The 141,897-nt window shown below is 48.2% G+C and overlaps 2 protein-coding genes across 12 annotated transcripts; both read left to right on the top strand.

Annotated features, from left to right (window-relative positions):
- Positions 1-31,031: 31,031 nt before the first annotated feature.
- Positions 31,032-103,333, top strand: MECP2 (methyl-CpG binding protein 2). 8 transcript variants are annotated; one of them, XM_054545250.2, is made up of 5 exons: positions 69,549-69,685; positions 70,241-70,340; positions 70,904-71,142; positions 95,487-95,837; positions 96,599-103,333. In XM_054545250.2, the coding sequence occupies exons 4-5, from the start codon at positions 95,740-95,742 to the stop codon at positions 97,680-97,682; spliced, it is 1,182 nt and encodes a 393-aa protein (XP_054401225.1). In that variant the 5' UTR covers positions 69,549-69,685; positions 70,241-70,340; positions 70,904-71,142; positions 95,487-95,739; the 3' UTR covers positions 97,683-103,333. The 8 variants fall into 8 exon arrangements, with proteins under 8 accessions (XP_054401222.1, XP_063577236.1, XP_054401225.1 ...); XM_063721166.1 differs by lacking the exons at positions 69,549-69,685; positions 70,241-70,340; positions 70,904-71,142 and adding exons at positions 31,061-31,188; positions 36,455-36,578; XM_063721168.1 differs by having other exon boundaries at positions 70,241-71,142.
- Positions 103,334-107,211: 3,878 nt separating this feature from the next.
- On the top strand, positions 107,212-117,535 carry IRAK1 (interleukin 1 receptor associated kinase 1). 4 transcript variants are annotated; one of them, XM_063721165.1, is made up of 14 exons: positions 107,212-107,437; positions 108,412-108,579; positions 108,682-108,813; positions 108,932-109,035; positions 109,223-109,411; positions 109,656-109,720; positions 109,891-110,005; positions 110,968-111,086; positions 111,389-111,596; positions 111,928-111,993; positions 113,799-114,035; positions 114,641-115,031; positions 115,395-115,544; positions 116,158-117,535. In XM_063721165.1, exons 1-14 carry the CDS (start codon positions 107,227-107,229, stop codon positions 116,214-116,216), a joined length of 2,214 nt encoding a protein of 737 aa, XP_063577235.1. In that variant the 5' UTR covers positions 107,212-107,226; the 3' UTR covers positions 116,217-117,535. The 4 variants fall into 4 exon arrangements, with proteins under 4 accessions (XP_063577235.1, XP_054401221.1, XP_009233688.2 ...); XM_054545246.2 differs by lacking the exon at positions 107,212-107,437 and adding an exon at positions 108,101-108,333 and having other exon boundaries at positions 114,731-115,031; XM_009235413.3 differs by lacking the exon at positions 107,212-107,437 and adding an exon at positions 108,101-108,333.
- Positions 117,536-141,897: the final 24,362 nt, after the last annotated feature.

Here is a 141,897-nt window from a genome sequence, read left to right as displayed (position 1 = left end):
TCCGTTGTGTATAGATACCATATTTTCTTTATCCATTCATCCATCAATGGACACTTGGGTTAATTCCATACCTGGCTACTGTGAATAATGCTGCAATAAACATGAGGGTGCAGATCTCCTTGACACACCATTTCATTTCCTATGGATAATGGTGTGGGATTGCTAGATCAGATGGTAGTTAGCTCTATTTTTAATTTCTTTTTTCTTTTTCTTTTTCTTTCTTTTTTTTTTTTTTTTTTTTGAGACAGGGTCTCGCTGTGTCACCCAGGCTGGAGTGCAGTGGCACTATCATGGCTCATGCAGCCTCAACCTTCTGGGCTCAAGCAATCCTCCCACCTCAGCCTCCTGAGTAGTTGGGACTACATGTGTGTACCACCACGCCTGGCTAAACTTTTTAAATTTTTTTTTTTTTTTTGAGACGGAGTTTCACTCTTGTTGCCCAGGCTGGAGTGAAATGGCGTGATCTCGGCTCACCGCAACCTCCGCCTCCTGGGTTCAAGCGATTCTCCTGCCTCAGCCTCCCTAGTAATTGGGATTACAGGCATGTGCCACCATGCCCGGCTAATTTTGTATTTTTAGTAGAGACAGGATTTCTCCATGTTGATCAGGCTGGTCTCGAACTACCGACTTAAGGTGATCCACCCACCTCGGCCTCCCAAAGTGCTGGGATTACAGGTGTGAGCCACCGCACCCGGGCTTAATTTTTTTTTTTAATTTTTTGTAGAGATCAGGTCTTGTTATGTTGTCCAGGCTGCTCTCAAACTCCTGGGCTCAAGTGATCCTCCCACCTGGCCTCCCAAAGTGCTGGGATCACAGGTGTGAGCCACCATGCCTGGCTGATTTTAAATTTCTTGTGCCTCATATTGTTTTCCACCAACACCAAGTGTTCCCTTTTCTCCACATCCTCATCAACACTTGTTTTCTTTTGTCTTTTAAAAAATAGCTGTTCTAATTAGAGTAAAATGGTATCTCATGGTGGTTTTAATGTGCATTTTCCTGATAATTAGTGATGTTGAGCATTTTTTCACGTATCTGTTGCCCATTTCTGTGTCTTCTTTTAAGAAATGTCTATTAAGGTCCTTTGCTTTTTTTTTTTTGAGACAGAGTCTCACTCTTGTCACCCAGGCTGGAGTGCAGTGACGCAATCTTGGCTCACTACAACCTCGGCCTCCCGGGTTCAAGCAATTCTCCTGCCTCAGCCTCTGGGAGGCAGGATTACAGGCGCCTGGGATTACAGGCTCCTGCCACCACGCCAGGCTAATATTTGTATTTTTAGTAGAGATGGGGTTTCACCATGTTGGTCAAGCTGGTCTCGAAATCCTGACCTCAGATGATCCTCCTGACTCGGCCTCCCAAAGTCCTGGGATTACAGGCGTGAACCACTGTGCCAGGTCCCATTTTGTTTTGTTTTGAGACAGAATCTCACTCCATCACCCAGGCTGGAGCACAGTGTACACACATGGCTTACTGCAGCCTCAAACTCTTGGGCTCGACTGATCCTCCCACTTCAGCCTCCCAAGTAGCTGGGAATTTACATGCCATAGTTACAGTGTTATAGTGTTTTGTGTTTTTTTATGTACTTACTATTACCACTGAATTTTATACCTTCAAGTGATTTCTTATTGCTCATTAACATCCTTTTCTTTTAGATTGAACTGCTCCCATTAGCATTTCTTGTAGACAGGTCTGGGACTGATGAAATCCATCAGCTTTTGTTTGTCTGGCAAAGTCTTTATTTCTCTTTTGTGTTTGAAGAATATTTTTGCCAGTTATACTATTCTAGGGTAAGCTTTTTTTCCTTCAGCACTTTAAATATGTCATGCCACTCTCTCCTGGCCTGTCAGGTTTCCACTGAGAAGTCAGCGGCCTCCGTTGCATGTTATTTGTTTCTTTTCTCTTGCTGCTTTTGGGATCCTTTCTTTATCCTTAACCTTTGGGATCTAAGTGTTTGGTCACTGCAGCTGTATCTGCTTTAGGGGGCACCCCAAGCCCAGTAACCCTGTGGTTCTTGCAGGTGGCAAAGGCAGCCAGGCCAGTGTCCTCCCCTCCAGGGTGGCGAGTTCCCCCCAGTCCTGGGCGGATCCAGAGATGCCATTTGGGAGCCAGTGCCTGTAGTTGGGAGTCTTAGGAATCTAGTTGGTGCTCTATTCTACTGCGGCTAAGCTGCGAGACACACAGGCCTTCCCACTCTTCCCCCCTTTCCACAGGCAGAGAACCCTCACCCCACAGCCACCACCGCCCCAGGCCCACGGGGAGTACTGCCAGGCTACCATTCGTGTTCACTCGAGGACCAAGGGCCCTCAGTCAGCTTGTGGTGAATATGCTGCCAGGCCTGAGCCTCTCCCTTCAGGGCAGTGGGATCCCCTCTAGCCCTAGGGCAGGTCCAGAAATGCTGCCCAGGAGCCCAGGCCTGGAACTGGGGACTCCAGGAGCCCACTTGGTGCCCTACTCTGCTGTGGTCGAGCTGGTACCCAAGCTGCGAGACAAAGTCCCCTTTACTCTTCCCTCTCTTTTCCTCAAACCGAAGGGGTCTCTGCCTGTGGCCACCGCAGCTGGGAGTGTGCTGGGCCCGCACGGCTCTGAGTGTCAGCCAAGGCCTGCAGCAAATACGGCCTGGGTATGGCTGCTGGTTCCTCAGTGCCCAAGAGCCCAAGAGCCCTTCAGTCAGCAGGTGATGAGTCCCGCTAGGACTGGGTCCTTCTCTTCAAGGGAGAGGGTTCCCTTCCGGCCCAGGGTGTGTCTAGAAATGTCGTCTGGGCCTGGAATGGGCCTGGAATGGGGCTGGCCATTCCAGGCCAAGCTAGGGCCTGGAATGGGGGCCTCACGACTCTGACCAGTGCCCTATCTTACTGTGGCTGAGCTGGTATCCAAGACACAAGACAATGTCCTCCCCACTTTTCCCTCTCCTCTCCTCAAGCAAGAGGAAGGAGGGGCTCCTGGAGCTGTGAGCGGCACTGCCTGGCCTTGGAGGAGGGGAGGTGTAAGCATGGCCTGAGCTACCCCGGCTGCTAGCTCACTAAGTCGCTTGTACCCCAAGTCCACTGGCTCCGAGCCCAGTCCAGCACCAGGACTTGCCCGGGACTTGCCGTCCTTGTTGCCTAGACTGCCTTTCAAGTTTATTTCAGGCCCCTGAATACTTTAGGCCACAGTGGTGAGGCTTTGCTGGAACGCAGGCTCCATCCGCTGAAGATGGGCGATTCCTCTCCGGCTTGGGCTGATGTAAATCCTCCCTTCGTGTGCAACCGCTTTGCTTTCTGCTGGGACAGGGCAGCAGCGTTGAGTTCCGACGCAAAGCCCCACAGTCACCGTGCCCTCCCTCCCCTAAGTGTACAGCTTCTCTCTCTGCACCAGGAGGCTGCTGCGGGGCGGGGGCTGGGGGTGGGGGGTGCCGGGGCTGAGGCCGGGGCGCGGGGCGGGGGGTGATTCAAGACTGTCCTTCCTACCCTTGTCAGGGCCTCTTTCAGTGATGTGAAGTTCAACCAGGTCCTGTGATCGCTCATCTGATTTTTGGATCTTAGGAAAGTGCTTTTTTGTGTGGCTAGTTGTTCAATTTGGTGTTCCTGCAGTGGGGATGATCACTGGAGGCTTCTATTTGGCCATGTTGTTCCTGCCTCTCTCTCTGTCTTCTATGTTGTTAAAGCCCTTTCAATATTAGTAAGTGTATTTAACACAGTAGAGATTCCTGAAGCTTCTTCATGACTGTTCAATTTGGGCCTGATAGCAATATGCGTTTCCTTGTTTCTTATCCTGTGACTGAGCAAGCAGGACATTGTAACAGTGGAGGAAAAATCCCCAGTTTTCCATGTTCTCTCATCCAAAAACTTTTTGAGAGAAAGAGTATATTTAGGAAGCAGGACGACCATTTAGATTTTTACTAATAGCCTGGTTTTTTATGGCTACTTATAAATGTTTTGATTTAACTTCTTAAAGTGTAATATCCCAAAATTCTATGATTTATTTTTCTCTTTTCCCATTTCAATATTTATTTATTTATTTATTTATTTATTTTGAGACAGAGTCTTGCTCTGTTGCCCAGGCTGGAGTGCAGTGGAGCCATGGCAGCTCACTGCAACCTCTGCCTCCCGGGTTCAAGCGATTCTCTTGCCTCAGCCTCCTGAGTAGCTGGGACTATAGGTGCACCCCACCATGTCTGGCTGATTTTTGTATCTTTGGTAGAGACCCAGTTTTGCCATGTTGGCCAGGCTAGTCTCGAACTCCCAACCTCAGATGATCCACCTGCCTCAAGCTTCCCAAAGTGCTGGAGTTACAGGCATGAGGCACCACACCCCGCCCCATTTCAGTATTTAAAAACTACTTTTGTGCACAGAAAAGAAATAACATGATGATTTGTTCCCCACAACTTCAACTTATTTAATTTAATTAAAATTTCTAAACAGGTTACCATGTATATAGGAAGGAAAACCCACATTGTTTAGAGACCAAAATTTATATAATTTAGGGTTCCTCTTTAAGAATACTAAATCACTTGCAAATGTGTCCATTTATTTAGAAAAAGATAAGAAATCACAACAAATTACAAATTTTAAAAAGCTGACAAATACAACAAAAGGCAGCAAAGTACAATGTTTTTGTTCCTATTATTATATTTTGTACTGAAGTTACCTGTGTTATCTTTTTTCCCCACATTTTGGCTGCATAGTGTTAGATCGCATCTTCATCTGACAATGATATTGTGACATAATTCTCACTAGAGGGAACAGAAAGATAAAGCAGTCTTCCTTCCACTCTGCTTGACTGAAATGTTTTCTGATTGCTATCACACAGTCTTTTGCTTGTTTCCTTATCAGTAAAGCTGCACCAGAAACTTCCTCTGTCATTTCCTGCTCAGAGGCACTCCCTGCCCCAGGACTAGCTCTCTGGGTGTGGCCTGTGGTGTGGCCCATCAGTCCGCCCAGGGGTCACTCGCCCTCTGGCCAGTTGCTGGGTTGCTTTTCCTGCAGCAGCTGCCCTACCCTGGCCAGGCCCTTACTGTCTCTGGTTCTCTCCATCCCAGGACCATTCTAATAACCGTTTTTCCTTTTTTCTTTTCTTTTTTTTTTTTTTGGAGACGGAGTGTCTCTCTGTTGCCCAGGTTGGAGTGCAGTGGCATGATCTCGGCTCACTGCAAGCTCCGCCTCCCAGGTTCAAGCGGTTGTCTTGCCTCAGCCTCCTCAGCCTCTGGAATAGCTGGGATTACAGGTGCTCACCACCACACCCGGCTAATGTTTGTATTTTTAGTAGAGAAGCAGTTTCACCATGTTGGCTGGGCTGGTCTCGAACTCCTGACCTCAAGTGATCCGCGCACCTTGGCATCGCAAAGTGCTGGGATAACAGGCGTGAGCCACCGCACCCGGCCCATCCTAATAACCTTGAAGCCTGATTGTAGCCTCCCCTTTCCCACCTATCCTCAACCATGCAGGGAGTGGAGCAGTGCCTCACGGGGTTCCTCCTCCTGGAAGTCAAAGAAAAGTCAAGCTTTTGATGAGGTCTGGCAGCTCCCGTGCTACCATTGACCAGGGTGTGAGGGTGGCCCAGGCCTCTAGTGCCCAGCTGGGGTAGCTGCCCGGTCCCCAACTGTGTGGAGAGATTCTCACCATGGGGAAACTCTAACTTTGAGAGTTTCTCTTAAAAGGCCAGCACTTTTATAGTATCAGAGGTTTGGCCCTACATTTTAAAATATTTTTCTCTGGTGAGTCTTTGAAGCCAATCAATCAGAATAGTGGTTCCATCAGCTGGGAGAGCCTCAGCATCTTCATTCGTTCATTTCCTTTGCAAATGGGCAAAAGTATCCTTCGGGGGAAACTCCTCCCCTTTACTCTTGTTCTAGCTGTACAGAAAAAAAGCCACCATCACCCAGCAGGATCGTCTTTTTTTTTTTTAATTAAAAAAAAATTTAGGGACAAGGTCTTGCTCTGTCACCCAGGCTGGAGTGTAGTGGCATGACTGTAGCTGACTCCAGCCTCGGACTCCTGGGTTTAAGTAATCCTCCCACTTCATCCTCCCAAAGGGTTGGGGTTTACAGGCATGAGCCACCACGCCCAGCCACCCAGCAGAAGAATCTCATCGAACCCTCCAGCATGCTGGAGAGTGTCAAGGAGGCCTCCCCTGAGGACATGAGTCCCTCCCCTGTGACTGTGCCCGGACTGAGGGTCTTTGATGGCTACAGAGTTTCACGGTGTCCCTACAGAGTTGGTCAGCTCAGGAACCCCCAGGTAAGGACTGGCAGGGAGAGGGGCTGCTCCCTACTGTGCACAGCACTACAGAAAGTGTGGATGGAGGATGAGCTGCTATTCAGTGCTGAAGCTTGAAGCTCACACTGGCTCCCACAGCTTCTTCTGCCATCCCGTCACCTTATTCCATGCAATCCAATGTATGTATTTTCCTGGGATTTCTCTAGTTATTCAGAGCAGAAGGACCAGCCTCAAGGAGTTCAAGTAGAGGTCAGTCTCATGGGGGCCAGACAGGCCTAGATGGCCATCACTCACCCGCTTCCCTCTCAGTACAAGACTCAGACCCCCATGACCATGATTGAGATGTCGCGGGTGCCCTCGAGCCACCCCCCCAGGAGCCAAATTCTTCCCGAGAGTCCATTATCCCGGGGACAGCTGTCTTGTGATCCTGTTCCCTGGAGAACTCAGGCACGGAACAAGCCCTGATCCCCTTCGGTGACGACTCAGTAGTGTGCACAGCCAGGAAACCACAGAAGACAGGCAGAACCAGTTCTCCAGCCGTAGCTACAAGTTAACTATAAAAAGACCCCTGGGTCCACAGGGCAGGGCTACTCGGCTGGCTCTGGCCCAGGCTCTTGGGCACAATTCTGGCCACAGATGGGAAGCACAGAGAAGATAACCAATGGTGTCACAAACAGGTTTTCCAAGATTTCAATCTGGGAGACAAGACACTTCATCCAGGCTTCCGGTTTCAAAATTGGAAGACAAATGTCCTAAGGGGTCTTGTCAGTTTTGTATACTGGCACACAGCCATGATTTACAGAAACAGGACTTTTGGTCTCTCACCCTGGAAGACAAGAGGAACTAATCAAAATGGGCCAAAGGACCAGAAACTTCCAGTGGACATCACACTTGGACAGATGAGAGCTTGGAAAGCAGCTCAATTGCTGTGACCAAAGTTCGGCTCCCCGCTCAGTGACAGTCCTCCTGGAAGGAAGGTAAGAGACTCAGGGAGCCTCTGGGGTCCTGCTGGGACTTCCCAGGCCAGGGCTGTGCTCCAGTGGCAGCTATCTTGAGGCCAGGGACATTGAGGGGAACCTCTAAACAATGGAAACAGCCAAAGAGATGATGAGCATAGGTCCAAGTGCAGCCAGGCAGCCTGAAAAGAGAAAGGGAAGGTGGAGTTCTCAGGGACAGGCTTCAGAGGAAGAGGAGGGTTTAGATGAGTCTCTTCAGTAGGGCCAAAGCAAGTTCATTTCCCAAGGGCTAAAAGTCTGCCATGTTTTTATGAGTTGTTTGGGTTAAACCTGGGTCATGTTGACCTAGATACATCTCCAAGAAACACCAGATATGGGAATCTTAATAAGAAAGAATGAGCAACATGGTTGTGATCTTCCAACAGAAATACAGTGCAAGAGGCCGGGTGCGGTGGCTCACGCCTGTAATCCCAGCACTTTGGGAGGCCGAGGCGGGTGGATCATGAGGTCAGGAGTTCAAGACCAGCTTGGCCAACATGGTGAAACCCTGTCTCTACTAAAAATACAAAAATTAGCCAGGCGTGATGGTGGGCGCCTGTAATCCCAGCTACTCGGGAGGCTGAGGCAGAGAACTGCTTGAACCCAGGAGGCGGAGGTTGCAGTGAGCCGAGATTGCACCACTGCTCTCCAGCCTGGGCGATAGAGCGAAACTCCATCCCCCCTTCCCCCCTCCCCCAAAAAAAGAAATACAGTGCAAGAAAGTCCAGTTTTTTTCTCATAACAATGTTCTGCTTAAGTTTGGAGAAAATATGCTTTTTCTTAAGCTTGAAATGAAGTTTAGCTACTTGTGGATGGGGTCTTTGTGTCATTCCCACGTCAGACACCAATCTATACTGTTGTCAGGAGGCTGGCGACATGACTGATGGGAAAAGGAAAAACTTCACACAGGTGACTCCTTAGAGCAGGGAGCAAAGCAGTGACGCCTGTCAGAGGCAGAAGCTTCCCTGGCAGGACTAATGACATTTACAATCCTCATTGAGAGAAACAAGAGAAAAGGCACATGGAAACTATACTATGAATGGAAATGGCTATAACCACAGATGCAGACAGGATTTTAAAGTAATGGCTATTGTGAATAACTTTATGCCAATACATTTGAAAATACAGTTGAAATGAACAAAGTCCTAGAAAAAGAAATTACCAGTATTGACTCAAGAAAAAGCAAAGACCCTAAATAGTCATATAATTATAAATTTTTTGCTAGTAATAAAATATCTTCCCTTCAAACCAAACTCTAAGCCTAGATGACTTCATCAGCAAGATCTATCAAATATTCAAGAAGCAATAATTCTAATTTTACACAAACTCTTTCAGAGAATTAAGAAAAAGAGGCTCCACTCTTGTTAGAAGGCAAACATAACCTTGAAACCAAAACCTGTCGAGGACATTATGAGAAAGAAAATTATAAGCCAACTTCACTTGTAGGCAGAGATTCAGAAATCCCAAACAAAATACTAGCAATATATAAAAAAGATAATACATGGTGACTGGACTGGGCACAGTGGCTCACGCCTGTAATCCCAGCACTTTGGGAGGCTGAGGCGGGTGGATCACCTGAGGTCATAAGTTCAAGACCAGCCTGGCCAACATGGCGAAATCCAGTCTCTGCCAAAAATACAAAAAATTAGCTGGGCCTGGCGGCGTGCACCTATAATCCCAGCTGCTCGGGAGGCTCAGGCAGGAGAATCGTTTGAACCCAGGAGGTGGAGGTTGCAGTGAGCTGAGATTGTGCCACTGCACTCCAGCCTGGGTGACAGAGCGAGACGCTGTCTCAAAAAAAAACAAAACCAAAAGAAAAAAAAAAAAGATAATACATGGTGACCAAGATGTGTTTATCTCAGGAGTGAAAAGTTAGTTTAATAATATAAAATCATTTATTGTAATTAACCAAATTAATGTTAGAAAAATTACATGATCAGCAGGGCATGGTGGCTCATGCCCGTAAGCCTAGCACTTTGGGAGGCTAAGGCAGGCAGATTGCTTGAACTCAGGAGTTTGAGACCAGCCTGGTTAACATGGTGAAACCTAATCTCTACAAATAATAGACACACACACACACACAAATTGCCAGTGGTGGCACATGCCTGTCATCCCAGCTACTTGGGGGGCTGAGGCAAGAGGATCGCTTGAGCCCAGGAGGTTGAGGCTGCAGTGAGCTGAGATCATGCCACTGCACTCCAGCTTGGGTGATAAAGCGAGACCCTGTCTCAAAAAAAATTAAAAAAAATACCAATTACATGATCACCACAATAAGCACAGAAAAAGCATTGGATAAAATTCAATATCCATTCATGATTAAAAAGAAAAGTCAGGAATCTAGGAATTAAAATGAACTTCCTTAGCAAAGGATTTATTAAAATGTTATAGCATCATCATATTTAATGACAAAAAGTTGAAAGCATCCCCTGGAGATCATAAACAAGAAAAGGCCAGTGCAGTGGCTCACACCTGTAATCCCAGCACTTTGGGAGGCTGAGGTGGGTGGATCACTTGAGGCCAGGTGTTAGAGACCAGCCTGGCCAACATGGTGAAACCCTGCCTCTACTAAAAATACAAAAATCAGCCGGACATGGTGGTGGGCGCCTGTAATCCCAGCTACTTGGGAGGCTGAGGCAGGAGAATCACTTGAACCTGGGGAGTGGAGGTTGCAGTGAGCTGAGATCTCGCTACTGCACTCCAGCTTAGGTGACAGATTGAGACTCTGTCTGAAAAAAAAAAAGAGAGAAAGAAAGAAAAAGAAACTGTAAAAAAAGGAAAAGGAAGGAAGCTGTACCTCTACTTCACACCATTACAAAAATCAATTTTGCATAGATTGAAAACCTAAATATGAAGGGCAAAACCATAAATCTTTAAGAATAAAATGAGAATAGCTCCATTACTAGGGGTAAGCAAATGGTTGCGTGGGTGTTCAATTTAGAATTGTTCTTTAAACTGTACAATATATTTGATGCACTCTATTTCAAACAGCCTTATCAAGGTATAGCCTACATAAAACAAAGTGTGTATTGCTTAAAGTATACAGAGGCTGGGTGTGGTGGCTCACACCTGCAATCTCAGCACTTTGGGAGGCTGAGGCAGGAAGATTGCTTGAGGCCAGGAGTTTGAGACCAGCCTGGGCAACAAACATAGTGAAGCCTAGTTGCTACAAAAAATTTAAAAACTAGCCAGGCATTGTGGCATGCACTTGTGGTCCCAGCAACTTGGAAGGCCAAGGCAGGAGGATCACTTGAGCCCAGGAGTTCAAGGTTATGGTAAACTATGATTGCCACTGTACTCCAGCCTGGGAGACAGAGTGAGACCTATCTCTAAAATAATGATAATAATAAAGTATATAATTTTGCTGGGCACCATGGCATGTGCCTGTAGTCCCAGCTACTCAGGAGGCTGAGGCAGGAGGATTGCTTGAGCCCAGGAGTTTAAGACCAGCCTGGGCAACAAACACAGTGAAGCCTGGGCAACATAGTGAGACCCCCATCTCTAATTTTAAAAAATAAATAACATAAAGTATACCATTTGGTCCATTTTGACACAGGTATGCACCCTTAAAACCACCACAATCAAGGTAATGAACACAGCTATCAACCCTAAGAGCTTCCTCCTGCATCTCTATAAATCCTCCCTCCCAACACTTCCCATATCCCAATCTCCGGGCAACCCCTGATCAGCTTTCTGTCACTATAGATTAGTTTGTATGTTCTAGAGTTCCATATAATCATACAGTATATCCTCTCAATGTGGACTCTTTCAGTGTAATTATTTTGACATGCATTTAGATAGTTGCCTGCTTGAATATCATATTCCTTTTGGTTGCTGAATAGTATTCTTTTGCATGGATGTACCACAATTTATCATTCACCCTCTGAAGGACATTTGAGTTGTTTCCAGTCAGAACTACTACAAATAAAGCTGCTATGAATATAAAAATTCACAGAGAGGTTAATTCTGGGTCGAGAATGCAGATTGAACATCTGCATCTAATTCCACACCCCAGTAAAGCTATAGTAAAGCAACTTTGGGGAGAAAAAAAGGGGCATAAATCGACATGAATGGGGAGGGCAGGGGATGACACAACAGGGACAAGGTTTGGAGAGCCGGACAAACAGCTCTCAGAATGTCAGAGGGCAAGCTGCAGAGAGGGAGCCCAGGGCCCAGGAACTGGAGCTAGGGGTGGAGGGGGCACTAAAATAAAGAGGACTGGGTGAAGGTTGGCCGCAGTGACTCACACCTGTAATCTCAGCACTTTGGGAAGCTGAGGCAGGTGGATCACTTGACCCTAGGAGTTCCAGACCAGCTTGGACAACAAGGCAAAACCCCTTCTCTATCAAAAATACATAAATTAGCCAGGCATGGTGGCACATGCCTGTAATCCCAGCTACTTTGGAGGCTGAGGCACAATAATTGCTTGAACTGGGGAGGTGGAGGTTGCAATGAGCTGAGATTACGCCACTGCACTTCAGCCTGGGAGACAGAGCAAGACCCTGTCCAAAAAAAAAAAAAAAGGAAAAGAAAAGAAAAAGGACTGGGTGAAAGCTGGTTACTAATGGTTACTAAGCACTCTGAGCTCCGGGTGCTAGGGTAACCTATTGTCCCAGCCACTTTCAGTGCTGCCAGCCCTATGTCCTCTGAACGCCCTCAGTCCCAGGCAAACGTCTCTGCCCGTGTGCCCCTGGGCAACTGTGCCTTCTCCATCCTGACAGAAATGGGGGACTTTATTCTCTGGAGAGGGTAAAGGAGTCAGTGAATTGTGGGACACCAGGTCCAATTGAAGGCAGTGAAATTCTACCTGGTGCAGAGCGACGCTGTGAGCCGGCACTGCCTGCAAGCGCTGAGCAACGTCCCCTCCCCTGCTCTGCTCCCAGAACTCTGCAACCAGGTCCCGGCCCTCCAGGCAGCTTGTTACAAGTGTCTTCTCTGGGGAATCTGATGTCCCCAGAGCTTCTTGTCGTTCTCCCAGACTGAAAGGCAGGAGCTGCCAAATGGAAAAGGCCCACAGTATGCCCTGCATGTGGCTGACAACAGAGCCTCTCCCAGGCACATCACCGTGACATCTCAGAGCACGGAGGACACGAGGAAAGTTCAACGAGCTTCCAAGGAGAGTTCAGTGTACAGGCACGAAGCAGAATGGCCGGCTTATATTTTTGTAATGAAACGGTCAGTCAAGTGAGACACAGCACAGGCTCAGGAAAAAAGAGTCGATTATCCTCACAGGTCCTAGACATGGGAGACACGGCCCGGCACACGAGGCCCCACAGGGAAGCACCAGGGGGTCGGAAGACAGAATACAGGGGCGACAGGAAGACTGAGGCCAGAGCCTTTACTGGGGTTTCCACAGCAAAGGCAAGGCCAGCAGTTTAGAGAGCTTAAGGGCACAGGGCTGGTCCCTGGTTGCCTGGCGCCTGGCTCTGGGATGATGAAGGCGGAGGGAGGAGGAAAGGGCCTGGGCTACTCAGTCTGCACACCAAAGGTCTGTTAGCGGCAGGGCCCTTCCTTCTCTCTAAGAATTGGCTGGCCCTGGGAGGACAGTCTCCCCAGCCAGAAAGAGTTTTTTTGTTTTCGTTTTTGGAGTTTTTAGAAAAGATGTCTAAACATTATAATATACAGGTAATGTATGTGCACACACACACACACAGACGCACACACACACACAACACACACACTGCAATGGCAACACCTGGAGCTAATGGAGCAATTCCCTCCAAACGCTGGAGGAAAATCATTTCCAACCTAGAATTCCACATGTAGCCACATCATCAACGGCATCAGTGGACAGAAGGTTGTCAGACATGCACGTTCTCAAACATTTCTCTTCCACACACTCTTTCTCAGTGCGCCAAACTCAGGGGGTAGACAAGAACAGGATGACAAGGGCTACAGGGACACTAGTGCCAACAGACAGGAGACACAAAGGAGACCCCGGGAGGAGGGTTCAGCCTGACCAGCTCCCAGGCTTGAGGGCAGCCAGCCTGGAACGGCAAAGTGTGACTTAGAGACAGAGGTGTGCAGTCTCTGGTTCCCATCCCAGCCCTGTCAGGTGCACGACTGCAGACCCCTGTTTCCCAGGAGTTGCTAACAACCTTGCCCACTGGCTTTCCCAGAAATGAACTGTCAGGGAAGCCGAGGCCCGGCCGTGACCCAGAAACTCTGTCTGGCTTCCTTCTCCTGGGAGCCTTGGCCTAGAGAAAGGGTAAGCAGTTGCCCTTTCCTTACTCACCACTTGGTTTTCTATGCATCACCTTTCTTGTGCATTTCTACAAAGCGAGACTTCCCTGTCACTCTATATAAACTCACAACCTTCCCACTGCCTGTCATGCTAGACTCTGGGGCTAGAACACTGAAGACATCCGCAAAGATTCCATTTCCTCCTTGACACCGATAACAAAGGCAAGAGAGGTGCAAGTGTGTTTGCAGAAGTTATCCATTCAGTGAACTGACATGTGAGTGCTGAGGATGGGCCAGGCACTTCCAGATGCTGGCTTGAGCCCTGTTCTTGGGGCACGCTTCTTTGAGCGGAGAAGACCAAAGTGAACACACCTCTAGAATCTGAAACGTTCAGTAGCGATAGGTGCTTGTAAGGAGGGCAGAGCCAAGGCGGAGAGCAGGACCAGGTTGCAGTGGCAGTGGCAGCTGCTGTTCCAGATGTGCTGGGTGGAGAGGGTTTCTCAGCGGCCAAGGCCATTTGAGTAATTGATTCTGATTTCCTTTGCAGCATGATATATTATCATCCTTTGTAAATTTGTCCTTGGAACTAGATAGCGCACATTCTCTGTAGCGTACACAGTTTGACACATAGTTTTAGCCAGCTTGTTTCCTTCTCTTGGTTTTGCCCCAAGAAAAAGACTGTGTTATACTTCTGCCCATTTCTTCTTCACCTACTTCCAGCAAATTGTGCTTTCTCTAATAAATGCTGCCTGGTTCATAAAGATTCATTACAGTTACCTCTTTATGGCAAAGTGGTCTCCTTATTGACATAAAATTATACTTTTTTGATACCATTTAATGTTCTTTGAGTTCTGCTTTGCCAGACACCATTACTACTTTTTTCATTAATTTACATTTATTCACCCAAACTGAAAGAGGTTGCTGAGAGCAGATGGGTCTCTGAAGAGTTCAGACAGTTGTTCAATTAACTGGCGCTTCTGAGGGACCAACCAGTGACCCTTTTCTTGGAATGACAGGGCCATAGGGCATAAGTCAGTAGCTGGTTCACAGGGAATCATCCCCATTTTCGAAATAAGTGATTATCTGGAAGGAAACATTCTGGAACCAAGTCTAGCAAACTCAGATGCGAGGAGCAACAGCGGTCTGAACAGTGGCGGTGAGCAGGAAAGCCACGTAGATGGAGAATTGTGAGAAAGCGAAAATGTCTAAAGCTGTGGGGTAACAACAAGTGAAAAGCTGAACAAACTGAAAAATCAACAGCTTTTCTTAGACCTATAAGAAAAGCTCACTTCCACTGCCCCGGAAGTTGGAGAGACAGACAGGTGGATACAGAGAATCATGACTGGGCAGAAACGTCCATGGGAACCACTGCTGGAGGGGAGACCTGAACTGTAATTGACGAATTGCTGGAGGCTAGGTATGGACAAATTTCAGAGCTAAAAACTTCAGGGGTGGCCACTGATGGGGTGAGCACACTTTTGTGAGTTTTACCTCCAGGAGCTTGACCAGGTTCTCACAGTAAATATCAGAGAATAACTTCCTCATGCTTCTGGCAGGGGGAGGGAAAAGGAACCATTCTGAAATCATTACCTTCAACTTCTCAGAAACCCTGGAAGCAAGGAAGGAGCAGAGTGAAATGTTTCCAGTGTTGAGAGAGAAACTCCACCAATCTAGAATTCTGTACTCCCGGAAGTTATCCTTCAAGAGTGATGGAGAATAAAGACTTTCTCAGACAAATAAATATTGAGAAAATGTGTTGCCAGTAGACCTGCATTGCAGGAAATGGTAAAAAAAAAAAAAAAAAAAAAAAAAAAAAGCCCTTTAAAGAGAAGGACAATGACATAGGGTAGAAACCTGGATATATGTAAGGAAAGGAGAGCATCAGAGAAGGAATAAATGAAAGTAAAAGAAAAACGTTTATTTTTCTTATTCCTAATTGATCTAACAGCTAACAGTTTCTTCAAAATAATAATACCAACAATCTATTTGATTATGTAGCCTAATATACAGGTGAAATGAATGACAGCAATGGTGCAGGGATGAGAGGGAAGCATTAAGATTATTGTGTTATTATAAGGTACTCACACTACCTGGGAAGTGGTACAGTGTTATTTGGAAGTGGGCTTGGATTAGTTGTAAATGTATATGGCAAACTCTAGGGCATCTGTTAAAAAAGGTATTAAAAAAGAAGTATAACTGATATGCTAAGAAACGAGAGAAAATAGAATCATATGAAATGCTCAATTAAAACCACAAAAGGAAGAAAAAGAGCAGAAAACAAAAATAGAAACAAAAGCAAAAATTAGAAAACAGCACCAAATATCATTAAATGTCAATAGTTTAAGTACACCAATTAAAAGACAGAGATTGGCTGGGCATGGTGGCTCAGGCCTGTAATCCCAGCACTTTGGGAGGCCAAGGTGGGTGCATCACCTGAGGTCAGGAGTTCAAGAGCAGCCTGGCCAACATGGTGAAACCCCGTCTCTACTAAAAATACAAAAATTAGCCAGGCATGGTGGCAGGCACCTGTAATCCCAGCTACTTGGGACACTGAGGCAGGAGAATCACTTGAACACGGGAGGCAGAGGTTGCAGTGAGTGAAGATTGTGCCATTGCGCTCCAGCCTGGGTGACAGAGTGAGACTCTGTCTCAAAAATAAAATAAAATAAATAAAATAAATAATAAAAGACAGAGATTGTCAGAGGAAGTCACAAAACATGACCCAATTATATGTTGTCTACAGGAAACCCATTTGATGTGTAGACACCTGTAGATTAAAGGTAAGTGGATGGAGAAAGATATATCATGCTAACAAATAATCAAAAGAAAGCAAGCAGTAGCTATATTAATTTCAGACAGAGCAGACTTCAAAGCAAGGAAAGTTATCATGGATAAAAAAGGGCATTACGGGCTGGGAGCGGTGGTTCATGCCTGTAATCCCAACCCTTTGGGAGGCCGAGGCGGGTGGATCACCTGAGGTCGAGAGTTTGAGACCAGCCTGACCAACATGGAGAAACCCCATCTCTACTAAAAATACAAAAAATTAGCCGGGCGTGGTGGTGGGTGCCTGTAGTCCCAGCTACTCAGGAGGCTGAGGCAGAAGAATCGCTCGAACCCGGGAGGTGGAGGTTGCAGTGAGCCGAGATCGTGCCATTGCACTCCACCCTGGGCAACATCTCAAAAAAAAAAAAAAAAAAAAAGGCATTACATAACAATAAAAGGGTCAATTCTCCAAGAATACGCAACAATCCTCAATATGTAAGTGCCTAACAACAAAGTGTTCAAATACATGAGGCAAAAACTGGTAGAACAACAAGGAGAAATTGATGAGTCCATTGACAAAGTTAGAGACTTCAATACCCCTCTGTCAGAAATTAGTAGATCCAGCAGGCAGAAAATCAGGAAGGACATAGTTGAACTCACCAACACCATCGATCAACCTAATATAATTGACATCTATAGAATACTTTATCCAACAACAGCAGAGTACACATTCTTCTCAAGCTCCCATGGAACATTCACCAAGATGGACCACATTCTGGGCCATAAAGCACACCTTAACAAATGTAAAAGAATAAAATTACACAGTGTTTTCTCTCAGACCACATTGGAATTAAACAAGAAATGAATAACAGAAAGATAACTGGAAGTCCCCAAATACTTGAAGATTAAACAACATGTGTCTGAATAACACATGGGTAAAAGAAGAAATCTCAAGAGAAATTTATAAGTATTTTGAACTAAATGAAAATGAAAACACAGCTTACTAAAATGTGTGGGATGCTGTGAATGCAGTGCTTAGAGGGAAATTTATAGCATTGACTGCATATATTAGAAAAGAAGAAAGATCTAAAATGAATAATCTAAGCTTCCACCTTAGGAAACTAGAAAAAGAAGAGCAAATTAAATTCAAAATAAGCAGAAGAAAAGGAATAATAAAAATTATGGCAGGCCAGGCACTGTGGCTCATGCCTGTAATCTCAGTGCTTTGGGAGGCTAAGGCAGAAGGATTGCTTGAGCTCAGGAGTTTGAGACCAGCCTGGGCAACATAGTGAGACCCTATCTCTACAGAAAATAAAAATAAAATAAAATTTAAAGTAAAAATTATAGCAGAAATCAATAAAATTAAAAACAGTAAATTAATAGAGAAAATCAATGAAATCAAAAGCTGGTTCTTTGAAAAGAATAATACCATTTGTATGGCTCTCGCTAACTAGGAAAAAAATAGCGAACACAAATTACTAGTATCAGAAATGAAAGAAAGAACATCACTGTGGATCCCATGGACATTAACAGGATAATAAAGAAATCCTATGAACAACTCTATGCCCACAAATTTGGAATCTACATAAAATGAATCCATTCCTTGAAAGACACAATCTGCCAAAACTCACACAAGAAGAAATAAACAACCTGAATAGGCCTATATCTTTTTTTTTTTTTTTTTTGAGACAGAGTCCCACTCTGTCGCCCAGACTGGAGTGTAGTGGTGCAATCTCCGCTCACTGCAGCCTCCGACTCCCAGGTTCAAGTGATTCTCTTGCCTCAGCCTCCTGAGTAGCTGGGATTGCAGATGCCCACCACCACGGCCGGCTAATTTTTTTTTGTATTTTTAGTAGAGATGGGGTTTCGCCATGTTGGCCAGGCTGGTCTTGAACTCCTGACCTCAGGTGATCTGCCCACTTTGGCCTCCCAAAGTGCTGGGATGACAGGAGTGAGCCACCACGCCCAGCCTGAATAGGCCTATACCTATTAAAGAAATTGAATCAATAATTAATAACCTTCCTAAAAAGAAAGCGCCAGGCCCAGATGGGTTCATTGTTGAATTCTACCAAACATTTAAAGAAGAAATTACAGTCATGTGGCACATCAGAGCCTTTCAGTCAATGACAGACCACATATATGATGGGGATTACAATGCTTAGGATATGTTTAGATACACAAATACTTACCATTGTGTTACAATTGCCAACAAAATTAGTACACTAACATGCTGTACAGGTTTGTAGACTGGGAGCAATAAGCTAATCCATATAGACTACAATTTAAGTTTGTATAAGTACACTTCGTGATGTTCACACAATAATGAAATTGCCTAATGATGCATTTCTTGGAACATAACCCCATCATTAAGTGATGCATAACTGTATACCAGCTCTTTATGATCTCTTTCAGAAGAAGCTGAGAGAATACTTTCTAATGCATTCTATGAGGCTAGCACCACCTTGATGTCAAAACCAGAAGACATACCAAGAAAACTATAGACCAATATCCCTAATGAACATAGATGCAAAAATCTTCAACAAAGGATTAACAAATAGAATTCAACAATGTATACAAAGAATTATGACTATGACCAAGTAGGATTTATCCCAAGTAGGCAAGGCTGGCTCAACATTCAAAAATCAATTAAAGAGGCTGGGCACAGTGGCTCACGCCTGTAATCCCAGCACTTTGGGAGGCCAAGGCAGGTGGATCACCTGAGGTCAGGAGTTTGAGACCAGCCTGACCAACCTGGTGAACCTCTACTAAAAATACAAAAATTAGCCGCGTGTGGTGGTGGGTGCCTGTAATCCAACTACTCGGAAGGCCAAGGCAGGAGAATTGCGGAGGTTGCAGTGAGCCAAGATCGCGCCATTGCACTCCAGCCTGGGCAATAAGAGCGAAACTCTGTCTCAAAAAAAAAAAAAAAAAAGGAAAAAGAAAGAAAGAAAAATTTGTCCAAGTGTAGTGGCGTGCTCCTGTAATCCCAGCTACTCGGGAGGCTGAGGCAGGAGAATCGCTTGAACCTTGGAGGCAGAGGTTGCAGTGAGCCGAGATTGCGCCATTGCACTCCACTCTGGGCGACAGAGTGAGACTCTGTCTCAAATCAATCAAAGAAACAAACAAAAAACAAACAAACAAGAAAATTGGGTCGAAAATCTTTAGAGAAACCTCCCCAAAGAAGATAGACAGATGGCAAAAAAGCATATCAGAAGATGCTCCATATCATACATTATCAGGGAAATGCAAATTAAAGCAACAATGAGACGCCACTACACACCTACTAGAATGGCCAAAATCCAGAACACTGATAACACCAAATGCTGGCGAGGATGTGGAGCAATGGAAACTCATTCCTTGCTGGTGGGAGAGCAAAATGGTATAGCCACCCTAAAAGACAGTTTGGTGGTTTCTTATAAAACTAAACATACACTTGCCAGATGATCCAGCAATCACACTCCTTGGTATTTACCCAAAGGAGTTGATAAGTTATGTCCACACAAAAACCTGCACATGGATGTTTATAGCAGCTTTATTCATAATTGCTCAAACTTGGAAGTAATCAAGATGCCTTTCAGTAGGTGAATGGATAAATAAACGGTGGTATATCCAGTTGATGGAATATCACTCAGTGCTAAAAAGAAATGAGCTCTCAAGCCATGAAAAAACATTGAAAGAAGCTTAAATGCATATTACAGAGTGAAAGAAGGCAATCTGAAGAGGCTACAGACTGTAGGATTTCAACTCTATGACATTCTGGAAAAGATAAAACTATGGAAACAGGGAGAATATGGGAATTCTCTGTACCTTCCTCTCAATTTTGCTGTGAACCTAATAGTGCTCTAAAATATAAAGTCTTTAAAAAAAATCTGGCCTTCCCTCTCCTTTGCCCTGCAGGGGCAGGTCCTGTTGCCTGCCTGTCCCAGGATCCAGGCTCAGCTTGTTTCTGGCTGGGTTTGACCATAGGAGACCCGAGCCGGAGACTAGAGGGAAGAAGAAGTGGGGAGAGCAGCTCGGCGGCAGCTGCAGCTCCTACCAAAAGGCCCCTGTGATTCTAGGCCTTCTCTCTGTGGCCCCCCAACCTCGGGTGGGCTGTGCTGATCCCCTATCAACCTCCAAGTAGTCCTGGGTACCCTTTTCCTGGTATTTAGTGCCCTAAGTCGAAGTGGTTTCTGTTTTCCTGGGACTACTCTAAACTGATGAAATAGTCACTTGGAGACTGATATGATTTGGATATGTGTCCCCACCCAAATCTCATGTTGAATGGTAATCCCCAGTGTTGGAGGTGGGGCCAAGTGGGAGGTAATTGGTTCACGGGGGTGGGTTTCTCATGAATGATTTAGCACCATCCTCTTGGTGCTATCCCCACAATAGTGAGTGAATTCTCACCAGATCTGGTTGTTTAAGAGTGTGTGGCACCCTGGAGTCCCAGCTACTCAGGAGGCTGAGGCAAGAGAATCACTTGAACCCGGGAGGCGTAGGTTGCAGTGAGCCGAGATAGCACCATCCACTGCACTCCAGCCTGGGCAACAGAGTGAAACTCCGTCTCAAAAAGAAAAAAAAAAAGTAACCCCGACAATGTAAAATTAAAGTGTAGCTGATGCAAAATGGTCAAAGATAACTTTACTAGTGAAAGCTAATGGAACAAGAGGCTTAAATGTATTATTTAAACACACAAAGAACTAAAGATAACAGTGGATGGTGTTACATACATGGTCATATATCAGGTGTGGGGGTCCCCAATACCACCTTCAGGAACACCCAGGCCTGCTGGAGTTAACTCTTGCTACACATAAAGAGGAGAGAAATGTGTCCCATCCAGCAACAAAAACCTATCCTTCCATGTTTTGTGTATAGGTTGATGCTAAAAGCTGAAAAGCAAAAACAAAAATTCACATTAGAAAGTCTATATAAATATTTTCAGTGCCAGGTCAAGAAGAGGAATGCTAGGATTATATTTCCTTCTTATGTGTCTAATTCGATAGTCCCTGAACCATTTGAAAAGAGAACTTTCCTAGCACCCAGGTCCCAATGATTCTCTTCTTACCATCAATTAAGAAAATTATGATCTATTTTACTTTACTTCTGGCTTTTTTCTTTATTTTGTTTTTATTTTTTGAAATGGAGCCTTGCTCTATCACCCAGGCTAGAGTGCAGTGGTGCAGTCTCGGCTCACTGCAACCTCCGCCTCCAAGGTTCAAGCAATTCTTGTGCCTCAGCCTCTTGAGTAGCTGGGATCACAGGTGTGCACCACCACACCCAGCTAGTTTTTATATTTTTAGTAGGGACAGGGTTTCGCCATGTTGGCCAGGCTGGTCTTGAACTCCTGGCCTCAAGTGATCTGCCCACCTCGGCCCCCCAAAGTGCTGGGATTACAGACCTGAGCCACCGCGCCCGGCCTGCTTCTTGTTTTGATCATAACTTTCTTTTCTTTTCTTTTTTTTTTTTTTTTGAGATGGAGTCTCGCTCTGTCGCCCAGGCTGGAGTGCAGTGGCGCTATCTCAGCTCACTGCAACCTCCGCCTCCCGGGTTCACGCCATTCTCCTGCCTCAGCCTCCGAGTAGCTGGGACTACAGGCACCCGCCACCACGCCCGGCTAATTGTTTGTATTTTTAGTAGAGACGGGGTTTCACCGCGTTAGCCAGGATGGCCTCGATCTCCTGAACTCCTGATCCGCCTGCCTTGGCCTCCCAAAGTACTGGGATTACAGGCGTGAGCCACCGCTCCTGGCAGATCATAACTTTCTTGTATAGTTCTTTCCTCCTGGTATTTCTAATTGCTTTTCCTTATTTTCTTGTACTATTTGCCATCATCATATCCAACTTCAGACTCCCAATCACACCATTTAATATGTTGAATTCACATATACACAATTTTTTTTTTTTGAGACGGAGTCTCACTCTGTTGCCCAGGCTGGAGTGCAGTCGCGCAAGCTTGGCTCACCGCAACCTCTGCCTCCCAGGTTCAAGTGATTCTCCTGCCTCAGCCTCCTGAGTAGCTGGGATTACAGGCACCCACCACCATGCCCAGCTAATTTTTGTATTCTTAGTAGAGACGGGGTTTCGCCATGTTGGCCAGGCTGGTCTTGAGCTCCTGACCTCAGGTGATCCGCCTGCCTCAGTCTCCCAAAGTGCTGGGATTACAGGCGTGAGCCACCACACCCGGCTATATATATATTTAATTATTGGAGTCCTCTCTCCCAGAGCCTACCATTCTCCTACTCCAACCTGGACTGATTGCCAACCAGGCTTTCTGCCCAGTTGGCATCCCTGGTATTTCCCATCACAGCTCTCCTGGATTAGATCCATTGTCTTATGGATCCCACATTTTCCTTTTTCTTGGCTTGCACCCTTGATTTGCTGCAGAGCATCCCTAAGTAGCTTCCTAAGAAAGTACATTTCAGAGGCAAATTTTCTTAGCTCTTGTGTATCTAAAAACATTTTTATTCCATTATCACACGTAATGGATATTTTGGATGGTGTATTTCTATGTGGAAAATCATTTTCCCTTGGAATTTGGAAAGCATTGCCCAATTATCTTTTTGTTTTCTTGTTGTCCTGTGATCTTTTATCATTCAGTGTTGTTATGAACTCTGGTGCTACTCTGATTCCTGTTCTTTTTCCTTTATTTCATTTTTCCATAATTCTTGTTAGTTGCTTGCTGGACTTCCTAGATCACTCCTCAAAGTCCTTATATTTTCTCTCATATCTTTGTCTCTATTGTTTTGTTCTATTTTCTGGGAGACTTCTTCAGTTTTCTTTTCCAATATTTCTATTGAAATTTGAATTTCAATAATTCCTTCTTGTTCTCTGATTGCTCTTTTTACATAATATTCTGTTCTTGTTTTATGAATACAGCATTTTCTTTTAGTTCTGTAGATATGTTAATTAAATTAATTTTTTTGATACATTCCCTGAATTTTCTTGAATTCCAAGTTTATATTTTTTCTACAGGTTTATCTTGACTCTTTTTCCTGTTGAAGGCTTTCATCAAATTTCTGATAATATTTACTGGCTGGTTTATATTTAATAAGGAAGGACTGGATAAGTATTGTGGATTTAATCTGCTGTTGGGCAAATAGGTCTGTTTTCCTGCTGTGACTCTTCTCTGTGTAGGACAGGGAGGTGAGGAACAGAGTATTCCCCAGATGCTGGAATGAGGAAACAATTGTTCAGGGGTTGTCAGCATCCATGCTGGAAGCCTTAGCTCTCCACCAACATTTCAATCAATTTCTTTACAGAACTGTCAGGTGTTTTCCCTGTAGGCCTGTGCCAGCTCCCAGCTCAGCTGTCTGGTGGGGAGAGGAGGTTCCAACTGGTACAGTCATTCTGTACTGGGGCCTTCAATTAATCCCCATGTGTTCAGTCCTATTTAATTCTGTCGTTTTCTGCCACATGCCTGCTGATTCTGATTGTCTGGTGTTATATCTATAGCAAACTCACTCCCACCTCCTCTGCGGCTCCCTTGTCAAATATTCCCACTTGGATTTTTACTGCCTATTTTATTCATCAATCAATTCCCATATGCTTTCTATAAAGTTGTTGTCCTTTGATGATAACCTCTCATCCTCACCACATTCTCTTCACTCTGGTGGGTTTATTCCTTTCCTTTTTTTTTTTTTTTTTTTCGGACGGAGTCTTGCTCTGTCGCCCAGGCTGGAGTGCAATGGCACGATCTCGGCTCACTGCAACCTCTGCCTCCTGGGTTCAGGCGATTCTCCTGCCTCAGTCTCCCAAGTAGCTGGGATTACAGGTGCGTGCGACCAGGCCTGGCTAATTGTTTGTATTTTTAGCAGAGGCGGGGTTTCACCATGTTGGCCAAGCTGGTCTCGATCCTGACCTGAAGCAATTCACCCTCCTTGGCCTCCCAAAGTGCTGGGATTACAGGCATGAGCCACCACACCCTGCCTCCTTTCTGTTTCTTGACATTCTTCTTCTTTTAGTGCACTTCTATGAGTAAAGAAGGAAAACTGTGTGTGTGTGTGTCTGTGTCTGTGTCTGTGTCTGTGTGTCTGTGTGTATGTGTGTCTGTGTCTGTGTGTCTGTGTGTATGTGTGTCTGTGTATGTGACTGTGTGTGTTTGTGTGTGTCTGGGTGTGTGTGTGTTCATGCACATCTGTGCCTGCTCATGGTGTCTTATATCAGAATTTATTCATTTCTTATCTATTTTCTAACAAATATGGTTAAGGCTGTTAATTTTTCTAGGTGACCTCTGTAGCCTTATCTCCTAGGTTTTAATATGTAGGGCTCTCAATGTTGGTCATTTCTTTTGTTTTTAGAGACAGGGTCTTGCTCTTTCTCCCAGGCTGGAGTGCAGTGGCATGATCCCACCTCAGCCTGCTGAGTAGCTAGGACTACAGGTGCGCACGTGCCCAGCTAATTTATTTCATTTTTGGTAAAAACGAGGTCTCACTTTGTTGCCCAGGCTGATCTCGAACTCCTGGGCTCAAGCGATCCTCCTGTCTTGGCCTCCCAAAGTGCTGGGATTACAGGCATGAGCCAGCGCTCCTGGCCTGGATGAGCTCTTCTGAAATATATATATTTTCTATCAGTTTAAGAGATTTTTAAACAAATGGAGTAAAAGTTTGTGTTGTTTGTCATATTGATAAAATCCTTCTGGTTGTGGGCTTTCTGTCAATTACCATCTATACTAGATTTTCCTGGTTTTTATCTTCTACAGTCCTGTTTTTAAGAGGACCTTAAACTATTACAGTCCCATTTTTTAAATGACCAATTTTTAATTCTAATAGTAAATAATTTTGATTATAGTATATTTTTCTTTTTTTTTTTTTTTGAGATGGAGTCTTGCTCTGTTACCCGGGCTGGAGTGCAGTGGCACGATCTCGGCTCACTGCAAGCTCCGCCTCCTGGGTTCACGCCATTCTCCTGCCTCAGCCTCCCGAGTAGCTGGGACTACAGGCGCCCACCACCACGCCCGGCTAATTTTTTGTATTTTTAGTAGAGACGGGGTTTCACCTTGTTAGCCAGAATGGTCTTGATCTCTTGACCTTGTGATCTGCCCGCCTCGGCCTCCCAAAGTGCTGGGATTACAGGCGTGAGCCACCACGCCCGGCCGATTATAGTATATTTTTCTACTTTTCAATGGCAAGTGTGAAACTGTATAACTTAAGTCCCTTCTATTCAATCTAAGGAATTTAGCAAGATTCTCTTCATTATTTTTTAATATTTCAAAAACTTCTTGATTTCTAGTCTTGTACATTACTCTTTCCAATCTAGATTTAACTTGTTATAGCCCATGAAACTTCTTGACTTTTGATTGAGGCAAAGAATTTCCAGAGTTATTGATGAAGAATTAACATTTCTATAATGTTAATGGTTCCCTTCTAGGAATATGGTAGCGTCTGTTTTTGTTTTTGTTTTCTTCAGGTCTTCTTTCAGATTTTTCAGTAAAGTTTTATAGCTTTTTGATGCAGGTTTTGACATTTCTTATTAAGTTTATTCCCAGCTGTTTTATAATTTTTGTAGTGAGAGTGAGTTGAATCTTTTTTCCCTCATTACATTTTCCAGCTTTTTATTACTGGTTGTGTTTATATGCCTGCATCCTAACACCAGGGAACTGACTTGAAATGGGCCTTTCTCCCTGCAGTGACTCACCAAGAATGAGGTTTAAAAGAGAATGGAAGAAGGATGTATGTGGGGCTTTTTATTTTTGTTTTTTAATTGACACATATTTAGGAAGTACAATTTGATATTTCAATATATATTTATGTTGCACAATGGTCCAAGCAGGGTAGTTAATATATCCATCACCTCATGCATGTACCATTTCTTTGTTGTGGGAACTTACAAAAGTCTCTCTTCTAGGTATTTTGTAACATACAATATATTGCTGTCAACCATAGTCACCCTGCTGTGCAATAGAACAACATAATTTTTTTTTTTTTTGAGACAGAATCTCGCTGTGTCACCCAGGCTGGAGTGCAGTGGTGTGATCTCAGCTCACTGCAACCTCTGCCTCCTGGGTTCGAGCGATTCTCCTGCCTCAGCCTCCCGAGTAGCTGGAACCATAGGCACCCGCCACCATGCCCAGCTAATTTTTGTATTTTTAGTAGAAATGGGGTTTCACCATGTTGGCCAGGCTGCACTCAAGCTCCTGACCTCAAGTGAATCACCTACCTCAGTCTCCCAAAGTGCTGGGATTACAAGCGTGAGCCACTGCACCTGGTCAAAACACCAGAATTTATTCATCTTATCTAATAATAACTTTGTACCTGTTGACCAATCTCTCCACATCCTCCTCTCCCTGATCCTCTCCCCAGTCTCTGGTAACTACTGTTCTACTTTCTGCTTCTATGATATCAACTCTTTTTTGTTTTTGAGATTCCACATATGACTGAGATCATGTGGTATTTGTCTTTCTGTTTCTGGTTTATTTCCCTTAACATTATGTCTTCCAGGTTCATTCATGTTGTCCTAAGTGACAGGATTTCATTCTTTTTTATGGCTGAATAGTATTCCATTGCATATATATACCACATTTTCTTTATCCATTCATCTGTTGGTGGACACCTAAGTTGATTCCGTATCTGGCTATTGTGAATAGTCCTGCAATAAAAATGGGAGCGCAGATAATTCTTCCACATACTGATTTCATTTCCTTTGGATATATACCAGTAGTAGGATTGCTGGTAGTTCTATTTTCAATTTATTGAGAAACCTCCATACTGTTCTCCATAGTGACTATTCTAACTTACTACCCCACCAACAGTAAGAAAGTATTCCCTTTTCTCCACATCTTTGCCAACTTGTCTTCTTTTGTCTTTTTGATTAAAGCCATTCTAACTGAATTGAAGGGGTATCTCATTGGGCTTTTGATTTGAATTTCCCTGATGATGAGTGATGTTGAGCTTTTTTTCCTCTCCCTCCCTCCCTTCCTTCTCTTTCTTTTTTCGAGACAGGGTCTCACTCTGTCACCCAGGCCAAAGTGCAATGGCACGATCCTAGCTCATTGCAGCCTCAAACTCCTGGGCTCAAGTGATCCTCCCACCCCGGCCTCCCAAGAAGCTGAGATGACAAGTGGGAACAACCATGCCTGGCTAATTTTTTATTTTTTTAGAGACAGCGGTCTTGCCATGTTAACCAGGCTGGTCTTGAACTCCTGGACTCAAGTGATCTTCCTACCTCGGCCTACCAAAGTGCTGGGATTACAGGTGTGAGCCAAGGTGCCTGGCGAGATTTTTCCCATATACCTGTTGGTCATTTGAATGTTTTCTTTTGAGAAATGTCTATTCAGGTCTTTTGCCCTCTCCTAGATTTTATCTATCTATCTATCTATCTATCTATCTATCTATCTATCTATCTATCTATGTATCCATCCATCCATCTATTTCGAGATGGAGTCTCGCTCTGTCACCCAGGCTGTAGTGCAGTGGCGCGATCTCAGCTCACTGCAACTTCCACCTCCCAGGTTCAAGCGATTCTCCTGCCTCAGCCTCCTGAGTAGCTGGGACTACAGGTGCGAGCCACCACTCCTGGCTAATTTTTTTTTGTATTTTTAGTGGAGATGGGGTTTCACCATTTTAGCCAGGATCATCTCAATCCCCTGATCTCGTGATCCGCCTGCCTCGGCCTCCCAAAGTGCTGAGATTACAGGCATGAGCCACCGTGCCTGGTCACTTTTTTTTTTTTTTTTTTAAGACAGGGTCTTGCTCTGTTGCCCAGGCTAGAGTGCAATGTGCAATCATAGCTCACTGCAGCCTCAAACTCCTGGGCTCAAGTGATCCTTCCACCTCAGCTTTCCAGGGAGCTGGGACTACAGGTGTGTGTCACCACGTCTGTCTAATTTTTAAATTTTTTTTTGTAAAGACGGGGTCTTGCTTCTTGCTATGTTGCCCAGGCTTGTCTTGAACTCCAGTTCTCTGATTTTTTAATAAAGTCATAAGTAAATGCTGAATTTTATCAAATGCTTTTTCTGCATCTATTGAAATAATTATGTAGTGTTTTTCCCCTTAAGTTTGTTAAGGTTGGGTTTCTAATTTTAAACCATATTTGCATTCTTAGGATAAAACTCAACTTGGTTGTGATAGATCATATACTGCAGGATTCAGTTTATTTGTCTCGAATTTTAAAACTTATTTCCACATCTTGTGTCATACTTTTCTTGGCTCATCATAGTAGATATATTAGTCTAGTAAAATAAGTTTGGAGACATTTATTTCTTTTCTGTGTATGATTGGAATTGTCTACTCATTAAAGATTTGGTAGAAGTCATCCGTAAAGCCCTCTTGGTCTCTTTTTTCTCTCTCTCTCTCGCTCTCTCTTTCTCTGTGTGTGCGTGTGTGTCTGTGTGTGTCTGTGTGTGTCTGCGTGTCTGTGTCTGTGTGTAGGGGGATGGGTAGCTTTTTAAATACATAGTCAATTTCATTGTGGTTACAGGGATTTTCTGTTTCTAAAGTCGGTTTTGGTAAGCTGTACTTTCCTAGGAATGTATTCCTTTTGCTTATGTTTTCAAATTTACTGACACACAGTTCATAATAAAACCTTTTCATGAGTAACATAATTTACTTTTCTCTTTATATCCAGCTTGTTAGAGGGTTGGCTTTTGTTTTTCAGCTTTTCAAAGAAGCAGGTTTAAAATTTTCTCAATCCTCTCCATCATTTGTTTCTATTTCATTAAGTTTTATTCATCCTTATTTTTCTTTCTTCTACTTTTGCAGGCTTACTCTGTCATTTCTTTATGGCTTCTTGAATTGGATGTTCGGCGTGATGACTTTTGGACTGCTTTAGCCGCATCTCTATACTTCAGCATCACACACCAAATGGCTTACTCAACATCTCCACTTTCACACCACTGGGCACCCCAAGCTTAATACAGCCAAAGCAGAACTCTTGATCTGCACCTCTGAAAATGTACTTTTCCTGTAGTTCTCCCCACTATGGTGAAAAGCACCCTTATTTCCCCAGTTGCTCAGGCCCCAATCTCAGGAATCATCCTTGTTTCTTCCCTTGCTCTATGCCCTACATCCAATCCTTTTGTTCAGTTTTGAAAACATATCTTGAATCTCACAACTTCTCAGAGCTGCACTGCTACCACCCTAGTTAAAGCCACCATCAACTCTTTCTCCTAGATTTTTCCAGGGCCTTGCAACTAGCCTTGTGCTGTAGTTTTATCACATCCAGTTCTCCACTCTACACCTGCAACATAGATCAGACAGCTCCTGGCTCAAAATCCTCTGAGGGCTTCTCATCTTAGAATAAACTCTCGGTTCTGGCCAGGTGCGGTGGCTCACGCCTGCAGTCCCAGCACTTTGAGAGTCCGAGGCGGGCGGATCACTTGAACTCAGGAGTTTGAGACCAGCCTGGGCAACATGGTGAACCCCCATCTCTATCAAAAATACAAAAACTTAGCCAGGCGTGGTGGTGCGCATCTGTGGTCCCAGCTACTTAGGACGCTGAGGAGGGAGGATCGCTTGAGCTCAGGGTGGACATTGCAGTGAGCCAAGATTGCGCCACTGCACTGCAGCCTGGGTGACAGAATGAGACCCCATCCCCCCCAAAAAAAGAATGAACTCCCAGTTCTCATAATGGCCCCAGCTGCCTTTCCAATCACATTCCCTACCACTCTCCAGCAACACTGACTGCAACACTGACTTCCTTGTTAGTCCCCAACATGCCAGGTACAGTCTCTCCTCATGGCCTTTGAACTTGCCTGGAATGTTCTTTCCTCAGATATTCATATGAGGGAGTAAAATGAGGGTGAAAACCAGTAGATATCTAAATAGCACCCCCTTCACTCTTAGTTTATCTTTCTCAAAGCCCTTATCACTATGTGAAATGATATATTATACTTATTTGTATGCTAGTATGAATCTTCCCGACAAGAATGTTAGTTTGCTGTCTGTTCAGTACCGTGCATCCAGAGCCTGGAAAAGTGCCTGGCACATAGCAGGTAGTCAATAAATGAATGGGGGCAAGCAGCCAAATCAGAATCAGATTTTCTTGCTAAGCATAGAACTAACAGAAGGATCACTGAATGGACTGGATAATGACTGGCATCAGGGTAAGGTCCCCTTAACAAACACTCCTGTCCTGAACACCTGGTTAGCTAACAGTTTTCTCATACTCTTATTTTCCCAAAACACAATTGCTGGATCTCAGCTCTTCTAGGAAAGTGAAAAACTGCTGGATCTCAGCTCCCAAATCATATCTTCCAGGCAGAGCTAACATTGCCCCTTATTCACACCTCCACCAAACCATCTGATCCAACAATGACAGGTGTCACGAGGCCTTGGCATGCACTCTGTTCCCCCGCCAGAGTTCTGCGAAGGCCAGGGTTGGGATTTGTTGTCAGTTTATTCCCCGCCTCTATGAGAGCGTGAGCACCGGGCAGGCTCGGATGAAATAATGCATTGAGTAGGCCTCTGAAACCAAGGCCCCTCAGCTGGGGCAACGTCAGGCTCCAGGGTGGGCAACTTTGCTGCTTCTGCTGAAGATGGTGATATTGAGAAAATGCGGGTGCAATGAAACGCTTATTGCAGCGCACTCGGTGCATCTGTGGACAGAGGGTCAATCTCCCCTCAGAGCCGCGCAAACAGGCATCCCAAGCCTAGGCCTTCACTTGCTCCAGCATCCGCAAGGGTCCATTAATCCTTAACATTCAAATTCCGCCCACTAAACCAGCCCCTCCGCGCCCAAGCCGCCTCTTTTCCCCAAACGACGGCCGAAAGCAGCCAATCAACAGCTGGAGGGGTCCGCCCCCTTTTCCCTGGCCGAAATGGACAGGAAATCTCGCCAATTGACGGCATCGCCGCTGAGGACCCCCCCCCCGCCCCCGCCCCCCCGTCCCAGCCCGGCCATCACAGCCAATGACGGGCGGGCTCGCAGCAGCGCCGAGGGCGGGGCGCGGGCGCGCAGGTGCAGCAGCGCGCGGGCCGGCCAAGAGGGCGGGGCGCGACGTCGGCCGTGCGGGGTCCCGGCGTCGGCGGCGCGCGCGCTCCCTCCTCTCGGAGAGAGGGCTGTGGTAAAAGCCGTCCGGAAAATGGCCGCCGCCGCCGCCGCCGCGCCGAGCGGAGGAGGAGGAGGAGGCGAGGAGGAGAGACTGTGAGTGGGACCGCCGTGGCCGCGGGCGGGGACCCTTGCCGGGGGGCGGGGGTCAGGGGCGGGACGTGGCGCGGGAGGGGCCCGCGGGGTCGGACGACACGGCTGGCGGATGGCGTCCCTCCTCTCTACCCTCCCCCTCCCGCCGCCGCCGGTGGCGACTCTCCCCTCGGCCCGTCACCCGTGCTCGCGGGTGACCGTCCTCGGCGCGGCCTCCCTGGAGCCGCCTTCGCCTGACGCCCCTCTTCCTCCCGCCCTCGGCGCGCATCCCGGCCCCCGGCCCCGCGGGCGCCCTGTCGCCGGGGCTTCGCCTGTCGGGGCTGCGCGCGCTCCTGCCCTTCTCGGGGCTTTGGGCCGCGGCGCCGTCGCGCGCCCGCGGCCCCGGCCTCTCCCTGGATCGCGCTCTCCCCTCTCCCTCCCTCGCGCGCCCCCTCTCCCGTTACTCGGCCCCCCCACCGGCGCGCGTGCGCACTTCGCCTCCCGTCGGGAGAGTGCGCCACAAGGGCTCCTGAGCTCTCACCCCCATCTCTGGGCTTTGCCTCCCCCTCCTTCTCGCCCATTCCATGAATTTCTGCCCCCCGCTACCCCCCCGCGAGCGAGTAGGTCCACCGGCTCCTTTCCCCATCTAGCAGGAACAAGTAGGTGGGGATTATTATCCACAAAAGGGACTAGACATTGTGTTCTGGGTCCCACAGCTCATCATAAAGAGGTGGTTATAGTTCCCATCAGGAGCCGTGGGTAGGGGACTGTGCGTCCAGCAGCACCCGAGGCTCTTCGGCGCCTGAGGCTCTAAGGTGCGAGCGTGTCCCCAGGGTGCTCAGAGGTTCTTTGGAGTGCTGTGGCTTCGGAATGTGAGCACCCTCCCATCCTACCCTCCCCTTCGCCGGCGATCTTCCAGTTACATAAGTGGAGTGGGACATAGTAGGTAACGGGCTCTCATCGCCCTGGAGCGCTCGGGATCACCGGTACCAGATGGGGCAAGTTCATCGCGACGCTGTGGCTCCTGTTCATTGTGCCTGAAAGGTTATTCTCTGTTCAGTTTGGTCATCACCGAATCACCCAAACTGAAACTCAGATGACTTTTATATGGCAGTGGCAATGTTTCTGTGGTTTTGCACTAAAGACTTAAGGTCATTATGAAGAGTTTAAAAGGATTGCTCTCGCAGGGGAGACCGTTTATGACATTGCTAAGTATGGACCCCGAGGGGGAAAAAGCTCATTCTGGAATTGCTCTGTGGCGGTTGCTTCTGTTGTGAGTGTATTCGGGTGTGGGTTGGTCCCAGCAGAAATGGGCTCCACCACAAAATTGATATTCCTGACTCATGGTCAGGCAGATGTGTGCTTCTGGTTATTTTTCCAGGAACAGGAATGGGCTCTGTCGAGCCTTTCACACGTTGTGTCTCTGCTGTGCGGGATCAGTACCCGAGACTGTGAGATAACAGGATCGAATTCAGGGGTTGGTTGGTGATCCAGGAACCATACCTACTTGGATGTGATACTGAGTGGCTTAGATGTTGTAGGACTCTCATAAGTTTTAGGCATTTTGTTATACTATAAAAATGAAGCATAATACGGCCTCGGTAGTAACATTGCACTAATAGGTAATTATTACTCTAGAGAATTTTGGGTTCCATGGCTGGAATGTTCATCAGTATCTCAGCAATTTCAGTTAATAACCAGATGAAGCTGACCTCTTGAGTCTTTTGAAATCTGCTGGGTCCCTATAATAAGACAGGGTCTGGATTTTTTAATCTTTTGGGAATTTCCACCAAGGATTTAGGGAAATAGGCTTATTTATGGGCTTTTCAGGATTTCTATTTCAAATCCCAATGAGGAAGTCTAGGAAACACTTGCTTTTATTTTCTTACCTGAATATGTCAGAACCTTAAATCACCCAATCAATCTAGAAGTACTACAGTTGATTAAAGTAAGTCACCACAGGTCACTCATTCGTGGCAGGTCAGCTAGGTGGCTGATCACTGGAATACAGTCATATCCCCAGGCAGACACACGAGCCTCACTTGACGATCACAAAGTTTGTACATCTGAGCTTGAGACGTGACAAGTTGAGGTCTCTGCTTTGTTCTTCATAGTTGGCAGTTTGTCTCCTCGGGTGCCCCTCCGGTTAGCTGTTTATCATACGCCTAGCCCTTTCAACAGTGCAGGCAGCTTCCAGAGTATAGTTTTCTCTGCAAAGTGCCTGGTGGAAGGGTACCTCCTTTTCCATTGTCCTAATGGCTCCATTGGGCTTCCATACCAGCCCTTTCCAGTGTCCTAACAGCTCAAAGAAACCCATCTGTGGCTTTCTTGTTAGCACTGGCCTATCAGACCTTCCTATTGCCTGTTACTAAAATTTTGCCTGGAATGCTTTAAGCTTAGAGTACTGGGTCTTTGTTTTACCCGATTGATAGGAGAGTGTCATGCAGTCAGCCGAACTCCGACTTCTGTGCTGTTTAAATCCTTAGGTAGGTCTGGGGCAAGGCACAAACCACTGTGTATTCAAAGGGTTATGGTGCTTGCATTCTGTGTGTATATGTTTGTAATTTCCAACCAGAGTCGTTTCCCGTGCCTGCCCTGCCTCTGTGCAATCTAGTCTAGTGGGGTAGGGAGGCAAGCTGTGGAGTTTGAAAAAAAAAAAAAAAAACTGGCTAAATGAGTTTAATAGGCTGTTACCCCCTCCAGAACATTCCTCCCATGTGGAGATGGAACGAGAAGTTCATTTCTTTAACCTAAAATAAAGAACAACAGAGATAAAATTGTTAGTTCCTTATTGGAGCCTGGTTTCCACTGCTAATGTACCTGCTTGGGACGCTGCATGATAAATGACGTGTCCTGGAACCTGAAATCTTTTATAAAGGTTAATATCAGCAGAAATCTTTTAATTAGCTAAGAGCAGCTTGTTCTCAAGCTGCCCGAGTTATCTTGGAGGAGGAGAGAATCACAGGAAATGTTTGATATTTCTAGTAACCAGTGTTTTCAGTGCGTGGGGTAAAGCACACTCCTAGACTGGCCAGTCCCAAAGAGTGTGGCAAGACACCTGCTTGTTTTCCCTGCCCTCTGCTACGGTGACATCCTTGCAGACCAGTCTTGCGTGGCTGGCAGACGCAATCTTTTTCTCTTGGGTAGAGCGTTATCATCGCTGCGATGGAAGGACCTTGTCCTCGGTGCCTCCATACCAGCCCTTTCCAGTGAAACTACTGCTGTCCCGGCAAGCCCCTGTGCGTGTGCATCATTCCGGGTAGGACAAGATATGAACAGGTCCCTCTTCTTTGGGCTTAAGTAGAAGTTGTGCTCTTCTGCTTTTACCTGTTCTCTTCTGCCTTTCTCTTGCAAGAAACCTTCTCCTGTCGAAAGCTTGGTTTGCATGCCATTGCTTAAATACTTTGATGGTATGTATGGTATGTGGGATAACTGAGTGGGAGCCAGAATTGGGGGGTGGGCAGGGCATCCCCACCCCCACCCCCACATCAAAGGGGGAATGACCATTTCGTTAGAGAATAAAGCCTGAGTCTTATAACTTCTTCAAGCACATGTATGCTGGGTCTCCTGGCGTGTGACTGTGTCCCCGCTGTGCTGTGTGGCTGTTTTGCAGTTACTGTAGACACTGTAGTCTGGGCTGTCATTATTGCCTCTGAAGTTGAGGCAATAAGGACCAAGCCTTAGTAAGGATGCACTTGTTTTCCTTGCCTAAGAGCTAGGGGTGTTTTATATATATATATTAACTTTCTTTTTTAGACTTCACAAACTGCTCTCATTTTCTGGCTCTTTCTTTCTTTCTTTTTTGAATTGAGACAGTCTCGCTCTGTCACCCATGCTGGAGTGCAGTGGCACGATCTCAGCTCACTGCAACCTCTGCCTCAGCCTTCCAAGTAGCTGGGATTACAGGCAACTGCCACCACGCCCGGCTAATTTTTGTTTTTTGTTTTTTTTGTTTTTTTTTTTAGTCGAGACGGGGTTTCACCATCTTGGCCACGCTGGTCTTGAACTCCTGACCTCGTGATCCACCCGCATCAGCCTCCCAAAGTGCAGGGATTACAGGCGTGAGCCACCGTGCCCAGCCTCTGGCTCTTTTCTTTTTGACATGAAATCTTAAGTTAATTATCTTAAACTTTAAGAACTAGAAGGATTCTTAGTCCAGCACCATCAGTTTACAAACAGAAAAAACTTGTGTCCCTGAGAAGTTGTGACTTTTCCAGGGCCTCCTAGCCAGGATACCAGTTTGGTTTTTATTATATAGCTAGCCAAGTAATACTATTAACTTGACTTCTGGAATTTCAAAGTATTCTATGACTTGACTATTTAAGGGAATTATGAGGCCTCACTGAACCTCAAAAGATAATTTTAGGTACCATCCCGGTAGCTATAGAGCAGCAACAGACCAGTAAAAGACTTGGTTGATATTGCCCTTCTTCTGGGTTTGATTACATGAGTAATTGTGTGAATAGTCTCTAAGTTGTACGCTCTGAGCTTTTGTTTTTAGCTTATAAAAGTGCTACTCTTGGGCTAGCATAGTATCAGAAATTAGCTAATTAATATGGGGCAGTTTAGGCTTTAACTAGGAAATGATGGTTATCTTAATGACAGGAAAGGTACTGACGAAAGTCCTTTTTTGAACATGTGTTCAAAAGAAAAAGGGAAACTATCAAAACTAATAACTGAGTTTGTTCAACATCAAGATTGACTGATCTGAGAGGCTTAAAACTGATTGCCCTGAAATAGACTTGCATGTTTTGGATGATAGCTTTGGGTCTCCCAGAGCACTTGGTTTCCCTTGGTGCTCATTTTTTCTCTCAGGATTAAAGCCCCTTTACGTGATGTTGTTACAGCAGCTCATTGCAACTTCATTCAGCTGCTTGAAAAAGAAGGGAGACTGCCTCTATGTTCCATGTGTTCTTTCAGGGATGGTATTTTGATGTTGCATATTCTCTTGAACATGTATTCTTCCCTGAGAATTTCTGTGTGACGTGGTAGAAGAAATACTTGCCAGAAATCACCACTCATGGTATGCTTTTGTAGCGTCAAAGTGTCCCCTAGAGATGACAAGACTTGTGATAGTGTTGATTCTAACAAGCATGAATCTTTCCTTTATTTTAGCACTGTGTGTTACGTGCCAGTAATTTGCAGCTTATCCTTTGTTTCTAGCTAGGTAAGCTGGGAAATAGCCTAGTACTTTGTCTATGTGTTTATCTTCAAAATGTCCCAAATAGCCCTGGGAAAAAGGTCGTGCAGCTCAATGGGGGCTTTCAACTTACAATTTTCTTTGTTTTAGGCTCCATAAAAATACAGACTCACCAGTTCCTGCTTTGATGTGACATGTGACTCCCCAGAATACACCTTGCTTCTGTAGACCAGCTCCAACAGGATTCCATGGTAGCTGGGATGTTAGGGCTCAGGTAAGTAACCTTCCTTTTTTTTTTTTTAGTATATGTCCTGGTTTGGCCATCTGTTTTTTTTTTTTTAAAAAAAAAAAAAAAGGAAAAGAGGAAAAAAATATACTACTCTTGGACAGTATAAAAGTACCCCAAAGACTAAAGACATAACTGTGCCAAACTGTGCCATATAATAAAAAAAAGTCACTTCCCTGAGCCCTGAAAGGTCAGTGTGTGTAGGGTTACTTGGTCGCCACAGCGTGATCTGGGGGCGGGCGTCAGATTAGAGCCGGAACTGGTGATCTGCAACTTCAGTTCACCTTGAAGCAGGTCAGCTGAGCTGAGAGCGCTTGCACTGAGCCCTTTTGCGCTGCTGCTGTTGCCTTAGCGGTCTTCAGCGTGTGTTTGCTTCGGTTTGGGGTAAATGGCTTAGTGGTCAACATTAGTGAGCAGTGGTAATGCATTTTCAGATATGGGAACTGGTATATGGTTGGTTCCCTAGAAGGACACCCTCCTGAAAGCTGTCTCAGAACACCGGGGGCCATGGCTAATGTCATGTGCTTGCTACACCCCTCCCATGGTAACTAAAGAGAGTACCCAGATATACATCTGGTTCTTGGGACTCTAGAGGAGGATGAGTACTTTGTAAAAAGCTGGGGGCCCAAGTCATTCTAGGTCTGACGCTCAGGTGCTGTATCAGCTGCAGTTTGAACTACTTGGCACCATTGTGTGGACTTTAGTTTTGTAAAAATGAATGGTTCCTTAATTTCTCAACCTTCAGGCTTGACATCTCAAGCTGTTTTTTGTTGTTGTTGTTGTTGTTTTGTTTTGTCTTTTTGATTAGTGGTCACTCCGCAATTGATGTTTTGACATGTGGATTTCAGAACTTTTGTGTGGTAAAGCAGAATGTTCCAATTGAATTTTCCCATTTTTTTTCCCTTAAGCAAAAATGTGAGTTTTCACTTATGCGGCCATTGTGATTCCAACTGAGACTGAGACCCTAAGTCGTTCTTTGTTGTGTCTCTCTAGTGGTTTCTGACACCTCATTGTGAAGCTGTTGTAGACATCCATAAGAAATAGCCTGCATAGGGATTATGTGAGGGCAAGGTTTGGCTGAAGGAGAATAGAAGGTGTGGAAGGAAGCGAAGACCAGAAGAGCATCACACTGCCTCAAGTCCCAAATTTGATTCTGCTCCTGATCCTGTGACTCAAATTGTCATTCTCTTTTACTGCTGTGGGGTGTGCTCTGGGCCTAGCTGACAGGACATTCTTTGTACTCCACGTATTTATGCTGGTGGGAGTTGTATGGCTAGTGCTTTGTGCTTTGTCTCAGAAATTGTGTGGACTAAATGTAATATGGGCAGTGAATGGGTTTCTTCTGGAAGATGTTAGGCCTGGAGGGTGGTTTGGGTTTTTATGAGTCTTTTTCTCAGATTACAGATTACGAATGGATGTTATAAAACAGGCAGTGTTGACACCATACAGTGTCTCCTAAGAAATGTACAGAGAGTTCAACCTGAGGAAGCTAATTGAAAATAAACTTTTAAAAAATATAGAAAGAGGAGATTTAAAAAATATCTTATTACTTACGAATGGGAAAGATGTAGCCATTTGAGCTTCAAAGAACTTTTGAGGGAATTCTCAAAGGACAGTACCTGTCTTTAGTAGATAAATGCTTGATATCTATTTTTCTTCTTTTACTTTTTAAAGAATTACTACAATAATACACGGATTTATAGAAAAATCAAACCACTTAAAAATTTATCAGGTGGCTGGGCAAGGTGGCTCATGCCTGTAATCCCAGCGCTTCGGGAGACCTTGGCGGGTGGATCACCTGAAGTCAGGAGTTCGAGACCAGCCTGGCTAACACGGCGAAACCCCGTCTCTATTAAAAATACAAAAATTAGCTGGCTGTGGTGGCTCGAGCATGTAGTCCCAGCTACTCAGAAGGCTGAGGCAGGAGAATCACTTGAACCTGGGAGGCGGAGGTTGCAGTGAGCCAAGATCACACCACTGCACTCCTGCCTGGGTGACAGAGTGAGACTCTGTCTCAAAAAAAAAAAAAGTATCAGGTAAAAAAATGAAGGCTCCCCGCTTAGTCTCTGCTCCCACTACCCAGAATAACCCCTGTTAATAGCGTAATGTAGATCCTTCTAAGTCTTCTAAGACTAAACTGTGTACTTTTTGTGTTGTAATTAACAGGAGAGTTTTTGTTTTGTTTTTTCCTTTTTGAGATGGAGTCTTGCTCTGTCATCCAGGCTGGAGTGCAGTGGCGCAATCTTGGCTCACTGCAACCTCCACCTCCTGGGTTCAAGTGATTCTCCTGCCTCAGCCTCCTGAGTAGCTGGGATTACAGGTGCCCGCCACCACACCCAGCTAATTTTTGTATTTTTAGTAGAGACTGGGTTTCACCATGTTGGCCAGGCTGGTGTCGAGCTCCTGACCTCAGGCGATCCACCTGCCTTGGCCTCCCAAAGTGCTGGGATTACAGGCGTGAGCCACTGCGCCTTGCCTCAGGATGGTGTTATATATACATATTCTGCATTTATCCATCTCATATATTCATCTCTGCCTCATTTCTTTTAAATAGCAGTGTAGTCCAGGGCTGACTTACCATCATGCATTTCGTTGTCTCTCTATTGGACTTCCCAGTGGTTTGTTATTAAAAATGCTACAGGATTGAAATTCCTCATGTGCCAGTCATTTTGAAGAATGGCTGCCTAGACTTGGAATTTCTGGTGGATACCACCACATCACTGTCCAAAATGGCTATCCCAGTTCCCACAATAGTCTGAGAAAGTGCCATTTTCCCATATCGTCCCAGAATTGGATATACATCTTTTAAATTGGTGCTGCTTGGATTATTACTGAGGCTAAACCTCAATAATCATTGTCATAGCTCTTAATATATTAAAGATGTTAACTCTTTGTCATGCAGATATTTTCCTATTTTGTCTTATGTCTTGATTCTTATCTTTCTGATATATAAAATTTGTTATGATTTCTTGTTTTGCTTTCATACTTAGGAAATCCTTTCTTACTTTTTTTTTTTTTTTTTTTGAGACGGAGTCTCACTCTGTCGCCCAGATTGGAGTGCGGTGGCGTGATCTTGGCTCACTGCAAGCTCCGCCTCCCGGGTTCATTCCATTCTCCTGCCTCAGCCTCCCGAGTAGCTGGGACTACAGGTGCCCGCCACCACGCCTGGCTAATTTTTTTGTATTTTTAGTAGAGACAGGGTTTCACCATGTTAGCCAGGCTGGTCTCGATCTCCTTACCTTGTGATCCGCCTGCCTCTGCCTCCCAAAGTGCTGGGATTACAGGCGTGAGCCACCGCGCCCCGCCAGGAAATCCTTTCCTACTCTTAACAACAGATCAGTAGTCATCTATATTTTCTTCCTAAAAAACCTGATGATGTGTTATATTCATACATACGTATTTAATACATACAAAAGGGCCAGATGCGGTAGCTCATGCCTGTAATCCCAGCACTTTGGGAGGCTGAGGCGGGTGGATCACCTGAGGTCAAGAGTTCAAGACCAGCCTGGCCAAGATGGTGACATCCCGTCTCTACTAAAAATACAAAAATTAGCCAGGCGTGGTGGCGGGCGCCTGTAATCTCAGCTACTGGGGTGACTGAGGCAGGAGAATCGCTTGAACCCAGGAGGCAGAAGTTTCGGTGAGCCAAGATCATGCCACTGCACTCCTGCCTGGGCGATAGAGTGAGGCTCTGTCTCAAAAATAAAAAATAAAAATAATAATTTTATAGTTAAGTTGCCCTGTATTTTTCCTGTGATTAAAAAAAAAATACCTGTTTTGTATTTAACTTTGGGGTGGGATAAGGTATAGCCCACTTAGTCAGTTGTGTCTAAGCCACTTGGTGAACCAGTCAATCCAGTCTTCACCTTTAACAAATGCTGATTTCTTCAAGTGAGCAAAATATCTCTTAAACTTTTTCCTATTTTCTCTATAAAGTTGCTTTTTTCTGAATTTTTTCTTTATGAGGCTTGATGGCAGCCCTATCAGCAGACAATCGTTCATTCACCCAACAAATATTTGAGCATCTGCTTCAAGCCAGGGGCAGTGCTAAGCCCTGGAAGTGGTATCTTCTCCTTATCCGGGGGTGGGGCTACAGTGTTCATTCCAGAAGACTCAAGAAAGTAGCAGATCATCACAAAAGTAGGTTTTACATAAATGAGGAGGAATCCACAGCGTTGTGTATATGTGTGTGTGTTTTAAGTTCTGACATAAGTTGGAGCTTTAGGGTAGACTGTGACATAAGAGTAGTTTGTTTTCCAACTCATGTAATTGCGGGCTGCTTTTTGTCTTGAATTATGATAATGGTAACTTTTTTCTGTTGAAACAATTCTGTATTCATCTTAGCTTGGTTGGGATGCAATAAAAGTTTTGTACTGGTAAAAATGATAATTTTCTTCTATGATGATTTTGAAGCTTTTCTGTAACACCTGATAAAAATAAAGAGAGGGGTCAGGCGTGGTGGCTCATGCCTATAGTCCCAGCTACTCGGGAGGATGAGGTGAGAGGATCCCATGAGCCCAGGAGTTTTAGGCTACAGTGAGCCATCATCACACCACTGTACTCCTGTGCTCCAGCCTGGGCAGCCTCGTTCTTTATAGTAAGACACTGTCTCTTTAAAAAAAAAAAAAAAAGAAAAAAGGCTTTTAGTGAATATATTCTTAGGATAGCAAGTGTAATTTTTGTAAATTGCATTATTTGAATCTAATAAATACCCTCAAAGCTGAAATCGAATTCTGATTTTGATTGAAAATATTTTTTACTTAAAGGAAGAGGGATAGAATAAATGACACGATTAAGGAAAAGACTTCTTGTATAAGGCCGGGGTTTTTAAAATGATTTTTTGAATAGTTAGATGGACAATACGGAATTAAAAAGGTGGTATAAAAAGTTATACGGGGCTAGGCACAGTGGCTCATGCCTGTAATCCCAGTACTTTGGGAGGCCGAGGTGGGTGGATCACCTGAGGTCAGGAGTTCGAGACCAGCCTAGCCAACATGACGAAACGTCATTTCTACTAAAAATACAAAAATTAGCTGGGCGTGGTGGTATGCACGTGTAATCCAGCTACTCAGGAGGCTGAGGCAGAAGAATCGTTTGAACCCAGGAGGCAGAGGTTGCAGTGAGCCAAGATCGTGCCATTGCACTCCAGCCTGTGCGACAGAGCGAGACTCTGTCTCAAAAAAATAATAATAGAAAAAAGTTATATGGGGCTGGGCATGGTGGCTCACGCCTGTAATCCCAACAGTTTGGGAGGCGGAGGCAGGTGGATCACTTGAGGTCAAGGAATTCGAGACTAGCCTGGCCAACATGGTGAAACCCCGTCTCCACTAAAACTACAAAAATTAGCCAGGCGTGGTGGTGCGCACCTGTAGTCCCAGCTACTTGGGAAGCTGAGGTGGGAGAATCGCCTGAACCCAGGAGGCAGAGGTTGCAGTGAGCCAAGATCATGCCATTGCACTCCAGCCTGGATGACAAGAGCGGAACTCCGTCTCAAAAAAAAAAAAAGATTTATATTGTAAAGTCTCTTTGCTACCCTGCCCCAAACATTCATTTCTTTCCCTGGAGGCAGCCACTATTACCAGTTTCTTTAAAAAAAAAAAAAAAAAAAAAAAAAAGTGGCTGGGCACAGTGGCTCACGCCTGTAATCCTAGCACTTTGGGAGGTGGAGGTGGGTGGATCATGAGGTCAAGAGATCGAGACCATGGCCAACATGGTAAAACCCCATCTCTACTAAAAATACAAAAAATTAGCCGGGCACGGTGGCAGGCACCTGTAGTCCCAGCTACTCGGGAGGCTGAGGCAGGAGAATCGCTTGAACCTGGGAGGCAGAGGTTGCAGTGAACTGAGATCGCGCCACTGCACTCCAGCCTGGCGACAGAATGAGACTCCATCTCAAAAAAAAAAGCGTGTGTGTACCCGTGTATTAAATTTTTATTAAAAAATATATATAACAGGCCGGGTGCGGTGGCTCATGCTTGTAATCCCAGCACTTTGGGAGGCCGAGGCAGGTGGATCACGAGGTCAGGAGATCGAGGCCATCCTGGCAAACCCGGTGAAACCCCATCTCTACTAAAAATACAAAAAATTAGCCAGGTGTGGTGGCGGGCGCCTGTAGTCCCAGCTACTCGGAGAGGCTGAGGCAGGAGTTGGCGTGAACCCGGGAGGCGGAGCTTGCAGTGAGCCGAGATCGCGTCACTGCACTTCAGCCTAGGTGACAGAGCAAGACTCCGTCTCAAAAAATCTATCTATCTGTCTGTCTATCTATCTATCTATCTATCTATCTAACAATTTACAGTTTTAATCATCTTTACAGTTCAGTGGCACTGAGTACATTCACATTGTTGTACAGCCATTACTACCATCCATCTCTACAACGTTTCGTCTTGCAAAACTGAAATTAAATACCTGTTAAACACTAACTCCCACTTCTCCCCTTCCCACCCTCTGGCAACTACTATTCTACTCTTTGTCTCTACTGGATGTACTTTTGTGTGTTTAGGTTTGTGTATATATTTTACATGTGTGTATAAATACACAAGGGTATGTGGGCATTGTGTTTTTACACATACTATAAAATATTGTGCACATTTGTTTACTTTAATGTATCCTGTAGATTATTTAGAATCAGTTCATACAGAGCCATATCATTCTTTTTAAGGGTTGGGTTTAAATAGTCTATTATGGATGTACCACAATTTATTTAACCAGTTTTTAAATTTTTTACTTTTTTTTTTTAATTTTTTTTTTTTAGAGACGGGATCCCACTCCATTACCCAGGCTGGAGTCCAACAGCATGATCATAGCTTACTGCAGCCTTGAACTCCGGGGCTCATGTGATCCTCCTACCTCAGGCTCTCTTGTAGCTGGAACTACAGGGATGTGCCACCATGCCTGGCTAAATTTTTTATTTTTATTTTTATTTTTGGTAGACACGGGGTTTCACTGTGTTGCCCAGGCTGGTCTTGAACTCCTTGGGCTTGAGTAATCCTCCTGCCTTGGCCTCCCAAAGTGCTGAGATTACAACCATGAGCCATGGAGCTTGACAAGAGTAGCCTTTTAATTGCAAACCATTAAAGACAAAGTTGCATATGAGTAGATAAGCATACAAATTTATCACTGCAATACTATTTGTAGAGATCACAGAGCTGTTAGGCTAGGAAGAAGTTTTTAGCAGTTAGCACTAGAAAGCAAAACTTTGGAAACTTCCATTTCTTCAAAAGTGACCTCATCTGAGTAGGGCATGTGAGGGAAGGACCTTTTTACTTGACAAGGGTAACTTCAGCCAGGTCTTGTTTGTGAACCTTGAAGAAAGTGGAGCATTTTTATTTTGGGACCATTCTAGGTTGTGGTAGTTCCTTGGTACTCGGGGTTGGAGAATCTCCCTCTGCTGCTGGACCTTCTGCCTCCTTCATGCTGTAATATGCATAAGAGGTGTCCTAGAAGTATTCAGGAACAGGCTGTGGTTGCTTCGTTGTTCTGTGACTGTTGAACTCTTTATATAGGAGTACTTTTTTAAGCTGTACTAATTGAGCATTTATTATGTGTCAGTTACTGTGCTAGCTGCTGGAAACTATCCTACCCTCAGCAGTCTTGTGGTCTTATGGGAGGTACAGACAGGCAAATGGGCTATGACTTTACAAGAGGCTAACTTCTGTGATGGAGAGAAGTTCCAGCCACTAAGGGAGCACATAAAAATCAGAGGAGATCCTACCAAGAATTGGGAGGTAGGTCGGGGAGGAGACTTCTTTGAAAAATGGCATCTAAGACTTGAACAATAAGGAAACATTAGCTAGGTCAAGGACAAAGCATCAGTGGGGAGAGATGCATGAGTCTTTTGGAAGGACCAGCATGTGTAGAGGCTCTGACAGGAGAGAATCTCTCAGGCCCATTCAGAGAGTCCAGTGTGTGAAGACGAGGCATGAACAACCAGCCAGGACATGTGGAGAGGAGCATTTTTCTTTTTTTTCTTTTTTTGAGACGGAGTCTCGCTCTGTCACCCAGGCTGGAGTGCAATGGCACGATCTGGGCTCACTGCAACCCCCACCTCCAGGGTTCAAGCGATTCTCCTGCCTTAGCCTCCCAAGTAGTTGGGATTACAGGTGCCCACCACCATGCCCGGTTAATTTTTGTATTTTTAGTAGAGACGGAGTTTCACCATGTTGGCCTCGAACTCCTGACCTCAGGTGATCCACCCGTCTTGGCCTCTCAAAGTGCTGGGATTACAGGTGAGAGCCCCTGCGCCCGGCCAGGCTCAGCTTTCTTTCCAGGTCCCATCACACTCTTAGATGTTCCCTGGGCCCCAGAAGGCAGCGTGAGGTGCTCCGCCCATCTATGCTGTCCTTTTCCACCCCACCCTATCCACTGGGCCCCTGGGGCTCCCACTCCACTCCAGGTCTCTTCATGGAACCTTCTTTCCCTTCACTTCTGTCCTGGGAGACCTGGGAGACTCATGCGAAGAGGCATCATCTTCTCCAGCACAGTTCATTGTCTAATGCACGAAAGTGCTGGGCTGTGAGAAGGTCAGGAGCTTGCATGGAATGGGAGTCAGCTGTGGTACAAAGTGCGCCGCTGCCTAGTTCTACTGATTTTTGATTTTTTATTTTTACATAAGACTTTGATGGTAAAGGAAACAGTGTGTGAGCAAGCTGACTCCTGTCTTGTCAAGTACCAGGTCCGCTCTGATGAGCCCCTGTGGACAACACTGCTGTAACTCCCCAAGCCTGGGCTCAGGAGGTGGGCCCTAAGCCCTGTTCCCAGCTCTTCCTCCATGCTGTCAGCTCTTCCACCATTCCTGGCGTCATTCTAAGGTCCTGTCTTCCCGTAGTCTTCCCCTGCCCTCTTCCTTCCTGGTCTCTATGCTCAGCTCAAGTAGTAGCTATTTGGGTACTTTTCACCCAGACTTAGGAAATGTTAGCAGTTGGTTGTATTCTTGTCAGCCCTCTTGCTATGGAACTCAAATAGGACAGATTCAGCTGAATTCCCAGCCCTGTGTTTGCACTCTCTGTCTGCCCTGCCTCCCCAAGGTAGCCTGTCCCCTAAAGGTCACCGAGATACTCCCCATGCAAGGTTTTTGTTGTATTACACATGACAACATGGAATAAAGTGTTTTGCAAATTTACTGGATGATATCCTACTATATGGAACATCCTACAACTTACTCTTTTCACTCAGCATTTGACTTTTGAACCTGGTCTGTGTTGCTCCGTGCAGACCAATGTTCATTCGTTTGAGATGTCTGCTTGTACCATAGAAATAGTTTTACAATAGAAGCCTGTCCAGAGCCTTGAGGGAGAAGGGGATTGTAGAGAAACAAGGATTGGCATCTGGTTTATGTTTACATCCTTTAGTCCTGTTAACCGAGAAGAAGATATTTTTATTTCCATGTTTGCAAAAGCTTTCCACAAAAAAAGCATCCATTTTCTAGACTTATTAATAGGGCAGTCCAAAGGTTTTATTTTTAGATTTGAAAGAAAGCAAAGTAGGCTTCTGAGATATGCACATTTCCCTGTGTCCCTGTCTCTTTTGCAACATTCCACATTGCTGCTAAAACTTGAACTTGAGCACTTTCAAGCATGTGCTTACTTTCTATGTATGACTCATTTTTTAAAACATTAAAGCACTTTTGGCCGGGTGTGGTGGCTCATGCCTATATTCCTAGCACTTTAGAAGGCCGAGGCAGGTGGATCACTTGAGGTCAGGAGTTCAAGACCAGCCTAGCCAATATAGTGAAACCCCATCTCTACTAAAAATACAAAAATTAGCCGGGCGTGGTGGCACACACCTGTAATCCCAGCTACTCGGGAGGCTGAGGCAGGAGAATTGCTTGAACCCAGGAGGTGGAGGGTTGCAGTGAGCAGAGATTGAGCCACCGCACTCTAGCCTAGGCGACAGAGCGAGACTGTCTCAAAAAAATAAAAATAAAAAAAGCATTAAAGCACTTTGTTTGGTGGTATGTAAGTTTTGGCATTACTTTGATAAGTTGTATTTTAAGTCTTTCTATACACAGTAACTTATTTTTAAAATACAAGTTCCGTGTGCTTCTGGGTTTTGTGTTTTTTGTAAACAGCAGAAGGTATTAGTCCATATTAAGTACTAATTTGTTCTAATATTTTCAGCTGTTTTCGGAATTACACTTGGCAAAAAAATAGACAAATGTCTGCAGTTGTGACAGTTTGTTTTTTTGTTCTTTTTAACTCCAGAATAAATAATTCTAGTGAGTTTTTTTCTTGGCTCATAAGAACATGGGAATGATTAGAGTCATCATAACACTTAAGTAGTTATAGAAGGTTGAACATCTGTAATCAGTTGTATAAAATTTCCTAGTCATCCTTCCAGGTTGTTTAAGACAAAGAAATACATAGTATTTATTAAGCTCTTATAAATTTTAATTGTAAAACATCATTGTAGAAAACTTTGAAAATGCGTATAGGTACAAAGATAAAAAATTAGGCCAGGCATGCCGTGGCTCACGCCTGTAATCCCAGCACTTTGGGAGGCCAAGGTGGGAGGATCTTTTGAGCCCAGGAGTTCAAGAACAGCCTAAGCAACGTATTGAGACCCTATCTCTACAAAAATATCATAAAACAAAGTAGAATCACTCTGGCAATTCCACTATCCAAAAAAAAAAAAAAAAAAAAAAACTGCTGTTAATATTTGGTATGATCTTTCTAGACCAAGGCCTCCAACTTCGGTTGAGAATTCAGCAGGGTCTGTGACCTTGGATGGGAAAAACATTCGGTCTTTATTTTCACTAATGTCTCTGAAAACCCAGATTTTTAGCCGGGCATGGTGGCTCGTGCCTGTAATCCCAGTGCTTTGGAAGGCCGTGGAGGGCAGATCACTTGAGACCAGGAGTTTGAGACCAGCCTGGGCAACATGGCAAGACCCTGTCTTTTAAAAAAAAAAAAATCCAGCCAGGTGTGGTGGCTCATGCCTGTAATCCCAGCACTTTGAGAGGCTGAGGCAGGCAGATCACCTGAGGTCAGGAGTTTGAGACCAGCCTGACCAACATGGTGAAATCCCGCCTCTACTAAAAATACAAAAATCAGCTGGGCATGGTGGTGGGCACCTGTAATCCCAGCTATTCCGGAGGCTGAGGCAGGAGAATCACTTGAACCCGGAAGGTAGAGGTTGCAGTGAGCCAAGATCACGCCATTGCACTCCAGCCTGGGCGACAGAGCGAGACTCCGTCTCAAAAAAAAAAAAAACTCCACATTTTCTTCAGTGACAATTGTAAGCAACAGACCATGGTAGTATTTCAGCAGTGACTGTCACCAGTAGAGATCAAAGATACTTTCATATCATATTATAGTTGTTACAGATATTTTGAAATATATATGTTCATCACTGCTTCAAACTTAGGGTAATTATTAGAGCCCTCTCTAGATCTGGTTATTTAATGATTTACTGAAGAAGCACATATTATTTGAGCACCAACTCTTGAAATATGTTGTTAATCAATTTCTGTGCATTTTACACATTTCAAAACATTCTTCTGAGGAGGGTTCCAGAAGGCCAAAAGGGTCCATGGCAGAAAAAGGTTAAGAACACCTGTTCTGTACTTTGTACCATGTGGCTACAAGTATAAAAACAGACCTTAAGCCAGGTATGGTGATGCACACCTGTAGTTCCACCTACTTGGGAGGCTGAGGTGGGAAAATCACTTGAGCCCAGGAGTTTGAGGCCAGCCTGGGCAACAGAGCAAGACCCCATCTCTTAAAAACCAGTGAGCACTTGATTAGTCAGTTAGTGGGGGAAAACACAGGTACAGTAAAAGGAGTCAAAATTACACTTAAACTTAGGTCATCTTATTATATCAAACATTTATTAACATGTTTAGTGTTTTGTGTATATTATGCAAAGTGTAATGCAACTAAAACTGTTTAACACTTCTCGATATCACATAAATTTGTTGGTGCATAATAGCCTAAAAGTTATTTTGGCTGTTGGCATTTTATTTTATTACTTATTTATTTATTTTTTTTGAGACAGAGTCTCACTCTGTCGCCAGGGTGGAGTGCAGTGATGCGATCTCAGCTCACTGCAACCTCTGCCTCTCTGGTTCAAGCGATTCTCCTGCCTCAGCCTCCCGAGTAGCTGGGACTACAGGCGCGCGCCACCATACCCAGCTAATTTTTGTATTTTTAGTAGAGATAGGGTTTCGCCATGTTGGCCAGGATGGTCTTCATCTCTTGACCTTGTGATCCACCCACCTCGGCCTCCCAAAGTGCTGAGATTTACAGGCATGAGCCACCGTGCCGGGCCTGCTGTTGGCATTTTAAACATCCTTCTAGAGTCTTTCTTATTTGCCTGTAAGCATGTACACATGTTGTTGTTGTTTTGAGACAAGGTCTGTCACCCAAGCTGGAGTGCAGTGGTGCGATCACAGCTCACTACAGCTTCCACCTCTTGGGTGCAAGTGATCCTCCCACGTAGGTGGGACTACAGGTGTCTGCTACCATGCCCAGCTAATTTTTGTATTTTTTTTGTAGAGACGGAGTTTCGCCATGTTGCCCAGACTGGTCTCAAACTCCTTTGCTCAAACGATCCTTCCGCCTCAGCCTCCCAAAGTGCCGGGATTACAAGTATGCACCTCTGTGCCTGGCCCACATATTGTTTTAGATGAATGAGATCATATATGTACTTTTGTAACTTGCCGCCTTTCCTCAACAAAATGTTGTAAATATCCATAAAAATAGACGTATATCTTCACTTTTCCCTAAAATGAAAATAACTTACTTGCATTTTCTTTCTTTGTTTTTGTTTTTGTTTTGAGACAGGCTCCTGCTCTGTTGCTCAGGCTGGAGTGCAGTGATGTCACAGCTCACTACAGCCTCCACCTCCAGTTTCAAGTATTCCTCCTACCTCAGCCTCCAAGATAGCTAAGACTACAGGCACATGTCACCACGCCTGGCTAATTTTTAAAAATTTTTTTGCAGAAATGGGATTTCACTATGTTGCCCAGGCTGGCCTCAAACTGCTGGCCTCAAGTGATCTTCCTGCCTTGGCCTCCCAAAGTGCTGGGATTACAGTCATGAGCCACTGTGCTCGGCCTGCATTTTCTTATTATGAAAGTAATACATGTTCAATGGACAAAAAATTTTCAGAAAATATGCAAAGATGAAAAGTAAAAATTGTCCATAAATCTGTCATCTACAGATAAAGATAACGTCTGGATAATGTTTTTCTACCATCATTTTTAGTAACCACATAACATTTCGTTGTATGTCTATGCCTTAATTTAATTAAGAGGCATTTCCATTATTTCTGCATTTTCATGACTCTGAATGATGATATGTCTGCCTGCTGATGGCTACAACTCTGTTTCTGCATTTCAAACCTCTCTCTTGAGCTCCAAATTTGATGGCCTCGTCAGCATTTACTTGAGTTGCTCATAAGTATCTCAAATTTAACAAGTCCCAGTCTTGATTTTTTCCCCCTTCAAACCTGTTCCTCATGTTGTCTCTATTTCAGTAAACAATATCAACATCCACCAGTTACTCAGTCCAAAATTCTAGGAGTCATCCTTGATTCTGCTCTTTCTTTTTTTTTTTTGATACGGAGTCTCATTCTCATCACCCAGGCTGGAGTGCAGTGGTGCAATCTTGGCTCACTGCAACCTCCGCCTCCCGGGTTCAAGCAATTCTTCTGCCCCAACCTCTTGAGTAGCTGGGCCTGGCTAATTTTTTGTATTTTTAGTAGAGATGGGGTTTCACCATGTTGGCCAGGCTGGTCCCGAACTCCTGACCTTGTGATCCGCCCACCTCAGCCTCCAAAAGTGCTGGGATTACAGGCGTGAGCCACTGCGCCCGCCCTGATTCTGCTCTTTCTCTCATCATCCCTGATCTGTCAGTAAGTCCTGTTAGGCCAACCGCTTCTCAGCATCTGCACTGCCAGTATGCTAGTCCAAGCCACAAAACACCTCTCAGAGGTACGCAACAGGACTTTGTGGTTTTTTTTGGTTTTTTTTGTTTGTTTGTTTGTTTTAGGTAGAATTATTTTATAGCTTGAAGTGTAGGGATGACCTTTCTTTTAAAATTTTATTTATTTTCTTAATTTTTTATTTCCATAGGTTTTAGGGGAACAGGTGGTATTTGGTGACATAAGTTCTTTAGTGGTGATTTCTGAGATTTTGGTGCACCCATCACCCGAGCAGTTTACACTGAACCCAATTTGTAGTCTTTTATCCCTCACCCCCTCCCACCCTTTCCCTCAAGTCCCCAAAGTCCATTGTATCATTCTGATGCCTTTGCATCCTCATAGCTTAGCTCCCACTTATGAGTGAGAACATACAGTGTTTGGTTTTCCATTCCTGAGTTACTTCACTTAGAATAATAGTCTCTAGTTCCATCCAAGTTGCTGTGAATGCCATTAAGTCATTCCTTTTTATGGCTGAGTAGTATTCCTTTGTATATATATGCCACAATTTCTCTATTCACTTTCTGATTGATGGGCATTTGGGCTGGTTCTGTATTTTTGTAATTGTGAATTGTGCTGCTATAAGCATGCGTGTGCAAGTATCATTATGCAACGGGACTTTGGATGACATATTGAACAACTTCCTCACTGATATCCTTGTGAAACGCTACATATTTCATGGGTCTGTTTGTTATACCAACACTCAATTCTAAATGATGGAATTATTTCACATTTAGTCTCTTTTTCATCTAGCCATTATAGTTTAGTTTAAACACCAAGTTCCATTCCTGCTCCATGCTGAAGGATTTGCAGTACATCAGGCTATAGTCCATCGATTCATTCCACAGTTGAGTAAGTAAGGTATCTATAGTACCTCAGGCCCTGTGTTAGGCAGGGATGGGGTAACCTAGACAGATTTGGTACCTGTCCTCATGGAGCTTGACTTTAGCGGCAGAGACAGATCTTAGATAATTGTACAAGTACTTAAGTGTTCAGAAGGACAAGTATGGAGGTGGGAGCCACTACAATCCTCTACAGTCATTTGCTGCACAACGTTTCAACCGACAACAGAGCACACATACAGTGGTGGTCCCATAAGATTAGAATGCCATATTTTTACGGTACCTTTTCTATGTTTAGATACACAAATACTTACCATTGCGTTCAGTGATCTACAGTATTCAGTATAGTACCATGCTGTACAGTTTTATAGCCCAGGAGCAATAGGCTATATACCATATAGCCTAGGTGTGTAGTAGGCTACACCATCTAGATTTGTGTAAGAACACTCTCTGATGTTAGCACAAATAAATCGCCCAATGACACATTTCTCAGAACATATCCCTGTTGTTGAGCGACTCATGACTACAATGGGGGAACAGCTCAGCCTTGGGAGGGTTAAGGAAGTCTTCTCCAAGGAGGCAATGCCGACGCAGGGAACCGAGGGTTGAACAGAAGTGGGCAAGGTGCAGAGTGGAAGAAGGCTTTCCAGATGGAGAAGAGCACGTGTGAAGGCCCTCAGTCTGGCAAGAGCTTAGTCCTGTGTGGCAGGAGCTGAATGAGGGGTTAGGGGAGAGTGGCAAAGGGGCCGGGCCATCAGAGAGGTCAACAAGGGCTGGATCATGCAGGATTTTGAATGTTAACATCAGAGCGATAGAAAACATGAAGGGTAAGGTTGTTTGGGTTTTGAATTTTTATCAGAATATTGCAACTACTTGGCAACAAGTTAGATATAACAAAAGAGGTCACCATAAAAACAGCAGTCTACCCCTTCTCCTTCCCTTCCCTGACTCAGACATCAGACATGTCAGCTTTTAACTGTTTCTGATTTTAGTTCCTTTGATGATTACCTTCAAAATTAAATCATATGCTTATACATCTTTCTTGATTTGCCAACTTTAGGGAACTGTATTAACTCCCTGAAGTGAAAGAGAATGACTTAGCTTATGTTACCTCCCCATGTTGAAATTCATATTCACATTTCTCTGTAATTTTTTTTTTGAGACGGAGTCTCACTCTGTCGCCCAGGCTGGAGTGCAGTGATGTGATCTCGGCTCACTGAAACCTCTGCCTCCCGGGTTCAAGCGATTCTCGTGCCTCAGCCTCCCGAGTAGCTGGGATTACAGGCGCACACCAGTGCACTGGGCTAATTTTTGTATTTTTAGTAGAGGCGGGGTTTCACCGTGTTGGCCAGGCTGGTCTTAAACAACTGACCTCAGGTGATCTGCCTGCCTCGGCCTCCCAAAGTGCTGGGATTACAGGTGTGAGCTACCGTGCCTGGCCCATGTTTCTCTGTAAATTTTAAACAATATTTTAGTCCATATATCAGTTCCCCTCTGTTTAAGATAAGGATATCAATAACCCTACTTTTCCTTCTACTTTCCCTCAACTTTTGCGTCCTAAAAGCTATACGTGATCATACCCCTTCTTGCATTTGTTAACATGTGTGTTCTGCCCTGCAACCACAGCCAAGTTGTAGGTTAATTCTAAAGTTGAAAATAACATTATTTACATTATTACACATGTGAGTATTGTTCTTGGCGAGACCAAATAATGAATGTGCCAGGATTACATTTCCTTCTTTACAGGTCTGGACCACTCAAAGGAGAATGACCAATCAAGGTCAAATGGATTCCCTTTTCTTAGACTCTGTCACCTGCTTAAAATCCTTGCTAGAATTTAATCTGCTTCATATTCAAACCTTGGCTTGCTTATATAGCTCTTTGTTTTGCCCACCATTTCTAGTTGCCTTTTTATTTTGTTTACTATTCCTCCTTGATTATGTTGTAAAATGCTATTAGCAGTGCTGTTTACTTCGTACGATTCGACTTTTTCCCCACTGAAGACCTTTCTCTTGGAAGGCCTCTGCCCTTCTGCAATCTGGGCAAGTATCTGCTCTTTGATTTAAGGTTGCATATACAGCTGTACCTGGACCTTCTCTTCACTGGGCTCTTGGGTTGGAGCCCCTGTGTCTTAGAACCCATATCTTCCTTTTACGTGGTTTACTCCCTCGTTTTCTGGACTGCATCCTTAAATAATGTGCTCAGATAGAGTGCATGGGGAGTAAACTGTAGTGGATACCATTGTCACCTACCCCATATCCATTTCTTCTTTGCCCATTCCTAACAGAATCCTGATACTATTCACCTTTCTACCTTATTCCCAACTTCAGAAAGGATCCTTAAGTCATTCCACACATTGCATTCCTTTGGCAACTGTTACTGGTCAAGGATGGACATACGATCTAAGTTGGTTCACTCAGACTGAAGGGAAGGACTTCGATGGCACGTTCAGGGAAGACTTTCTCTTTTTCTCTCACTGGAGTCAATGAGAAAGGTGTTGCTGGGGGCTCTTCTGTAACCTCAGACTGAGGGACAAAGCCTGAGGATAAAGCCTGCTCACCAAGGAAGGCGGAGCAGAGAAACGTGAAGAGCCTGGGTCTTGATGCCGTTGCTTAGCTGGTGATTGCACTGTGGCTGGGGCCTGTCCTGCCTGAGCTAGGGACTCAGATAGGATGGACTTTCTTACTGAATGAGCCAGCTTCAGTTTTCTTTTCTGTTACTTGTAACCAAAAGCATTGTAACAGATAGGTCTTCTGAGTCACTGCATGCCTGAAATACCTTTCTTCTACTCTTACACTTGATGGGCTGAGTATAGGGTTCCACGTTGAAAATCATTTTTTCTCCTAACTTTGGAAGCATCTCTTCTAGTATGCAGAGTAACAAATGCAACAAATGCCTGATGCCAATCTTATTATGGTTCTTTTGTAGGTGCCCTTCTTTTCTCTTCCTTCCCTGGAAGTTTTTAGGATTTTGTCTCTTTATTTTTAGTGTCCTGAAATCTCATGAGAATGTGTCTAGAGTTGTGTCTTGTTCACTGGTGCTGTGGTCATTCAATCTGAATACTTTTGTCAACTTTTTTTTTTAAAAAAAATTACTAATTTACATCCTTTCATTTTCTCTATGGGGACTACTGTTTAACTTTGGACCTCTTATATTGGTCCTCTGTCTTCTCTCATATTTTTCATTTATTGGGCGATGGGGTGTGCTCTGAATTTTGGAAGATCTCCTGCATTTCTTTTCTTTTTCTTTTTTTTTTTTTTTTTGAGGCAGAGTCTTGCTCTGTTGCCCAGGCTGGAGTGCAGTAGCCTGATCTCGGCTCACTGCAACCTCCGCCTTCCAGGTTCAAGCAATTCTTCTGCCTCTGCCTCCCAGGTAGCTGGGATTACAGACCTGCACCACCACGCCCGGCTAATTTTTGTATTTTTAGTAGAGATGGAGTTTCACCATGTTGCCAGGCTGGTCTCGAACTCCTGACTTCAAGTGATCCGCCCGCCTCAGCCTTCCAAAGTGGTGTGAGCCACCGCACCCAGCCTCCTGACTTTATTTTCTATCCCTTCTGTTAAATTCTTTATTTCAGCCAAACCTTTTTTTGTTTTTTCTTTAAACTTACTGTGAAGCCTGTGTGTGCCTACTGCCTAGATTAGACAATTGTTAACATTTTGGCATATTTTCCTGGTCTGTATAGATAGGGTGCATTTTTATACCTTTTTTGCTTACCATTTAAAAGGAACTCACAGATGTCACGACATTTCACCCCTAAGTACTTCAGTATACATCTCCTAAAAATAAGGACATTTTCCAATATAAGCACAATACCCTGATCACATCTTTAAAAGTTAACAATAATTCTCTAATGTTATCAGGCACCCACTTTAAATTCAGATTTCCTCCAAATGTCTCTTATCGCTGTTGAGGGGCTCCAAAGCAATTAAGATTTATACATTGCATTTGAATATGCTTCCTTTGTCTCTTATTTATTTATTTATTTATTTATTTTATTTTGAGACAGAGTCTCGCTGTCTCCCCGGCTGGAGTGCAGTGGTGTGATCTCCGCTCACTGCAACCTCCGCCTTCCAGGTTCAAGTGATTCTCCTGCCTCAGCCTCCCAAGTAGCTGGGACTACAGGCTTGTGCCACCACGACTAGCTGGCCCACATTTTAGATGTCTGTCTTTTCTTGTGATATAATTTAACTTGTTTGTCCATATATATTACTTGTAAACAAGAAGTTAGGTCTACAGGCATGTTCAGGTTAAACATTTTGGGCAAGAATATTTCATAGGCAGTACTGTGTACTTCATATAGCATCAGCTCACCAGGCACTTAATGGCTAGTTACCCTGTGGTTTGTGATGCTATGTTTTACACTTGATTAAAGAAGGAGGTGACTGCCAAATCTCCCCATTGTAGACATACAGTTTTCCTGTGGTAATTGATATATAATCTGTGATGTGATGCTTTGGCACCATACAAATATCCTGTTGCCCAACAGCCATTTGCATAATGATTTTAGCATTCATTGATCCTTGCCTGAAACCATTATTACATTGGGGGTTGCAAAATGATAGTTTTTTTAATTGTCACCTCTTCTACATTTAGTACTGTCATTTCTCTATAATGAATTTTCCCTCATCAAATAAGGAGGCATTATATTTCCTCCTAAAAAGACAGTATAGATGCTTAATCTTTGCCTTTATTACGTTTCAGAGTAAGGAGTTGGTAGAATAAGCACCTCAGATGGTGGCAAAATATTTGCTGTTGTGTTTCCTTTTCTCTTTCATGTCAATATGGACTCATAGAGATTTATGTATTAATTAATTGTTTTACAATTCAAATTGGGTCAACAAGAGTCCATTCATGTTGGTTCCTATATTCTCCTGGCATACCCTCATTAATTAGTCTTTGAGCAATTTCTTGTTTTCTGGCACAAGATATTCCATCCCAATATGTGCTTTTCCTGTCCTAGAACTGATTCCAAGGACCTCTGGTTCCTTTTAGTGGCAACGGTATTTAGAATCCAACATGTGGATGCTAAATGTGCTGATTCTTACTGGGGTAACATTATATCTAGGCACTTTCAGAGGACATCGCTAGAAAATATATTCAGTTTTTATTTTTTATTTTTAATTTTTTTGTAGAGACAAGGTCTCACTATGTTGCCCAAGCTGGTTTCGAACTGAGCTCAAGCGATCCTCCCACCTCAGCCTCCCAAAGTGCTGGGATTACATCTGTCAGGGCAAACTGCTGGTAAAGATTTTCACATAAGAAAAATAAACCAAAGTGCTGGGATTACAGATGTGAGCCACTGTGCCTTCAATTTTTTTTAAGTCATGAATAAATAATGATGTCTTCTATGGCAATTTAACATTACAGGGTTCTTCTTTAACTTTTTTTTTTTTTTTTTTTTTGAGGCAGGGTCTCGGCTCTGTTGCCCAGGCTGGAGTGGTGCAGTGGTGCAATCCTAATTCACTGCAGCTTCAAATGCCTAGGCTTCAAACAATCCTCCTCCCTCAGCCTCCCGAGTAGCTAGGACTACAGGTGCATATCACCATGCCCAGCTAATTTTTAAAAATTTTTTGTAGAGGTGGGGGTCTCGTTGCATTGCCCAGGCTGGTCTCGAACTCCTGGCCTCAAGTGATCCTCCCATCTCGACTTCCCAAAGTGCTGGGATTACAGGTGTGAGCCACCGTGCCTGGCCAACTTTTATTTGATCTGTATATATCTTTTCTTTACACTGAAAATGTTGGGTCTTACTAATATTAACATAGTTACTTATTTGCTTTATTTTGTAATAGACATAAAATTACAAAATTATAATACCAATATTACGATAAATAGCTGGGCATGGCGGCGCTCGCCTGTAGTCCCAGCTACTCAGGAAGCTGAGGTGGAAGGACTGCTTGAACCTAAGAGTTTGAAGCTGCAGTGAGCTGTGATTGTGCCCCTGTACTCCTACCTGGACAACAGAGTGAGTGGGGGAAAAAAAAGAAATAATGGAAGACCCAGAGAAAGCCCCAAATATTTAAAAATTAAACAATACACTTTGCAGCTTCCTCACCTCTCTCAGCCTTCGTAGAATTGAAGAGAGTTAGGGCCTTGCACTAGATTAGGCTTTGCCTTAAGGAAATGTTGTCTTTGATTTGATCTTTTATCCAGACCATTAAAACTTTCTTGACGTTTATTAGTAATAAGGCTATTTCACTTTCATATCATTTGTGTGTTCACTGGAGTAGCACTTTTAGTTTCCTTCAAGAACTTTGATTCACAACTTGGCTAACTTTGGTACAAGAGGCCTAGCGTTTGGCCTCTCGGCTTTCAACATGCCTTCCTCACTAAGCCTGATCATTTGGTTTTTGGTTTAAAGAGAAAGACATATGACTCTTCCTTTTACTTGAATGCTTAGAGGCCATTGTAGGGTTATTAACTGGCCTAATTTCAGTATTGTCGTGTCCAAGGGAATAGGGAGGCCCGAGGAGAGAGAGAGAGATGGGGGAACAGCTGATTGGTGGAGTAGTCAGAATATACACATTTATCGCTTAAGTTTGCCATCTTTTTTTTTTCTTTTTTTTTTTTTTTTGAGACAGTCTTGCTCTGTCACCCAGGCTGGCATGCAGTGGCGTGATCTCAGTTCACTGCAACCTCTGCCTCCCGGGCTCAAGCAATTCTCCTGCCTCAACCTCCCGAGTAGCTGATATTACAAGCGTGCGCCACCATACCCAGCTAATTTTTATATTTTTTAGTAGAGACAGGGTTTGCCATGTTGGCCAGGCTGGTCTCGAATTCCTGACCTCAAGTGATCCACCCGCCTCGGCCTCCCAAAGTGCAGGGATTACAGGCGTAAGCCACTGCGCCTGACCAAGTTTGCCACCTTTTTTATTTTTTTTATTTTTTGAGACAAAGTCTCACTCCATCACCCAGGCTGGAGTGCAGTGACGCAATCTCGGCTCACTGCAGTCTCTGCCTCCTGGATTCAAGCGATTCTCCTGCCTCAGCCTCCCGAGTAGCTGGGACTACAGGCATGTGCCACCACGCCCAGCTTGTTTTTTTGTATTTTTAGTAGAGACGGGGTTTCACCATGCTGGCCAGGCTGGTCTTCAACTCCTGACCTCAGGTGATCTGCCCGGCTCAGCCTCCCAAAGTGCTGGGATTATAGACGTGAGCCACTGCGCCCGGCCAAGTTTGCCATCTTTTATGGGTGCAGTTTGTGGTGTCTCAAAATGATGATAGTAGTAACATCAGAGAGCATTGATCACAGATCACCGTAACAAATATAATAATGAGAAATTTGAAACATTGTGAGAATTACCAAAATGTGACAGAGACATGAAGTAAGCACATGCTATTGGAAAAATGGCACTGGTAAACTTGCTTGATGCAGGGTTGCCACACACCTTCAATTTGTTAAAAACTCAGTATCTGCGAAGTACAGTAAAGCAAAGCACAATCAAATGAGGTGTGCCTGCATATTACAACCAAGAGGCTTTTTGCAGAAACACGAGTGTGCTTCAACATTCAAAAATCAGTTGGTGTAATTCACCACATTAAGATAATAAAGGAGGCCGGGTGCGGTGGCTCACACCTGTAATCCCAGCACTTTCAGAAGCCGAGGTGGACAGATCACTTGAGGCCAGGAGTTCGAGACCAGCCTGGCCAACATAGTGAAATCCTGTCTTTACTAAAAATAGAAAAATTAGCCGGGCATGGTGGCACTCACCTTTAGTCCCAGCTATTCGGGAGGCTGAGGCAGGAGAATCCTTGAAACCAAGAGACGGAGGTTGCAGTAAGCTGAGATCACGCCAATGCATTCCAGCCTGGGCAACAGTGAGACCCAGTCTCAAAAAAAAAAAAAAGAAAAAAAAAAGATAATAAAGGAGAAAAACCATATAGTCTATTCAATAAATACAGAAAAAGCATCTGACAAAATTCAGTGCCCTTTCATGATAAAAACTCAGCAGATTAGAAATAGAGGAAGTGCATGTATGAAAGAGCTACAGATAGATTGTACTTAATTGTGAAATATTGAACATGTTATCCCGAAAATCAGGAAAAAGGCAAAGATGTCCACTCTAACCACTTCTATTCAACGTTATACTAGAGGTCATAGCCAGTATAATGAGGCAAGAAAAAAGGTAAGAGGCGTTAATATTTAAAGGAAGTAAAACTGTTTCTATTTGTAGGTAATGTAGAAAATGTGAAAGAAACTATCAGAACCTGCTAGAACTAACAAGTGAATTCAGCAGGGCCTCAGGGTACAAGATCATTATTCAAAAACTAATCAGAAATGAAATTTCAAATGCAATATCATTAGGAATAATTTAATAAGAAATGTACAAGATTTACACGCTGAAACTGAAAATGTTGCTGAAAGAAATTAAAGACCTAAATAAATGGAATGTTGTACCATGTTCATCAGCTGAAAGACTAAGTGTCTTTACAATGTCAGTTCTCCCTTCATTGAACTGTAGATTCATAACCCCAGTCATAACTGCAGGGGTTTTTTTGTAGAAATTGATGAGCTGATTCTAAAATGTATATGGAAACTGGGCACGGTGGCTTCCATATACAAAATGCCTGTAAACCAGCACTTTGGGAGGCTAAGGCAGACAGATTACTTGAGGTCAGGAATTTGAGACCAGCCTGGCCAACATGGCGAAACCCTGTCTCTACAAAAAATACAAAAATTAGCCAGACGTGGTGGCACACACCTGTTATCCCAGCTACTTGGGAGGCTGAGGCATGAGAATCACTTGAACCTGGAGGTGGAGGTTGCAGTGAGCCAAGATCATGCCACTGCACGCCAGCCTGGGCGACAGAATGAGACTTTGCCTCAAATAAATAAATAAATAAAATGTATATGGAAATGCAAAGGACCTAGAACATCCAAAGTAAACTTGAAAGAGAACAAAATTAAGGGGCTTATGTGATGTGACTTTATAGTCACTTGATTTTTAACAGAGGCACCAGAACAGTCCGGTGCGGGAAAGGAAAGTCTTTTAGCACATGGTGCTGGATGATAGCAAATGACATCCATACCAGACAAAAATGAACCTTGACCTTACGGTAAATATTAGTTTCTTAGAGTTGCCACAAACTAGGTGGCTTAAAACCACAGAAATTTGGCTGGGTGCAGTGGCTGACGCCTGTAATCCCGGCCTTTGGGAGGCCGAGTCGGGCAGATCACCTGAGGTCAGGAGTTCAAGACTAGCCTGGCCAACATGGTGAAACTTTGTCTCTACTAAAAATACAAAAAACTTAGTCAGGTGTGGTGGTGCACACATATAATCCCAGCTAGCCAGGAGGCTGAGGCAGGAGAATTGCTTGAACCTGGGAGGTTGCACTGAGCCAAGATTGAACCACTGCACTCCAGCCTGGGTGACAGAGTGAGACTCCGTCTCAAAACAAAACCACAGAAATTTGCTGTCTCATAATTCCAGAGTCTAGAAGTCCAAAACCAACTGTCAGCAGGGCCATGGTCTCTGTGAAACCTGTAGGGGAGTCCTTCCTTGCCTCCTCCTAGCTTCCAGTGGTTGGCAACCTTTGGCATTCTTTGATTTGCAGCTGCATTACATCAATATCTCTTCCTCATCACACAGCATTCTCCATGTATGTCTTTACATGGCCTACTTCTTGTAAGAACAACAGTAATATTGGATTGGGGCCCGCCCTACTCCAGTGTGACCTCATCTTAACTAATTACACCTGCAACAATGCTGTTTCCAACTAAGGCCTCAGTGTGAGGTACTGAGGGTTAGGACTTCAACATATCTTTTTTGGGGGACATAGTCCAACCCATGACACTACCTCACACCATACATAAAAATTAATTCATGAGAGATTATAGACCTAAATGTTTTAAAAGCTAAAAATATAAAGCTTCTGCAAGAAAACAGGAGAATATCTGTGCAGTCCAAAGAGATTTTTTTTTAAAACACAGTTTCACTCTGTTGCCCAGGCTGGAGTGCAGTGGTGCGATCTCAGCTCACTGCAACCTCTGCCTCCCGGGTTCAAGCGATTCCCATGCCTCAGCCTTCCAAGTAGCTGGGATTACAGGTATGCGCCACCATGCCTGGCTAATTTTTGTATTTTTAGTAGAGGCAGGGTTTTGCCGTGTTGGCCAGGCTGGTCTCAAACTCCTGACCTCAAGTGATCTGCCTGCCTCGGCCTCCCAAAGTGCTGGGATTACAGGTGTGAGCCACCGTGCCAGGCCAAAAAAAGATTTATTAGGATACATGAAGCAATAACTATTAAAAGAAAAAATAAATTGGACTTCATTAAAATTTAAAACTTTCGTTCCTCAAAAGATACCATTAAGAAAATGAAAAGACAGAGCTGGGTGTGGTGAGGCTTGCCTGTAGTCACTACTGGGTACTTGGGAGGCTGAGGCAGGAGGACCACTTGAGCCCAGGAGTTCTAGGCCAACATAGGCAATATAGTGAGACAGTGTCTCTTAAAAAAAAAAAGAAAGAAAAAAGAAAGTAGGCTGAGAGCTGTGGCTTATGCTTGTAATCCCAGCACTTTGGGAGTACAAGGCAGGTGGATTGCTTGAGCTCAGGAGTTCAAGACCAGCCTGGGCAACATAGCAAAATCCCGTCTCTACAAAAGATACAAAAAATTAGCCAACCATGGTGGCATGCACCTGTAGTCCATAGTCCCAGCTACTCAGGAAGCAGAGGCAGGAGGATTGCTTGATCCCAAGGAGGTCAAGGCTGCAGTGAGCTGAGGTTGCACCACCGCACCCCAGCCTGGGTGACTGAGTGAGACCCTGTCTCAAAGAAAATGAAAAGACAAGTCCACCAAGAAAGTAGTTGAGACCAGTCATAGAAAAAATAGAAAGTCATATATCTGACAAAGGATTTGTATTCAGAAGAATTCCTACAACTCAGTAATAAAAAGACAACCTGATTTTTAAAGGGTGAAAATATTTTAATGGATACTTTTTTTTTTTTTTTTTTTGAGACAGAGTCTCACTGTGTCACCTAGGCTGGAGTGCAGTGGTGCCGTCATACATAGCTCACTGCAGCCTCGAACTCCTGGGCTCAAGTGGTCTTCCTGCCTCAGCCTCCTGAGTAGCTAGGACTACAAGCACGTGCCACTATGCCTGGCTAATTTTTAAATTTTTTGTAGACATGGGCTGGTGTCTCTGTGTTGTCTAGGCTGGTCTCGAACTCCTGGGCTCAAGTGATCCTCCCACCTCTGCCCCCCAAAGTGCTGGGCCACCACGCCTGGTGTGGTGTCACCAGACATGAGCCACCATGCCCTGCCTGATACTTTTCTTTTATCATCTGTTTATTTCTTGTTTATGGGTGTTTCTGTTCTGATTTTATGACTTCTATATTCTAAGATTTATCTGAGAATATTATTTGTTTCCTCTAAGGACAGACTTGGTCTCTCTTCCATGGGGCTGGTTCTTGAGCCACCGGGGATGGGGAGAGGACCTGGGTAGCTGCCGCGCTGCCCCTTCTCTGCTGTGGTGGAATGGCCCGTTGCCTGCGGGGTCTCTCTCTGAAGGGTGGTTTGGAGAAGTTCTGTGGAGGCGAGGCAGGGGTCAGCTCTTGCCCCATGGACCCTCAGAGGCTGGGAAAAGGTAGGCATCACCTGGGCTGCTGCCAGCCCCATCAGGAGCCTTTGGGTGGGGGTGGGGGGGGCCGGGGAAGGGAAGGTTCTAGCTATTGATTTAGAAAAGACCCTTTGATTTCTTGCCTGAGGGAAGAAGTGGCACCTTGCCACTCCAGGTTTGCTCTGTTCACCAGCCCCAACAGCATCAGCCTCACCTGGGAGCTTATCGAAGGTGCCCTGCCCCAAAGCTTGTGGGTCGGGATCTGGCAGTCAGCAGCCCCCAGGTGTTGCGCACATGACAGCACTGCTTGCCCCTCCTGCCGTCTGGTCTGGTCTGGTCTGGTCTGAGAGCTGCTTTGGGGCTCTGACAGGTATACAGGCTCTCATCTGCTCTATAGCTCTCTTGTAGTACATTCCTGTCTGTTCCATTAGTCAACATGTTCCTGCCTACTTCCAGCATCTAGAAATTTGCTGAGTGTATCTTATCCGTTCAGAGGTCCTCTCCTGCTATTGCCTCTGTTAGAAATTTCTTCCCTTTCATATGTCTGTACTTCTGTTTCTTTGAGGTTTGAAGGGTCAAGTGGCAATTACATGTAGGCAGTTGGTCATCCTCTGGTGAAGGCTTTAAAGCCCAGGAATAGCAAGATCCATTATGTCTAAAACTAGCAAAAACCCTACCTGTCACATAGTAAACTGAATTAGAGGTGATGGGGACAGAAGCCAGATTGGAGTGAGTGGAAGGTGAGGGAGTGGAGATTGGGTATAGACAACTCTTTTTAAGAAGTTTTGTTGTGATGGTGACCAGAAAAATAGGAGTAGGGTAGAGGGGGATGAGGGTGTTTTTCACGTGGGTGAATATGAGAGCATGTTTGCATCCTTCTGGGAATGGCCCAGGAGAGAGGGGAGCATGAGAAGGAGGAAATGGGGACCTGGAGGAGCAGACTCCTTGTGTGCAGGGGGGAAGCGGCATCTAGAGCTGTTGCAGGAGGTGGGCTTTGAGTAAATGCTTCCTTTTTGGTAAAGACGGGGAATGGTAGAAGTTGCACGGACTGTTTGTTAAAGCTCAGAAGCTGAGCGAGAATTAGAGCTTAAGTTTATGGAGTAGTCAGAATAAAGTACCCCTAACTGTATTCTTGCACAGTGCTTAAGTTTATGGAGTAGTCAGAATAAAGTACCCCTAACTGTATTCTTGCACAGTGCAGGAAGCCAGGTATCTGAAATCAAGATGTTGTGGGGCTCCATTCCCCCCAGAGCCTCTAGCATGGGATCCTTCCTTGCCTCTTTCAGCTTTCGGTGGCTGCGTGGCAGTCCTGGACTTTCCTTGGCTTGCAGTTGCATTGCTTCATTCTCTGCTTGTGTCTTCACGTGGCCTTCTCTGTGTCCCCATATTCTCTGGATGCTTGTCACTGTATTCGGCCCACTCTAAATCCAGGATGATCTCATATCAAGATCCTTCACTTAATTACAGAAGCAAAGACCTTCCAAATAAGGTCAGAGCCACAGGGTCTGGGGGTTAAGACGTACACCTAACTATTCGGGGCTACCATTGAACCCCTGTAGAAGCCTGTCCATTTCCAGGATAGCAGAGCCCAAGGAAGGGCCAGAAGTCCCCCCAAAACAGTTGTTTGCATTCACCAGATTCTAAGCTATAAGCAGATGGGCAGTGGCAGTCAGTCCTAATCCATATACCATTGGCAACAATAGTTTAGTTCACTGTAGACATAATGAGATGCTTATCTTCTGCTAAGTAGTCCTCATGGTAACAGCCATATTACTCCTGGCTTTGAGTGACAGCGCTGTGCTCTTGTCTGGTGTCCATATACTTCAGCAGCTGGAAACAAGACAGTGCTCATGATTCACCAGAAAGTTTCTGTAGTTAAAATCAAGTGATCCCTTGAGTGTATTCTAATATTTGTCTGTACCATGTTCTATGACAAGACATGGAAACAAAACATTAAGAAGTTTTGTTAAAAAGTATCTTTGATTATGCTCTTGAAGACAACTTTTTGTTTGTTTGTTTTGTTTGAGACGGAGTTTCACTCTTGTTGCCCAGGCTGAGTGCAATGGTGTGATCTCTGCTCACTGCAATCTCCGCATTCCCGGGTTCAAGCGATTCTCCTGCCTCAGCCTCCCAAGTAGCCAGGATTACAGGTATGCACCACCACGCCTGGCTAATTTTCTTATTTTAGTAGAGACGGGGTTTCACCATGCTAGTCAGACTGGTCTCGAACTCCTGACCTCAGGTGATCCGCCCGCCTCTGCCTCCGTAAGTCCCAGGATTACAGGCGTGAGCCACCGTGCCTGGCTGAAGACAACTTTTTAAAGATGCATACGCTCTGGGCTGAGTGCGGTGGCTCACACCTGTAATCCCAGCACTTTGGGAGGCCGAGGCGGGCAGATCACCTGAGGTCAGGAGTTCAAGACCAGCCTGGCCAACATGCTGAAACACCATCTCTACTAAAAGTATAAAAATTAGCCGCTTGTGGTGGTGGGTGCCTGTAATCCCAGCTACTCAGGAGGCTGAGGCAGGAGAATTGCTTGAACCCCAGAGGCGGAGGTTGCAGTGAATTGAGACTGTGCCACTGCACTCCAGCCTGGGCGACAGAGTGAGACTCTGTCTCAATAAATAAAATAAAGATGCATATGCTCTGAAGGCTGGCTACATTTTATTCTTTCTCAAACAACTTTTACAGTGGATAGTGCTGTAAAAGTTGTTTAGCTCTGGTCATTTTATCTTTCTTGTGATCTGCAAAAGGAGAGATCCTTTTCCTTTTCACTGCCTCTAATACCCGACTCCAGTACTCCTTTGACCTCACAGGCACTTAGAATCCATCAGTGGCTCCATCTTTTCTCAGACTTCACCTCCTTTGTATCCTTATTCCTCTCCTTTGTAGCTTCAGTGCCAGTCAGACGTCGTTACTCCCTGGCACACTACGTCAGCACTTCAACACTTTCTTGCTTTGCTATATTCAGTTGACAAAGCCCCAGCCTCATAAAATTCAGTCATGTCTGCCCCATGCCTGCTCCATCCTGAAGCTGAATGTGACTCCTTCATTGATCCCCCGTAAGTTCACGTCTACCCCAGGTAAACTTCTTGCCGCCAAGCCCACCTGCATACTGCAGTTCCCGTCTCTCCTAGCCCCTCCCACCCTCCTCATCAGCTGTCACACCTCCTTGCAGCTGATATCTTAGTTCCCAGAGAGCACAGAAGCAAGCTCAAGAGAGGGTCTACAGGCCAGCGTCTACTCCTTCACTCTGCCTCCCTCATGCTGTCACGGAGCGCCTGTCCCAGGCCCTCGCTCCTGTTCTAAGGCATCTCTCCAGTCCTCTACTGCACTCTCCCCCATCAGAGATTCCTCCGTCGCCTGCCCTAGAAACTTGTTGCCACTTCTCCCCCCACCTGTCTAGCATCTCTGTTTTCCTTTACCAGCAAGACTCTAGTCCCTGTCTCCACACCCTCTTCAACCTTCTCCAGTTGCTCCTTTGCTGCCACAGCTCTGCCAAGCTGCTCCATGAGGTCTCCAGTGATGACCTTCATGTTGTTAAATCTGGGAGTGCTTGTCACTTCTTGTCCCAGAGCTGTCGTCATCAGTTAACCCCAATACCCATATGAGGCAATCCTTTCCCTCCCTTGAGTCTCTGCACTGATGTGCACCTTCTCAGTGCAAACCACAGCTTTTGTCTCTTTCTAGCTGAATACGTGACTGACTGTGCTTATCTTAGCTGTCACCCCTGCTGGAGCAGAAGCTCCACAGGACAGGATTGTCTCCTTGATTCACAGATGTAGCTCAAGCTCCTAGAACAGTGCCTGGTGTCTGTGGGTCCTCAGGAAGTCCTGGGTGAGTGTGTGAATGTCTGTCCTCCTCGGTCTTTTCTGTTTCGCATGTGATGTTGGAAGGCCTCAGGTTCAGGCTTTTCTTCTCCACCCTCACTCCCGAAGTGATTCCGTCCAGCCTCATGGCTCCCAAATTTATGTCTCCAGGCTGACTGGGTCACGGGAACTCCTTATCCTCCCTAGACCTTCTCTTTCCCTGGTCTTCTCCTTTCCAGTAAACAGCAACTCCAACTCCCTGCTCCTCAGGCCAGAAACCTGGCGCTAGTTACCTCGTTTGTTCACAAATACTGTTACTCCACCTGCAAGATGGGTACAAAGTCTCATGAGTTCCCCTGCTTCCACTGCTCAAACCCTGGTCCAGGTGTCCAGCTTCCCTGCCTCTGCCCTTGCCCCCTGGTTCTTTGTTTAGTCCTGCAATATTATAGGCCACACCAGGGTGCTCTTCTGTTCAGAACCCTCCAATGGATCCCTGCTCGCTCAGAATCACAGCCCAACAGGATCACCTCTCTTGCCACTCTTCCACCACTCATGCACTGCGGCCTCACTGGCCTCCTGGCTCCTCCCTGGACCCTCCAAGTATGCCCCTGCCTCAAGGCCGTGACCTCTCCTCTGCCCTCTGTCCCAGGTATCACACATGTCTGCTCAAGTGTCACCTTCCCAGTGTGGCCCTCCCTGAGCACACCCGTGTCTGTAAATCAGGCAGCCTGCCTCTGCCCCACCAGTTCCCCCTGCCTAGCATAGGACTTGTCACCATCTGCCACAAGCTGTGTTACTGCTTGGTTTTGTTTCTGCTCTCCCACTCCCCTCCCCTCCCTCCCTCTCCCTACCCCTATAGAATCTGAGTCCCATGAGGACAGAGATTTTTTTTTTTTGCCTCTTCCTCAATATATCCCCAGTGCCTAAAATCATGCATATTTTAATTTATTGAGTGAATTAACAAATAAATTCTGCAGTGGGACATTGCCCTAAGGTTTTGTCTTATAAGAGGGACAGAAGAACATGCAGCATGCTCTGCTGTTGGCTCCTTAGCTTCTCCATGGCTAACAGGAACAATATTGTTTATGAGAGAATCAAAGCCATAGTCATGAGTTAGAAGGTACATATAAAGACAAATATGTGGAGATTGAGTTACTTTGGTGGGGGCGGCGGGGTGTGCAGTTAGCTGAAAACATGGAACAAATCAATGAGAGTCTAAATAGCACCCACATATTTGCCCTTCTTTTAAAACATACTCCTTTATGAGTGTATAATTTAACAGCACAGTTTCCCAGTGCAGCTTTGCGAAACAAGAGAAATGAATTTTAAAGGCTGTCAGGTGCCTTTGCAGTCTGTGGCTTAGTATTTGTGTAACAACATTTGTGTTTTGCCAACAGATGTACTGCTTAAAGTACCCATGAGAATGGCCTCTGTGGTTTTCTACTTTCCCAGATGGAACCTTAGGAACTGATTATTGAGAAGAGGCTGACACTACCCACCTCAGCTCCCAGGCTTCAGGGCCTTGGTTACTACTCCTTTGGGCCCTCACTGACCCTTGCAGACGTCTTTTGCAACCTCTGTAGCCAGAAGGGACAACTGCTTTCTGGCATGTTGCTCTTTCCCTAATGGCTTATGAGCTTCTTGAACACCAAAGCGTGTGTGACTTCCTCACGCCTTCCCCTGTATAGTATAGCACCCCTAACTGTATGTATAAGGAGAAGGAGTGAGCAATTGATGGCGTCCCCCTGGATCTCCAAGGGAATGGGAAGGGGCAGGGTTTCTGGATTCAGTCACGTGGAATCTGGTCGTTGGTGTCTAAATGTGCCTGTTACTTGTGCCCAATGTCCAGGTTCACCAGGAGGCTTAGCCTGCTCATTTCCCTGCTAGGTAGCTGTATTTTGGGAGAGCATTTTTTATGCTCTAATTGAACTTTGTGGGTCTCAGCAATTTGAACAATGTTTTGTTTTTCTTCTGGTCAGGTTACAAAGGAAAGAAAAGGAATCTGGTGTTGTAGGAGGTGGTGTGTTGTGTAATTACTTGTTTTTTTTTTAAGTTTTTTTATATTTTTGCAACAAGGCAAGTTTTCTTTGAATAAATAATGCTGGGAGCTTATCACATAGAAGGCATATGTGTTGTACTCAGTACATTCTGAATTATCTGGGTTTATTTTTATCTCTTGAATTCACTTATAAACAATTCAAAGGCTGCTTTTTTAGCTAACAGAAATAGGAAGAGAATCTCAGAATCTATTTTGTCATTTTTTCAATGGGTTCAGTTATAGTGATTATGCTAACTCGGTGGAAAAGCAGTGTAGTGAGTAAACCTCACATATGGCATGCATATCGTGAACATTTTGTTGCTTTTTTGGCTTCTGACCATCTTCATACCTTTTTTTGTGTTAAAAGTCTCCCCATTGTGTATATCTTAGTGAGAGGCAGGTGGACCCTAGTTTCTACCTAAGAAAACCTGAAGATGGGGTTGGGGGCCTGTGGTGTACTTCCTTCTCATGCTGTCCGTGAGCACTGCAGTGGACCCAGGGCCCCTCAGTGGGTGTCTTCCATTTCTCAAGATTGCCTCTTGCTTGTGAGATGACGGTTGCTGCTCTAAGTCATTACCCCTCCAGGTAGGAAGAAAGAGGTCATGGGCGAAAGGCAAAATGGCACTTGACATATTAACTTCTCGGCCCATTCAATATTTCCATTTCCATCTTCACACCCATCATCTTGTCCTAGGGAACAAACAGCACCAGCAGCTCAGTAGCTATAACAGCAATTATTTATTTCTCACACATGGGTCTGGGTCAGCTGCAAGATGGGATTCAGATCTGTTCTCAAGCCTGTCGTTCCAGGACCCAGGAGGGAGAAGCAGCTGCCAGGGGAAGTCTCTTCGTAGGCGGAGGTCAGGAGTCCAAGAGGAGTGAGCAGAGTCACAGAAGCCTCTTAAAGCCTCTTCTTCCCCCATCCCATCAACACGTGAGCAAGCCCAGAGTCAGTGGGTGGGAGGTGTGCTCCGCCCATAGTCAGTAGAACAAGAGCAAGCTTGAAAGAGAACGATGAACAGGAGTGGGCTCGGCCACTGTCTCCTTAGCCATAACGTAGTCCCATGGTCTGCTGGGAAGCGGGGAATAACTCTCCTTAGGTGAGCGCAGGGTCTCGTTAGTAAGGGAGATAGAGAACATGGATGTTGGGGGACAACTGGCAGTGCCTGCCACAGGGGAATGGATATATTCCCTCCCCTTCCTCTCTGGAAACTAGGGGATGGCGATGAAGCCTAGGTTTGGCCAAACCCATTCTGCCTTCAGGGACTTTGACTCTTGAGGGACAGTGAGGGATTAGTCATGGTGGTGGCAGTTGAGTCACAAAACCAGCAATCGTGGCTAATGTCCAGTGATGACATGCAGCAGCACCCAGGGTGGGTGTCCCAACCAGCAGGTCCCTGCAGTATAACCTTGCTGTGTTTGCAGTGGTGCAGCCTCTATTCCTGCTGCTTTTCTGAGCCTAGTTCTCTAGTTCTCTCTCCATTTCCAGATCTGCTGGCCAAGAACTCCTTTGTGATTGAATTTAACCAGAGTTGATTTCTGTTGCTTGAAACTCAGGACCTTGATGCAGTGTGCAGGGTCTGGGCAAGGTAAAAACACACTTTCATGATTTTACCTCAAGTATAGTAGATGAGCTTAGGCTTTTTGAGACAGGTAGCCTTGGGATTAATTCTCAGCTCTTGCACCTAGCGGGTGACCTCAGCAATCAAGTCACTTGCCCTCCTTGAGCCTCAGTGTTGCCCTCAGTTAAATATTGCTCTTGTGTGTTGCTGAGCATTCAATGAGATTGTATATAAAGTGATCATTGTGAAGGTATTGGGACATAATTTGGGAAAGTGTCCTGGTCTAAGCTTTTGATTGGCTCTCCATCATTTGGGTAATGGGATAGTGATTTAAGAGTACCATAGCAGCTCAAGGGGCCCTTCTGGAAAGAGTATGAGGAAGGTCAGGGACAAGTCTGAAACAAATCATCCTGGGCTTAATGCCTGTGACTGGGCAGTGGGTACAATTATCTCAGGCTAGTCAGTAGTCATTTATTGTGAGAATACATGGGCAGATTTTTTAATTTCCTTCTCAGTCTAGACTTGAATGCAAACAGTTGTTATTGCTAACTTACCACTAGTCACCACTAATGAACAAAGACTATGAACAGGAAATTCATAAAAGAAGAGATACAGATGGCCAATGAAGATAGGAAAAGAGTTCTGCCTGCTGGTAATCAAAGAGATGCAAACGAAAACAAAAATGATGCCTTTTCACCTACCAAATTTGTCAAGATTAAAAAGAAAGCAAAGAGCCAGCGTCAGCTGATGTTCATACCTGCACCTGCTCGGTAGCTTGCTAATGTTCTGCCTGCTCCACACGCCAGGCCAGCCTCCACGGCGCAGCCAGGTGAGGCCTTTCCTTGTATACAGGCACGTTTGGATTCACTGTTGCATAAGTGACACATGTGCATGCTTCACAATTCAGGAAGTGCAAACTCCAGAGTCATGCAAGGTCTGAGTGTCCCTGCGGCCCTGGTCTCCCAGCTGCCTAGGCCTCTCTTCAGGGAACGGCTGCATCCAGGGTCTTGTCTGTGTCTTTTGAGGTGTTCTATGTACACGCAGACACATCTAAACCTATTTTTATTTTCCCTGCACCTGCTTGGGCTACTGTAAGCTGTTAAATTTTTCTTTCTCGGAACTTGTCCATTTTGTCTGACTAGCATAGAGTTGTTCATGTTATAGTTTTTTATACATTTGCAACATCTGTAATTATGTCTGCTTTTTCATTCCTAGCATTTGTTGTTTACTTGTACCTTCTCCCTTTTTTCCTTGTCTTGGTAAAAGTTCATTAGGTTCATTGGTCTTACAAGAAGCATCTTGTAGGCATTATTGCCCTGTATTAATCTGTGTCTCTTTTCTAGTTCATTAAATTCTGCTTTTGCTTTTATCTTTATTATTTTTTCTATGGTCTTAGAGTACATTCTCTGTTTTTTTGTTTGTTTGTTTTTTGTTTTGAGAGAGAGTCTTGCTCTGTCGCCCAGGCTGGAGTGCAGTAGTGCAATCTCAGCTCACTGCAACCTCCACCTCCTGGGTTCAAGTGATTCTCGTGCCTCAACCTCCCGAGTAGTTGGGATTTACAGGCATTTGCCCCACACCCGGCTAATTTTTTGTATTTTTAGTAGAGATGGGGTTTTGGCATGTTGACCAGGCTGGTCTCGAACTCCTGACCTCAGGTGATCCACCTGCCTTGGCCTCCCAAAGTGCTGGGATTACAGGCATCAGCCACCACGCCTGGCCCTAACTTCTTAAGTTATAAATTTGGTTCATTGATTTTTCTACCCTTTTTTCAAATGTAAACATTTAAGGCTAACCCTCTGGAACTACTTCAACTGTATCTAGCAAGTTCTGATAGTATTGTCACTTTAAGTTAGCCCAAAGATATTTTAAATTTTCTTTGTTTCTTCCTTTGACTCACAACTTATTTTAAAATGTGTTTTTCAATTTCCAAGCACATGGCTTTGGGTTTTTGTTTTTTGTTTTTTTCCTAGTTGCTCTAGAAAAAAAAATTGACTGCATGAGGTGGCTCACGCCTGTAATCCCAGCACTTTGGGAGGCTGAGGCGGGCAGATCACCTGAGGTCAGGAGTTCGAGACCAGCCTGGCCAACATGCCAAAACCTCGTCTCTACTAAAAATACAAAATTAGCCGGGCATGGTGGCACACACCTGTAGTTCCAGCTACTCGGGAGGCTGAGGCAGGAGAATCACTTGATCCAGGAGGCGGTGGTCACAGTGAGCCAAGATTGCGCCAATGTACTCCAGCCTGGGCAACAAGAGCAAGACTCCGTCTCAAAAAAAAAAAAAGAAAGAAAGAAAGAAAAAATCACTTCTAACTAAATGGCACTGTGATCAAAGAACTTGGTCTGTGTGACACCAGTTCTTGCAGTTGGTTGAGAAGTGCCCCATGACACATTATCCACAACCAGTGGACAGAATATGTCACCACCAAGCATGGGTGCAGGATTCTACATATATTCATTACCTCTGTCTTATCCTTTTGTTGTGAAAGTATTTTCTCTTCTTACTGTCATTTGGTTTACTTGATTTGTCAACTGATGGAATATGTGTTAAAATCTACTGTGGTGATGGACACATCAGTTTCTCCACAGAGTTTGGTAATTTTCATTTTATTATTTATTTTGAGGCCACGTTTTCAATTTTAAATACAGTTTCACATTCCTGGTATATTGAACCCTTTGGTATTATGAAGTGACCATACTAATATTTTATTTTTTTAATTATTATTTATTTTATTTATTTTTCTTTTTTTCTTTTTTTTTTTTGAGACAGGGTCTCCCTCTGTCACCCAGTCTGGAGTGCAGTGGTGCAATCTTAGCTCACTGCAACCTCCGCCTCCTGGGCTCAAGTGGTCCTTCCACCTCAGCCTCCTAAGTAGCTGGGATTACAGGCTTGCACCAGTGCGCCTGGCTAAGTTTTTGTATTTTTAGTAGAGACAGGGTTTTGCCATGTTGCCCAGACTGGTCTCAAACTCCTGGGCTCAAGCAGTTCACCAGCCTTGGCCTCTAAAAGTGTTGGGATTACAGGTGTGAGCCACCACGCCCGGCCATCCCAGTTTATTTTCCTCCTTTCTGTGTCTTTATGCACCGGTGAGGTGGAGCTTTTGAAAATATCAGATAGCTAGATTTTTTTTTTTTTTTTTTTTGAGACCGGAGTTTTGCTCTTGTTGCCCAGGCTGGAGTGCAATGGCGTGATCTCGGCTCATTGCAACCTCCACCTCCCAGGTTCAAAACAATTCTCCTGCCGCAGCCTCCTGAGTAGCTGGGACTACAGGCACGCGCCACCACGCCCGGCTAATTTTGTATTTTTAGTAGAGATGTGGTTTCACCATGTTGGCCAGGCTGGTCTCAAACTCCTCACCTCAGGTGATCCACCCACCTCAGCCTCCCAAAGTGTTGGAGTTACAGACGTGAGCCACCATGCCCAGCTGATAGCTAGATTTTTTTTATTATTTTTTTTTGAGACGGAGTCTTGCTCTGTTGCCCAGGCTGGAGTGCAGCGGTGCGATCTCGGCTCACTGCAAGCTCCGCCCCCCGGGTTCATGCCATTCTCCTGCCTCAGCCTCCAGAGTAGCTGGGACTACAGGTGCCCACCACCACGCCTGGCTGATTTTTTTTTTTTTTGTATTTTTAGTAGAGATGGGGTTTCACCGTGTCAGCCAGGATGGTCTCCATCTCCTGACCTCGTGATCCGCCCACCTCGGCCTCCCAAAGTGCTGGGATTACAGGCGTGAGCCACCGCGCCCGGCCTCAAGATTTTTTTAAAAAATCCATTGTCTGTTTCGTCCTTTAACATCTGTTTGATTTCTGATGTATTTAGATTCATTTATAGCATATTTGTGCATTCTATTTTTCCATATTTTCTGTTCCTTTAAATTTTTCTTCTTTCTTGCCTTCTCTTAGACTTTTAAAAAAAATTGTAGTAAAATACACATCACCTAAAATTTACCATTTTTAAATGTACAGTTCAGTGGCATTAAATACAAATTGGAGGCCAGGCATGGTGGCTCATGCCTGTAATCCCAGCACTTTGGGAGGCTGAGGTGGGAGGATTGCTTGAACCTGGAGGTCGAGGTTGCAGTGAGGTGTGATCACGCTACTGCTATAGCCCAGGCAACAGAGTGACACCCTATCTAAAAAAAAAAAAAAAAAAAAACAGATTGGCATCACACAGTGTGTGTGCTGCTGTGCTGTGCTGTATCATTTAACATTAAAACATAAACATCAGCACTGTTATGGACTGAATGTTTGTGTCCCCCAAAATTCCAGTGTTGAAGCTCAGACCTCCCATGTGATGTTATTTGAAGATGGGGTCTTTGGGAGGTGGTTAGGTTTAAATGAAATCAGGGGGGTGGGTGGGTTTCCCATGAAGACATTAGTGTCCTTATAACAAGAGACAGCAGAGAGCTTGCTTTCTCCACCATGTGAGTATGCAGTGGGAAGGCAGCCATCTCCAAGCCAGAAAGAGAGCCCTCACCAGGGGCTGAATGTGCTGACACCTTGATCTTGGACTTCTAGCCTCCAGAACTGTGAGAAATTTCAGTTGAGTAGGCCCCCCAGTCTGTACTATTTTGTTATAGCCTGAGCAGACTAATACACCCATGTTATGAAAATCTATAAACATCCCTTTAAAGGCCACCTAACCCATCATATTACCTCATGCATCTTCTTTGCTGAGCTTTCCAAAAGAGTGGCTTAGGCCGGGCATGGTGGCTCACGCCTGTAATCCCAGCACTTTGGGAGGCCAAGGTGGGTGGATCACCTGAGGTCAGGAGTTCGAGACCAGCCTTACCAACATGGAGAAATCCCATCCCTACTAAAAATACAAAATTAGCTGGGCGTGGTGGCGCATGCCTGTAATCCCAGCTACTTGGGAGGCTGAGCCAGGAGAATCACTTGAACCTAGGAGACGGAGGTTGCAGTGAGCCGAGATTGTGCCATTGCACTCCAGCCTGGCCAATAAGAGCGAAACTCCATCTCAAAAAAAGAGTGGCTGGCCGGGTGCAGTGGCTCACGCCTGTAATCCCCGCACTTTGGGAGGCCGAGGCGGGTGGATCACGAGGTCAGGAGTTCAAAACCAGCCTGGCCGAGATGGTGAAACCCCGTCTCTACCAAAAATAGAAAAATTAGCCAGGCGCAGTGGCAGGCACCTGTAATCCCAGCTACTTGGGAGGCTGAGGCAGGAGAATCGCTTGAACGTGGGGGGTGGAGGTTGCAGTGAGCCGAGATGGTGCCACTGCACTCCAGCCTGGGTGACACAGCGAGACCCCGTCTCAAAAAAAAAAAAAAAAAAAAAAAGAGTGGCGTATGTTCCCGGTCCCCACCTCTCATTCGCCAGCCCCTGTGACCAAACCCCTGGGATTAGATCTCCATCGGGTCCCTCCCCTCACCCTAACCTCACATGCAGTGGTTCCTGAGAAGCTGCTGTCTATCTGATCACAGGATCCAGCAGGATCTGAGGGCTCATTCACTGAATCTGTACTACCCAACAAGGCAGGCTTGTCCTTACCCACACTCTTCAGGTGAAAACTTAATCAGATTCAAGCGTTTATCTTAGTGGCCTCTCGTGGTGTGTGATTTCCTTCTTGCAGCTCTTTACTGGCTAAAACTCTTCACTGGGAGTTAAACCAGGTGTGGTCCTTGACCCTCATGATTTTGTCCCGCCTCCTATGCTGGGCTCTGTATCCTTGTCTCCAAGCAGTCTCGTGTGACAGGGAAGTTACCTATTATTGTATGTTCCCCTCTTCTTGTCACCTCTGGTGTGGCACTTGTTCCATTTCTTGTTCAGTGAATGAGATTTGTGAACGTGCCACATCTGTGGGAGGAAGGCAGTTCGCAGCAAGAGTTGTAGTTCCCTTGCTTTGCCCTGAGGGCCAGGACTTTACACTAGATTTTCTTGTTGCATTCCTGCACTCATAAAGTACACGTAAACTTAGAGGTGGTGTGTTAAATGCTAGAACTTAAAACTCAGTTCAGCTAGGCTCAAGTGCCCCACAATTTTTGTCCCACCAAACAATTTCATGAATATCTACAGATTGTTCCCTCAATATGCCTCAATATTGAGGCATATTGATTTGGGGAGCACAGACAAGTCAAGGTTGATGTGCATCTGCTGAACACGATCTTAAGTTGTTGAAGTAGGTACTATTAATGAACGAACGTCTATTTTAGCTCCAAGAGCCCCTGGTCTTCCGGAAGAGACTCCCGATGATCTTCCAGAAGCAGCTGGGCTTCTTTTGGTCCTCCCCCACCCAGGTGCAGTCCCGTTCTCCCTGCCTGGGTGAGTTTGATTCCTCTGCCGTGGAATAGGCTTGAGCCTCTTCCACCAGGACATCCGTTAGGTGGCGACAGAGAGCATTAAAAGGAACTACTATGGAAATAAAACTTGTTTTGCTTCTTGGGGAAAAAAAAAAAGAAAAAGGCTTGTGGGGCGTGTGTGCATTTTAGTCAGATTTTACTGTGCAAAATATTTGAGAGATTTCTGCCCTCTTTCTCCCTTCCATTCTTCTCAACCCACTGTCCGCCCTACCACCCCCATCTCCTTCAAGATAAGGTAGATCAGAAGACCAAATAGACAAATGCCATGTTCACTGTTTTCTGTTACAGTTGATAGCCATACCAGTCACCCAAGCTGGAAACCCAACAGGCCCCTGCCCTTCACTGCCCACATCCAGGGGAGCCACCAAGCCCCACAAATTGTTCCTTTAACTGTTTGTCCCTCTTCTGTCTTGTATCATCTCTTCTACCGCTGTCCTGGTTCAATCCCTCATCTCGCTCTAGGACTCCCGTGATAACTTATGATCTTTCCTCCACCTCTGTATCTTCCACACAATCCCTATCATCAATCTCATTCCCCTGCTTTAAACCCAAGAGTGGCACCCTGTGTTTGAGTGACATCAGGGCCTCTCATGTGGCTCCTGCTTCTCTTTGTGGCCCCTTCTGTTGCTGCTTTTCTCATGGACATAGCCCTCAGCAGTCCAGGACTGCTTGTACTTCCTCCCAGGTACCATGTTTCTTGCACTCCTGGCCTTTGTCATTGGCTCTCCTGCCCAAGTCCCCTTCTCCTTTCCCTCCCCTGTGGCCTTGCCTTGTCCTGCTTATCCTTGAAGACCCAGTCAGGTATCTCTTCCCCAAAGAGCCCTTCCTAACCACTGCCCCCCTCCCCTCCGCGACACACATACCTGGGTTAGGCCCTGCCTCTCCACACCTGTGCCTCCTGCCAGGTCCTCAGCGGTCTCTGATCCCATGTGCCTCCAGGCATGGCATAGGGGGGCTGTGACACTCAGCCTCTCGGCCCACAGACCCCTGTTGTGGGCTTGCTCACTGCCCCAGTCAGTCCTCTTATTGAGGATTCCGTGCCAGTTCCTGACTCCAGCACACACACGCATGTAGACAGCCCTCCTAGTGCCTGGCTCCTTCCCTGTCTCTTCTGCCACTCATTCCCATGGTCGTATCCTGGAGTTGGTCATCACTGGAAGCCCCTCCACCCACGGAGTTCTAACTTAGCTCTGCCTGTGACGAGGACTTACTGTCTTCCCAGCTTGCAATGTCAACCACTGTTTGACGCCCCTGGGACTCCGTTGGTCTTCCCTCCTCTTGTGAACTGTGCCCATCACCAGACGAACTTGTTTAGAATTTACCGTCGTAACTGAGCTCCCTTCAGCTCATACCTCCTCGGCTCCTGCTCAGTCTCTGTTTCTCCTTTTAGCCAAACTCTCTAAGAGTTCTCTCCACTCATGGGCCCTCTTCCTTGCCTGCTGCTCCTCGCTGAGCTTGCTCCATGAACACTTGCTTTCCCACATTCCATGAAATAATCTTATCAGTCATCAGTGGCTGTCACTCCTTCTCAGCCCTTTCCTTGTGTCTCTTCTGGTACCTCATACTCTCCAGGTGGCCATCTCACCTCACATCTTGAACCTCCTCTGGGTTTGGGAGAATTCTCACCTCACGAGTTGATGGGAGGCCAGGCGACCTCTGATTGTAGTCACTGCAAATGCTGCAAATGCCAGATGCTTATTTGCCTAGCTTCCCTTTTGGTCAGGGCAGCAGTTGGCAAACGGTATCTTCAAGGGCCAAGTCCAGCCCACTGCCTGTTTTCATAAATGAAGCTTTACCAGGACCCAGTTCCACCCTGTCCTTTATGCATTGTCCAAGACTGCTCTCCTATAAAACAGCAGGTGGGCTGGTTGTGACAGATACTGTCTGGCCCACAAGGTGGAAAATACTATCTGGCCCTTTACAGAAATAAATTACCTGAGTTCTACACGAGGGTGTAGGTATGTACCCTGGCCTCTGCCAGTCAGACTCACATGCTAGGAGGAGCAGGGCCAGGCAGGAGAGCCGTGTCTCCTGGCATTGGGGCTGTAGGAAAGATGAGCTCCTAGGCCACAGTGCCAGTGGCCAGTGCTGCTGCCTTGCAGGGTGGCACAGGCAGTGCTGGCTGTTTGGACTGGCTTGGCAGAAGGATTTGAAGTATTGTTCCTAGCCAACTGGACTCAAACCTGTTCTTCCAACCCTCTAGGGATTTTCTCATCACCCAGTAGCCTTTTCCCCCTAGTTTTAAAAATTGCAGTAAAATACACAAAGATAAAATGTACTGCCTTAACGATTTTTAAGTGTACAGTTCTGTGGTATTGAGCACATTTATATTGTGCACCCATCACCACATGCATCTTCAATAGCTTTTCATCAGTCCTTGTCTGCATAAATCAGCTAGAGTTGGTTTCTATTGATTGCCGCCAATAATCTTAACAGATATGTCTGATCTTCCTTCTCTGCACTGACTCCTCTTTCTCTGTCTCTTCTGCTGATTCTTTCTCCTCATCACAACTCCAAATAGCAGGGGGAGGGTTGTTTACACTTACATTCAGGACGCCGTCACCCACTCGCCTGGCTCTTCAGACCTCTCCCCTGAACTCCAGATTCATACATCCAGCTGCCCTTTAGGCCTCTAGAAAACTAAATACCTCAGTATCAAAAACATGAGAAACGAAAGTCAGAGTCCTAGATCTCTCGCCCTTTCCCTGTCCCAGTGCACATGCCCTTCAGGGATGGCACCTAGACCAGCTCCCTGCATCCCTGCCTAGACTCTGCAGTAGTCTCACGTGGCAGACCCAGAGGTCACTCTCCTCTCCAGATGCCCTGCAGACACCCCAGTTAGCAGGCAGTGTCCAGCTGTTCCTTCAGCTGGCCTCAGCTGCAAGAGCCTCCTCACCCAAGGTCACGCCATTCCCAGGACAGCACCCTGGTGACTGAGGGAGGTGAGGGTACAAGGCCCTTATAGGGCCTTCTCTTTGACTTCTTCCCACCTCCCTTTATGGATGTCAGTTCCTGATGAACATCTTACACCCCAAACCGTGACCCAACATCTGCTTCTGCAGAGCGCCCCCTGTGGCATCTTGTACCCTCCTGCCCCACTCCCTCTACTCTATATCTTCCCATAGTTAGAATGGGCTTCTTTTTTTTTTTTTTTTTTTTTTTTTTTTTTTTTTTTTTGAGATAAGGTCTCCCTTTGTCACCCAGGCTGGAATGCAATGGCACAGTCACGGCTCACTGCAGCCTCAACCTCCTGGGCTCAAGCAGTCCTCCCACCTCAGCCTCCCAAGTAGCTGAGACTACAGGTATGCACCACCACACCTGGCTAATTTTTATATTTTTTATAGAGACTGGGGTCTCCCTATGTTGCCCAGGCTGGTCTCGAACTCCTGGGCTCAAGCAATCCTCCCACCTTGGCCTCCCAAAATGCGGGATTACAGGCATGCACCAGTGTGCCCAGCCTCAGATGGGCTCTTTGAAAAATGTTCATTACATCAGGTTACTCCCTTGAGAAAAACCCTCTCAGAATAAAACCCGAAGTCCATTACTTGAAAGCAGAGCCAGCTTCGTGGGCCTTTGTAACTGCCCATGGGTTTGCTGGAACCCAGGCTTGGTTTAATACTCTACTCTCACCATCTCAAAATTCTTAATTTTTGAACAAGAGGCCCTGCATTTTCATTTTGCACCAGGCTCCACAAATTGTGTAACTGGGCCTGCCTCAGCAGCCACATGGAACGTGATCCCTCCCTGCCTATTTGAGCTCATTCTCTACCATTCTCTCCCTTGCTCACCTGGCTCCCACTGCTCTTGCTCTTCCTGGAACTTGCCAAAATGTTGCTAGAGTCAGAACCTTGGCTCTCGCTGCTCCTCATTGGCTGGACCCCTCTTTACTTGACCTGCTCCCTCACCACTCACTTCCTTCAGATCTGTGTTCAGATTTCATCTTCTCAGAGAGGCCTTTGGCCCCTGTCCATCTCTCTGAATTTACCTCTGACCTCTCCGCCACCACCACTGCACTAAGCTGCCTCAGAACTTTGTAGACATTATGTCTGCTCTTCTGATGTTTCCCCCTTGGAAGAATCCCAGGGTGCCTGAAGAATGGTTTCTTTATCCTTGAAGTTGAGTAGGTTGACTAGAGTCTGGCTTGCTATTGAGCATTCTTTATCAAATTGTCCTGGGAACATAGTGTATTCTTCAGGCTGCAGATGTAGTCGTCGCTGTTTCAGGTCAGCTCTCTTATGGATCTTTGACAGCATCTTCTGTTCCATTTGTTGAGTTCTGTACTTCAGGGACACAAATTCCTTATGTTGGATTGTCTTTGTCTCTCTTCCAATGCTATTAGCTTTGCCATAATTGGTTTAGCTTTTGTCTTTTTCATCTGCATTCACTTTGTCTAATTTGATTTTCAGCTATGTATATTCTGTTTCTGGCTGTTTTTCAATGTATTTATTAGTTTCATAATGATGTGTTTTGGTCTGCAGTTTGTTTCTCTAGGTTGGAAATTTGTCTTTTCATCTTATTCTGTTTTATCATCCCATCTTTGAACTCTTTTATTGGGAACATGTTCTTACGAAGTTGTGGGGAATTTTTTTCCCTTCCTTGTGTATTCTCTTCTTGGTGGGAGACTTTGCCTTTCTCATGCCATCTCCCTCCCTGGGCCTCTTTTTTTTCTTCTGGCCATAATATGTTTGCATAGTTACCATGTCGCTTCTTTTCATCTTGGCTCAGGCTTGGATGGCTCTACATAGTCGTTCTGTTTGCTTTGAGACAGTGGAGGAATTCTTGGCTCTCTCTTCCCAGTTTCTTGGCATCTTCTCTTGCTGTTTTCCCCTCTGAGCTATCGCGTGCAGGCTTGTTATCTTGTATTCGGAGAGAATTTGCACGCTGGAGGGAGCTGCAGCCATGTAGTCTTCAGCCCTATCTGGATTCTTCTCTTTGTTCTAAGAACTGTGTTGGATGTCTTATACTAAGGCTCACTCTAGCTGCACGAGGGATGTGTGTGCCATTTCCATGGGGATAGGGGGCACCTCAGTCTCTGGGTGGTTCCATAATCTGTGTATACCTAAGAGCAGTTGCTTCCCACAGAGCTGGGCTGGCTCACTGGGCACTTCGCCATTTCTCCTGCACCTCCCAGCTGGAGTTTCTGGGTCTAAAAGGAAAAAGTGAAGGACTCCCACTTGGTTGCTTCTCTCCAGCTTACTGGCTGCAAATTCCCAGGGTGTTGCCTGCTCCCTAGGGTGGTTTCTGGGGACGGGGCAGGAGCCTGGCTTTGCTGCTACTTTGTCCTCTGGAGTCTTTTCTCAGACTGCTTTGAATTACACCCCTTTCCTTTGTGTGCTGAAATCTTCCCTTCACACTCTCCTTCCCTGCCTTTCTTTTGTGTCTTATCTTACTAGGACTGGAAGAGGGCAGTTGTGCAGGAGGTCTGCATCTAATTCCCTAATCCATGTGAGAGTGCTCCTGTTGTGTGCTTTGTGACACGATGGTGAGAAATACTCCCTAGAGCAGTGGCTACCAGAAGGAAGCCATCCCCTCCTGTTCACACACACACACACTCCTTCTGGCTGTCCTCAGATGCCTATTCTAGGTAAATGTCAGATTCCAAAGAAAATCCAGTTGAGATCTTTTTTCTTTTTTTGAGACGAGAGTCTTGCTGTGTTGCCCAGGCTGGAGTGCAGTGGCACAATCTCAGCTCACTGTAACCTCCGCCTCCTGGGTTCAAGCGATCCTCCTGCCTCAGCCTCCCAAGTAGCTGGGACTACAGGCACACACCACCACACCCGGCTAAAATTTTTTTGTATTTTTAGTAGAGACACGGTCTCACTGTGTTGGCCAGGCTGGTCTCGAACTCCTGACCTCGTGATCTGCCCGCCTCAGCCTCCCAAAGTGCTGGGATTACAGGCTTGAGCCATCGCGCCCAGCCTCCAGTTGGGATCTTGACTGGAATGACTGGTGTTCAGTCATTATAGTTTCCACTTAATTTGTATTTGTACACAGGACAGTTACTAATTTGTTGATACTTGTTTGATCCCCAGTCCCTAGAGTTGTTTATGGGATGGAGCTTCAGTCCCTGCTGCTTCCCCTGTGGCAGCAGCTGGAGTCAGGGTGGGGACCCAGGGTGCTGCTGGCAGATTCTTGAGACAGGTAGAATCTCCTCTATATCAGTGTCTCTCTCTGTCCCAGCAGTGCCCAGGAAAACCTGGCCAGCCTGTCACTGACCTCTCCATCTAGGGCACTGGTGGTTCAGGTCCTTCTATTTGCCACTGGCAAACCGTACTTCTGCCAGTCTGGCTCTTAGGCCCAGTTTCTCTGATCTTGCAGATTTTCTCGGGCTCTGCTACAGAATCCTCATACCTCCAGCCGGTCCCTCCTTTGCCCATGTGTTTAACTGTGGTGGAATCGTGTGAGCGCTGCTTCTCTTATATGGATCCCAGCCACACCACATTCTACAGCAGTTCCTCTGAAGGCATTGATAGAGATATTTCCTCCTGTTTTGCATTTCGTTGGTCATTTCAGTAGAATCAGGGTGAAATAAACATGGGGGCTCAGATGTCAGCATTACGAACCAAGTACTTCAGGCAGGCTGATGTGGACTGACCTACACTAGTGAGACGCAAGATGACGAAAACAAGGGCACTCACTCCAAGTTACTGATGAGATGTTTGGATCAAATGAGCCAGTCCTTAAGCAGAGTTCTCTAGTAAAAGAGATCTCCTTTCTGCCGTTTCTTGTTCCCCAAAATGTGTTGCCTTCATGGTGAAAATTTATTTTGGCAGATTTTCTCTTCTTCGATAAAAGCAGCCAACACTTTGTTAAAAGTCTGTGAAACTTATTTACATGAAGTATGCAAAGGTAAGAAAAAAACATTATCAACAAGAAATGGAGAAAGCCAGCAGCTGAGGACAGAAAAGTCTTGCACAGTGTCAGTGTCTATGGAAACAGGCCACTTGGACCTTGAGGACTAGGTATTTGGAATTGGAGGCGAGCTTGGCCTGGTGAGTCTCTAACCACTTGTGTGTAGGATCAGTGTGAGAACCCTGCTAGAATATAGAGGCAAAGATGCAAGGGGAAATCATTGGAGAAGTTACCAGGGAATGATGAGCTAATCTGAAAAAAATACATGTTTCTAAGTTGGGCGTGGTAGCGCATCTGTAGTCCCAGCTACTTGATAGCCTGAGGCAGGAGGATCGCTTGAGCCCAGCCTGGGCAGCATAGTGAGACCCTGTCTCCCTAAAAAAAAACTTTTTCGTTGTTTTGTTTTGGGATTTTTTTTTCCTGGTCTTTTTTCCCCCTTTTTGTGAATAACGGGATCTCACTATGTTGCCCAGGCAGATCTCGAACTCCTGGGCTCAAGCAGTCCTGCCTCTGCCTTCCTAAGATTACAGGTATGAGCCACTGTGTTAAGCAAAAAAAGTTTTTTAAATGAAAATCATTTTTTAAAAGACAGGCTTTCCAGGGGAGGGTATTATCCCACTTATATGAAGTGTCAACAGTAGGCAGATTTGTGGAGACAAATAGATTAGTGGTTACCAGGGGCTGAGAGGAGTGGGAGTGGGGAGCAACTGCTTAATGGGTAAAGGGTTGTCTTTGGAACTAGATAGTGGTGATGGTTGCATGACATTGTGGATGTACTAAATGCTATTAATGATAAATTTTATGTTATGTGTATTTTACCACAATTTAAAAAAAAATGATCAAATGCCCTCAGAATAGCCAACAACCTTCCACTTGGCTAAGTGCCTACTCATTAAACTTCTTGAACTAAATTCCTTTCTGATTGTCATGGTTACTGTGTCCTGGGCTTCAGAGTTTCACATTCAGGTCGGCTTGGTCCAGTCTGGCATGTATCACTATAGGTCCCCACATTGGCCTCTTCCTCAGATGGACAACCCATCTATCTGCCGGGGCTCTGTGCCACAGCCAGATAGACTTGCTCTGAGACAGCTGTGTGGGCTCTGAGCACTGGCCAGGCATCACAAAACCTATCTTTATGATTTAGAATAATTGGTGGTCAGCTGCTGTTTTAATGTTTTTTTTTTTAATTTAGATATAATTCACATACCATGAAATTTACTCATTTAAAGTGTACAATTCATTCTTCAGTATAATTCATAGGCTCACAGAAAAAATTGTTTAAAAATAAAATGTGCGATTCAGTGTCTTTTAGTACATTCACAGAGTTGTGCAACCATCGCCTCTGTGTCATTCCAGAACATTTTCAGTACCCAAAAGAAACCCCAGACACAGTAGCAGTCACCTCTTATTACCCGCAGCCCCTGGCAACAACTAATCCACTTCCTGTCTCTATGGATTTGCCTATTCTGGACATTTCCTATAAATGGAATTATGCACTATTTGGCCTTTTGTGTCTGGCCTCTTTCACTGAGCGTAATGTCCTCAAGGTTCATCTGCATTGTAGCATGTGTCAGAATTTCTTTCCTTTTTGAGGCTGAATGATATTATATCCTATAGATAATGAAGTTTTGATTATCCACCCATCCCTTGGGAACGTATATTTGGGTTGCCCCCACCATTTGGCTATTGTAAACTGTGCTGCCATGAACATTGGTGTACGGATATCTGTTTGGTTACTGGTTTTGGTTTTTTGTTTGTTTGTTTTGGTTTTTTGAGACAAGGTCTTGCTCTGTCGCCCACGCTGGATTACAGTGGCGCGATCTCTGCTCACTGCAACCTCCACCTCCCAGGTTCAAGCAATTCTCCTGCCTCAGTCTCCTGAGTAGCTGGGACTACAGGTAGCACTCACCACCATGCCCGGCTAAATTTTTCTGTATTTTTAGTAGAGACAAGATTTCACCATATTGGCCAGGCTGGTCTCAAACTCCTGACCTCAGGTGATCCACCCACCTCAGCCTCCCAAAGTGCTGGGATTACAGATGTGAGCCACCGCGCCCGGCATAGTTGTGGTTTTTTGAGAGTATATGGCTAGGAGTAAAATTGCCAGGTCATATGGTAACTCCATGTTTAACATTTGAGAAACTGCCAAACTGTTCTCCACAGCAGGAATTTTTTAACCTGTATGTGGTAGGCTTGTGTTTAGATTTTCATTTTACACATCTATAAAGATGAGATTTGCTGTATGGCACTGGTTGCCTGTATTTGGGGAGGGTTCTGCTTTTGGTTGGCAAGAACTGCATTTTATTTAAGCTTTGCAAAACATAACTGTTTTCTCGCATCTTCTCAAAAGTGGAGGATTAAGAAATGGACTGCAAATTCAGAGCAGGGCAGCTGAACCTCAGGCTCCACCATTGTAGCCTTCAAGCTAAACCTCATTCTCTCTTGCTCCCTGGAGACCACTGAGACACTCTGCCTGTGCCAGTTTGATTTCTCACATTTTTAAAGGGCTGGAGCTTGTGTCTAAAAGTGCTGTAGCCTTTATTGATTCATGCAGAGAAGCCTCCTTGATTCCGTGATTCTGCAGCTAATACTGGAAGTAGAAAGAATTGGAAGCACCATCTGGATGACACTTTAGGGTGGAAGCAGCCAGTACAAGGGGGGGCTAATTATTTCCTCTGGTCCCAGACTGTTCACCTGGAGCCGTAGCCACCACCCTGCCCTTAGGTTAACTGCCTCGAGTGGTAGTTTAGCTCTTTGTGCTGTGCCGAGGGATAACTGGAAGTGAAAGGTGCTGAGAAATGCCATCTCCTGAAAGTGGCGAGCATGAGTGAATTTACGAAAGGTTGGGATATTGCTGGGGCTCTGGAAGTTTCTCTGGAACTCACTCCAGGGGACAGGGAGGGGGCTGAATTCCAATTCAAGTGAAAAATACCTTTCATCTGCCTTGTTCACCTGGCTTTTTGCCTTTTTGTAAAATCTGAAAACTTCAGGGATTGAGTAGTCTTTCCTCAACTGCAGTTGCCTGGCTGGCCACACCTGCCAGCTGTTGCTTGTACCCCTGTAATTTGCAGGGCCTTCGGGCCTTTCTCACAAGATCACTGCAGGTCACATTTATGAGGAAAATGCAGGCAGTTCCTGCCATCAGCCCCCTCAGGATGTCATGGTTTGGCCTGAAAACAAGATTCCTGCAACTCTGATTTTCCTTTGCTAGATCAAATGAAGGATTTGATCTAATGTTTGCATTCTAGCAGCAAAATCATTCAATGTTTTATTTCTTAAGAGCCTTACTTCATATTTTGTAGGTATTTAAGATTTTGTAAAGGCCTTTCTGCTTCAATGTGTGATGTGTGCATTCTTAGAAAAAAATCTTGTGTTCTGTAAATCACACAATAAAAACATGAGTTTGTGCAGGAAAAACTGGGGTGGGGTGGATCACTCCAAACTTGTGTGGTGTGGTAACTGGAGCTTACTGATGAAACCATGAACAGTTCTGGCTGAAAGAACCCCACGGTACACTGAGGTCTGTTGGCATTGCCCCCAGCACCGCCACGGTCCCTTTGTGTGCGCCACCACGCCTGGCTAATTTTTTATTTTTAGTAGAGATGGGGTTTCACCATGTTGGTCAGGATGGCCACGAACTGACCTCGTGATCTGCCCTCCTCAGCCTCCCAAAGTGCTGGGATTACAGGCGTGAGCCTCCGTGCCCAGACTTCAGCTTTTTTTCTTAATGTCTTTGTGTAATATGAAGGCATTCTCTTTAATTGTTAAAAAGCTTGCCTACCACTGCTTCAAAATATTACTGTCAGTTGGCACAGCTTCCGATTATATTGATGTCATCTCCCTCCTTTTAAACATGTTACCATATTGGCACTGTATTTCCCCTAGCCCATTGATCACTTGAGAGTTAGTCATAGTCCTCGTGCTGTTTCACTCCTAAACGTTTAAGCATGCCTTTCCTAAGAGCAGACAGTACAGTTAAGACACTCAGGAAGTTTAGCAATGAGCTAACACAGAACCTTACATTTCTCCACATACCCCATAAATGCCTTTTTTAGAGCCTTTGAGCCTGGAATGCAGAGTCCAGGACCGTATGTTGTATTCGATTGTGTCATCCCTTCAGTCTCCTTTATCAGAAATGTTCCCCCACCCCCTTGTTTTCTCTCATCCTCTTGAGGAGTCCAGACCCTGGTTGCATGGCACGCCCTCTCTGGACTCTTCCTGCTGTCTCCTCGAGGTGAGCTTCAGTCTCCTACTCGTGATGCTGGTTCATCTCAGCAGCACTGAGGGGCCTGAGCTCAGTTTGATCGTTTGTTTAAGGTGGTGCCTGCCAGATTTCTCCACAGAAAAGGGCCCCATACTTTTATTTGCTCTTCAGCCTGTGTATTCCTTCCTTTCTTGCCAGCTTGTGGGTGGCTTCTCTAGCAGCTTCTGTAAGATACTCCGTTTGGCAGTTGTAGTTGTTTCAGCAGGAGAGGTGTCTGCATACCTGACCACCACATGGCTAGAAGTCAATCCATCCTCTAGCGTAACCATCCTCCATGCTACTGTCCCTGGGGCACTGAGGCCCTCCTCAGTGACTTCCTCCACCTCATCTTCCGCCATCTCCAAGCCACCAGTGTCCAATGGACTACTGATATGTCCCAAACTCATCATTTGTTTATTCACCAATTCAGAGCCCACCTTTTTTTCAGCACTGAGCTAGCCTCTCCTTGCTAGAAGCTTACGGTCGAAGGTCTCCAGCCATCAGAAGAAGCACATGGAGCGTTGCATCCGTGTTGTGGTTATTCATCCAGCATGCGTTGAGTAAGGGTTGCACCTGTGCCTGGCATTATGCATTGAGTGGGGAGATGGGCATTGGCACGTACAGTGGGGTGTTCTAAGTACACTGAGGGCTCAGGTGCCCTGGCTTATAGAGCGGGGAGGGAGGCAGGAGCAGGGAAGGTGTTTCAGAAGTGCCATCTTTTTTTTTTTTGGAAATGGAATCTTGTTCTGTCGCCTGGTCTGGAGTGCAATGGCACGATCTCAGCTCACTGCAGCCTCCACCTCCCAGGTTCAAGCGATTCTCATGCCTCAGTCCCCAAGTAGCTGGGATCACAGGCACACACCACCATGCCCGGCAAATATTTTGTATTTTTAGTAGAGGCAGAGTTTTGCCATGTTGGCCAGGCTGGTCTTAAACTCCTGGCCTCAAGTGATCTGCTCACCTCAGCCTCCTAAAGTGTTGGGATTACAGGCATGAGCCACTGTGCCAGGTCTAGAAGTGCCATCTTAACTGAACCTGAAAGATGAAAGTTCTCCAGATGAACCTGAAAGTTCTCCAAATGAAAAGGTGGGAGGGGATGACAGGTTTAGGCCCAGAGCCTCTGGTGACACAGGGTGGGCATCATTGGTCACTTTTTCCTCAAGGGAGGGGCGTCACACGGGTGATAGGGTAGGAGCTATAAGCATGTTGATAGTGCCGCCTCTGCCCATCTGGCCTGGCATGCCCTGAGCCCTCCGTCCCACCTGTGGAACTCATAAGCCCTGACAGCCCACCCACTCCTGATTCATTATCCACACCCCTGTGCTTCCACTGTGCCTGGAACAAGCTTTCTTCAGGGGGAAGGGAGGCTGGAACTATGTTGTAGTTACCTATTTGTCCTCCCTTCCAAACTGTGAGTTCTTGGAGGTGGAAGGATGCTGCAGGATCTGGCTCAGGACGAAGGCAGTTGGTGAACAGACACGTGTGTTTGTGACTCACAGTGATCTCAGACAAGTTCCTCTGTCTAGTCGAACTTCCTTTATTCCATCTGTAACACTCAAGAGTTGAATAGGTGGTTTTTCTGAGGATACTTCAACTCTAAAATGTATGAACTTGTGAACTAGGTATTTAGTTTTCCTCGTAATCAAGATTGTGTGTGGGGGGGGAGGGGGGTTCTGATTAGAGGGAGGATGAAGAGAGGTGTATGGGGGTTTTTTTTGTTTTTTGTTTGTTTGTTTGTTTCTGAGATGGAGTCTCACTCTGTCACCCAGGCTGGAGTGCAGTGGCGCGATTTCGGCTCACTGCAACCTCTGCCTCCTGGGTTCAAGTGATTCTCCTGCCTCAGCCTCCTGAGTAGCTGGGATTACAGGTGTGCACCACCATGCCCAGCTATTTTTTGTATTTTTAATAGAGATGGGGTTTCGCCATGTTGGCCAGGCTGGTCTCGAACTCCTGACCTCAGGTGATCCACCTGCCTTGGCCTCCCAAAGTGCTGGGATTATAGGCATGAGCCACCGCACCTCGCAGGTTTCTTTGAAAAAGTTTGTGTTTTGGCAAACACCATAAACCCCCTGGGGGACAGCCTTGGGGAGTCACCTGGCACCCTAGCCCAGCCTCCCTCCCTTGGGTCCTGCGGTGAAGGCTCAGTGAGGGTGTGCAAATGCCCAGGTCACCCTGGGACTGGGCAGGCCCTCTGGGCTAAGAGTAAACTCATTTGGAGTACCTATTTTCTATTATTGTTTTTTATTTGTTAAATTGAAAGGGTACAAGTGCAGTTTTGTTGCGTGGATATATTGTATAGTAGTGAAGTCTGAGCTTTCAGTGTAGCCATCACCTGAAGAGTGGACATTGTACCCGTTAAGTAATGTCTCATCCCTCACCCCCTCCCACCCTTCCCAGTCTCCAGTGTCTGCCATTCCTCACTCTGTCTGTGTGCACATGCTATTCAGCTCCTGCTTCTAAGTGAGAACGTACGGTATTTGACTTTCTGTGTCTGAGCTGTGTCACTGAAGACAGTGGACTCCAGCTCCATCCACGTTTTTTATCATTTTTACCTGCACTCCACACCCAGCACAATCCAGGCTTCTTTGTGGGTTTTTTGAAATTTGTCTTTAATTATAAAAGTAGCAGCCAGCAAATTAACAAACACCCATGTGCCTTTCATTACACAGAATTGAAAATCATACTATATTTGCTTCAAGTAATTTCCATTAGAAAGAACTAGAATATTACAGTAGAGTTAAAGACCCTTTATTTCCCATCTTCAGTGCTATTAAGAGTTCATTTAGGGCCAGGCATGGTGGCTCACGCCTGTAATTCCAGCACTTTGGGAGGCCCAGGTGGGTGGATCACCTGAGGTCAGGAGTTCAAGACCAGCCTGGCCAACATGGCAAAACCCCGTCTCTACTAAAAATACAAAAATTAGCTGGGCGTGGTGGTGCGCATCTGTAATCTCAGCTACTTGGGAGGCTGAGGCAGGAGAATCGCTTGAACTCAGGAGGGAGGCAGAGCCTATATGCAGTAAGCCGAGATTGCGCCACTGCACTCCAGCATGGGTGACAGAGCAAGACTCCATCTCAAAAAAAAAAAAAAAAAGTTCATTCATTGTACACTTAGAAATAGTTAAAAAGGTAAACTTTGTTTTGTGTATATATATATATATATAAAAAATTATTTTTTTGAGACATATATACATGTCTGGTTCGTTTGCCCAGGCAGGAGTAGGAGTGCAGTGGCATGATCAACGGCTCACTGCAGCCTCAACTTCCTAGGCTCAAGTGATCCTCCTGCCTCAGCCTCCCAAGTAGCTAGGATTACAGGCACACACCACCACGCCCAGCTAATTTTTTTGTTTGTTTGTTTGTTTTCTGTAGAGACAGGGTTTTGCTATGTTGCCCAGGCTGGTCTCAAACTCCTGAGCTCAAGCGATCCACCTGCCTCGCCTCCCAAAGTGCTGGGATTACAAGTGTAAGCCACCACACCTGACCTGTTTTGTATATTTTACCACAATAAAAAGCCTTTAAAACCCCAAGCAGACAGTTCATTTTCATTCAGGCCCAACTCGGAATCTGATCACAGCGGGGTTTCCCCCCTTTCTAGCGAGTAGCTGAAGAATTATTTTCTCTCCTTGATGGTATAACTGTCGCTGTGGGTGTTGCTCCCCCGCCGCTCCAGTGGTTTGGTTTTTTTTTTTTTTTTTTTTTTGAGACGGAGTCTTGCTCTGTTGTCTAGGCTGGAGTGCAGTGGCGTGATCTCAGCTCACTGTGACCTCTGCCTCCTGGGTTCAGGCGATTCTTCTCCCTCAGCCTTCTGCGTAGCTGGGACTTAACAGGCACCTGCCACTAGGCCCGGCTCATTTTTGTATTTTTAGTAGAGACGGAGTTTCACCATGTTGGCCAGGTTGGGCTCGAACTCCAGACCTCAGGTGAGAGCCACTGCACCCAGCCGGCCCCTCAGTCTTTTCCTTCTCAATCAGTGGCACCACCATCTTCCCAGGCTTTGGACATGGTCCCTGACTCACCCCTGCCCCTCACCCCCACATTAATCCACCAGCGAGCTCTGTTGCTTCACCACCTAGACCAGCCCCAAATCCTCAGCTGCCCCGACCCTGGGCCACACCCGGACCGGACCACTGCTAGAGGCCTCTCATGGGCCCTTCCTGTTTTTCTCTTGCATTTCCCGGGCTTTCTGGCACAAGATGCCCCAGAAGCAGAATCACATATCTCTCCTGGGAGCCAATCCAGTGTGTTTACTGCCCCTGGAGTGTTATTGTTGGCCTTAGAATATATCCCACTACAGGTTTCCAGAGCACTGTAGTCAAAAGTTATTTGAAATAAATCTTTTCTCTGTGGTATATTGTCAATTTGGTATAGAATTAAATTTGTTTCTTTTCTTTTTTCTTTTCTTTTTTTTTTTTTTTTTTCCAGAAGACAGGGTCTCAGCCAGGCATGGTGGCTCATGCCTGTAATCCTAGCACTTTGGGAAGCCAAGGTGGGTGGATCGCCTGAGGTCAGGAATTCAAGACCAGCCTGGCCAGCATGGTGAAACCCCATCTCTGCTAAAAATACAAAAATTAGCCGGGCGTGTTGGCAGGTACCTGTAATCCCAGCTACTCGGGAATCTGAGGCAGGAGAACGCTTGAACTCAAGAGTCGGAGGTTGCAGTGAGCCGAGATCACGCCATTGCACTCTAGCAAGACTGTGTCTCAAAAAAAAAAAAAAAGAGAGAGGGTCTCGCTCTGTCACTCAGGCTGGAGTGCAGTGATGTTGTCATGGCTCACTGCAGCCTCAGACTCCTGGGCTCAAGTAATCCTCCTGCCTCAGCATCCCAAAGTGCTGGGATTGTAGGCTGAAGCCACCATGCCTGGCCCAAACTCATTTGTTTTTATTTGCATTAAGTGTAATAAGGTTTTGTTACTTTTAGTTTGAATCTTATTTTGGGTAATATAAACATTTACATGATTCAGAAGTCAGAATTACACTGAGGCATGTTCAGCTAGGTCTCACTCCTGTGCCTGTACCCTTACCTTTTTCCCCCTACCCCATGCAGGGAATCAATTTCATTAGTTCCTGGTGTGTCCTTCCTTAATACCCCCCCCTTCTTTCTTAGGTAGAATGCAGTACATATGTTTGTGCTTTGCTCCCTTTGCTTCACAGTGGATCCTGGAAATCACTCCATCGCAGTTCTTAGAGCTCTTGTTTAGTCCCTTTGGATCTGCACAGTACTCCAGTGTGTGGGTGCACCATAAGTTTATTCAACAAGTGCTCTGGTGATAGGGATTGGGGGTATTGGAAGCCTTTGGCTAGTAAAAATAATGCTGTAGCAAATAACATCATGCATATGTTCTTTGAGATTTCTGGAGGTGTCTCTTTAGCATAGATTTCTAGAAGGCATTCCTTATGTCATGCTTAGGTTTATAGTTTGACTTCATGGTGATTAAGGTATTTGGGAAATGCAAATGAGAGTTTCGAAGAAGCCAGATCTTTCCCATTAGTTCACTGTTTTTCTCTGACATCAGGACCGTCCAGGTTCCAGGGAGCAGCCCTGGCATTAGGCAGCGCCATGATGGATTGTGTAGAAGTAGCGATTCCCATCTGTCTGCTTTCTTGGCCCACTCTGCTGGTGGCTCCCCTTCTCTCCCTCCTTTATGGGGAGCTGCTTAGGGGTCCATTCTCAAAGGCTGATCTCTGGTGGGCCACAGGCCACACCTAGCTTCCCAGGGTTCTTCGTCATTTCCTATTGAGAGCTGTAAGACTTGGAGACTTGAAAAGGAAGCTCTGGCTGGGCACGGTGGCTCACGCCTGTAATCCCAGCACTTTGGGAGGCTGAGGCGGGTCGATCACCTGAGGTCAGGAGTTCGAGACCAGCGTGCCCAACATGGTGGAACCCCGTCTCTACTAAACATAACAAAAATTAGCCCGGCATGGTAGCACGCGCCTGTAATCCCAGCTACTCAGGAGGCTGAGGCAGGAGAATAACTTGAACCCGGCAGGCGGAGGTTGCAGTGAGCTGATATTATGCCATTGCACTCCAGCCTGGGCAACAGAGCGAGACTCCGTCTCAAAAAAAAAAAGAAAAAAAAGCGAGCTCTGTGCTGGGACAGATTAGGGACCCCTCTTTACAGCAAGAAAGACTGCCCTGTGGGTTGTAGGATGCCTTTGTGTATGCAATGGCTCTAGGTGACTCTGGCAGCCACATTCTGGGCCCTAAACTGCTGGAGGAAGATACAGGATACGGAGGAACTCAGGGGTGAGTCATAGTAGGGACAAGACATTCCCTCACTCTAAGACCTTGTCACTAGATTGGAACATCTCTTGCCTCCCTACACCAGACATGATGGTTCTGGAGAGATACGTCCTTGCAGCTTCTGAGTCCCAGCACTAACCAGCCTTCGGTAACTTCCCTACATCATTTGAGTTCTGGTTTCCCAAGGATGCTTGCCAGTGAGTGCCGTGGTGCCCTCATTGCACAGTCTGTGCAGTGTAGACAAGAGGGGAAGTCTCTTGGGGTAGACCAGCCGCAAGGTGGTGAGCAGCACTGATGTGCACCACATGGGACAGGGGAGTTGTGGGGCTGAGAACATGGAGGGTGAGAGTAGTCATGCTCTTTTCCAGAATGAACTGCTAACGAAGGGACTTGCAGGTGGCTGCTGCTTCTTTCCAAGCCGCCCCTGTTGTTGCTGAGGCTCTGGAGTCCTAGGAGGTTTCACGGTGGCATGCTAGACAGATTACTAGAGCATCATGGCCAGTTACTGATGCTGGGGCGTGGGGCCTCACGGTGGCCATTTCTGACGAGACCCCACCAGGCCAAAGTGATGTGTAGAGAAGGAGCTGCTTCTGTCACTAGAAAAGAATGGGGAAGCGTCCCACACTAGAATAGGTAGGGTGCTCTTCTGCACCAGCAGGAAGGGGATGTATGGCTCTGCCTGGACCACACCTTTTTCCTTGCTCTTCCCTCCGCATCTGCTGTGGCCAAGGCCATTCCTCACTAGGGAACATCTTGTGTTAAAGGCTCACGCCACCTGGGACCACTTCTCTTATCACCCCCAGGACCCTAGGCGGCAGTTTCCCGTGGCCTGAGTTAGCTGATACTTACATAGTGCCATTGTGCCTTTTCTCCTGTGATGCTCACAGTAAGGATGCCTAGATGGGGTTACCTGTTGTCAAGATAAGGAAACTAAAGCACAGAACGCTGAGGTCATTTGCTGGGTTCATGTTTGGAAAGCGGCAAAGGATTTGAATGCAGGTTGGCTGGCTCCAAACCTGTGTGTGCTTTCCATGACACTGTACTGTGTGCCTCATTGAGCATTCATTCTAGAAAACCAAAAAGACACCCAAGCCCCGGCCTTCACAAAGGAGACCCCCCTCCCCCATTTGGCTCCCTTTCCAGCAGTCGAAGGCCTCTTGTCAGCCATCGAGCCCAGAGTCCCTTGAAGTGCGACTCATGCTGGGGTGGTATGCTCAGGAGCCACAGTGTTTCCGCTCAGAGGAAAGGGCTCTGATTCTCCTGCAGTGCTAGGAGACTTGTGGGTGGCCACAGTGCAGGTCAGGCACACCGGCCAGCACCACCCACAGCCCAAATTCCTAAAGAAATATTTGGGTCCCAGCTTGGCCCGAGTCTCTGTTGTCCTGGGGAAGAACATCAAGATCTGAGTGTATGATGGCCTGGGGCCTTGCATGTGGTGGGGGTCCAAGCCTGCCTCTGCTCACTTGTTCTGCAGACTGGCATGTTCTCTGTGATACTTACGTACTTGTTTAACACTTCAGGGAAGAAAAGTCAGAAGACCAGGACCTCCAGGGCCTCAAGGACAAACCCCTCAAGTTTAAAAAGGTGAAGAAAGATAAGAAAGAAGAGAAAGAGGGCAAGCATGAGCCCGTGCAGCCGTCAGCCCACCACTCTGCCGAGCCCGCAGAGGCAGGCAAAGCAGAGACATCAGAAGGGTCGGGCTCCGCCCCGGCTGTGCCGGAAGCTTCTGCCTCCCCCAAACAGCGGCGCTCCATCATCCGTGACCGGGGACCCATGTATGATGACCCCACCCTGCCTGAAGGCTGGACACGGAAGCTTAAGCAAAGGAAATCTGGCCGCTCTGCTGGGAAGTATGATGTGTATTTGATCAAGTAAGTAAGAGCAACTCCTGTCTCTACAGGGCAGGGAGGGCAGGGACAGGGATCCCTCATGGAGCAGGAAAATGTATGTGCCCAGGGCGGAGGCGGGGGGAACATAAACAATGAACACTGAGACCAGGTAGGCTTGAAATGACCGTGTACAGAGGTCGCTGCCCTGAGTGGGAAGTTCTCAAGGTAGCAGGTCCTCTATCCTTTCCACACCTCGAGTCCTTATCTGGGGATGGAATAGCTGCAGAAGCAGAGGAACTTGCAGTGCCAGGGGTTCAGAGGGGTGAAGAAGCATGTTTCAGTTCTGCCTCTTAAATGATCCCAAAAAGGTTAGCAGTTTTCAAATGACATTTGCAGCCAGCTTCATTTAATTCCATAACCCTGAGAAGGGTGAGCAAAGGATTATCTTGTTGAAACTGATTCCTGGAGAGACTGAGCACCATACCTGAGTTCAAAATTGGGAATGTTCTAGATGGTGACTCAGGCCCAGGCACCAACCAGCAGAATGGGCCTCAGCCCGACAGCCCTTCTGTACCAGGCCTGACTCTTTGGTTGCTGAACTTTGGAGAGGCCTGGGGGTTCAGCGGCAGGCAGACGAGTGAGTGGCTTTGGTGACAGGTCCTCAGGGGCAGCCAGGCAGTGTGACTCTTGTTCAATAGTAACGTTTATCAGAGCGTTGTCACCACCATCCACTCTGCCCTATCTCTGACATTGCTATGGAGAGCCTCTAATTGTTCCTTGTGTCTTTCTGTTTGTCCCCACAGTCCCCAGGGAAAAGCCTTTCGCTCTAAAGTGGAGCTGATTGCGTACTTCGAAAAGGTAGGCGACACATCCCTGGACCCTAATGATTTTGACTTCACGGTAACTGGGAGAGGGAGCCCCTCCCGGCGAGAGCAGAAACCACCTAAGAAGCCCAAATCTCCCAAAGCTCCAGGAACTGGCAGAGGCCGGGGACGCCCCAAAGGGAGCGGCACCACGAGACCCAAGGCGGCCACGTCAGAGGGTGTGCAGGTGAAAAGGGTCCTGGAGAAAAGTCCTGGGAAGCTCCTTGTCAAGATGCCTTTTCAAACTTCGCCAGGGGGCAAGGCTGAGGGGGGTGGGGCCACCACATCCACCCAGGTCATGGTGATCAAACGCCCCGGCAGGAAGCGAAAAGCCGAGGCCGACCCTCAGGCCATTCCCAAGAAACGGGGCCGAAAGCCGGGGAGTGTGGTGGCAGCCGCTGCCGCCGAGGCCAAAAAGAAAGCCGTGAAGGAGTCTTCTATCCGATCTGTGCAGGAGACCGTACTCCCCATCAAGAAGCGCAAGACCCGGGAGACAGTCAGCATCGAGGTCAAGGAAGTGGTGAAGCCCCTGCTGGTGTCCACCCTCGGTGAGAAGAGCGGGAAAGGACTGAAGACCTGTAAGAGCCCTGGGCGGAAAAGCAAGGAGAGCAGCCCCAAGGGGCGCAGCAGCAGCGCCTCCTCGCCCCCCAAGAAGGAGCACCACCACCATCACCACCACTCAGAGTCCCCAAAGGCCCCTGTGCCGCTGCTCCCACCCCTGCCCCCACCTCCACCCGAGCCCGAGAGCTCCGAGGACCCCACCAGCCCCCCTGAGCCCCAGGACTTGAGCAGCAGCGTCTGCAAAGAGGAGAAGATGCCCAGAGGAGGCTCACTGGAGAGCGATGGCTGCCCCAAGGAGCCAGCTAAGACTCAGCCCGCGGTTGCCACCGCCGCCACGGCCGCAGAAAAGTACAAACACCGAGGGGAGGGAGAGCGCAAAGACATTGTTTCATCCTCCATGCCAAGGCCAAACAGAGAGGAGCCTGTGGACAGCCGGACGCCCGTGACCGAGAGAGTTAGCTGACTTTACACAGAGCGGATTGCAAAGCAAACCAACAAGAATAAAGGCAGCTGTTGTCTCTTCTCCTTATGGGTAGGGCTCTGACAAAGCTTCCCGATTAACTGAAATAAAAAATATTTTTTTTTCTTTCAGTAAACTTAGAGTTTCGTGGCTTCAGGGTGGGAGTAGTTGGAGCATTGGGGATGTTTTTCTTACCGACAAGCACAGTCAGGTTGAAGACCTAACCAGGGCCAGAAGTAGCTTTGCACTTTTCTAAACTAGGCTCCTTCAACAAGGCTTGCTGCAGATACTACTGACCAGACAAGCTGTTGACCAGGCACCTCCCCTCCCGCCCAAACCTTTCCCCCATGTGGTCGTTAGAGACAGAGCAGTTGAGAGGACACTCCCGTTTTCGGTGCCATCAGTGCCCCGTCTGCAGCTCCCCCAGCTCCCCCCACCTCCCCCACTCCCAACCACGTTGGGACAGGGAGGTGTGAGGCAGGAGAGACAGTTGGATTCTTTCGAGAAGATGGATATGACCAGTGGCCATGGCCTGTGCGATCCCACCCGTGGCGGCTCAAGTCTGGCCCCACACCAGCCCCAATCCAAAACTGGCAAGGACGCTTCACAGGACAGGAAAGTGGCACCTGTCTGCTCCAGCTCTGGCATGGCTAGGAGGGAGTCGTCCCTTGAACTACTGGGTGTAGACTGGCCTGAACCACAGGAGAGGATGGCCCAGGGTGAGGTGGCATGGTCCATTCTCAAGGGACGTCCTCCAACGGGTGGCGCTAGAAAGGCCATGGAGGCAGTAGGACAAGGCGCAGGCAGGCTGGCCCGGGGTCAGGCCGGGCAGGGCACAGCGGGGTGAGAGGGATTCCTAATCACTCAGAGCAGTGTGTGACTGGTAGTTAGGGACTCAGTGGACAGGGGAGGGGCGAGGGGGCAGGAGAAGAAAATGTTCTTCCAGTTACTTTCCAATTCTCCTTTAGGGACAGCTTAGAATTATTTGCACTATTGAGTCTTCATGTTCCCACTTCAAAACAAACGATGCTCTGAGAGCAAACTGGCTTGAATTGGTGACATTTAGTCCCTCAAGCCACCAGATGTGAGTGTTGAGAACTACCTGGATTTGTATATATACCTGCGCTTGTTTTAAAGTGGGCTCAGCACATAGGGTTCCCACGAAGCTCCGAAACTCTAAGTGTTTGCTGCAATTTTATAAGGACTTCCTGATTGGTTTCTCTTCTCCCCTTCCATTTCTGCCTTTTGTTCATTTCATCCTTTCACTTCTTTCCCTTCCTCCATCCTCCTTCTTCCTAGTTCATCCCTTCTCTTCCAGGCAGCCGCAGTGCCCAACCACACTTGTCGGCTCCAGTCCCTAGAACTCTGCCTGCCCTTTGTCCTCCTGCTGCCAGTACCAGCCCCACCCTGTTTTGAGCCCTGAGGAGGCCTTGGGCTCTGCTGAGTCCGACCTGGCCTGTCTGTGAAGAGCAAGAGAGCAGCAAAGTCTTGCTCTCCTAGGTAGCCCCCTCTTCCCTGGTAAGAAAAAGCAAAAGGCATTTCCCACCCTGAACAACGAGCCTTTTCACCCTTCTACTCTAGAGAAGTGGACTGGAGGAGCTGGGCCCGATTTGGTAGTTGAGGAAAGCACAGAGGCCTCCTGTGGCCTGCCAGTCATCGAGTGGCCCAACAGGGGCTCCATGCCACCCGACCTTGACCTCACTCAGAAGTCCAGAGTCTAGCGTAGTGCAGCAGGGCAGTAGCGGTACCAATGCAGAACTCCCAAGACCCGAGCCAGGACCAGCACCTAGGTCCCCAGCCCTTCCTCTGCTCCCCTTTTTCCCTCGGAGTTCTTCTTGAATGGAAATGTTTTGCTTTTGCTTGATGCAGACAGTGGGGCCAGAACACCACACATTTCACTATCTGGTCCATAGCTGTGGTGTAGGGGCTTAGAGGCATGGGCTTGCTGTGGGTTTTTAATTGATCAGTTTTCATTTGGGATCCCATCTTTTTAACCTCTGTTCAGGAAGTCCTTATCTAGCTGCATATCTTCATCATATTGGTATATCCTTTTCTGTGTTTACAGAGATGTCTCTTATATCTAAATCTGTCCAACTGAGAAGTACCTTATCAAAGTAGCAAATGAGACAGCAGTCTTATGCTTCCAGAAACACCCACAGGCATGTCCCATGTGAGCTGCTGCCATGAACTGTCAAGTGTGTGTTGTCTTGTGTATTTCAGTTATTGTCCCTGGCTTCCTTACTATGGTGTAATCATGAAGGAGTGAAACATCATAGAAACTGTCTAGCACTTCCTTGCCAGTCTGTAGTGATCAGGAACCATAGTTGACAGTTCCAATCAGTAGCTTAAGAAAAAACCGTGTTTGTCTCTTCTGGAATGGTTAGAAGTGAGGGAGTTTGCCCCGTTCTGTTTGTAGAGTCTCATAGTTGGACTTTCTAGCATATATGTATCCATTTCCTTATGCTGTAAAAGCTAGTCCTGCAACCAAACTCCCATCAGCCCAATCCCTGATCCCTGATCCCTGATCCCTTCCACCTGCTCTGCTGATGACCCCCCCAGCTTCACTTCTGACTCTTCCCCAGGAAGGGAAGGGGGGTCAGAGGAGAGGGTGAGTCCTCCAGAACTCTTCCTCCAAGGACAGAAGGCTCCTGCCCCCATAGTGGCCTCGTATTCCTGGCACTACCAAAGGACACTTATCCACGAGAGCGCAGCATCCGACCAGGTTGTCACTGAGAAGATGTTTATTTTGGTCAGTTGGGTTTTTATGCATTATACTTAGTCAAATGAAATGTGGCTTCTGGAATCATTGTCCAGAGCTGCTTCCCCATCACCTGGGTGTCATCTGGTCCTGGTAAGAGGAGTGCGTGGCCCACCAGGCACCCCTGTCACCCATGACAGTTCATTCAGGGCTGATTGGGCAGTCGTGGTTGGGAACACAGCATTTCAAGTGTCACTTTATTTCATTCGGGCCCCACCTGCAGCTCCCTCGTTCCCCAGTCTCTTTCCCTTCCAGTTTATTCCAGAGCTGCCAGTGGGGCCTGAGGCTCCTTAGGGTTTTCTCTCTGTTTCCCCCTTTCTTCCTCATTCCCTCTTCTTTCCCAAAGGCATCACGAGTCAGTCGCCTTTCAGCAGGCAGCCTTGGCGGTTTATCGCCCTGGCAGGCAGGGGCCCTGCAGCTCTCATGCTGCCCCTGCCTTGGGGTCAGGTTGACAGGAGGTTGGAGGGAAAGCCTTAAGCTGCAGGATTCTCACCAGCTGTGTCCGGCCCAGTTTTGGGGTGTGACCTCAATTTCAATTTTGTCTGTACTTGAACATTATGAAGATGGGGGCCTCTTTCAGTGAATTTGTGAACAGTAGAATTGACCAACAACTTTCCAGTACCCATGGGGCTAGGTCATTAAGGTCACATCCACAGTCTTCCCCACCCCTTGTTCCAGTTGTTAGTTACTACCTCCTCTCCTGACAATAGTGTATGTCGTCGAGCTCCCCCAAGGTCTACCCCTCCCGGCCCTGCCTGGTGGTGGGCTTGTCATAGCCAGTGGGATCGCCGGCCTCGACAGCTCAGTGAGCTGGAGATACTTGGTCACAGCCAGGCGCTAGCACAGCTCCCTTCTGCTGATGCTGTATTCCCATAACAAAAGGCACAGGGGACACCCAGAAACGCCACATCCCCCAATCCATCAGTGCCAAACTAGCCATCGGCCCCAGCTTCTCAGCTCGCTGGATGGCGGAAGCTGCTACTCGTGAGGGCCGATGCGGGTGCAGACAATCTTCTGTTGGGTGGCATCATTCCAGGCCCAAAGCATGAACAGTGCACCTGGGACAGGGAGCAGCCCCAAATTGTCACCTGCTTCTCTGCCCAGCTTTTCATTGCTGTGACAGTGATGGCGAAAGAGGGTAATAACCAGACACAAACTGCCAAGTTTGGTGGAGAAAGGAGTTTCTTTAGCTGACAGAACCTCTGAATTTTAAATCACTTAGTAAGCGGCTCAAGCCCAGGAGGGAGCAGAGGGGTACGAGCGGAGTCCCCTGCACGGGACCATCTGGAATTGGTTTAGCCCAAGTGGAGCCTGACAGCCAGAACTCTGTGTCCCCCCCGTTTAACCGCAGCTCCTTTTCCAGAGCATTCCAGTCAGGCTCTCTGGGCTGACTGGGCCAGGGGAGGTCACAGGTACCAGTTCTTTAAGAAGACCTTTGGGCATATACATTTTTAGCCTGTGTCGTTGCTCCAAATGGATTCCTGTTTCAAGTTCACACCTGCAGATTCTAGGACCTGTGTCCTAGACTTCAGGGAGTCAGCTGTTTGTAGAGTTCCTACCATGGAGCAGGTCTGGAGGGACCTGCCCGGTGGCTGGGCAGAGCCCTGCTCCCTCCGGGTCTTCCTGCTCTTCTCTCTGCTCTGACAGGATTTGTTGATTCTCTCCATTTTGATGTCTTTCTCTTTTAGATATTGTATCAATCTTTAGAAAAGGCATAGTCTACTTGTTATAAATTGCTAGGATACTGCCTCCCCCAGGGTCTGAAATTACATATTAGAGGGGAAAAGCTGAACACTGAAGTCAGTTCTCAACAATTTAGAAGGAAAACCTAGAAAACATTTGGCAGAAAATTACATTTCGATGTTTTTGAATGAATAAGAGCAAGCTTTTACAAAAATGCTGATCTAAAAATACTTAGCACTTGGCCTGACATGCCTGGTGAGCATTACAGGCAAGGGGAATCTGTGGAGGTAGCCAACCTGAGGACATGGCTTCTGACCCTGTCTTTTGGGAGTGGTATGGAAGGTGGAGCGTTCACCAGTGACCTGGAAGGCCCAGCACCACCCTACTTCCCACTCTTCTCATCTTGACAGAGCCTGCCCCAGCGCTGATGTGTCAGGAAAAACACCCAGGGAACTAGGAAGGCACTTCTGCCTGAGGGGCAGCCTGCCTTGCCCACTCCTGCTCTGCTCGCCTCGGATCAGCGGGCCTTCTGAGCTGGCGTCTCACTGCCTCCCCAAGGCCCCCTGCCTGCCCTGTCAGGAGGCAGAAGGAAGCAGGTGTGAGGGCAGTGCAAGGAGGGAGCACAACCCCCCCGCTCCTGCTCCGGGCTCTGACTTTGCACAGGCAGAGCCCAGACCCTGGAGGAAATCCTACCTTTGAATTCAAGAACATTTGGGGAATTTGGAAATCTCTTTCCCCGCAAACCCCCATTCTGTCCTACCTTTAATCAGGTCCTGCTCAGCAGTGAGAGCAGATGAGGTGAAAAGGCCAAGAGGTTTGGCTCCTGCCCACTGATTGCCCCTCTCCCTGCAGTGTTTGTGTGTCAAGTGGCAAAGCTGTTCTTCCTGGTGATCCTGATTATATCCAGTAACGCATAGACTGTGCGCATAGGCCTGCTTTGTCTCCTCTATCCTGGGCTTTCGTTTTGCTTTTTAGTTTTGCTTTTAGTTTTTCTGTCCCTTTTATTTAACGCACCGACTAGACACACAAAGCAGTTGAATTTTTATATATATATCTGTATATTGCACAATTATAAACTCATTTTGCTTGTGGCTCCACACACAAAAAAAGACCTGTTAAAATTATACCTGTTGCTTAATTACAATATTTCTGATAACCATAGCATAGGACAAGGGAAAATAAAAAAAGAAAAAAAAGAAAAAAAAATGACAAATCTGTCTGCTGGTCACTTCTTCTGTCCAAGCAGATTCGTGGTCTTTTCCTTGCTTCTTTCAAGGGCTTTCCTGTGCCAGATGAAGGAGGCTCCAGGCAGCACCCAGGTTTTGCACTCTTGTTTCTCCCATGCTTGTGAAAGAGGTCCCAAGGTTCTGGGTGCAGGAGCGCTCCCTTGGCCTGCTGAAGTCCGGAACGTAGTCGGCACAGCCTGGTCCCCTTCCACCTCTGGGAGCTGGAGTCCACTGGGGTGGCCTGACTCCCCCAGTCCCCTTCCCGTGACCTGGTCAGGGTGAGACCATGTGGAGTCAGCCTTGCAGGCCTCCCTGCCAGTAGGGTCCGAGTGTGTTTCATCCTTCCCACTCTGTCGAGCCTGGGGGCTGGAGCGGAGACGGGAGGCCTGGCCTGTCTGGGAACCTGTGAGCTGCACCAGGTAGAACGCCAGGGACCCCAGAATCATGTGCGTCAGTCCAATGGGTCCCCTCCAGGAAGTAGTGAAGACTCCAGAAATGTCCCTTTCTTCTCCCCCATCCTACGAGTAATTGCATTTGCTTTTGTAATTCTTAATGAGCAATATCTGCTAGAGAGTTTAGCTGTAACAGTTCTTTTTGATCATCTTTTTTTAATAATTAGAAACACCAAAAAAATCCAGAAACTTGTTCTTCCAAAGCAGAGAGCATTATAATCACCAGGGCCAAAAGCTTCCCTCCCTGCTGTCATTGCTTCTTCTGAGGCCTGAATCCAAAAGAAAAACAGCCATAGGCCCTTTCAGTGGCCAGGCTACCCGCGAGCCCCTCGGAGGACCAGGGCTGGGGCAGCCTCTGGGCCCACATCCGGGGCCAGCTTCGGCGTGTGTTCAGTGTTAGCAGTGGGTCATGATGCTCTTTCCCACCCAGCCTGGGATAGGGGCAGAGGAGGCGAGGAGGCCGTTGCTGCTGATGTTTGGCCGTGAACAGGTGGGTGTCTGCGTGCGTCCACGTGCATGTTTTCTGACTGACATGAAATCGACGCCCGAGTTAGCCTCACCCGGTGACCTCTAGCCCTGCCCGGATGGAGCGGGGCCCACCCGGTTCAGTGTTTCTGGGGAGCTGGACAGTGGAGTGCAAAAGGCTTGCAGAACTTGAAGCCTGCTCCCTCCCTTGCTACCGCGGCCTCCTTTCCATTTGATTTGTCACTGCTTCAATCAATAACAGCCGCTCCAGAGTCAGTAGTCAATGAATACATGACCAAATATCACCAGGACTGTTACTCAATGTGTGCCGAGCCCTTGCCCATGCTGGGCTCCCATGTATCTGGACACTGTAACGTGTGCTGTGTTTGCTCTCCTTCCCCTTCCTTCTTTGCCCTTTACTTGTCTTTCTGGGGTTTTTCTGTTTGGGTTTGGTTTGGTTTTTATTTCTCCTTTTGTGTTCCAAACATGAGGTTCTCTCTACTGGTCCTCTTAACTGTGGTGTTGAGGCTTATATTTGTGTAATTTTTGGTGGGTGAAAGGAATTTTGCTAAGTAAATCTCTTCTGTGTTTGAACTGAAGTCTGTATTGTAACTATGTTTAAAGTAATTGTTCCAGAGACAAATATTTCTAGACACTTTTTCTTTACAAACAAAAGCATTCGGAGGGAGGGGGATGGCGACTGAGATGAGAGGGGAGAGCTGAACAGATGACCCCTGCCCAGATCAGCCAGAAGCCACCCAAAGCAGTGGAGCCCAGGAGTCCCACTCCAAGCCAGCAAGCCGAATAGCTGATGTGTTGCCACTTTCCAAGTCACTGCAAAACCAGGTTTTGTTCCGCCCAGTGGATTCTTGTTTTGCTTCCCCTCCCCCCGAGATTATTACCACCATCCCGTGCTTTTAAGGAAAGACAAGATTGATGTTTCCTTCAGGGGAGCCAGGAGGGGATGTGTGTGCGCAGAGCTGAAGAGCTGCGGAGAATGGGGCTGGGCCCGCCCGAGCAGGAGGCTGGAACGCTCTGCTGTGGGCACAGGTCAGGCTAATGTTGGCAGATGCAGCTCTTCCTGGACAGGCCGGGTGGTGGGCATTCTCTCTCCAAGGTGTGCCCCATGGGCATTACTGTTTAAGACACTTCCGTCACATCCCACCCCATCCTCCAGGGCTCAACACTGTGACATCTCTATTCCCCACCCTCCCCTTCCCAGGGCAATAAAATGACCATGGAGGGGGCTTGCACTCTCTTGGCTGTCATCCGATCGCCAGCAAAATTTAGATGTGAGAAATCCCATTCCCATTTCATGGGAAAAACATCTCCTTAGAAAACCTCCCGAGACAGCCCCTCCCTCCTCTGACTGTAGTGACCATTGCATGCGGGGTGCAGCATCTGGAAGAGCTAGGCAGGGTGTCTGCCCCCTCCTGAGTTGAAGTCATGCTCCCCCTGTGCCAGCCCAGAGGCCGAGAGCTATGGACAGCATTGCCAGTAACACAGGCCACCCTGTGCAGAAGGGAGCTGGCTCCAGCCTGGAAACCCGTCTGAGGTTGGGAGAGGTGCACTTGGGGCACGGGGAGAGGCCGGGACACACTTAGCTGGAGATGTCTCTGAAAGCCCTGTATCGTATTCACCTTCAGTTTTTGTGTTTTGGGACAATTACTTTAGAAAATAAGTAGGTCGTTTTAAAAACAAAAATTATTGATTGCTTTTTTGTAGTGTTCAGAAAAAAGGTTCTTTGTGTATAGCCAAATGACTGAAAGCACTGATATATTTAAAAACAAAAGGCAATTTATTAAGGAAATTTGTACCATTTCAGTAAACCTGTCTGAATGTACCTGTATACGTTTCAAAAACACCCCCCCCCCACTGAATCCCTGTAACCTATTTATTATATAAAGAGTTTGCCTTATAAATTTACATAAAAATGTCCGTTTGTGTCTTTTGTTGTAAAAAATCAAGTGATTTTTTCATAAGGTTCTTTTACTATTGGAAAAGATGGGCAGCACGCAGTTTTATTTTATTTTTGTAAGTTTTTTAATACATGTGAAAGCAAAGAATACTCAGCATGCCTTTCTAAGTGACGCGTTTGCACCTTTTGTTGGGAAGTACTGTATCCTGTGCTGTTAGCATTCTCGATAAATCTCTCTGTGAAAGTGACTCAAGGTCTGGGCTTTCATTATAAGACAGAAGTCCCCCTCCAGCTCACATGACAGCATGGTGCTGCATTTCCTCATTGGATCTGGCTGTCCCTGGACACAGGTAGCTGCCTTCAGGCCTGCCACGAGCGGCCAAGGGAAGCCGCCTCCATATGCTGGCCTCGCTGGCCCCTCAGCTTCTTCCAAGCCAGTGCTTTCCAGGCACACTGCTCCAGCGTGTGACGGGAAGGGCCTGGCATGAGTCAGCCTGCAGCACAACCTCCCTGCTCCAGACCCGTATGGTAGGGGCACCCCCTAGGTCTGGCTGTGCTGTGGTGCTTTTGGACACCCCCACCCCCGCAGGCTGTGGCTCCTCCTGTGTCTCATTCTGGCCAGGACCCTCACATGCCCTCTGTTGACTGCTAACCTGGTTCTCTGACCAGGCAAGGGCAGGCTGAGGGGTTTGCCCAAAGGGGGCCCCCTTGTTACTGGCTTCCTTGGCTCTCAGGAGCAGCCTCACCAGGTTGGTAAGGGGCTGGAGGAGACAACTGCTCAAAGGAGTCCAGCTTCACATGCACATGCTAGAACGTACCCTCTGAAGGCCTGGCCTTGAAAGGTAGATCCCAGGGTTGAAAAGTCAACTTGTATGCATTGAGCATTTCGTGTGCCAGCCCTGTTCCGTGAGCTGATGGGCCTTTGTGTGTAAGTAGGACCAAGTCCCCCCGTGGAGGTTAGCATGGGTGTGCATAGTCATTTCAGATACTTGAGTTGGTACATCTCAGTAAAGTCTGTCCCGTGAGAAGCCATGGGTTTCATGGTATGGTTGGCATCTTCCTTGGGAGTGGCCACAGTGGTGGTGGCTTCTGGGAAGAGACTCCAACAGGGGCCAGCTGTGGGCCTTGGGCACTTCTCGTTTCCAGGAAAAGTCCTAAGTCTGTAGGGCTAGGGGTGGGGAACCCCTTCGCTGTCAGGATCAAGAGGGCAAGGGGAACTGTCGCTGGAGGAGACATCCAGCTGGAGAAACAAAAGAGTAAGTCTGCGTTGCTGCTTGTGGGGTCTTCCCCATCTCAGGGCGGGGACCGGGGGTGGCGGTCCAGACAAGTACTCAAGGACGATGCCCAGGAGGGGACAGGTACGGGGTGGCAGGAGCTCTGCCGGCGGGCTCAGGAAGCCTTCACCACAGCTGCCTGAGCTCACCCTTGCCAAATGAGGGCTGGGGCAGCAGCAACGCATACACTCACGGCTGTGGCGGGCAGCGTTCTTGGCACATTTCAGGACACCTAAGGAGACTGAATAGCTCAAGGCTGCTGCTGTGTGCAGGGGGCTAGACGTGGGGCGGGCAGGCAGGGCTCCTGGTAACAGCCCTGCAGGCCGCAGTGGAAAGCAGGGCTCCGGCAGGACCGCCCAGGAACTGTCGGCAGGCCCGGCCCCGGCCCCTTTCCGAGCAGCCCGGGCCTCCGCCCTGCCCTCTGTCCCCAACGCCGGGAGCCGCCGTTCGTCCTCCAGAGCCCCGCCCGGGCGAGCCCGGGAGGCCGATTGCCGCTCGCGGAACGCGCTGGGACCCGGGCCCTCCCCGGCGCGGGGCGACCCCGTGTGGCCCAGTGCGCGGCCGCGGCGCGCAAGATGGCGGCGGGCCCGGGCACCGCCCCTTCCGCCCCGCCGGGCGTCGCACGAGGCCGGCTCGAAGGGGAAGTGAGTCAGTGTCCGCGCACCCGGCCGGCCCAGGCCCGCGCCCGCCGCGGCCCTGAGAGGCCCCAACAGGTCCCGGCCCGGCGGCGGCGGCGGCGGCCATGGCCGGGGGGCCGGGCCCGGGGGAGCCCGCAGCCCCCGGCGCCCAGCACTTCTTGTACGAGGTGCCGCCCTGGGTCATGTGCCGCTTCTACAAAGTGATGGACGCCCTGGAGCCCGCCGACTGGTGCCAGTTCGGTGGGTGGCGGCGGGCTGCCGGGGGGCGGGAGGCTCGCGGGCTCCCGGCGCCGACGCCTGACGCCCCCCGCCCCGCAGCCGCCCTGATCGTGCGCGACCAGACCGAGCTGCGGCTGTGCGAGCGCTCCGGGCAGCGCACGGCCAGCGTCCTGTGGCCCTGGATCAACCGCAACGCCCGTGTGGCCGACCTCGTGCACATCCTCACGCACCTGCAGCTGCTCCGTGCGCGGGACATCATTACAGCCTGTGAGCGCGGGACTCCGGGCACCCCACGGCTGGGAGGCCGGCGGGCCCCACGGGGCTCCCCCACCCGGGCCTCAACCTTCCTTTCCTTCTTTGGCGTCCCAGGGCACCCTCCCGCCCCGCTTCCGTCCCCAAGCACCACTGCCCCGAGGCCCAGCAGCATCCCTGCACCCGCCGAGGCCGAGGCCTGGAGCCCCCGGAAGTTGCCATCCTCAGCCTCCACCCTCCTCTCCCCAGGTAAGAGGGCCTGGTTGTTGGGCTCGGTGGACCCAAAGAAGGGCCCACCTTGACCATGGCCACGGCTGTAGACCCTGCTGCTGGTCTCTGCCTGTCTCTCACTGGTGTCTTTATGAAGCTTTTCCAGGCTCCCAGACCCATGCAGGGCCTGAGCTCGGCGTGGTCCCAAGCCCTGCTTCCCTGCGGCCTCCACCGCCATCTCCAGCCCCTTCCTCTACCAAGGTAGGTGTCCCCTGCCCCCCAGGGAAGATTCGAGACAAGGAGGAAGGAATTCAGCCTTTGGTGTACCGCAGAGCCCCAGTCAGCCAAGCTAGGTCAGCTGGGAGGCAGCTGTGGTGGGGAGAGCCTGGAGCCTTGGGCAGAAGGGAGGAGACAGGGACCCCACCTGATCCAGGCTCTCTTCCCACAGCCAGGCCCAGAGAGCTCAGTGTCCCTCCTGCAGGGAGCCCACCCCTCTCCATTTTGCTGGCCTCTCTGTGAGATTTCCCAGGGCACCCACAACTTCTCAGAGGAGCTCAAGATCGGGGAGGGTGGCTTTGGGTGCGTGTACCGGGCGGTGATGAGGAACACGGTGTATGCTGTGAAGAGGCTGAAGGAGGTGAGTGTCGCATCCTGGCAGGGACCCTGGAAGGCCATCAGACAACCCTCACTCACTTCTCCAACCTTTCCCCCTCGCTTCTCCACACAACTCCTTCAGCCCTCATTCTGGCGCAGGGTCCCTGGCCCCTTGGTGGTTCTGGGCCTCGGGTAGGTGGCACTGGTGGCCCGAAGGCCTTCGCTTCGAGAGCCTCACGCTGCCCGTCTTCCCTGCCCCTTCCCCCACCGCACCCTGGGGGCTGCAGGACGCTGACCTGGAGTGGACTGCAGTGAAGCAGAGCTTCCTGACCGAGGTGGAGCAGCTGTCCAGGTGAGGCCAGAGGGGGAGCCACACCAGGTCCCGTGGGGCTTCAGACCCCACACCACAGGACCTGGCTCCCTTGGGCACCTGAGGCCTGGCAGGCCTGGGCGAGCTGAGGCCCCAGCTAGGGCTGCCCACCCAGTCTGGCCTGATGGAAAGTGCTCCTCTTTTTCAAACAGGTTTCGTCACCCAAACATTGTGGACTTTGCTGGCTACTGTGCTCAGAGTGGCTTCTACTGCGTCGTGTACGGCTTCCTGCCCAACGGCTCCCTGGAGGACCGTCTCCACTGCCGGGTAGGCTTCCCAGGACCCAAAGCACTCCTGACACCTGGCTGGAGCTGGGCGCGGGGCCTAGGGCTTTCAGCCTGTGTGAGTGGGTCCTGCCAGCAGGCCAGGCCTGCACTTCCAGCTCCCCAGCAGCACCTCGCTCAGGATTTGGCCCACGGTGGGGGTCACTTTTTTTTTTTTTTTTTTTTTTTTTGAGGTGGAGTCTTGCTCTGTCACCCAGGCTGGATTGCAGTGGTGTGATCTCAGCTCACCACAACCTCCACCTCCCGGGTTCAAGCGATCCTCCTGCCTCAGCCTCCCGAGTAGCTGGGACTACAGGCACGCACCACCACACCTGCCTAATTTTTGTATTTTTAGTAGAGATGAGGTTTTGCCACGTTGGCCAGGCTAGTCTCGAACTCCTGACCCCAGGTGGTCTGCATGCCTCAGCCTCCCAAAGTGCTGGGATTACAGGCGTGAGCCACCACGCCTGGCCCGACCCAATGTTTTCTATAGAGCTGTTTCCCAGGCCTCTCCCCTTTACAAGCAGCGTAGCTGGAGGGTCTCATCAGCAAGCTCCGGAGGCAAGGGGGTCTGGGGCTACCAGCTGGACCACCTACAGCTGAGGGAGGGCCCCCTTGCCTTCTCCAGCATGCTGTGTTTGGGGAGAGCGGGAAGAATGCCTTCAAGGACTTCCCGACCACCAGGGACAAAGGGATGAGCCCTGGGAGCCGAAGCCCAGCAGATTCTATTGAACGTGTCCCCAGCCACTGCCCAGCCTTGAATGCTTTGACAAGCAGCCAGAGTAGCTTAGTCTGCACCCGCTTAAGAAGTGGAGACTTTGCTCCTCGTTTTCCAGAAGGGGGAAACTGAGGCCTAGAGAGTGAAGTGGCCGTTCCAGGCTGCTCTTCCAGGTGACAGGTAGAAGGATGGTTGGGATCAAGGAATGGCCATCCAGCAACCTCCCCTGTGCCCCTTTGCCGCCCCAGACCCAGGCCTGCCCACCTCTCTCCTGGCCTCAGCGACTGGACATCCTTCTGGGTACAGCCCGGGCAATTCAGTTTCTACATCAGGACAGCCCCAGCCTCATCCATGGAGACATCAAGAGGTGAGGAGGGGCCCGTGAGAACTGCCGGGGCAGGGCCTGCAGCAAGGGGGGCCCCGTCCTATCAATGTGGGGATCACGCATGGCCTGGGACCTCAACACCCCGGCATGGCACACGTGTGGGAACAGGCCGAGGATGGCCCCTACTGATGAGCAGAGGCCCCCAGGCAGCTGGAGCACTCAGGGCAGTGCCAGCGCTTTCTGTGGGCAAGGCACCGGGCTGGCAGCCTCGAGTCCAGCCTTATCTAAGCTGGGCAGGTGTAGGAGCTACGACCGAGCTGACGCCACTGTCTTCCCTCCCCAAGTTCCAACGTCCTTCTGGATGAGAGGCTGACACCCAAGCTGGGAGACTTTGGCCTGGCCCGGTTCAGCCGCTTTGCCGGGTCCAGTCCCAGCCAGAGCAGCATGGTGGCCCGGACACAGACAGTGCGGGGCACCCTGGCCTACCTGCCCGAGGAGTACATCAAGACGGGAAGGCTGGCTGTGGACACGGACACCTTCAGCTTTGGGGTGGTGAGCCACTGACCCCTCTTCTGGCTCAGAGGAGGACAAGCCACAGGCAGGCAGAGGCTGGGGCTGCAGAGTGCACTGCGGGCCAGGGGCCATCTGCCAAGAGGCTGCAGCTCCGGGGTCCCCCTCCCTCCGAGGCTCTCCTCCTCACCCTGCACCTAACTGTGTGTTTGTAATTTGTCTTCAAGTGGGCTCTCCGAGTTGCCTGAGCTTCAGTCCCATAACATCTGGCTCTGCCTTTGTCCACACCCTTGTCAGGCCCAATCCATGTCCACACCAGAGGCCTCTTCCCTGCCAAGGCCACTGCCATGCTCTCCCTCTTCTCTCTCTCCAGGTAGTGCTAGAGACCCTGGCTGGTCAGAGGGCTGTGAAGACGCACGGTGCCAGGACCAAGTATCTGGTGAGCCCCTTGAGGCAGGGCCAGGAGGGACACGCAGCTGCTGGGAGCCAGCAGGCACAGCCCCAGTGGTGGGGATAACTGGGGCGCAGTGCCCATGGATGCCTCTGCTGCCACAGTGGCCTCATTTTTGAAAGTAGGCAGGGCCCCAAACAACTTCGTTTACCTTACTGAGGACAAACCTGTCTGTCCTGCAGACACTATGGGCCTGTACAGACCCCACCTGGGCTGGGGGCAGGGGGAAGGGCGGTCCCAGGGCACTGAGACCCAAGCTGCAGTGGAACTCAGAGGACTCGGGCCGGAGAAAGGCGGTGGTAGAGAAGAAGCAGGCCCCGAGGAACCTCCTGAGCCCCAGCAGGCTGCACCTGAGCTCTCCGTGCCATGCAGGGCAGTCTGAGCTGCCTCACGGTCGTCTTCCACTCAGTCTGCCTCGCCGTGGACTGTGGTGGGGTCAGGAGACTAGAGACCTGGGTTTTAGCCCCAGCCTGACAGTGGCCTTCCAGCAAATTCCTGCTCCCCTGTGGGCCTGTCTTCCCATATGCAAAACAGACTTCACAGAATGTGCTCAGCCAGTAATTGCTTCACTGCTTCTCCTCTTGTTTGGGGCCGTTTCTGTGTGCTGTGGGGTCTCCATCAGGATTCAGCCCCGCTGAGAACCCAGGAGCCGGGCTCGAGCCCTCCTTCCTTTGCCTTCCCTATCCGTCCATCCATGCATCCTGCTGAAGAAGAGCACCAGGCTCCTTGGGGATCCTTGGACTTCCCCACTTGCTCCCCACTCTGCAGCCACAGTGCTCTTTTCAAAGGCCCCTTTGCCTTTTCTCTGCTCTTGGGGTGAAGGCCCAGTCCCTTATGTGGTTGACCCCCCAACACCCCAGGTCCCCGGGACTCGGGGCGCTCCCTGCTGCCTGCTTCACAGCCTTAGTATGTGCCGTTCCCTCTGCGAGAAAAGCCACCGCCCACCCAGGTGGTTCCTCCTGGTCTGTCTGATTTCAGAACTGGAGATGGCCTCTGGTCCTGTTTCCACCCCGGGGGTGCCTCTCTGTGGGGCACCCCTCTCTGCGGGGCGCCTCTCTCTGGGGTACCTCTTTGTCTGTGGGGCACCTCTTTGTGGGGTGCCTCTCTGTGGGGTACCTCTGTCTGTGGGGTGCGTCTTTGTCTGTGGGGCGCTTTCTTTCTCGGCTCCTCTCAGGCTACTTCAGAGCCCAGCTCCATGGGCCTCTCCTCCACCAGGAAGTCAGCTCTGTCAAGCCAGGGCCCAGGGTTCTGTTTGTTCCTATATCCCTAGGGCCCAGAGCACCACTGGCCCACAGTGGTTGTTTAATAAATCTCTAGAAGCTACTCGGGAGTCTGAGGCAGGAGGATCGCTTGAGCCTGGGAGTTGGAGACCAGCCTGGGCAACATAGCAAGATAGCCATGGTGGTACACACCTGTAATGCCAGCTGCTTGGGAGGCCGAGGTGGGAGGATCACTTGAGCCTGGGAGGTTGAGGCTGCACTGAGCCATGGTTGCACCACTGCACTCCAGCCTGGGTGACAGAATGAGTCCCTGTCTCAAAAAAAAGTAAGCTGTAGAAAGACCAAGAGCTGTGGCACAGTGTCTCACACCTGTAACCCCGGCACTTTGGGAGGCTGAGGCGGGAGGATCACTTGAGCCTACTTGCAGACCGGCCAGGCCAACAGCGAGACCCCATCTCTTTTTTTTTAATCAAAAAAAAAAAAAAAAACCATATGATTGAGTGACAAGGACCTGAGGACTGCAGCTGCAGGTATGGCCACCTGGTAGCCATACTGACAGGATCTATCCCACAGAAAGACCTGGTGGAAGAGGAGGCTGAGGAGGCTGGAGTGGCTTTGAGAAGCACCCAGAGCACACTGCAAGCAGGTCTGGCTGCAGATGCCTGGGCTGTTCCCATCGCCATGCAGATCTACAAGAAGCACCTGGACCCCAGGCCCGGACCCTGCCCACCTGAGCTGGGCCTGGGCCTGGGCCGGCTGGCCTGCTGCTGCCTGCACCGCCGGGCCAAAAGGAGGCCTCCTATGACCCAGGTAGCCAGCTGCCCACTGGGACGGGGTGGCCAGACAGAAAGCCCGAATTCCAGGCCTTGCTCTGTAGTGACCCCATCTCAGCACCTGCTAGGTCTCTCCGGAGTCTCGACACATTTCTTGCTTGCCCTTTGGTTCTGTTTGGGGCGGCACCCCTCTGAACTGAGGGGCCCCGGGCAGTCCTGCTTTGCGGAGCCCAGCTCCGACCCCACTTCACATAGAAGGAAAGAGCTGCTGCCGCACCCCCTGCTGGGCGCACTGTGCTACTGCATCTGCCTTTTTCTGTCCCCTCCCTAGTACCCCACCCCTTCTCCTCTGGTGACAGTTGAAAATGGAGAGGCCCCGTTTGAGGGCAGCGGGGCAGTGAGATTCATTTTGTAGAAAAGAAAGAGGCCATTCTCAGTCCTTGCTTTTGGCAGCCGCGCTTCTCAGCACTCCCTGTGACGGGAACAGAGGGGCGAGGGGCAGAGCGTTCCCAGCTGCAGGGTATGCCATTTTAGAGCCCCGGGGCAGGTCACGGATGGCCTGGAGCAGCCCTGTGGTTTGCCCATGGGGTGACCAGCCAGGGCTGCCATCTCACCCTGAGAGTCCCTCTTTTCCACTTGCAGGTGTACGAGAGGCTAGAGAAGCTGCAGGCAGTGGTGGCGGGGGTGCCCGGGCATTCGGAGGCCGCCAGCTGCATCCCCCCTTCCCCGCAGGAGAACTCCTACGTGTCCAGCACTGGCAGTGCCCACAGTGGGGCTGCCCCATGGCAGCCCCCAGCAGCGCCATCAGGAGCCAGTGCCCAGGCGGCAGAGCATCTCCAGAGAGGCCCCAACCAGCCCGTGGAGAGTGACGAGAGCCTAGGCGGCCTCTCTGCTGCCCTGCGCTCCTGGCACTTGACTCCAAGCTGCCCTCTGGACCCAGCACCCCTCAGGGAGGCCGGCTGTCCTCAGGGGGACATGGCGGGAGAATCGAGCTGGGGGAGTGGCCCAGGATTCCGGCCCACAGCCGTGGAAGGTAGCTGGGGAGACGGGTTCCCAGGAGAGGGACCAAGGCCTCCTTGGGCCAAAGCCCCTGTAGTCCCCACCCCAGCCTTCTAGAAGAGAACCAGGGCCAAGTGTTCCGCTCACTGTGTCCTTAGCAAGCCTGGTTTCCCCTCCCCAGGCCACATCCTTCCCAGGTGGAGCTTGCTCTCCAGCCCTCCCCCCACCCCATTCCTGAAGGCTGGGAACAAGGAGGGCTCTGTCTGGTAGCCTGAGAGCTGGGCCCTGCCCTTGAACTTCTCTGAGGAATTCAGGCCTGAGGCCAGGGAGGCAGGGTGCTAGGGTGGGGGCTGGGGAGACGCAGCATGAGGCTAAGGGAGTGCTATCTCCTCCCCAGGACTGGCCCTTGGCAGCTCTGCATCGTCATCATCAGAGCCACCGCAGATTATCATCAACCCTGCCCGACAGAAGATGGTCCAGAAGCTGGCCCTGTACGAGGATGGGGCCCTGGACAGCCTGCAGCTGCTGTCGTCCAGCTCCCTCCCAGGTGCTGCCGCCCAGGCTGGCCTCTGGGGTGCTCAGGCGCATCCCTGCCAGCCCCAAAGAGCAGAGTGTCTGTCCCGACTGCGCTGAGGGCGTGGGGCAGCCGGACAGGCCACTGGCTCTGGCGACCTCTAGAAGCCCAGCCGGCCCCACATGCCTCCCTTAGCAAGACCCTGGCCCACTCCCTCCCTCGCCTCCTGACAGTAGCACCTCCTTTAGCCCGAGGGTGCCTGCCCCACTCTGTGCTTTCAGGAAATAGGAAGCCCCAGCAGGAATTTTCCATCCCAGGTACTATTTGAAGAACCACTGCTTAGGAACCCTCAGCTGGGCGAGGTGGCTCATGCCTGTAATACCAGCACTTTTGGAGGCCAAGATGGGAGGATCACTTGAGCCCAGGAGGTGGAGGCTACAGTGAGCTGTGATCAAGCCACTGCACTCCAGCCTGGGAGACAGAGCCAGAACCTGTCTTAAAAACAAACGAACAAACAAACAAAAACCCTCAATTCCCACGAACGCCCCAGGAGATAAGGGAGCATGGCCCAGGCCTTGAGCCAGGGCTTCTGGCAGTAGGGGAGCCTCCCCCATTTGCTAAGCGAACTTTCCTCTTCCTTCTGTAGGCTTGGGCCTGGAACAGGACAGGCAGGGGCCCGAAGAAAGTGATGAATTTCAGAGCTGATGTGTTCACCTGGGCTGATCCCCCAAATCCGGAAGTCAAAGTTCTCATGGTCAGAAGTTCTCATGGTGCACGAGTCCTCAGCACTCTGCAGGCAGTGGGGGTGGGGGCCCATGCCCGCGGGGGAGAGAAGGCGGTGGCCCTGCTGTTCTAGGCTCTGTGGGCACAGGCAGGCAGAGTGGAACCCTGCCTCCATGCCGGCATCTGGGGGCAAGGAAGGCGGGCATCATCCAGTGAGGAGGCTGGCGCATGTTGGGAGGCTGCTGGCTGCACAGACCCGTGAGGGTAGGAGAGGGGCTGCTGCGCAGGGGCGTGGAGTAGGGAGCTGGCTCCCCTGAGAGCCAGGCAGGGCGTCTGCAGCCCAGGCCTCTGGCAGCAGCTCTTTGCCCATCTCTTTGGACAGTGGCCACCCTGCACAATGGAGCCGATGGACCCTCCTACCTGCTTACAATTTGGAAAAGTGTGGCCGGGTGCGGTGGCTCATGCCTGTAATCCCAGCACTTTGGGAGGCCAAGGCAGGAGGATCGCTGGAGCCCAGTAGGTCAAGACCAGCCAGGGCAACATGATGAGACCCTGTCTCTGCAAAAAAATTTTTTAAACAATTAGCCTGGCATGGTAGCGCACGCCTGTGGTCCCAGCTACTGGGGAGGCTGAAGTGGGAGGATCATTTATGCTTGGGAGGTCGAGGCTGCAGTGAGTCATGATTGTATCACTGCACTGCAGCCTGGGTGACAGAGCAAGACCCTGTTTCAAAAAGAAAAACTCTGGGAAAAGTGAAGTATGGTTGTAAGTCTCATGGTTCAGTCCTAGCAAGAAGCGAGAATTGTGAGATCCTCCAGAAAGTCGAGCAGCACCCACCTCCAACTTCGGGCCAGTGTCTTCAGGCTTTACCGGGGACCTGTGAGCTGGCCTAATGTGGTGGCGCCACAGACGAGCTCCAAGCCAAGTCAGGCTTCGGAGGCCACAAGCTCAGCCTCAGGCCCAGGCACTGATTGTGGCAGAGGGGCCACTACCCAAGGTCTAGCTAGGCCCAAGACCTAGTTACCCAGACAGTGAGAAGCCCTGGGAAGGCAGAAAAGTTGGGAGCATGGCAGACAGGGAAGGGAAACATTTTCAGGGAAAAGACATGTATCACATGTCTTCAGAAGCAAGTCAGGTTTCATGTAACCGAGTGTCCTTTTGCGTGTCCAAAAGTAGCCCAGGGCTGTAGCACAGGCTTAACAGTGATTTTGTGTTCAGCCGTGAGTCACACTACATGCCCTGTGAAGCTGGGCATTGGTGAAGTCCAGGTTGTCCTTGAGTAATAAAAACGTATGTTGCAATCTCGGGCTCTACTTGTGGACTTTGTTGCACTGAAAGCCTTGAGCTTTCCGGATGCCTTACACTTCAGGGTTCTTGAGTGTCCAGGGTCTTGTTACTACTCTGGGCGGGCCACACCCAGTACTTCCCATGTCAGGTTTTTCCTGATGTAGTCCATGTTTTTTGTGCTATTCTAAATGGTATCTTTGATTTTCTAGTTCATCATGATATTATACAGAAATGCAATTGATGCTGGGTGCAGTGGCTCACGCCTGTAATCCTAGCACTTTGGGAAGCTAAGGTGGGCAGATCAGTTGAGCCCAGGAGTTTGAGACCAGCCTGGGCAACATGGGGAAACCCCATCTCTACAAAAAGTACAAAAATTAGCCAGGCATGGTGGTGCATGCCTGTAGTTTGAGCTACTTAGGAGGCTGACGCAGGAGGATAGTTTGAGCCCAGGACGTTGAGGCTGCAGTGAGCCATGATTCCACCACTGCACTCCAGCCCGGGCAACAGAGGGAGACCTCGCCTCAAAAAAAAAAAAAAATGCGGTTGAGTTTTGCATATGAACCGTATATTCTGTGACCTTGTTTAGATTCTTTTTTTGAGATGGAGTTTTGCTCTTGTTGCCCAGGCTGCAGTGCAGTGGCGCTATCTCAGCTCACTGCAACCTCCGCCTCCTAGGTTCAAGTGATTCTCCTGCCTCAGCCTCCTGAGTAGCTGAGATTACAGGCGCCCGCCACCACACCCAGCTACATTTTTTTTGTATTTTTAGTAGAGATGGGGTTTCATCATGTTGGCCAGGCTGGTCTCAAACTCTTGACCTCAGGTGATCCACCCACCTCGGCCTCCCAAAGTGCTGGGATTACAGGTATGAGGCACTGTGCCCGGCTTTTTTTTTTTTTTTTCTTCAGACAAGAGTCTTACTGTATCACCCAGGCTGAAGTGCAGTGGTGCAATCTTGGCTCACTGCAACCTCTGCCTCCCAGGTTCAAGCGATTCTTCTGCCTCAGCCTCCGTAGTAGCTGGGACTACAGGTGTGTGCCACCACACCCAGCTAATTTTTATATTTTTATTTAGTAGAGACAAGGTTTCACCATGTTGGCCAAGCTGGTCTCAAACTCCTGACCTCAAGTGATCTGCCCGCCTCAGCCTCCCAAAGTGCTGGGATTACAGGTGTGAGCCATGGCACCCAGCCCAGCCTTATTCTTTTAAATAATCTGACAATCTCTGCCTTTAGTTGGTCTGTTTAATCCATTTCCATTTAATGGTTGGGGTTAAGTCTGTCATCTTGTTATTTGTTTTCTATTACCCCATTTGTTCTCTGTTTCTGTTCTCCTCTGTTTTTGACTTCTGGATTAATTACATATTTCTGGGATTCTGTTTTTTCTCTGCTATTGGCTTGGTTGCTCTAGTAAGTCAGTGAGACTGCTGGTTTCTGCTCAGGCCCCCTTGCTGAACCATGGTCTGAAAGTGCCTCCAGGCAGAAACTCAGGATACTTGTAAGGCTCACCTTCTTTGTTTTCTCTCTGGTCACAGCCCTGCACGGCCTATTGTCCAATATCTAAAAATAGTTGCCCAGTGTTTTAGGTGTTTACAACTGGCATCAGTTATTCCATTGTGGCCAGAATTGCAAGTTTCTCCTCTTCTCTGAGGACTTCTTCACTCATAACGTCACCCCACATGATCAATTTCTTCCTTGCTTCTGGATCTATTTCTTTTTTTCTTGAGACAGAGTCACTCTGTCACCCAGGCTGGAGTGCAGCAGCATGATCTCGGCTCCCTGCAACCTCCGCCTCCCGGGTTCAAGCGATTCTCCTGCCTCAGCCTCCTCAGTAACTGGAACTACAGGCATGTGTCACCACGCCCGGCTAATTTTTGTATTTTTAGTAGAGACGGGGTTTCCCCATGTTGGCCAGGCTGGTCTCGAACTCCTGACCTCAGGTGATCCGCTCACCTCAGCCTCCCAGAGTGCTGGGATTACAGGCGTGAGCCAGCCACTGCGCCCGGCCTCTGGATCTATTTTCATCAAACATGTCCTGATAGCTTCCGTTCTTGAAGAATAAAAATAAAAACTCATTTCACCCAACACCCCCTCCAACCACAACCCTAATTCTCTGTTCCCTCTTGGTAGCTAAACTTTTCAGAATCCTTGTCTGTGTTCTCACTTGCCCATTGCCTGTGCCGTCCGTCTTCCTCTGCTTCTACCCCTGCCACTCCATTCCAATCAGCGTTCGTCCGGAACACCAGGGATCTCCGTGTTGTCAAATCCATCCAGTCCTTTTGGACTTTCTCTTGCCGGTGCCCACTCCCCCACCAACCGCTTGTCTCTTGTGACCTCTGACACTGAAGTCTGTGTTCTTTCTCAGCGTGCGTGGGCTCTCTCTACCCAGCCTCTACAACGTGTGAGTCCCTCCAGACACGCCCCTGCGCCCTCTTAGCTGCCTGCGCTCATTCCGAGGGTGATCTTCCTCATTCTCACGGCTCTATCGTGTCCATTCCCAAATGGCAGCGCCTCCGTCGTGCTCTCTCTTCTGAGGTTTTGGCCTTCCGATTTCTCTCACAGGCACCGTAAACTAGTTCCAGCGCCCACCCAGCTGCCCACGCCAGAGCCTCAGGAGTTAGGCTTTTCTGAAGGACTTTGTTAGGGAGGTATAAGTTAAAGGTAGAAAAGTACACAAACTGTACTTGTACAGCCCAATGACTGTTTTATATGTACATAGACCCACATATGAATCTGCTCCAGTTATCTCTTGCTAGGTACCAAGCCACCCCAAGATGTAACGGCTGAAAATAATGGCAATGTTTGTTTTGCTCGCGAGCCTGCGCTCTGTGAGGTCTCAGTTGGCAGAGCTCATCTGCTGCAGTCGGTTAGCCGGGGCAGCCCGATGGCCACGAGCTGGAACCACCCAGCGGCTCCTTCGTGTCCAGCGGAGGACTCTGCCGGGGTGAGGACACCTCCATGTGCCTGTGAGGCTGCGTTCTCTGGGGAGCATCTCAAGCTAGAAAGCCCAGTGGAGGCCACGTCATCTAATGGCCTGGCCTCGGGATCAGGTGCTGCCACTTCCCCGGCAGCCTGCTCATTAGACACAAGCCTCTGAGGCCGGTGTATGCAAGGGGAGAGGCGCTGTAGGCCGCCTTTTTTGATGAGAGTAGCACCAGAGAACATCCAAACCTGGCTTTAAACACGTAGAGAGTTTTGCATGTTCTGGAATTTCATGTCAATGAGATTGTGTCGTGATTTACTTTGGATGTGTGTCCCCGCCCCAGTCTCCAGTGCTGGGTCATGGGGGCAGATTTCTCATGAATGGTTCCGCGCCATCCCTGGGTGCTGTTCTCATGATAGTTGTTTAACAGTGTGTGGTACCTCCACTGTCTGGCTCTTGCCCCTGCTGTAGCCATCTGATGTGACTGCTCCCCTTTTGCCTCCTGCCATGATTGGAAGCTTCCTGAGGCTTCCCCAAAAGCAGATGCAGCCACGCTTCCTGTACAGCCTGCAGAACTGTGAGCCCATTGAACCTCCTTTCTATATAAATTGCTCGGTCTTGGCTATTTCTGTACAGCAGCGTGAGAATGGATTAACACATGTGGTGCGGACTCGCGTCTGCCTTCTATCGCTCTGCACTGTTGTTCTGATGCAGCTGTGAGTAGCGCTAAGCCATTGCTTTGCCTTCCCAGCTAGCGTTCCACTGTAGAAACGGACCGCATTTGACTCTACTCTTGGGCGTTTGGATTGAGTTTGGGGCTGGCATAAAGCTGTTATGCACATTTCCGAACATGTCTTACTGCACGTACACACTCATTTCTCTTGGGTGTTGTACACATCTGTATACACATGTTGGAACATCTGAGCAGGGAGACCTGATGGGAGCTGGCAGTGCTGCGATGGCCCCACACCAGGACTCACAGTGCACAAATGCCTACTGCGTCCCCTCCGCCTTCCAGATCCCAGGTGAATGGCTCCTGTGGGCAACCCTAACCCAGGGCCACACAGGGACAGGGATTCTCGGAAACATGAAAGCAGTACAGGCGTGTGTCCGTGGGAGCAGAGTTGCTGCATCACAGGCAGTGCCTGCGTTCAGCTTTAGTAGATGCTGCCAGACATTGTCCAGAGCAGCTGGATCAGCTGACATGTCCCCAGCAGTGTATGAAAGTTCTGGCTGCTCCACACTTGGTATTGGAAGCACATTTTCATCATAGTCATTCTAATAGGCACAACGTGGTATCTCATTGTAGTTTTAATTTGCATTTCCCTAATGACTAATGGTGCTCAGCATCACTTCATTTGTTTATTGGCCTTTCTGTGAAAGGCATATTCAAATATTTTGCTTGTTGTTTAACTAGGTTGTCTTTTCCTTATTAATATGTGGTACTTCTTTGCATATTCAAGATAGATGATGTCTTTTCGGCCGGGCGTGCTGGCTCACGCCTGTAATCCTAGCACTTTGGGAGGCCGAGGCAGGCAGATCACTTGAGGTCAGGAGTTCGAGACTAGCCTGGCCAACATGGTGAAACCCCATGTCTACTAAAAATACAAAAATTAGCTGGGCGTGCTGGCACAAGCCTGTAGTCCCAGCTACTCAAGAGGCTGAGGCTGGAGGATCACCTGAACCTGGGAGGCGGAGGTTGCAGTGAGCTGAGGTCACGCCATTGCACTCCAGCCTGGGTGACAGAGTGAGATTCCGTCTCAAAAAAAAAAAAAGGTTGGGCGCAGTGGGTCACGCCTGTAATCCCAGCACTTTGGGAAGCCAAGGTGGGCAGATCACCTGAGGTCAGGAGTTTTAGACCAGCCTGGCCAACATGCTAAAACCCCGTCTCTACTAAAAATACAAAAAATTAGCCGGGCATGGTGGTACACACCTCTAATCCCAGGTACCCGTGAGGCTGAGGTGGGAGGATCACCTGAGCCCAGGAGGACGAGGCTGCAGTGAGCCGAGATTGTGCTACTGCACTCCAGCCTGGGTGACAGAGACCCTGTCTCAAAAAGAAATGATGACTTTTGATGAACAGTTCTTAATTTTTAAAAAATTATGCCCTAGGGATAAAAACACACCGTTCTTAATTTTAGCATAGTTGAACTCACCACTCTTTTCTGTTATGGTTAATGCTTGCCCCAAGGTCATGAAGAGATTCCTCTTTTACTTCTAGACACTTTGCTGCTTTATCTTTCATATTTAGGTCTGTGCTACATCTCAAATTCATATTTGTGTCTGGGGTAGGTAGGTATCAAGACGTCCTTTTTTCCCACAAGGACATCCAGTTTCACTCACGCCCCTTAGGAGAAAGACTCTCCAGAGAGTGAAAGTGGGGCCCCTGTGAGAAGGTGGGCAGCTGCTTGTCTGTGAACAGACCTTTCCTGCCTCTGAGCTTTCTGCATTAGTCTATGTGTCTTCCCCTGCACCAGTACCACACTTACTTAATTCCCGTAGATTTATAGTAAGTCCTGATTTCTGTTCTTCTCCAACCCTGTCTTAGTTATTCTGGGCCCCTTGCATTTCCATATACATCACAGAGCAGTCGGGCCCTTCGCATGCTGCTGGCAGGAATGTCAAATGTAAGTTTGGCAGCGTCTTCCAATGTTCAACATTCACTTGTAATGATACAACTAGCCACTCCTCGGCACTTACCCAAGAGAAATGAATTCACACATCCACAAGGAGACTTGGACCCGAATGATGATTAGCAGCTTTATTCCCGATAGCCACACAGTAGAAACAACCCAGATGACCAACGGGCAAATGGATGAACGAATGGAGCATCCTTACCATGGAATGCTACCTAGCAATAGACAGGGGCGAAGCACTCAACTCAACAAAGCAATGACTCCATTTTTGTGCCGGGCTAGGAACTGCCAGCGCCTGGGGATAGGCAGGGAGGGATGGGCTGGAGGAAGGGATGCTGGGGGCACCAAGAAACTTTTGCTCTATTCTTATTTGGTTTATGTTTATTTTCTTTTATTTATTTATTTACTTACTTACTTAGAGACAGAGACTTGCTCTGTCACCCAGGCTGGAGTGCAGTGGTGCAATCATAGCTCACTCCAGCCTCCACCACCCAGGTTCAAACCATCCTCCCACCTCAGCCTCCCAAGTAGCTGGGACTACAGGCACTCACCACTATGCCTGGCTAATTTTTTTTGTTTTTTGATTTTTTGAGACAGAGTCTCACTCTGTCACCCAGGCTGCAGTGCAAGTGGCGGGATCTCGGCTCACTGCAACCTCCGCCTCCTGGGTTCCAGCAATTCTCCTGCTTCAGCCTCCCGAGTAGCTGGGACTACAGGTGCCCACAACCATGCCCAGCTATTTTTTTTTTTTTTTTTTTTTTGGTATTTTTAGTAGAGACGGGGTTTCACCATGTTGGTCGGGCTGATCTCGAACTCCTGACCTCGTGATTCACCTGCCTCGGCCTCCCAAAGTGCTGGGATTACAGGCGTGAGCCACCGCGCCTGGCCAGTTTTTGTATTTTTTGTAGAGATGGGGTCTTGCCGTGTTGCCCAGGCTGGTCTCGAATTCCTGGGCTCACACGATCCACCCACCTCAGCGTCCCAGGTAGCTGGGACTGCAGGCATGAGCCCCCACGCCTGGCCTGGTATGCTCATTCTCTTGATTGTGGTGATGGTTTGGCAGATATAACTTTCAAACTGTTCACTTTAAATGTGCAGTTTATTTTAAGTCAATTATACCTCAATAAAGCTGTTTTTGGCCAGGCGCGGTGGCTCATGCCTGTAATCTCAGCACTTTGGGAGGCCGAGGTGGGCGGATCATGAGGTCAGGAGATTGAGACCATCCTGGCTAACACGGTGAAAACCCATCTCTACTAAAAATACAAAAAATTAGCCGGGCGTTGTGGCAGGCACCTGTAGTCCCAGCTACTCGGGAGGCTGAGGCAGGAGAATGGCGTGAACCCGGGAGGCGGAGCTTGCAGTGAGCGGAGATCGCGCCATCGCACTCCAGCCTGGGAGACACGGCGAGACTCCATCTCAAAAAATAAAATAAAATAAAATGCAGCCGGGCACGGTGGCTCATTCCTGTAATCCCAGGACTTTGGGAGGCTGAGGTGAGAAGATCACTTGAGGTGAGGAGTTTGAGACCAGCCTGGCCAACATGGTAAAACCCTGTCTCTAGTGAAAATACAAAAATTAGTGGGGTATGATGGTGCACGCCTATAATCCCAGCTACTCAGGAGGCTGAGGCAGGAGAATCACTTGAATCCGGGAGATGGAGGTTGCAGTGAGCTGAGATCACGCCATTGCACTCCAGCCTGGGCAGCAGAGTGAGACTCTGTCAAAAAAGAAAGAAAGAGAGAAAGAGAGGAAGGAAGGAAAGGAAGGAAAGATAGGAAAGAAAGGAAGAAAGAAAGAGTGTCTCTTTGAGGCAGCATGTTGATTGATTGGTTTTATTTTCCCTCTACTCCAGCCCGGCAATCTTTGTGTGTTTATCCATTTTCATTTTAATGGATTTGCCAATATGGCTGTATGTGAGATCTTTTATTGTGATAAAATATATACAACATAATATTCATCTGTTTAACTATTTATAAGTGTACAACTCGGGGGCATGGGCTTTGTTTCTTCACCCTCAACATCCTCCTCCTCCTCCTCCACACCATTAGACCGTGACCCCCGCCACCCTCCAGCTTACCATTTGTTTTCTGTTGTCCCATCTGTCGTTGGTTACTTTCTCTTTTTTTGCCTTTTCTCAGTGTCACTTTTCATTATTACTCCAGCAGTTACCCTAGGGATTGAGTCTGCAGCCCTGCCTTATGATAGCCTTAGCACTGGCGCAGCAGCTCAAGCAACGCCAGAGCCTCCCAGCAGCGAGACTGTGTTTCTGCCTGGCCTCGGGTGCTCTTGTTTTCATATATTTTAAATCCCAAAGGACACTATTAGTGTTGTTCTAAACAGCCCATTTTTTACCCACGTATATACCCTTTCTAGTGCGTTCCATGCCTTCCTGCAGATCTGTTCTTCCACCTTAGATCTCTCTCTCTCTCTCTCTCTCTCTCAAATTACTTTATTTCTTGGCAGAAAATAGGGTCAAGAAAATAACAAGTGTATAACATCATCTCAATAGGAGACATTGAAGAATACGAGTGAACACCCGTTCTCAGCTCCTTTCTGATCCGGACTTATTCCTACAAACATGTCACAAACCCTCTCTGGGTCCCAGCACATAGAAGGCAGTGTATTTTGAGTGAAGTTTGAAATAACAGTATGTGTCTCTTTCATGTGTTTATTGAGAGAAGATCTCATTATGTTGCCCAGGCTGGAGTGCAATGGCGTGATCATAGCTCACTGCAGCCTTGTTCTCCTGGGCTTGAGCGATCCCCACCTACACCCCACCCCCTGCCTGCAGCCCCCACTTTAGCCTCTCGAGTACCTGGGACCTCAGGTGCATGTCACCATGCCCAGCTAATTATTTTTACTTTTTAGTAGACACAGGGTCTCGCTATGTTGCTGAGGCTGGTCTGAAGCCCCTGAGCTGAAGCGATCCTCCTTCCTCAGCCCCCTAAAGTACTGGCATTACAGCTGAGCCACTGTGCCCAGCTATCCTGGGCTTTTTAACAGCTTTGTTAAGACGTCTACCTCACACACCACAAGGTTCAGTTGTTTGAAGTGTGCAACTCAGTGTTTTTAATACATTTACAGACTTGCGCAACCAGCAGTCTATTTGAGCATATTTTCATCATTCCAAAAAGAAACACTGGCCAGGCGTAGTGGCTCACGCCTGTCATCCCAGCACTTTGGGAGGCCGAGGTGGGTGGATCACCTGAGGTCAGGAGTTTGAGACCAACCTGGCCAACACGATGAAACCCCGTCTCTACTAAAAATACAAAAATTGCCCGGTCATCGTGGTGGGCGCCTGTAGTCCCAGCTACTCAGGAGGCAGAGGCAGGAGAATTGCTGGAACCCAGGAGGCAGAGGTTGCAGTGAGCCGAGATCGTGCCACTGCACTCCAGCCTGGGTGACAGAGCGAGACTCCATCTCAAAAAAACAAAACAAAACAAAACAAAAACAAAGAAAAAAAAACACCATACCTTTTAATAGTCACTGCCCATTTGTCCCCCATTTTCCCTTCCAGCTGAGGCAGTCACTCATCTCCTTTCTGTCTCTATAGATTCACCTACTGTGAACACTCCATATAAATGGGATAATACTCATGGGATCTTTCGTGTCTGGCTTCTTTCACTTAGCATTATGATTTTGGGGTTCATCTGTGTTGTAGTGTGTCTCAGCACGTGATTCTTTTTCTTTTTTTCTGAGACAGGGCCTCACTCTGTCGCCCAGGCTGGAGTGCAGTGGTGCTATCTCGGCTCACGGCAACCTCTGCCTCCTAGGTTCAAGCAATTCTCCTGCCTCAGCCTCCCAAGTAGCTGGGATTACAGGTGTCCACCACCATGCCCGACCAATTTTTGTATTTTAGTAGAGATGGGGTTTCACCATGTTGGCCAGGCTGGTCTCGAACTCCTGACCTCAAGTGATCCACCCGCCCTGGCCTCCCAAAGTGCTGGGATGACAGGCATGAGCCCCCGCGCCCATGCTGGGTTTTCTGTGTATTTTGCCCACATGCGTCCCTTGGCTTTTCTCTCAGTTGAGTTTATGAGCCACACTCGGTTCCACTCGTGATGTTTGGTTGGGTTTTTTACTAAAGATCTCCCCAAGAGCCATGCGTGTGGTCTCTAGGACAGCAGTTGCCGTGGCAACCCCCAGCAAGTGCTTGTGAGCGGAAGCTGGTTTCACCCTGTCAGCAGGAGGGGCGAGACAGGGGACAGGCTGGCAGAGGGACCGGAACCTGTGGTTTCTGAGGGACAGGGCAGCACAGAGACGCCACTCACCTAGTGAGAGGCTGGAGGAGCGGGTAGACTTCTCGCTACCGCCTTCACGGGAGCAGCTGCCACCAGATCACAAATGTAACAGAAATGGCCTCGCCCATGCTTTTCTGGGAGAGAAGGAAAGTCAGTGAATGAACAACTCCCTCTTGGGTTGGGTTTTCTGCTGAGTCACTGCCTTAATGGCTACCAGAGACAACTGACACCCCCCCCCCTTGCTAGGCCGGTTTCTAAGGCAACCATTGAGCAAGGCGGCCAGTGCCAACCAGCCTGGAATCAGAAGAGACGCCCATACCCGGCCACCATGTTGCCTTTTTTTATTTCTCTCCAGAATTTTTAGAGCCTATTTTTTAAAAAGAAAAACAAAGCAAGCTTTTCCTTTTAAAAAATACCCTCTCAAAAAAAAAAAAAAAAATCCAAACAACACAGACACGTGCGAAGTAAAAATCCCCTTCTCAGTCTCCCAGCCTCCAGTCCCCTGGCTAACACTAGCTGTGGCCACCAGTCCCTGGTTTAAGTCCCCTCTACTCACGCTTCTCTCATGATTCCACGCTTTGCCAGTTTCACTTAACAAGACAAATCGAGAGTGTTCCCTGGACACAGATGACCCTGACTTTTGTTCTTTTTTAGAGCTGTATGAATGTACTCCATGTCATTTATTTCACCAGCCTCCCCAAAGGGTCAGTTCGGTTGTTCCAGTTTCTGTGTTTGTGTGTTTTTGCACTTAGGCAAGATCTTTAGGCGAGATCTCTATGAGCAGCAGTCAGGGTCTGGCTCTGTCACTCAGGCTGGAGGGCAGTGGTGCGATCATGGCTCACTGCAACCTCGACCTCCCAGGCTCAAGTGATCCTCCCACCTCAGCCTCCCGAGGAGCTGGGACTACAGATGTGTGCCACCACGCCTGGCTAATTTTTTGTTTTTCTGTAGAGATGGGGGTCTCACTATGTTGCCCAGGCTGGTCTCAAACTCTTGACCTCAGGTGATCCACCTGCCTCGACTTCCCAAAGTGCTGGGATTACAGGCGTGAGCCACCACGCCCGGCTGAAATGACCCTTTTAAATAAATGTTGGGTTAAGGAGGAAATTAAAATTTTAAAATAGTAAATATAACTTTATGGCAATACAATTGAAAATCTAGATTAACTGAATGACTTTCTGTGAAAAATAGAAATCTTCAGAGTTGTCTCAAGAAGTAGTAAAACTGCGCCAAGCACAGTGGCTCACGCCTGTAATCCCAGCACTTTGGGAGGCCGAGGCAGGCAGATCACTTGAGGTCAGGAGTTTGAGACCACCCTGGCCAACATGGTGAAACCCCGTCTCTACTTAAAAAATACAAAATATTAGCTGGGCGTGGTGGCGCGCACCTGTAGTCCCAGCTACTCCGGAAGCTGAGCCCAGGAGGCGGAGGTTGCAATGAGCCGAGATCATGCCACTGCACTCCAGCCTGGGTGACAGAGCGAGGCTCCGTCTTAAAAAATAAATGAATAAAGAAGTAGTAGGCCAGGCGCCATGGATCACGAGGTCAGGAGTTCAAGACCAGCCTGGCCAAGATGGGGAAACCCCGTCTCTACTAAAAATCCAAAAATTAGCCGGGCGTGGTGGCAGGCACCTGTAATCCCAGCTACTTGGGTGGGTGAGGCAGAGAATTGCTTGAACCCAAGAGGCGGAGGTTGCAGGGAGCTGAGATGGCACCACTGCACTCCAGCCTAGGCGACAGAGCAAGACTCCATCTCAAAAAAAAAAAAAGCCGGGCGTGGTGGCCCACGCCTTTAATCCCAGCACTTTGGGAGGCAGAGGCAGGGGGACTACCTGAGGTCGGGAGTTCAAGACCAGCCGGACCAACATGGAGAAACCCCGTCTCTACCAAAAATACAAAATTAGCCAGGCGTGGTGGCGCATGCCTGTAGTCCCAGCTACTCGGGAGGCTGAGGCAGAAGAATCACTTGAACCTGGGAGGCGGAGGTTGCGGTGAGCCGAGATCGCGCCATTGCACTCCAGCCTGGGCAACAAGAGCAAAACTCTGTCTCAAAAAAAAAAGGAAGTACTAAAACTGAATAGACCATGAGTCACATATGAAAGGGAATTGCTAGGCGCTAAGCTTCTAAAGGGTCCCTCTAGGTCCCCAGGCTGCTCCATGTGACAGGCACAACCCATCCCCGGTGTAGAACAAATTCTTCTTGCCTTTCATAAGGAGAGAGGTGTTTGCATAAGATGGAGAGCCGAGTAAGCCCAAGTACAGCAAGAATCGAGTTTTCCCAGTCCCGAGAGGCCCTGACTGGCTGCAGCCTGATGAGGTGCTAGGTGTGGCCGTCTGGCTTCCCACCCTGTTCTGCGTCTCTGGCTAATTAAACTAAGAATCAAATATGGTCTGTATTTCTACCCATCTGCAGCCACCAGGTGCTAAAAGGGATTCCCGGCTGCCCTGTCTATGGAGTAGCCATTCTTTTATTCCTCTACTTTCCTAATAAACTTGCTTTCACTTTACTGTAAAAAATAAAAACAAAAAACAAAAGGGATTCCCCACCCCCGCCCCGTTTTCCCAATTTCAGCTGTTGGCTGTAGACTCCCCAAAATCACCACCAGAAAAACCTGTTGTTCAGGCAAAGCTGAGTTTATTGGACTCACTGCAAAGAGGAAGAACACCCCCCGCCGCCCCCCGACAGAGCCGGCCTCAGATCACCAGGGAGGAAAGGAGGAGAGAAAATGCCCGAAGTCTGAGCCGGCGTGGGGAGGGCCGGGTGGGAAGCATGGTCAGCCTTGGACGGCTGGGTGCAGTCTCGGGCCGGGCTCTGCGAGTCTCATCTTTCAGGAGCACGGGTGTGTTGGTCCTGGAAGCGAATTGACTTGTGCTAGTTCTCAGGATTGTGTGGCAGAGCAACAGGTCCCAGAACTGTTTATCACAGGGATAGGAAGGCACCTCGCTCCCGGCATTGTTGAACACAGGGCTAGGAAACAATGCTGGGTTCAGGCTTCCCAACCAAGATCCCCAGCGGACAACAAAAGGAGGACAAAGGCCACTGCCCACTCCCACTCCCCTACGAGCCCACCAAGATCACCTGTTGGTAAAGTCATTGCTGCCTGCAGTAAGGGAGACTGCAACCTTGCCCATGCCTGAGAAGTTTCTGGAAGGGCGAGGTTAAGGTTCATGTTGGAAAATAAGTACCCTTGGGTTTAAGAACCAGAATGATGCCACAGCGTGGTGCACACCTGCAGTCCAGCATTGTGGAAGGCCAAGGTAGGTGGATTGCGTGAGCTCAGGAGTTCAAGACCAGCCTGGGCAACACAGGGAGACCTAATCTCTACAAATAGTAATTAAAAAATTAGCTTGTGCACTTCAAAAAAAAAAAATTAAGAGTAGGCCGGGCGTGGTGGCTCATGCCTGTAATCCCAGCACTTTGGGAGGCTGAGGCAGGTGGATCAGCTGAGGTCAGGAGTTTGAGACCAACCTGGCCAACATGAAGAAACCCTGTCTCTACAAAAAATACAAAAATTAGCCAGGCGTGGTGGTGCACGCCTGTAGTCCCAGCTTCTCGGGAGGCTGAGGTGGGAGGATCGCTTAAGCCCAGGAAGTTGAAGTTGAGGCTGCAGTGAGTCTAGATCTCATCACTGCACTCCAGCCTGGGTGACAGAGTAAGACCCTGTCTAAAAAAAAAAAAAACAAAAAAGAAAAGAAAAGACAACCAGGCCGGGCGTGGTGGCTCACGCCTGTAATCCCAACACTTTGGAAGGCTGAAGCGGGCAGATCACAAGGTCAAGAGATCAAGACCATCCTGGCCAACATGGTGAAACCCTGTCTCTACTAAAAATACAAAAATTAGCTGGGTGTGGTGGTGCAAGCCTGTAGTCCCAGCTATTTGGGAGGCTGAGGCAGGAGAATCACTTGAACCCGGGAGGCAGAGGTTGCAGTGAGCCGAGTTCGTGCCACTGCACTCCAGCCTGGCAACAGAGCGAGACTCTGTCTAAAAAAAAAAGAAAAAGAAAAAGAAAAGAAAAGAAAAAAAAGAACCAGAATAAGACTAATTACAAGCAACCTGACTGAGACATGATGCACTCGGGCCCCACGTCTTAAGAGGGATTTGGTACAACTCAATGGGGTGGGGGCAGGCGCAGTTGCTGGAAAAATAAAACCATTTATTGCATGTACTTCCAAGTACATGCAAGAAATGAGACTTACTACAAAGACTGGTTACAGGAGTGATGTCTGACAGTAAAATCAGACAAGAGCAAAGCAAATGACACCCAGTCTCAGATAGGCCCAGTGAAGACAGCCAGAATCTCCTGACTCAAACCTGCCCAGCAGGCCAGAGGACTTTTCAGTGGTGCAATCAAGTGATTTACAAAGAATGAGAACTTTGCTTCATCCTTCCAACACGTATTCCTTGTGCGCCACGTCCGGCTAACTTTTTCAATTGCATTGGCCAATTTAACATTGGGAAACGGGAAGAAACAGTGGTGATCCTGGGGATATTGTCTCATTCTTGACTAATGAAAATGCTGTGGTCTTCCACCATTAAGCACAGTACTGTTTGTGGCTTCATACAATCAGCTCATGAAGCTGTCATCTCTGCAGATTTCCCTTTTTTTTTTTTTTTTTTTGAGATGGAGTTTCGCTCTTGTCGCCCAGGCTGGAGTGCAATGGAGCCATCTTGGCTCACGGCAACCTCCGCCTCCCAGGTTCAAGCAATTCTCCTGCCTCAGCCTTCCAGATAGCTGGGATTACAGGTGCCCGCCACCACACCTGGGCTCATTTTTTGTGTTTTTAGTAGAGATGGGGTTTCACCATGTTGGCCAGGCTGGTCTCAAACTCTTAACCTCAGGTGATCCACCTGCCGTGGGCTCAAGTGATTCTCCTGCCTAAGCCTCAGGTAGCTGGGATTACAGGTGCCCACCACCACGCCCGGATAATTTTTGCAGTTTTACTAGAGACAGGGTTTCATCATGTTGGTCAGGCTGGTCTCGAACTCCTGACCTCAGGTGATCCACCTGCCTCGGCCTCCCAAAGTGCTGGGATTACAGGGGTGAGCCACCACAGCTGGCCTTTTTCTACTTAGGAAGCTGACGTGGGAGGGTCGACTGAGCCCAGGAGGATGAGGCTGCATGAGCTGTGGTCATGCCACTGCACTCTAGCCTGGGTGACAGAGTGAGGTCCTGTCTCAAAAAAAAAAAAAAAAACAAAACAATTTTAGTGGGCAAAAGATCTGAATAGACATGGCCAACAGGTCTATGAAAAAATGCTCCACATCACTCACCATCAGGGAAACACAAGTCAAAACCACCATGAGATATCATCTCACCCCAGTTAAAATGGCTTTTAACAAAAAGATTTTTGGGAAGTGAGGAGCGCCTCTGCCCGGCAGCCCCGTCTGGGAAGTGAGGAGCGCCTCTGCCCGGCTGCCACCCCCTATGGGAAGTGAGGAGCGCCTCTGCCCAGCTGCCCCATCTGGGAAGTGAGGAGCGCCTCTGCCCGGCTGCCACCCCCTATGGGAAGTGAGGAGCGCCTCTGCCCGGCCGCCCACTCTGGGAAGTGAGGAGCGCCTCTGCCCGGCCACCCCGTCTGGGAAGTGAGGAGCGCCTCTGCCCAGCTGCCCCATCTGGGAAGTGAGGAGCGCCTCTGCCCGGCTGCCACCCCCTATGGGAAGTGAGGAGCGCCTCTGCCCGGCCGCCCACTCTGGGAAGTGGGGAGCGCCTCTGCCCGGCCGCCCACTCTGGGAAGTGAGGAGCGCCTCTGCCCGGCCGCCCCGTCTGGGAGGTGAGGAGCGCCTCTGCCCGGCCGCCCCGTCTGGGAGGTGAGGAGCGCCTCTGCCTGGCCGCCACCCCGTCTGGGAGGAAGTGAGGAGCACCTCTGCCCAGCTGCCCCATCTGGGAAGTGAGGAGCGCCTCTGCCTGGCTGCCACCCCCTATGGGAAGTGAGGAGCGCCTCTGCCCGGCCGCCCACTCTGGGAAGTGAGGAGCGCCTCTGCCCGGCCGCCCACTCTGGGAGGTGAGGAGTGCCTCTGCCTGGCCACTCCGTCTGGGAAGGGAGGAGCGCCTCTGCCCGGCCGCCCCGTCTGGGAGGTGAGGAGCGCCTCTGCCTGGCCGCCACCCCGTCTGGGAGGAAGTGAGGAGCACCTCTGCCCGGCCGCCCCGTCTGGGAAGTGAGGAGCGCCTCTGCCTGGCCGCCACCCCGTCTGGGAGGAAGTGAGGAGCGCCTCTGCCCGGCCGCCCCATCTGGGAAGTGAGGAGCGCCTCTGCCCGGCTGCCACCCCGTATGGGAAGTGAGGAGCGCCTCTGCCCGGCCGCCCCGTCTGGGAGGTGAGGAGTGCCTCTGCCTGGCCACCCCGTCTGGGAAGTGAGGAGCGCCTCTGCCCGGCCACCCCGTCTGGAAAGTGAGGAGCGCCTCTGTCTGGCCGCCACCCCGTCTGGGAGGAAGTGAGGAGCGCCTCTGCCCGGCCGCCACCCCGTATGGGAAGTGAGGAGCGCCTCTGCCCAGCCGCCCCGTCTGGGAGGTGAGGAGTGCCTCTGCCCGGCTGCCACCCCGTCTGGGAGGTGAGGAGTGCCTCTGCCTGGCCACCCCGTCTGGGAAGTGAGGAGCGCCTCTGCCCGGCCACCCCGTCTGGAAAGTGAGGAGCGCCTCTGTCTGGCTGCCACCCCGTCTGGGAGGAAGTGAGGAGCGCCTCTGCCCGGCCGCCACCCCGTATGGGAAGTGAGGAGCGCCTCTGCCCAGCCGCCCCGTCTGGGAGGTGAGGAGTGCCTCTGCCCGGCTGCCACCCCGTCTGGGAGGAAGTGAGGAGCACCTATGCCCGGCTGCCCCGTCTGGGAGATGAGGAGCACCTCTGCCCGGCCGCCCCGTCTGGGAGGTGAGGAGTGCCTCTGCCTGGCCGCCACCCCGTCTGGGAGGAAGTGAGGAGCGCCTCTGCCCGGCCGCCCCGTCTGGGAAGTGAGGAGCGCCTCTGCCTGGCCGCCACCCCGTCTGGGAAGTGAGGAGCGCCTCTGCCCGGCCTCCCTGTCTGGGAGGTGAAGAGCGCCTCTGCCTGGCCGCCACCCCGTCTGGGAGGAAGTGAGGAGCGTCTCTGCCCGGCCGCCCCGTCTGGGAAGTGAGGAGCGCCTCTGCCTGGCCGCCCGGTCTGGGAAGTGAGGAGCGCCTCTGCCCGGCCGCCCCGTCTGGGAGGTGAGGAGCGCCTCTGCCCGGCTGCCACCCGGTCTGGGAGGAAGTGAGGAGCGCCTCTGCCCGGGCGGCCCCGTCTGGGAAGTGAGGAGCGCCTCTGCCCGGGCGGCCCCGTCTGGGAAGCGAGGAGCGCCTCTGCCCGGCCGCCCTGTCTGGGAGGTGAGGAGCGCCTCTGCCCGGCTGCCCTGTCTGGGAGGTGTACCCAACAGCTCCGAAGAGACAGCGACCATCGGGAGCGGGCCATGAGGACGATGGCGGTTTTGTTGAAGAGAAGAGGAGGAAGTGTGGGGAAAGGAAGGAGAGATCAGATTGTTGCTGTGTCTGTGTAGAAAGAGGTGGGCATAAGAGACTCCATTTTGTTCTGACTAGGAGAAATTCTTCTGCCTTGGGATGCTGTTGATCTATGGCCTTTCCCCCAGCCCCCTGCTCTCTGAAACATATGCTGTGTCAACTCAGGGTTAAATGGATTAAGGGCGGTGCAAGATGTGCTTTGTTAAACAGATGCTTGAAGGCAGCATGCTCTTTAAGAGTCATCACCACTCCCTAATCTCAAGTACTCAGGGGCACAAACACTGCAGAAGGCCGCAGGGACCTCTGCCTAGGAAAACCAGAGACCTTTGTTCATGTGTTTATTTCCTGACCTTCTCTCCACTATTATCCTATGACCCTGCCATATCCCCCTCTCCCAGAAACACCCAAGAATCATCAATAAATTCTTCATAAATTAAAAAAAAAAAAAAAGAAAAAAAAAAGAAAAAAAAAAAAATAATAAAGTGAAAATACAATAAAAAAAAAAAATAAATAACAAATGCTGACAAGGATGCAGGGAAATGGGAACCTCATACGCTGTTGGTGTGAATGTAAAGTAGCACAGCCAGTACGGAGAACAGTATAGTCCAAAAACTACAAACACAACTACCGTATTAGCCAGCAATTTCACTACTTGGTATATATTTAAAGTTGAAATCACCATGTCAAAGAGATTCCTGCACTCCTGTGTTCATTGCAGCACTATTCAGAACAGGTAAGAGATGGAATCAGCCTAAGAGTTTATCAGTGGGTGAATGGATAAAGAAAGCGTGGTATCTGTACACAATGGAATCCCATTCAGCCTTAAAAGAGAAGGAAATCCTGTCATTTGCAACAAAGTAGATGAAACTGGAGAACACTATGTTAAATGAAATAAGCCAGGTACAAAAAGACAAATACCACACAACCTCAGTGATATGTAGAAAATAAAACAGCTGAACTCATAAAGTAGAATGGTGGGTACCAGGGGTTGCAGGTTGGTGGGTGGGAGGGAAGGATAAGGAGATGTTGGCCAAGGGATTCAAAATTCCAATTAGGAGGAATTCCAATTAGTTCACATCATCGTGACTATGGTTAATAACAGTATGTTGTGTACATTTGGTTATAGTTTATTCACTTCTTTGCTTTTTTTAAGAGTCAGGTGTGAACCCTGAATATCTGAGAGAGGTCTCAGTGAATTTAGAGAGTTTCTTTTGCCAAGGTTGAGGACGCACACCCGTGACACAGCCTCAGGAGGTCCTGACGACATGTGCCCGAGGTGGTCAGAGTACAGCTTGGTTTTATACATTTTAGGGAGACATGAGACATCAGTCAACATATGTAAGATGAACATTGGTTTGGTCCAGAAAGGGAAAACTTGAAGCGGGGAGGGGGCTTCCAGGTCATGGGTAGATAAGAGACCAATGATTGTGTTGTTTTGAGTTTCTGATTGGCCTCTCCAAAGGAGGCAATCCAATATGCATTCATCTCAGTGAGCAGAGGGGTGGCCTTGAATAGAATGGGAGGCAGGTTGGCCCTAAGCAGTTCCCAGCTGGACTTTTCCCTTTAGCTGAGTGATTTGGGGGCCCCAAGATTTGGTTTCCTTTCACACAGGTCTCCCTCTGTCACCCAGGCTGGAGTGCAGTGGTGTGATCATGGCTCACCGCAGCCTCAGACTCGTAGGCCCAAGCAATTCTCCCTCAGCCTCCGAGTAGCTAGGACCACAGGCTCGTGCCACCATACCCACCTAACTTTTGTATTTTTTTTTTAGACACGGACTCACCATGTTACCTAGGCTGGCCTTAAACTCCTGGGCTCAAGCAATCCTCCCACCTCAGCCTCCCACAGTGCTGGGATTACAGGCGTGAGCCACCGCGCCCGGCCTGGATATTCATGCCTTGATCTGCTTTTGGATGATATTAGCTAATGTTATTTTAGAAATGCCTACCAGTGTTTAACAGCAGTATCGATACTTTTCCGTGTGTGCATGTGTTTGTGTGTCAAGTCTGCAACCAGATTCAGTGAGTCACCCAGGAGTATCTACTGTGTGCCAGACACCGGTGTGGACTCAGAGTGGAGAAGCAAGCAGGACCCACAACAGTCTGTCTTTGTGACACTAACATTCTCCTGGGGGACAAAGGTTATTCTGGCTTCATAAAGCACATCTGGAAACTCTTCTTTACTTTCTTTGAAACCCTGGAATTACCTCTTTTTTTTTTTGAGACGGAGTCTCGCTCTGTTGCCCAGGCTGGAGTGCAGTGGTGCGATCTCGGCTCGCTGCAAGCTCCGCCTCCCGGGTTCATGCCATTCTCTTGCCTCAGCCTCCCGAGTAGCTGGGACTACAGGCGCCTGCCACCACGCCCGGCTAATTTTTTGTATTTTTAGTAGAGACGGGGTTTCACCGTGTTAGCCAGGATGGTCTCGATCTCCTGACCTCGTGATCCGTCCGCCTCGGCCTCCCGAAGTGCTTGCATGACAGGCGTGAGCCACCGTGCCCGGCCCTATCTATCTATCTATCTATCTATCTATCTATCTATCATCTATCTATCATCTATCCATCCATCACATCTCTTTATCTCTTAAAGGCCAGAAATAATTCACTGCAGGACTCACTAGGCCTGGGCTAGCCACCATTTCTTCTCTGCTCAGCTGCTGGTGGGGTGCTCCTACTTCTCAAGCCTCCCCACTGTGGAAATGAAGTGGCTTAGGCCTGGAATCCTAGTACTTTGGGAGCTCGAGACGGGTGGATCGCTTGAGCCCAGGAGTTCCTGACCAGCTTGGGCAACATGGGGAGACCCCGTCTCTGTGAAAAGTGACATAATTACATAATTAGCCGGGCATGGGGGCGTGCGCCTGTAGTCCCAGTTACTCGGGGGTTGAAGTGGGAGGATCACCTGAGCCCGGAGGTCCATGGTGCAGTGAGCCGAGATCACGCCACTGCATTCCAGCCTGGGAGAAAGAGCGAGACCCTGTCTCAAACACACACACACACACACACACACACACACACACACACACACACACAAGAGTGAGACCCTGTCTCAAACACACACACACACACACACACACACAAGAGCGAGACCCTGTCTCAAATACACACACACACACACACAAGAGCGAGACCCTGTCTCAAACACACACACACACACACACACACACACACACACACACACCCCCTCTGCAGCCCACAGCAGTGTCCAAGGTCTTCTCACCCGGAACCAGCAAGTCCAGGAGTGAAGACATGATGAGACGCCCCTACAGTCACTCAGGATCTGGTGACATGAGGGACAGACCCCTGCTCAAACCCTGAATGCACCTTGCTTGGGGTTAAAATGGTTCAAGAGCAAAGGGCCCACTTCCCCGTCCCCCTCCTCCAGCACTTGCCGCCCCCACCCAATGCTCTCTCCTCCAACCACCCTCCCTGCCTTCTGCCCCCGTCTCTGGCTCTCCCCATTGAGGCATAGGAAGAGATGCCCATCGGTCATGGGGAAATGCAAGACAAAACCGCACCCAGAATGACTGTCACTGAAGACTGGTCACAGGGAGCATTGGTGAGGAGGTGGAGTGCATGAAAGGTTCGCACGCAGCCAGCAGGGGTGTGAAATGGCACAGCCACTTTGAATCACTGTTCAGCAGTTTCTTATCAACTTAAAAACTTCTTTGGAGCAAGATAATCCTCAGTTTGAATCACAAAATAGAAATAAACATTTTAAAAAAGAAAACTGCGGGCCGGGCGCAGTGGCTCACGCCTGTAATCCCAGCACTTTGGGAGGCCGAGGCGGGCGGATCACGAGGTCAGGAGATCGAGACCATCCTGGCTGACACGGTGAAACCCCGTCTCTACCAAAAATACAAAAAATTAGCCAGGCGTGGTGGCGGGCGCCTATAGTCCCAGCTACTCGGGAGGCTGAGGCAGGAGAATCCCTTAAACCTGCGAGGCGGAGCTTGCAGTGAGCCCAGATTGTGCCACTGCACTCCAGTCTGGGCGACAGAGCCAGACTGTCTCAAAAAAAAAAAAAAAAAAAAGAAAAGAAAAAAAAAAAAGAAACCTCCCTCTACGATGCTTCATGTGCCTATTTCTCCCTAGAGTTCTGTCAACTTTTGCTTAAGATATGTAGAGCCTATTTTAACATCATTCCTAAACTGTTTTTGTTTTGTCCCAAGGCCTATTTTGTCTGATGTTAATATAGCCACGGCAGCTTGCATTTGGTAGTAACCGCCTAGCATTCATTCTTTCACATGTAATATTTCCATGGACATATGTTTGAGGTGTGTCTCTAGTAAACAGCATATGCTGGAAGTGGGGGTTTCCATCCAATCTGACAAGCTCTGGAATCTCTGACAATTCCCAATCTGAAGTCCTCAGCAGGGGGCTACATCTGCCGTTTGTTGTGTCTGTCCCAGCAGAAGCCCCCCAGCGGGGCCGGCTCAGCAACCTGCACATCTCGGCTCCGTGTGGGTGCTGCAGGCTGAGCTTCTCCACCTGTTGGGGTTGCACCCTTTACAGAGCCAGCCGGGAAGGCCGCCTGTCTGGACGGCGAGATGGAGAGCTTCAGGCAGCAGGGGTGGTGAACTTCCTGCGGAAGTTCAGATGCTGGGGGCCGGGTGCAGTGGCCTCCCTGTGTCCACATTTGACCTGTGGCACACCTGAAGGGTGGTTTCCAGGGGCTGCAGGAGGGGGACTGGGGAGTTAGCATTTAATGGGGATAGAGTTTCAGTTTGGAAGGATGAAAAGGGTTCCGGAGATGGACGATGGTGTTGGTTGCACCATATTACGAATGTATGTAACACCACTGAACTAACTAACCACAAAACTGGTTAACATGGTATATTTTATGTTATTATGTATTTTACTCCAATAAAAAACATCGGGCCAGGCACAGTGGCCTGTAATCTCGGCAACTCTGGAGGCTGAGGTGGGAGGATGGCTTGAGCCCAGGACAACTGGACAACATAGCAAGACCCCGTCTCTACAAAAAAAAAAAAAAAAAGAAAGAAAGAAAAAGGAAAGAAAAAAGAAGAAAAATTAGCTGAGCATGATGGTGAGCACCTATACTCCTAGCTACCCAGGAGGCTGGGGTGGGAGGATCACTTAAGCCCAGGAGGTTGAGGCTGCAGTGAGCTGTGATCCTACCACTGCACTCCAGCCTGGGTGACAGAGCCAGATTCAGTTTCTAAAAAATTTTTAAAATTGAAAAAAATATATTTTCAAATGAAATTTGGATCCCAAGTCACAGCGGTCATGGTGCAAGAGCTCCCTGGAATGAGTGAGGAGCAGCTCCAGGCAAAGTCCAAAGCCCCAGGGCAAAGCCCACCGCAGCCACTTCCTACTGCTGTGAACTTGGCCATTCAACTTCTCTAAACTGACTTTCCTCAACAGTAAGCCCTCAATCGCTGCTAGCCAGCATGGCCCGAGACAGCAGTGGTGAGGGAGTGGCCCTGCAGAATTACCCATACCAGATTTTATGGTGTCGACCTAAAGGAACACACTGAGGTAAAATTAATATAAGGAGAGTGTATTTGGGCCAAATTTGAGGATTGCAACCTGGGAAACACATCCAAACTAAGTTTTGGTAGGTATTCTGAGTTGAGGTGGTTACAAGCAGATATTAAAGACAAAATGAGGAGGCTGGGCCCAGTGGCTCATGTGTGCCATCCCAGCAATTGGGGAGGCTGAGGCAGGAGGATCACTGGAGCCCAGGGGTTCAAGACCAGCCTGGGCAAAATGGTGAGACCCCATCTCTACAAGAAATAAATAAGCAGAGGCCAGTCACGGTGGCTCACGCCTGTAATCTCAACACTTTGGGAGGCCGAGGGGGGTGGATCACTTGATGTCAGTAGTTTGAGACCAGCCTGGCCAACGTGGTGAAACCCCGTCTGTACTAAAAATACAAAATTAGCCGGGCATGGTGGTGCAGGCCTGTAGTCCCAGCTAATCGGGAGGCTGAGGCAGGAGAATCACCTGAACCCGGGAGGTGGAGGTTGCAGTGAGCCAATAGCGTGCATTGCACTCCAGCCTGGGCGACAAGAGCAAAACTCCATCTCAAAAATAAAATAAAATAAAATATAAAAAATTAGCTGGGCACGGTGGTGCACGCCTGTAGTCCCAGCTACTCTGGAGGCTGAGGCAGGAGAATCGCTTGAACCGGGGAGGCAGAGGTTGCACTGAGCTGAGATCGCACTAACTATTGCACTCCAGCCTGGGTGATGGAGTGAGTCTCTGAAAAAAAAGAAAGAAGGAAAGAAGAAAGAAAGAAGAAAAGAAAGGAAAGAAGAAAGAAAGAAAGAGAAAGAAAGAAAGAGAGAGAGAGAAAGAAAGAAAGAAAAGAAAAGAAAAGAAGCAAAGAAAGAAAGAAGAAAGGAAAGAAAGAAAAGAAAGAAGGAAAGGAAGGAAGGAAAGAAAAGAAAGAAGGAAAGGAAGGAAAGAAAGAAAGAAGAAAGGAAAGAAGAAAAGAAAGAAAGGAAAAAATGAAAGAAAGAAGAAAAGAAAAGGAAGGAAAGAAAGAAAAGAAAAGAAGGAAGGAAGCAAAGAAAGAAAGAAGAAAGGAAAGAAAGAAAAAAAGAAAAGAAAGAAGGAAGGAAGGAAAGAAAGAAAGAAAAGAAAGAAAGAAGAGAAAGAAAGAAGAAAGAAAGAAGAAAAGAAAAGGAAGGAAAGAAAGAAAGAAAGAAAGAAAAAAAAGACTAACTCCTTTGGGAGGCCGAGGCAGGTGGTTCACGAGGTCAGGAGATCCAGACCATCCCGGCTAACATGGTGAAATCCCATCTGTACTAAAAATACAAAAAAAATTAGCCAGGCGTGGTGGCAGGCGCCTGTAGTCCCACTACTCGGGAGGCTGAGGCAGGAGAATGGTGTGAACCCGGGAGGTGGAAGTTGCAGTGAGCCGAGATTGCACCACTGCACTCCAGCCTGGGCAACAAAGCAAGACTCCATCTAAAAAAAAAAAAAGACTAACTCCCCACCACTCTCCCCGCCCTGGCGACCATCATCCTGTGTTGTGTCTCTGAGTCTGACGACTCCAGGTCCCTCCCAAAAGTGGAATCAGGTACTTTCTGTCCTGGCTTCTTTCACTAATTATGATGTCCTCCAGGTTCATCCATGTGATAGCCTGCGTAAGGATTTCCTTCC

This window comes from Pongo abelii, chromosome X (assembly GCF_028885655.2).
Source record: "Pongo abelii isolate AG06213 chromosome X, NHGRI_mPonAbe1-v2.0_pri, whole genome shotgun sequence".
Classification (NCBI taxonomy): domain Eukaryota; kingdom Metazoa; phylum Chordata; class Mammalia; order Primates; family Hominidae; genus Pongo; species Pongo abelii.
This window is presented reverse-complemented; position numbering and strand designations above follow the sequence as displayed.

Excerpts from the sequence above, each read along its gene's own strand:
- MECP2 (XM_054545247.2), top strand. The coding sequence starts at position 31,127 with ATGGCCGCCGCCGCCGCCGCCGCGCCGAGCGGAGGAGGAGGAGGAGGC. Across the intron at positions 31,189-95,486 it reads GGAGGCGAGGAGGAGAGACT|GGAAGAAAAGTCAGAAGACC; the intron begins GTGAGTGGGACC and ends TTAACACTTCAG. Across the intron at positions 95,838-96,598 it reads TATGATGTGTATTTGATCAA|TCCCCAGGGAAAAGCCTTTC; the intron begins GTAAGTAAGAGC and ends TTGTCCCCACAG.
- IRAK1 (XM_063721165.1), top strand. The coding sequence starts at position 107,227 with ATGGTTGGCATCTTCCTTGGGAGTGGCCACAGTGGTGGTGGCTTCTGG. Across the intron at positions 111,597-111,927 it reads ACACCTTCAGCTTTGGGGTG|GTAGTGCTAGAGACCCTGGC; the intron begins GTGAGCCACTGA and ends CTCTCTCTCCAG. Across the intron at positions 115,545-116,157 it reads GTCGTCCAGCTCCCTCCCAG|GCTTGGGCCTGGAACAGGAC; the intron begins GTGCTGCCGCCC and ends TTCCTTCTGTAG.